The sequence below is a fragment of the Denticeps clupeoides genome, chromosome 6, assembly GCF_900700375.1.
Source record: "Denticeps clupeoides chromosome 6, fDenClu1.1, whole genome shotgun sequence".
In the NCBI taxonomy this organism is placed as follows: domain Eukaryota; kingdom Metazoa; phylum Chordata; class Actinopteri; order Clupeiformes; family Denticipitidae; genus Denticeps; species Denticeps clupeoides.
The window spans coordinates 8,636,795-8,774,027 of NC_041712.1; the positions used below are offsets into that span (position 1 = coordinate 8,636,795).

Sequence of the window (137,233 nt, forward strand, 5' to 3'; positions counted from 1 at the left end):
CCTAGACAATCTTTACATGACCTGAAGCTCCGACACTGGAAAGGGCAGCTGAAATGTCTGTCTGGGGCAGAGCAGAAAACATTTACCTGAAGTGGAAGTCAAATGGTCCACAGCATGGCTCTGCCTCTAGTGAATCAGATGTTTGAACACGGTTCAGATGTGCGAATGTTATAGCAAAATGTCAATTTCATGTGGCCCTCTGCAGACTCTGAGGTTATTCAGGACATGTGCAGGACAAGTGCCCTCCAGGACCAGGGTTGATGATGCCTGCTGGATAGATATTACTGAATAATTCAGAATATCTACTACATGCTTTTTCTCTGTGTTGCTACTCAACAGAAATATATAAAATAGAAGCAAAATGATAACTTTGTTCTGAATTAAACTACTATCTGTGAAATCTGTGTCTCAACAGCCATATGAGTTTTCATGTAATTAATTTGAAGTTCTCTTTCTGATTTATCCCTGGTTCTGACACTGATCATGGGCATTCCCTACAGACCCTGACTTTCATACGCTGATTTGTTTCTTCTCTGTGACTTTAATGTTCACATAGACAAGTTAGAGGATCCTTCAAATCAGACTTTTACATCTGTTCTTGATTCCTTCTGGTGTCCAACTCATAGTCGTGAATACACTCTTAATCTTGTTCTAACTTTTGGAAAACTTATTGTTACGTTCTCCTCGTGTCTAGGGGTGGAAGAGAAGTAACAAAACGAATTAAGATAGCAGCTTTTTATCTACTAACCTGAATACAATGTCTAATTGCCATTTCCCCTGTCCCAACACTCCAAAAAGATCACACTATTTTTAAATGCCAAACAAAAAGATTTTATTTACAAACTCAAATATCCAAAACAGGGAGCAAAACAAACTTCAGGAGGGAACAAGGCCAAAATAACAAACATAACAGTTCTAACTTAGTGTTAAAGAAACTCAGGTAACCTCACAAAAGAAAATATCAAATAAACGACAGAAGTCTTACCTGGCTCCCTTACTAACTCAACACATGAGAAAAGATGACCAAAAGTAAATGGCGTCCTCCTCCCTACTGCTCCTTCTTAAAATAAGTAAGTAAACAAAAACAAAGAACTCACGTTTCGGAAAAGAGTAGGAATGGGGCTGTAGTAATGACTAATAAGCGGACAACGGGTGAAGTTGAAGTTAGCACCTTAGCACAAATACAAGCTAACACATAACACAAGCAATAGCACACAAGCTAATGTCTAAGGCAGGAGAAAACACAATCTTCTCTAGTGAGCGGGTCAGAAAGCAGGAGGGCACCTTCTCCTAAGCTGCTCTGCTCTACTCTGCCTGTTCACAAAACACCCTCCCCCGTCCTTCAGGTGTCTGCAGCCTTTAACTCCACAGAGCTCCCCTCCTTAGCCAATGTGGATCCAGCAGTGATTGGTGCAATTAGGCACAGCTGAGCTCCACCAAGCCGGCAGTGTGGTAGACGAGAGGAAGAAAAAAGGGAAAAAGATGAGAGAGAAACACAACATACTGTAACATGACGTTTCATGTTTACAATACAATAAACCTAAAATAAATACGTCAGAGGACGTAACACCTCCATCACCAAACTTACAACCAATGGATTGTAAATTACTAGAACATCAGACATAATATTACACTCAGTCACCAACATCAAACTCACAAGCCCTGGACAGTGCATCTGCAACCACATTTTCCACTCCTTTCTTGTGGTGGATATCAAGGTTATATTCTTGAAGGAACAATGACCAACGCATCAAACGTTGATTAAGGTTGCACATTCGAGAGAGAAACACAAGAGGATTATGGTCTGTAAAAACAACGAGAGGTACACAACTCCCACCCACATAAACTTCGAAATGTTTAAGTGATAATATCAAGGCAAGAGCCTCTTTCTCAATAGTGCTGTAGTTTCTCTGACACTTGGAGAACTTCTTGGAGAAGTAACAAACAGGATGCTCGACACCAGCATCATCCTCCTGTACCAGGACAGCACCTGCACCTACAGCACTTGCATCAATTTGTAGCTTAAATGGAAGAGAAAAGTTAGGGGCAGAGAGAATTGGAGCATTGCATAAAAGGTCTTTCACAGCAATAAAAGCATTTTCGCACTGCGAATTCCAAACAAACTTTCTCTCTGTGCTAAGCAAGTCAGTTAAGGGAGATACCACAGTTGCGAAGTTCTTGCAAAAACCTCGATAGTATCCAGCCATCCCTAAAAACCTACGTAACTGACGTTTAGTAAGGGGACTAGGAAATTCAGTAACAGCGATCACTTTAGCTGTCACAGGCCTTACACAGCCTTGGCCCACTTTCTTTCCAAGGTATGTTACCACAGCTTTAGCAAACTCACACTTTGCTAAGTTGAGTGTTAAGTTAGCACTACACAGTCTTTCAAACACTCTCTCCAAATTAGTAAGATGGTCTTCCCAATTACAAGAGTAAACCACAATGTCATCCAAATATGCTTCACAATTACACAGTCCGGACAAAACTTTCTGCATGAGCCTCTGGAATGTCGCTGGGGCATTTCGCATGCCAAACGCCATACAGTTGTACTGTAGAAAATTGTCAGGGGTGACAAACGCAGAGATTTCACACGCTCGTGTAGTCAAGGGAACCTGCCAGTAACCCTTTAACAAGTCTAGTTTTGTCACATACTTTGCAGCACCAACCTTATCTACACAGTCTTCCATTCTGGGTAATGGAAAAGAATCAGGTTTGGTGATACTGTTTACCTTCCTATAGTCCGTACAAAAACGAAACGTAGAATCAGGTTTAGGAACTTTGACTGTGAACGGCAAGATTGTTTTGAAGCAAGTAATCTACCTCACTTCTCATGATATCCCGCTTCACAGGATTCACTCGATAAGGATGTTGTTTAATGGGAGTAGAATTACCCACGTCAATATCATGGGACAACACCGTTGTTCTCCCAGGCAGATCAGAGAACAATGACGGGTATTTCCGTAACAAGTTCACAACTTCATTCATCTGATCTTTAGGTAAATATGATAGATGTGACTCTATATTACCCAAGATAATAGAATTATTAAGACGTACACCAGGCGACTGAGGTTCTTCAAAGAACATTTCTTCCGCCACAACAGGAACATTGTTCACCGTGACACACGGTTTACACTTGTCAACAGACTTCATAGAGGCAGTCACATCCCTCATCACATAAGGTTTTAACATATTAATGTGGCACACTCTTGTCTTACGTCTGCGCTCAGGGGTAGCTATGACATAGTCTGTCTCACTAAGTTTCTGCTCAACGGTATAAGGTCCAGAAAACTTTGCTTGCAGCGGTGAGCCAGGAACGGGAAGAAAAACAAGAACAGATTCACCCGCCTGAAAACTGCGTTGAATTGCCTTTCGATCATAACGTTCTTTCATGTCACACTGGGTTACTGCAAGATGAGACTTAGCCAGGCTACACGCTTTGTGTAAGCGTTCACGAAAAGAACTCACATAATCAAGAACAGACATAGGGGCGCTCTCTTTACCCGTTAACTGCTCTTTCAACAAATTCAGCGGTCCGCGAACTGTATGAGCGAACACAAGTTCCGCAGGACTGAACCCTAAAGATTCTTGAACGGACCCTCTCACAGCAAACATGAGTAGCGGCAATCCATCTACCCAATCTTTACCAGTCTCAGTACAAAAAGTACGCAACAAAGTCTTCAACGTCTGATGAAAGCGTTCCAATACACCCTGTGATTCTGGATGATAAGCACTAGACAACTTGTGTGAAACTCCCAGTTCTTTTAACAGCTGCTCAAACACTTTAGAAGTGAAATTTGTGCCTTGGTCTGTCTGAATTACTCTTGGCAGACCGAACGTAGTACAAAACTTCACGATCTCTTTCAAAACTACCTGTGCTTTCAATGTACGCAATGGTACGGCTTCAGGGTAGCGAGTAGCAGCACACATAAGTGTTAAAATATACTGGTGCCCATGTTTCGATTTAGGCAATGGTCCTACACAGTCAATTATCAACCTCTCAAACGGTTCCCCAATGACAGGAATCGGGTGAAGTGGAGCTTTAGGAACAGTCTGATTAGGCTTTCCTGCACGTTGACAAACATCACATGACCTACAAAATCGTGAAACATCACCTTTCACACCAGGCCAATAAAAATGTTTCACAATTCGCTGAAATGTCTTTGTGACACCTAGATGACCAGCGAGAACATGTTCATGCGCTAACCTCAACACATGAGATCGGTAAGTGGAAGGTAAAACTATTTGATACGCTATCTGCCAATCATCACTTTCTTTTGGCTGCCATTTACGCATTAAAATTTTATCATCCCAAAAATATCCCACCCTTGCCACCGCAAGGTCAGCACTTGCCACTGCAGCACTAATACAATTTGTTAAAGTGGGGTCTAACTTCTGGGCAGCACTCAAATTTTCCTTACCCACGACAGAGTCTTTCTCCAATGGAAACTTGGACTTCTGCTCCGCAATCCCATCCTCAACAGATAACCTGCACTCTACCTGCTTAAGGGGTACATTCAGAAAAGAATCAGACAAGTCAATAACATCCTGAAAACTTTTTGATTGAGATCTTGTAACCACACAAGCTGGAAAAACTAGTGGAAAGGTTACAGAGAGATCTGGTATATCAGAAATTACTGGCTTGCTTACGACAATTGGACTGGGAAAAACTGTACCACCAGCAAGATCATTTCCCAATATGATACTGACATGCTCAACGGGCAACTTCTTACAAACCCCCATCTGTACTTGGCCTGAAACTAAGTCTGACTTCAAGTTAAAAGTGTGCAAAGGAATACTAATACATCCCATTTCGATACCCCGCACTAGCGTGTTGGCACCTGCATACGATGCATCACAAAACTGTAACACCTCCTCCAATACGAGAGATTGTGCCGATCCAGTGTCCCTTAACATCTGAACACACTTAACTGTAGAGTCTCCTACAAGTGACACATAACCTGTCAGCATAAAAGGACTAAATGAAGAAGCATCCTGGGTAACTGAATCAGGAACTGCCTGTACAGTCGCCGCACTTCTAGGTCTAGCCTTTTGCTTCCAAGCGCTACACTCAGCAATCATGTGACCAGGATCAAGACAATAAAAACAAACCCTCCTCTTCTCTGTGCCCTTTAAAACTGCTTTTCCACCACCAGACGTTTTGACTTTACCATTAGGCACAGTACGAATGACGGACTCCGTGACGAAAGGCGCTTTAAACTGACGTACCGAAGAAAAGACGGTTCGGTGAGTAAGTGCGAACTCGTCAGCGAGCACAGCCGCATCAGTGATTTTGAATACTTTTTGTTCATTTAAATGAACAACAACGTTCTCCGGTAAGCAATTCTTAAAATCTTCAAGTAAGATTAATTCTTGCAATTCCTCGTAAGTGGTAATCTTACAAGCGCGGCACCACTTCTCAAAAAGAAATTTCTTTTCCCTTGCAAACTCTACATGAGTCTGTTTGGGCTGCTTTAAACATGCCCTAAACCTCTGTCTATAGGCTTCTGGAACCAACTCATACGCTCTCAATACTACTGCTTTCACTGCATCATAGTCTAACGACTCTTCAATTGGTAAGGCAGCACACACCTCCTGCGCTTTGCCTACCAGGTTACACTGCAGTAGTAAAGCCCACATATCTTTTGGCCAGTTTAACTTTGCAGCCACACGCTCAAATGCTACAAAGTAGGCATCTACCTCTGACTCACGGAAAGGCGGAACCAATTTAACATACCTACTTATGTCAAATTCAGGACCGGTTACTCCACTATCGCCAGTAGAAGACGCTCTAGCCCGAGGAAGAGGAACTGGACGACTACGCAAAGTTTCTACTTCTACCTCAAGCCTGCGTAATTTCACATCACGATCAGCTTGAACTTCAAGAGCTTTTAATCGTAGCATTTGCGTCTCGTATTCTTGCTTTTTCAATGCAAGATCAAGCTCCTTTAATCTCACAGCTACGTGAGGATCTACTAACGCTACACTCTTATTACTAGTAACGGAGTTAGAGTCAATCTCTGCACCAACATCTTCCTCATCTCCCTGTTCTAAAACTTTCAGGAAAGATGCCAGTTTCCACCAATTTAACATATAACTCTTCCTTAATCACATGTTTCCGAGCAGCCCTAGAAACAGCGATATTATAAAAATCTGCTATCAAAATAAGATCTACCTTTCTACAGTTATTAAACTCCTCCAAAGAAGGAGATAAGGTAAACTTCAATAAATCAAAGTCCATATTTCCACTAATATGACCCCTCCCCTACCAAAGACTAAAGCAGCAATACAGGAAACAAATGTGATGATTTCAACATACACAAGTAACCAAACGGATGGACGAGCCCCCAATTGTTACGTTCTCCTCGTGTCTAGGGGTGGAAGAGAAGTAACAAAACGAATTAAGATAGCAGCTTTTTATCTACTAACCTGAATACAATGTCTAATTGCCATTTCCCCTGTCCCAACACTCCAAAAAGATCACACTATTTTTAAATGCCAAACAAAAAGATTTTATTTACAAACTCAAATATCCAAAACAGGGAGCAAAACAAACTTCAGGAGGGAACAAGGCCAAAATAACAAACATAACAGTTCTAACTTAGTGTTAAAGAAACTCAGGTAACCTCACAAAAGAAAATATCAAATAAACGACAGAAGTCTTACCTGGCTCCCTTACTAACTCAACACATGAGAAAAGATGACCAAAAGTAAATGGCGTCCTCCTCCCTACTGCTCCTTCTTAAAATAAGTAAGTAAACAAAAACAAAGAACTCACGTTTCGGAAAAGAGTAGGAATGGGGCTGTAGTAATGACTAATAAGCGGACAACGGGTGAAGTTGAAGTTAGCACCTTAGCACAAATACAAGCTAACACATAACACAAGCAATAGCACACAAGCTAATGTCTAAGGCAGGAGAAAACACAATCTTCTCTAGTGAGCGGGTCAGAAAGCAGGAGGGCACCTTCTCCTAAGCTGCTCTGCTCTACTCTGCCTGTTCACAAAACACCCTCCCCCGTCCTTCAGGTGTCTGCAGCCTTTAACTCCACAGAGCTCCCCTCCTTAGCCAATGTGGATCCAGCAGTGATTGGTGCAATTAGGCACAGCTGAGCTCCACCAAGCCGGCAGTGTGGTAGACGAGAGGAAGAAAAAAGGGAAAAAGATGAGAGAGAAACACAACATACTGTAACATGACGTTTCATGTTTACAATACAATAAACCTAAAATAAATACGTCAGAGGACGTAACAGTGCATAGTTATCTGAAATGATGTACCTTTCCTCATTCCTCTAATTATCACGTTTTTATCGATTTTTAAAATGTATTTTATACTGTGTTCAAAACCCTTGATAGGCCATGTTTGGCACCATTCAGTATGATATTACATGCTGATTATTTTTTGAGTATGTCTGTGTGTGAAAGAGAACAGTATTTGAACAATCGGTTGAAGCAGGATAACTTAGAAATGTTTATTACTCAGTGTAATAAAAAAAGGGGGAACTCTGGTCTCCCTCCCACAGAAACTCACCAAAACATCTCACCATTGGTCCAGCACAAGCCCATATGCGTTGCCCAATGCTGAAGATGAAGGAGGACTGACCCAGTCTTGGTCTTTCATTGGTTTTCCGTACCTGTCCTTCATTTTGCAGCCTCAAACTGCTTCTAGAGACAGCGCTCGACAGCCACGGGGCATGTAGCCCACAGCGGAAAGCCCGAGCAGACACGAAAACACGAAGTCAGCCCGAACGGCGCCGACAGCTGCAGGTTACACCCATCTGCTCATGTAAAGTTTGAACTTGATATTTAGTGAAAGGTAAAGACCATACGGTTAAACTAGGTATCATGATAAAGTGTGAATGGGTGTATGAATGAAATCGTGTCAAATGTATTTTCTGTCTCCTCTGTTTATGGTGTTGTAGTAATAGATTAGGCTATTCAATAAAACTGAAAAAAAATTCTTACAGGTTTTCCTGAATTTTTATTGTTATTGTTATTTGCATATTAATTTTGCTAATAAATTTTACCACGGGACTAACTCGCTGGATGAATAGTCAGCTGCTGGTAATTCCTATTATTTTTGTGTAAGTCTGTGTTTGAGGATTGGCTTAGCCAAACAATTTATTGGCCATTTGAACTGGATTCCTGTGAACACTGGTTTATTAGATAACTCAGTTAAGACAATTTTTATCCAAATATTTTGAGCAGTGTGTCGGGATGGTACTTGCTCAGGGGCACCAGTTGCTTGAATCTCAAGCACCAGCAACCTTCTGATTACGGATCCGCTTCCATCACCCACCACTACCCCAACCAAATATAGGCTTGCATTGCAAAAGGGCAAGTAAATCTGCATGATTGTTTTACATGCATTTAATTGAACATTTGTACAATATTGCATTAAAATATTTGTCATTGATTTAAAGTAGCACATTATGGTTTGGTTTTCTAGCACCTTGTGTCCACAATGTTCCCTATGGTTTTACTGGATGCAATCATATGTTCCTTATAAGTTATGAAAACTCATTCAAATAAATTCACTACCAGCTTTATGAAAGCACTCATTATGCATTATTGTAAGTGTGTCCCACCAGCTATTCTAGACGAGACTGTGCCACCAACTGCCCTTGGGCTTCGAAGGGAAACTATTGAATAACTCAATGAGGAGGATAAAGGGATTACAGGGCTGTGTGAGTGCGGTGACATTAGAGGGCTGAGTGAGTGAGGTGACATTGGACTTATGATTGATATGGGAGTCAGGGACTCTGATAAGGGAGAGTTAAGCAGGGAGCAGAGATAGAGAGGAAGAGCAGAGGAAACCTTATGTATGCATGTACGAATCATCGTGTGTGTGTGTGTGTGTTCCTTCCACTTATTTCTCTCTGCTTTTAATTTTCCAAATGCTTGAATTTAATTAAACCCTCAGTGCAGCACTGGCGGGGTTGTAATTAAAAGCCGTACTACACCAGCACAAAGCTGTCCTGGCATGATGCACTCAGTGGTCAGCTCCGAGGAATATTTCCTGCCATTTCCTGGACTGTCCAAAATAAGGTTATTTATGTAAAATACACATGCACATATTTATATATACCCACAAGATATAATGATATGCAGCATATCCTGGGATTCAATGTAAGTTTATTACTAGCATGGGACACTGAAGTAGACGCGTTGGGACTGTACACATATACACTAGTTTTATATGTAGGTTGTTAACATGTGTATCTGAAGAGATGGGGAGAAAGCAGTGTCGTGTACTTACATTCAGTCTTTGCATTACATTATGTAGGGTCTCAGTATCACCTATTTCACATATTAAGATGGTACATGATTATTGTGATAAATGATTGTGCAATTCTTTGCTCATTATTAGGAATGGCATTACACAAAGGACTTGTTCACATGTGTTAGGTCAAGAAAGTCCTCACAATTCAAATAAATAAACAAATAAAAAAGAAAGTAATATTGCTTGATTGCTGTCTGTATCATGAAGATTAGAACCTAAATACCAATTTTATTGTTGTGTAATTTTTTGTTTTGAGGTGGAAAGTAATGACTCACATTAAACTGTAATAGAGTAGTTTTTGCGAGCAATGTGTTTGGTAATTTTACTTTCTCACTTACATTTTTACCCAAGTAATTTACGTCTATGCTTTGAATACCCCCCACCTTACTGAAGAATATTGCAGGCGTTCATGAACGACATATTTCTCAGACTGCGGACATATGTGTTTAAAAATGTGTTATGGGGTGGTCTAAACATTATACTGCCTTAAAAAAATTGTGCTGTATTGGATTTCTGACTAGTACTTTTTTTTACATCAAATAATTTACTACTAAGTTACTAAGATTTTTTACTCAAAGTAAATTTAAAATCAAGTTATTTTTTACATTTACTCACGTAGATGTTTTGATGGGTAGAATTTGAGCAAAGTAAATATACTTTTACCTAATTTAATTTTTTTTAGTATTTTTTCCACCTCTGGTCTCCCAGAATATCAAAATGTCAAATGAGCAAATTTGTGCTTGGCAGATACCTGATTGTTGATGGATGAGCCAACAACAGTTCCTTAACATAAATGACAATTTTGGTCCTAAATAACTGATCTACTTTCAAAATACAAGGTGGAACCTCAGTGGCACCTTGGCGGATCGGGATTCAAGGTCACTTCCTTAACCGCTAGGCCACCACTGCTTAATGATAATCAAGTTCAAGCACGTAAAACACATTTAATTATGGCCCTGTAATCTAATCCACCAAGGTTCCACTGAGGTGCCACTGAGCAAAGTACTGTCCCCACACACTGCTGAGAGACGAAAGCACAGAAACTGGAGATCATGAAGGGAAGCAATATTTTTTAACACATAATGAACACTTCACAATGACTAAAAAGGAACAGAAACAGGCCTTAAGATGTGTGTTCTTAAGACAGGAACAAAGCAAACCCAAGGGAAATGTTAATGTCCACTTTAATGTGTCAGCACCTACTGGGTGCTGCCTGACTGTTCTTATGGAGTACTGGTCCATGAAACCTAATTGGTTTCAGCTGGGCTGGACCAGGACACTATATAATAAGGTGCAGGAGCACCTGCGGTGACTTCCCAATGGCAAGAAGAAAAAAAGGTAACCTGTAAAACTAGATTGTTAAATGCGGTGCTGTCAAAAAATTTGGAAAAAAGTTAGTCTAGAACCCTAGGCCGAATTAATCTGATTCAAGTTCTCCATCAAAAGACCAATTGCACCATGAAAAATATGCAAAGTACAGACAGTCATCCGGGGGGTAGGCCTATGTCATGGCACTATAGATATTAAGCCATTTTTCTTTCAAATTCTGCAGTCTGGCAGTATTTCACTGCTAATTCATGTGCTGTGTGAAAATGAAGCTCTCCAATGGCCCCCTGTAGGTAACATAGCCTGGATTTTACCAGCTTCCTTTCACTGACATGATTAATAATACAAGTTTTAACTAAAAACCAAGGGGGAAATAAAAATATTTATAAAGCAGAATAAAATGATCAACGCAGTAGACTGTCCTGAATTGAAAATGCCTCAAATGCAGTCTGAGTAAGAAGCTCATTAAAATACACTTTAGGGATTACAGAAAGCAGGGGAGGGGCAATGCAAATTCTGACCAAATCACTTTGGTTAGTATTGTTACAGTGAGTCATAACATAAACTATGCAGAATATGTTATGTGGTGGCCTAGTTGTCACGGTCCACAGAACCAGAACGTGAGCACATGTACAATATAGGACAGGACAGGACGAGAGGAAGGAGTTCTGGAGAAAGGATGCGATAAGGGCAGGAACAGTCTTATTTCGTGGAGAGTAGAGTTGAGCCGAGTCTCGCTGACGCATGTCAATCAATGACTGAGCGGCTGGCAGTGGCCATCTTGCCAATTTATAGGAGTCACATTACCTCGTTTCCGTGTTTCTCCCAGTCACATGGATTGAATCATGTGACCCTAGTGGTTAAGGAAGTGGTGGCCTAGCGATTACAGAAGCAGACCTGTAATCAGAAGGTTTCCGATTCGAACCCTGATCCGCCAAGGTGCCACTGACCTGCCACTGAGCAAAGTATCGTCCCCATGGTTAAATGCAGAGGACACATTTCATTGTGTGCACAGTGTGCTTTGCAGTGTATCACTTCACTTTTTTTTTTTTTATATTATCATGTTTGTACAGTCTATGTATTGCTTCACAACAAGATCCAGTGAACCAGGTTGACTGGCTGAGAATATATAATTACTAAACATTGTTAAAACAAGTTGGGGTTGGTTGTTTATGGTTGGTTGTGGGTCCTTGCATTTACAGCATTTATCAGACGCCCTTATCCAGTGCGACTTAAAATCAGTAGTTACAGGGACAGTCCCACCCTGTAAGTGTCTTGATCAGGGTAGTAAGTGGGATTTGAACCTGGGTCTTCGGGTTCATAGGCGAGTGTGTTTCCCACTAGCCTACTACCACTCCTCTGCCCAGCTTACTGTCAAAACACACCTGGCAGGCCACGCACCTCGCAGTGTTGTGATAAGATGATACAGTGGAATCTATAATCAACCGCTATAATAAACTCTTCGATGCATCTACAATACATATCCAGAGTGACTTAAAACTTTCAGGTTACCATCAATGAAGTAATCAGTTCAGGTTCACTCGGACCCCAACTATGAAGACAATCAATTTTGTTCACTCTGTTATAGTTTTTCTTACATAAGTCACTTTATAAGATAGTTACAAGTTACTCTAAGTGTTTTCTAAAGAGGAAAGTCTTAGTGCTTTTTTTTAATGCATAACAGTGCACAAAGGTCAAAGTTCAACAAGATGTATCTTTGACCATTTTCCACCTTGCACATTCTCTGGCTTTGCCTGTCTGTCTCAGTCTATTAAATGATCCTTTACGGTGATGCCAAGCTAATTGGCCCGACTGGCAGTGTGAGAGTCAACGTTCCTCTGCCTGACTAGTTCCCTCCACGCTTCCACTTCGAGTTTCCATGGACCCCCTTTCACAGCCCTGGCATGGCGCATTGTTTTTGATAACAGAATGTATCACGCACACTGACAAGTTAAAAGCTAAATTCACACGGCATTCAGGGGACCAGCATGTAGTAAAACCGTATACTGTTTTGTCCATGCAATAAAAATGTCAGTACAAAATTCAGTACTATTTAAAACAAACCATTTAGTAGTATAGTCGCTCAGTGTCTTGACACCATGGCCTCACAGCTTCCAGGTCTTGGGACCAAATCCCACCACCTCCCACCTTTGTGTGTGGGGTTTGAAGGCTGGTTTCCATGGGCTTCCATTCCAATCGGCTTCCTGATGCCACCCAAGGGCATACACACTACTTATACTTATTCGTTTCAAGTGATTTCTCTCTTTTTTTATTTTTTTTTATTAATTTGGCAAAAACTCAATTAAGCATTTTTCACAGTGTCATTGTGGGGTTGTCATTGTGAGGAATAAAACCAATGAATTTATTTTGGAATGAGGCTATAACATAACAAAAAGTGGAAAAGGGGATGCGCTGTGAATACTTTCTGGATGCCCTGTATATATGAAAACAAGGTAATAATCACCCTCCCTCAGCCTAGTGGATTTGAAAATGGCCAATTTGAGTTCTGTTTGTGAGTGGGCCGGTGCGCGTTCGTATCTATGTTTTTTATGCATGCTTACACAAATCTGCATGGCTCCTGATGCCTACGACTTGCTTCAATGTCACCACTGTTTACTTCTGTTCTCCTCTTAAATGTCAGCCAGAGAAAAATAGCGACACACAAACACACACCCTTGGCAGTAAGACGACATCTTTTCGCTTTTAATGCTCTTTAGAAACAGCTTTTTTTCGTATCTGGAGCTGCTCGATAACAGCAGACAGAAAAGTTAGATTTACAGCGGGAGGGGTGCACTGTGCACAGTCTGAAAAATCACAGACCGAGAATAATAAATCATAAAAGTACAGATAAATTATTGACTTAAAAATAAAAACCCTGTAACATGACAGCAATTTCTTGTGAAATGTTTAGACTGTAGAGTGTTAAAATAATCTCTGGTGGTTGGATTGGTAGAAAAATCATTGAAAGGAAAGGTCTGGGAAAGGAACAATGAGAGCAGAGATCCCTCAGCAGCCCACAGATAACAGATGACTCCATACAGCTTGAACTTGGATGACAGATTAATCCATAAACTTCACTGTCCCAGGGAGTTCCACCAACCATTGCCCCCAGTTGGGGTTTTCAATGTTGCCCTTTGGACAGGTGAATTACTGTGGCTAAATGTGGATGAGAGGTACTGTCCAGCACTGGCCCATGGAGTTGCCATCCTTGCATGGTAATGATGTAGTTTAGACAAGTAGTTTGAAGCAATCAAACAAACTGCAAAACCAGCACAAGGAGAAGGAGTGATGGGTTGTCCTGTCACCTTTTGTCTTTGGAGAAAGGTGCACCTTGTACTGCAGGAATCTATGCAGCTTTTCTTGACCGTGGGGCAGAACGTCTACTGATCTGGTAAACATCCTCTTCAGTCGGCCTGTTTCACACCTACACAAATCCCGCTCTGCTGTTGAGATACAGTGTCAAATAAAAGAATACAGCAAAGGGACACAATCGAATGTGGGGATTTAGGGGTAAACTTTCACTTATCTGCTCCTTATGTCCTTAAAAGAATAAGGTCCTCAGAAGTGTGTGGTCCTCATTTGTCAGTGTGTGTCCAGTTTGGTCCTCAAAAGTGTGTGAAAGCTGAGGAGATCCAGTCCTCAAATGTGTGTGTTTGGTCATCAACAACATACTAGGAGAACTAACAGGTAGAGAGCAAGAGGAGCACATTGGAAATGTAACCAAACCTCCTTTCGTCTTCACACACCCTCAGATGAGTCCTTCCTGCCTTTCCCTCTGCAAGACCAAGTCCAGGTGACACCACACAAACATTTAAAAATACACACACTGACATATACTAACTGAAACACACATGCTCACTTGTCAGTGTAGGAACCAGTGTTGAGTTGAGGATCTGGTATTTTATCAGCGTAGCACAACAGCCAAGAAAGACACAAGAAGACTCAACGTGCTCAAGAGTGAAGAGGGTAGATGACCCTCTGCCCTGTTACTGGCTCTCTGCACCCCACTGGGGGGACCCACAGATGTCCTGGGGTGGCACTTGTGCTTCCTACGGTGATGGGAGCCCCCGGGAGCTGAAGTATCAAACTTGGCAGCTCCTGGTCCTCCAGGAATATAGTCCTTGTCGGCAGACCCCTTACGAGAGTGCACTTCGTTCTGTCCCTTTCCCTTATGACCACGTCGAGTGCAGTTCCGGGACCGGCCGGGTTTGGTGGGAGGCCGTGGGAGAGGGGACGGGGATGGTGGTGAGTGTTGGTCCTGGTGGGGCAGGTGGGGGTATTGGTGCTGGTGGTGATGGTTGCGGGACCTATGCGGATGTTCCTTCTTGAGGGACCTGTCCGGCTCTCCTCCGCCAGCTTTGCCCTGGCTGAGCGACTTGGACACGGTGCAGCTCGGTAGGTCCTCCTTGCTCAGCCTCTTCATGTCCCGCCCTGTCAGATCAGGCGGAGCCACACATACCACAGATGAGGTGGAGCCCCGGAAGCGCCGCAGCCAATCCCATAGTGGGAGGGCCTTGCAGTCACACTCCCATGGGTTGTCGTTGAGGCGTAGGTACTCCAGGGCAGGCAGCATGGTCAGGCTCTCTGCTGGCAGCTCTGTTAGCGAGTTGTTGAACAGATAGAGGGTGGTGAGACGTCGAAGGTCATGGAAGGCCAGTCGGTCCACCCACTGCACCCGGTTCTGGTGGAGCAGCAGTCGGTCCAGGGCTCCCAGCCCACGGAAGGTATTCTGGTGCAAACTCCACAGCCGGTTCCCATGCAGGAAGAGATGACTGAGATTCAGGAGGTCCACAAACAGATCATCCTCCAAAAACTCCAGCTGGTTGTCCTGTGAAGAGATGGAAAAACAGAACTACAGCCTCAAATTTCTCGACCTTATAAGAAAAGAAATGCTTGTGAGCCTGTGTGATTCCTTAAAGAGGATTTCCAAACAAATCCTAGAAATCAGTTAAGTAATAAAAGTGCATTGGAGTTGGATTAACTCTTACAGCATGACTTGAAATCCACCTTCAGGAAAAGCCAGTAAAGCTGTTATCCTGTCAAAAACTGACATTGAACATATAGAAATGGGGACAATTTCCCTTATATGTGAAAGTCAACAACAATACTGAGATGACTTTGCCCCAAACAGTATGATAAATTGACAATTAAAAGTGTTTTTCATCAAATATTACGGAAATATTATGGAAAATGGCATGGTGGACAATAGTCAGGCATGGAAGTGTGTCCAATAATAACGAATAACAACAATTAAAGAGAAATTGTGGTGTTCTTGGTTCTCAGTCCAGAGTCTCAGAGTGCTTTCGCACCCACAGGCTTTCCTGCATCTGTCGACCCGAAGTGGGGCACATGGCCACCCACAGGGACAGCGACCCGGAAGTAGATGAGGAAGCTTGCTCGTTGTAGATTCGCTCTCTTTGCTGCTAAGCCTTTCTGTACCTTCACTGACCCTGCTCCATGCTGACTGCCTTATCTGTTTATTCTCCTAGATTTGCCCTTGACTGTCTTTCTCAGGGACACAATGGCAGTAAGTGGGGTTTAGGACCCATGGTCTTCTAGTTCAAGTGAATCGTTTACTCACTAGGCAACTACCACCCCCAGCAATTAATGACCAATCCTCAACCATGCATCAATTAAGCTGTGAGTTTAATTGAGTGATGGGATGGGTCTCCTTTTCTATAATGCAGGAAGCCAAAGATGCACAGAGACAAATGGTAACAAATGTCACCAACATGGCTATGATGAATGTTGTGATCCCAAACCTCCCCCTTTGCGACACAAATAACTGGTTTGTGGCACTACACACCTGCAAGTACAGGTACTGCAGGTTGTGCAGCCCTTCGAAGATCCCCGCTGGTAGGTGTGTCAGTCCGCAGTGGTAGAGGTGCAGCGCGTGCAGCCGGTTCAACCCCTGAAAGGTGTCCGCGGCCAGGGAGCGCAGATGCCGGTTGTCCCCAAGGTCGAGTTCCTCAAGCCGAGAGAAGCCGGTGAAGGTGGAGGGCTGGATGTACGAGATGTTGTTGGAATAGAGCCAGAGCATGACAGTGGTGGGGCTGAAGTGTCCACGGAGCAGCCGCTGGATTTTATTGTTCTGCAGGAAGACGCGCTCGCTGCGCTCCGGGATGCCCTCCGGCACCAGCAGGAAGTTGTGCGCCTGGCAGCTGACAGTGCTAGGCGAAGTGTAGCAGATGCAGTGGCGTGGGCAAGGCAGGGACAGCTCCAACCCACATAACACCAGCAGGAGCTCCACTCCTCCCCCTGTCAGAGAAAGAGGGAATGGGATAATCATAGAAAACTGTAAAAAAAAAAAAAAAAACTCATTGCAGTCATTCATTCTTTCATTCATTCATTCAGATAACTATTGCTACCATGTTTTAATTCCACCCTTATCTAAGTTTATTCTTAATGGGGACAAAATGTCTTCACACAGACCACTACATTTACATTTTTTAGATGATAATAAATGCTTATTTACAAAAGATGAAAATTTAATAAAATAAAGTGGACACATAGGTAGTTGCAGATTTATAATCCACGTATTACCTTACTGCCATACCTATGTGATTGTGTGGTGTGTGCATGTAAAGAAATGAAACATCTGGTGATAAAATTGTCCTCTTTACCTGAAATTCTCAAACACCTGCAGCTTGGTTTGTAAATAATCATCCTGCACAATAAAACCTAGCTCTAGGGGAACACACTGTGTGTGTGTGTGTGTGTGTGTGATATTCACGCAAGGGAGATTATTCCACTTCCCAGCTAAACCTAATCTGAACATGCAGGATCTTCAGGGTTATCATCTAACAAATGGAAAAATGGTGCAGCAGTTTACAATGTGCGCGCACAAACACACACACACACACACACACACACATCTTGGTGTCAGAGAGGTAGGGAACCATGATGTGAGGGAAGACAGTTTGAAACAAAAATGATAGCATATAGCATATAAAACATACTGTTAGTGTTCTAATTGTCTATTCAAATATCAAGCAGTTCATTGAATGAAGATGAAATGAAGTAGGTCATCAATATGACAGTTCTGGACAATGCCCACAAGAACAGAGAACCTGTGTCCTGAAACCGTAACAGCGCGAGAGAGATGAGCGAGAGAGGAAGGCATTTGTGCTCCATTGAACACCAGCCCAGCTCACAATTTGGTAAATCTCAGATTCAGTGGAAGTCAGTGAGAGAGACAAGGATTCCACCAGAGGTGAGGAGATAAAGAAGCAGAACTGTGTGTGGCTTGGTCTCAGGGGGTGGGAGGAGCACAGAGAAGGGAAGAGTGCTGGGGGGGTATACTGTATACTTTGGCACTTCCTTTCCCCGTGACAGCAGAGTGAGGATCCTCTCTCCACTTCACTATGTTTCTTCTGCAGTGAGGAGAAGCGAGGGGGTTCTGGATCACCCTGTTCCACCTGACAGGATGTCACTCATGCCACGCCAGCTGTGTTCTGCTTATTTTTCGATTATGCTATGACACCGCGGCCTTAGCCAGTCAGGAGGAGGTGACTTTGTTTCCTCTGTAAAGACCATGACGCTTCTTCAAACCAATGCCAGCGACCTTTCTTAGCATCAACCCCAGTTTCGATCCAGTCATGTGCACACGCTTCACTGAAGGAGCAGTGTGAAATTACATCAGTCATGCCCTAGCTATGACGTGGCAATTCTTTAGATGACTTCTTCAATGCCTGCAGTCGGGGGGAACAATGAGAAGCAGCGGTTGTCCTCTCCACAGACCTTCAGAAGGAACAGGAGGCTCAGTCCAAGTTATCATGAGATTATGGAACCTTTCCACACTGGTGGTAATTTCAGAACCAATTTCACAAGAGGCTGAATTCTCCTTAACGGTGCAAGCACAATAAGTGCAGTGTAAGTCTCTTTTCTGGTTTCTCTCCATCTACTGCCTTCCCCTCATGTTCCTCTCCTCTGTCTCCTCTCTCCATCGTTCACAATTCTCCACTGGATCGACTCTTTCCTTTGTTCACCTCTCTTTCATTTTTGTTCGCCATCTTCCAGCGGTCTGCACTTCCCTACCCTCAGGATACATGAGGGGAATTAAAAGAGTTTGAATTAGGGAGGGGGGTATGGTGGGTAATAATGAATTAAAATGTTGCTGCTGAGAATGTCAAAATGTTCATGACTCATAAGAATTTGAAATAAAATGTTGCGCAAATTACAAATAACCTGTAAATGTGGCCATTCAGTCTGGCAGAATTTTCATTTCATGCACTGCGAATTGATGCTGATGGATGGTCCAGGCAAGGCTTGTTAAGGAGATAGAAAAATGTGAAAGTGAAGTGAAGTGATTCTTATTTTGAAACACTGCAGCACAGTACAAGATGCACACAACGAAACGAGTCCTCTGCTTTTAACCTTGGTAAGCTAGGGATTTGAACCGGCAACCTTCCGATTTCGGGTTTGCTTCCTTAACTGCTCGGCCACCACTGCCCCGTGACTGCAGGAGGTGACTGGAAGTTGTGTTTTAGAAAGCTTATCCTCCTCGGCCATGCAAACTTCTGACTCTAACATTAAGAAGTTTCTCCTGGCAAAAGGGTATCTGGATCGGAGAGAGTATGTCTCACACCATCTTGGCTGTTTTGGAATGAATGGGCACATTAGGGAGATCATTGAAGCAGCTGCATTGCAAAAAAATGTTGTAATGAGAGAGGGATTGTTCAAGGGGGTTCAACACTGCCTGAGTTTTTACATCTTTGTCAATCTTCACTTCAAAAAAAAAAAAAAAAAAAAAAACGTAACTCTCGAACCTCGTTTTTTCAAGGAAAAATTCCAACACATCCTATCCATTGCTGTCTCTCCATCAAAATGTGCCTCACACACACGTTCTCTTCACCCAGAGCTTCTCTACCTTTATTCTTGTCTTTGCTGCATAATGGATTTCAATGATTCCCAGGCATTATTCCTGCCTTTCCTCTGGGGCAAAATGCTCCACTAATTAGGTATGAAGCTTCTTTTTTGCACTCTGAAAACACATGTAACCACCGAGTACATATGTGTGCACATATGTACATTTACATTTATAGCATTTACCAGACGCCCTTATCCAGAGCGACTTACAATCAGTAGTTACAGGGACAGTCCCCCCCTGGAGCAACTCAGGGTTAAGTTTCTTGCTCAGGGACACAATGGTAGTAAGTGGGATTCGAACCTGGGTCTTCTGGTTCATAGGCGAGTGTGTTACCCACTAGGCTACTACCACCCTATATGTGTGTATCGGAGAAGAAGACGGAGACAATCACACACATTTGGATTACATATTGGCACTGATTTTTGGCTCCTACTCACAATCATTTCACTTCCTACATCATCATGAGCTTATAATGTCATCTCGTTCCAGAGAACAGCTAAATCCTGGAGCTTTACAGTACATCCACTCCACCTGTCTCCTCTGCCATCCGTCCCAGACGGAAGCCGTCTAAAGGGCAATGAGATCTTCATTCTCCCCATCCTCATTTTCAACACTCTTTTCCAGCTGTGGGGTGGATGACACGATTAGGCGGGGTGGATTCTTATATGAGATTATATGAGAGCAAGAGATGGAACAGGCCACTTAGCGTGATACAGAACAGAGTGACAGAGGAAAGTGGGCAGGGAGAAGGGAAGACAGATGGGAAAATGTTGAAGGGAGATTAAGTCCTCTCCCATTTTGCTTCCTTTTCTCAAAATCATGCACACAAATACACAGACAATCACCCTTTCACAATTGCCGTGTCATTGTTGGAGGCTGTGGTGTGTAAATAGCCTTGGCTGCAAGGGAGCATTGCTATTCAGCTTAAATTCATAAAAGAACCTGACATATTTGGTCTAGAGACCAATAGTCATTTATCTCCCTTATTCCTTCCTTTCTTTTGTTGTTTCTTTCTTCCTTCTCTCTGCACCCCTCAGTGTCTAATTAAACAACATGCTGCAGGGAGCAGAGCTGTGTGTGTGTGTGTGTGTGTGTGTGTGTGTGTGTGTGTGCGGGGCTCCTGTCTGTCAGCTGTCAGAGATAAAATTCTTCCGGACAAGAGAGAAGAAAGACAAGAACCGTGGACAGATGTGACATCACTACAGGCTGCAGCTCTAAATGCACGACAATGCCGGCGAGTAGAGAGCGTGTAAATGAATGAATACCCCTGTGCAAGCACAATCACACAAATATGCACACACTTACACTGGGAGAGAGAGAGAAGATATTTTTTTCATTTCTGGCTTTTGTTCAAGCCAGTTCAATTTCCTGGTCTCAGGCAACCAGGAAGTCTTTTTTTTTAATTTTTTTTTTTTATATATGAGTAGCTTTTTGGCGATACCACTTCCTGCACGTAAAATACATGTGTGGTATGCCCCAGTGGAATGAGGAAGAGAACTAGAGGCATACCAAAAGCAGCAGTGCCTGTCATCACAAACCGACCCTTCTTTCGGACTGAAATTTTCAGCTGTAATTCTCCATCAAAAGTCACATTAGTGGAGGTCCATTGTGAGAATGCTGCATCCTGCAGGCTGATCGTTATTGAAATGCACTGTAATTACATATCACAGGACACACACTTTTTTTTCCCTACATACTTTGAATGGAGAGCCCTAATGCACAGGCTCATTTAGAAATGACCCCGGACCTGTCCATCAAAGTGAGCCGCATGCTATTTCCATGGCGATGTCTAATAACATTCTAATAACTATTATCTACGCTAAAGTCCATGCATTTACTTGTATGCGCTGAACTGCTTTCTCTTCTATAGCTGCTTTGTTCTGGCTTTTTGTGGTACTTTGTGTTTTTAAGGGACAAACAGAAACAAATAATGTGCCGTGTGACAAGGCATTGAAAGGCAAAATGACACCTGGATATGAACAAAGTGAGCAAAAAATAAAACTCAGGTATGTACAAAGAGGAAGGTATCACATTTAGAGAACACAAGGCAAAAGTCCACAACTTCATATGTACTTTATTCACACAAAACGGACGTAACATAAAACGTAACATAAAACAAACAAGGAAACCATGATGAATAGGAAGTTTATTCACAAACTGGGGTAACCACAACAGACAACAACAGGGACTGGAGACATGCTGCACAAAGAGAAACAGGACACAAGACTAAGAAGAACATTGGGAGAATTAACTGGTTGATGAACAATGTTGACTAAGTCAACATGGGCCTGGAATATCAACTACTGACCAAAATATAAAAGGGAACATCCATGTGTGACACAGCACCCATTTACTTTATTTTACTTTGCAGACGCAAAATACCAGACGTATGTCAGAAGTCTAGGCCCATGGCCACTAGTCAAACTGAAGTCCAGATTACAGTGCTTTAAATGTTCTGATTAGTGAACTAGTGAAGACAGCATTAGCACATTATACAGAACTGTCCACAACTGCGAATAATAGGAGATCAGACAGACTTGGTTGCAAATAAAATGAACACAAACTTCTGGACTTGTCTGCGGTTCCCCTGATCGTGTATCTGTGAAGAACCTGAGAGCTTAAGGGTATGAGACTGAGGCAGCTCTCTAAAGCACTTCCTTTAATGACCTGACCATGGTCGAGTGGGGGCTGACTTAGACTAATGGAGGGTGGGATGGAGGAAGTGAAAGTGAATAAGATCGGTCAGTGACATCGTGGCCAGTTTTCAGATGTGTAAAGTTTATTGTAAGTGAAGTGATTGTCACATGTGATACACAGCAGCACAGCACACGGTGCACACAGTGAAATTTGTCCTCTGCATTTAACCCATTACCCGAAGTGAGCAGTGGGCAGCCACGACAGGCGCCCGGGGAGCAGTGTGTGGGGATGGTGCTTTTGCTCAGTGGCACCTCAGTGGCACCTTGGCGGATCGGGATTCGAACCGGCAACCTTCTGATTACGGGGCCGCTTCTTTAACTGCTAGGCCACCAATACATGATCATGTATATATGTTTGTATGTCAACACAACTCCTCTTGTTTGTGTGGATTTTACAGTGAACAGCATAAACAGCATAAGGTGCAAAATAATGACCTGAGCCGTGCAGTTTGATGCTTAAGTGCCTTGCTTAATCACATACTCTCCTATACTACAATGTGGCTCCTCCCCTCTGAACTCTGTTATCTTGGGTATGAATGGATTGCAAGCTTGGTTCATCAATCGCTCCACTACTGAACTGTAAAGTGCTGTTACACATTCAAAAACCATGGCAGAATATGGCATCATTACCTAATGGTATATTTAAACGGTCACAGAAGCAGTTATGCTTATAGCCAAATATATGTAGATACCGATGAAACAAGCATCAGACTTCAAATAATGATTGATGGAGAGGCAAGAGGTGGAATTGCACAAGAAACTGTTATTTCTCAAACACACAAAAAACATTTTTCTATTATTTGACTACTTATGTAATCATTTAAGTATTTAATCACCTTTAATCCATATCAAAATAAGGATAACATGTGTGTTCTTGAATGTAATTTCCAAGGGTTAACTTAACCTTAAAACAACTTTTATTCAACTCCTGTCTTGTCTTCCTCTTAGTGATACTCGACCTCTCCATCTGATCCAGAATGCTGCAGCATGACTTGTTTTCAACCTTCCCACACCTCTCCACTGCTGTGCTCCCTACACTGGCTTCCTGTAGCGGTCCTCACATCAGATTCAAAATACTGATGCTTGCCTACAGAGCCAAGGAAGGGTCACACCTCAGATCTCTTATCACAACACAAGGGGCAGCGGTGGCCTAGTGGTCCCGTAATCAGGAGGTTGCCGGTTCGAATCCTGATCCGCCAAGGTGCCACTGAGGTGCCACTGAGCAAAGCACCGTCCCCACACACTGCTCCCTGGGCGCCTGTCATAGCTGCCCACTGCTCACCATGGGTGATGGGTTAAATGCAGAGGACATATTTCACTGTGTGCTGTTGTGTATCACATGTGACAATCACTTCACTTCACATAAGGGGACAAAGTTACAGCTCTCTGAACGGCAGAGCAGAATGACCAAAGCGCTCTTTATACGTATCGCCATTTCTAGCCACTGCAGGACCACAGACACTAGAGGAACTAATGTTAAATAATTTCACTGTGAAATTTTCATAATAGGGGACCTTTAAACTAAAAAAAATATCTCTTAAATACATATGGTTGGGTTGTTAAGCAAATGGTATTAAGTCCTAGTGAACCAAATGAGGGATATTTTAAAGCATTAATGATCTGAGTTGATCATCTTGCTTAAACTATGGATTTTAGTTGAACGTTTGTCTTCTTTTAATGAAATTTACTACTCTCCACCCACATTTGCAGCTCTAACAGCATGTAACACTGCATTTCCCCACACATCTAGACTGTAGTCTAGACACACCTTTGATGGTCCTCAAGCCATTTGGCCATTTAGCTTCCTGACAAGCGATGACTGTGCAGCTGTAGAGCCACCAGCAGCATCCAACACCACGCACCTCCCTGTGACCCCTGCTGAGCATGTACATTAGCCGAAGAGCCCATCCGTCAGGCTAATCAATGTAGCCCGAGGCTAGCAGAGTCTGCTGCTCAGTCGGCCGTTCACACTAATGGCCTCTGAAACAGCAGGGATGGGCATACTCTAGCCTCATTTACCAGCAGAACTGTCCGCTCGACCAGCACAGGCAGCAGCTGCGTCCATGCAACAGACACCTCTACATCCTCCTCTGAGTAGAGAGCTGTAACCAACAAATTCTGACCACATACCGGATGCAATTTAAGGTGCAGTGACAGCAGCTTTTGATCGTGTTGTTGGTCTAGGTACCACAGCATCTTTGACTATAACTCCAAAAAACACTGTATGGTTCTTGTTCAAAACACCAGTGCACATTAGAGTCCGTGAATCCAGATATTCCCAACATCAAGGTATCCCAATTAAACCAATTTATCCCAATTAAACCAGATTCAAGGTTCAAGAGACAGGATAATATCCAACAAACTAAATAAGTGAAAGTGAAGTGATTGTGAAACACTGCAGCACAGCACATGGTGACACAACAAAATGTGTCCTCTGCTTTTAAAGATCACCCTTGGTGAACGATGTGTGGGGAAGGCGCTTTGCTCAGTGGCACCTCCGTGGCACCTTGAAACGGCAACCTTCTGATTACGGGAAGGTTCCTTACCCGCTGTAGACTGTGTGCTGTGTGTGTTCTAGCTGCGATCTGTATATACCTGTGTTTACTTATTGGGGCAAAGATACATTGAAGTGTTTGTGCATGTAATAAATAGTGAAATGTGAAGGGGAGTGTGAGACGTGGATGTTAATCTTTTGCATTTATTGTTTTTTATTAAATGTAAATAAAGAAATTATGCAAGAAACCAGATGTGTCAATTTCTTCTTAACACTCTCCTTATTTCAAATTGAGTCATTTAAAACCATTACACAAATAATTTTTGCAAATTTCCAGTTTCCTGTTTTTATGCAGTATGGTATCTTGGGGTTCATGTAAGCCAGACTTTAGTGTTCTTTTGAAAAGAAAGAATTCCATGCAAACTTACATCCACCTCTAGCTGCCTATGGTCTATAGTAATATCACTTATAATACAGTTAAACTGGCTACATATACAGAGTGTATTGTGCTCTGTAATAGTTGGACACACCATATATCAAGTGAAGTCAAACGGGATGCAACTTTCATGATATCTATTTTTCCTTCTTCTTCAGACTGAAGAGTACAAAATCACTCAAGAATTGTGAGACGAGGGACAGAAAAAGGGTACATAGTGCAAATATACAGAACATCAAATAATGTTTGAATATAATGTATGTATATCCTCTATTACAGAATAGATATTGAAAAAACCAACATGACTATATTTAAAGAAACATGGGCCGCTAATTCGAATACATGTTGATGCTGAAGAAACACATGGGATGTGTTTCACATAAAGGGATGTGATTTGTCTGAAAGTTGTCTGCTGCGGAGGCAGGGGGTGGGGTAATGTGAATCACAAAGGAAAGTTCGCATGGCAGGGAGGCGTCTGCACCTTTGAGATAGATGTCCAGATGCCGGGTCTCCACCCATCAGAGATACACCCCCTACTACACCCCCTACAGCTTCGGAAGGGAACAACGTGCCACAGGACTGTGTGTTTGCTGCCAGAGTGTGTGATCAGTCAGCCCATTGATAACTATGGCATGTAAGGGTTGCCTCGATCACACACACACAGACTAGTTTCTTTCTCAGGATTTTGGTGGAAAAAAATACAATGACACACAATTTAAATTGTGTTTGATATATCCCCAAGGCAAGTGAACATATGATCATACTCTTGTGTGTTCTTTGAGATATATACATCTTTTAAATGGTGAATTCCACAATAACACTTGCTGCGTTGGGCTGGGGCCCCACCCTGGGTGAGTCTGAGCCTTGCACATATCACTTAAATATGAATTCACCAATATCTTATGTTTGCTGATATGAAGTCTACATTGCTTGGTAATGTAATTGCTATGTTGAGTACAGCTATAGTTACTGTAGTTACTATTACAAAACCATTATTACTAATAACAAATAAACACAAAAAATTATAAAAAAAAATTAGCCACACGGCCCTTTGTGAAAATCACACTGCTAAATAGAATGATAGAATAATCAGGCCACTTTGCAAGATCCTGAAAAGCATGTGAATTTTACTCAAAAGCAGCTGTTCATCCATCCATCAGTGTATTCATTCACTTATTGTCACACATACATCTTTGTTTCCGTCTCTATGTTGACAGGTCATTGAGTCCTCTGCTGAAGATGAAAAAGACATAAACTTGTTTCTGTGCCTCATCTTTTCTTGTTCTACAAGGGAAGTGTGCCCTTTGTTTTCATCGTGATATTTCCATTACTGGCATGAAAGCAAGTGAAAGGCGGCAGATTGCCCAAGGACATTCGCTGGCTCTCCTTCACCCTGTGTCCCAGCTGCACCACACTATTATTTAGGCGTCAGCGTTGTTTGGTTATACATACAAATAACAACTCTGGCATCTCTGTTCTCCATCCAGAACACGGAAGCAGAAGTCTGACAGCATGAATAGAATTGGGAGCGGAAAAGGCTACATTTTGCCTCAAGAGGTTCACATTCTTGGCAGGATGAATAGTGAAATCTGTTTTATACATCCTTGGAGGTCAGAGGTGCCAAACTTCAATTTCTGTGGCATGGGGGCTATTGGTGGTGGTGAATGTCCTGTTCACTACAGCAAAAGCCCTTAAAAGCTGAATCTAATGCCTTTGCAGGAAACGTCCTTTCTATAGCTGTCAGTAAAGCTAAAATTGCAACAGGTCAGGTCCCTCCTGGAAATAACATATCTTGTAAATAAATGAATTAATGAATTAATGAATAAATAAAACAGTCTATTGAGCAATGAGGCCTGAGAAGGGCAATAGTGATAGCATTTTAAATTGAACATGAAGATATGTAATTTTTTTTTTATTTAAGCGGTGCAGATATTGTTGCACAGACAACAAAAACCCTTTAGAGAGCTGAAGTAGGAATCACACTGCAGCTGTAATAATTTAACCTTCAAGAAGAAAGTATCATTTAACCTGATGGAGCTTCAAGCAAACCGCTAGACTGTCGTCTCTCCAGACTGTTGATGCCTGGAATTTGGACTGACAAAATGGCCTTTCCAATTTGAGAAGAAAGCATGATCAAGATCCCGACACTGGGCTCCCAAAATGACAACTTCACAGTTAAGGGAAAATGGTGCCATCCGTCAGCTGAGAAAACAAGGGAAAGTGGGGGCAAGATGGCCATGCCTGGACATCAGTCTTGAGAAAGAAGCGATATAAATGAAAAGTCAGGAAATCAGGTCAACCTCTGTCTCTTGGAGTAGGTAGGGGTCCCGTAATGGCCCCACTGTCAATTCCTGGCACCACAAGGATAAAGGTGTCTTGGGACAATCTGATGAATTACACCATCGCCAACACCCTGAGCTCTAAACACCTGTGGTCAGTCAGACCTCTCCCACCCCATCGAAACAGACTCATCACTCCAAAAGACTGCAAATTGAGTCACTCGGATTGGGTCACTCTATTGTGACACTGGAGGGTTCCTTTCTCTCGATGGAGTGTGAGGTGGAGGTTTGTAGCTATTTGTGAAAGTTGACCTTGACTTAGCCAGAAGGATGGCTCTATGCCATACCTATTTTACCATCTGTGTTCCTCATCTTTATCTCAACCTGCAATAATCCATAAGGATGCTTTCTTTCTCACCAGAAGAGTATCTGTTCTTTGTCCAGTGGGACCAGGTGACACAAGGTTGAGCTGGACAGAAAGGTCCCACCCTTGCCTAGGTCCTGACAATTCTTGGGGAATGAGAGTGTTTGTTAGGCTGCCTTTCAGAAACTTCTGCAGCATGAACAACCAAAAATAACCAAAAGACTTGTAGTCCACGGCTAGGTGTTTTAAGTAGTGTTTTGTACATTTATAAACGTTACAAAATATATAGAAACCACAATATTCAAGATTAAACATGACTTCAGTAAAACTGTTGGACCACCTTCCAGTAACAATGCTCCTTTACCGTCCCAAAATTGTGTCATGGGAACATTGTGTCATGGGAAGACATACCATATGTGATTATGGGCAATATATTATATAAGAAATGTTGTTGTTGGTGTATAGGGTATTGTCATGATCCAGTCTGGAAGGAGGCCCTGTTCATTTCTGTTCGCTGTCGGGTCTATGTTGTGTTACACCTTCACCTGTTACCAGATGTGTCCCCTGTCCCGCTTTCGTCACTCCACCATGGTTGTGACAGGTATATTGCATGCAGATGTGTGTACGCACATCTTTGCGTACATAATTATTTTTTTTTAATTAGTTCTACGCAAAATGTTATAAATGAGACCCAAATATTGTCAAAATGATAAGACTTTTGGGTGATAAAAATTGTGTCGTCCACAGATTCCAACTCTAATTAGGGCTCTAATTAGCAGGTGAAAGCAAGAAACAATTCCTTAGAGACACTGGATCTCTCTCTTTTAATGTGTGTGTGTGTGTGTGTGTGTGTGTGAGAAAGTGAGTGAGAGAGAGACTGAGGTAGTGTGAGGACCGCTGCAAGTAGGTGTGTGTGTGTTCGTGTGTACATGTTTCTTGTGTTAAAAATATAGCTGTAGTTAGCTATAGGCATGTGCATGAGGCCAGCCAGATGGTTATGCAGCAGACAAGTCTGAAGTGTGCGAGTGTGCGTGTGAGACGCGTCCAGACATTCCACATTTCCCAGTTTTCCCAGCACACAGTGAGCTGTGTCAGATGAAGCAGCAGCAGTTTGGCAGCTCAGCCTGGAGCTCCTATAGCGCGACGGCATCTTTAACAGTCCTTCCCCTGATCATTTATTTGCTAAATGGCTGCTTTCCTTGGCAGCCCAGAACCCCCCGAAAACAAGGGACTTCTTTTATAAGCTTAGAGTGAGGACAGTGCAGAACCTGATGCTGTAGCATGCTGGGTTTAAATTGCTGTTTATTACCATTCCAGACAGGAGGCCTGTTGCAACGCAGCAGGCTGCTGACACTAGGTTGAGCTTCAAAGTGCTAGTGTGTAATGCAGGGATTACATACACTCTCACACACACACACAGCACATACAACACTCATCTGAGCCAGATTAAATGGAACTGTAAAGAAGACAAAACAGGCCTAGAGAGACTATGAACTCTATTTTCAAGCTGGTACTAAATCCGGCATTACCCACGAAGCATGGAGTTAGTTTGATGGTGTAAAATACATCCTCGGGATTTAGATAAATTAATGAAGAAAACAATCAAGAAATACAATCATTAATGCTGTTGGTGCATGTGATGTATTGTGTTATTCACAGGTTTAAGGAGGAAATAGCATGCATGTCGTCTTCCTGTTCTCCTCTGCCCCGGTACTTCCCTACGGATCCAGAACTTCCTACCCGGATTCACTGCTTCCTTCCCATCCTCACTCACCGCCAGTCTCCCCCTCGCAGATGGTGTGCACAGTGAAATTTGTCCTCTGCATTTAACCCATCACCCTTGGTGAGCAGTGGGCAGCCATGACAGGCGCCCGGGGAGCAGCGTGTGGGGACGGCGCTTTGCTCAGTGCCACCTCAGTGGCACCTTGGCAGATCGGGTTTCTGACTACGGGGGGTGCTTCCTTAACCGCTAGACCACCACTGCCCCTTACAGGTGTCCTTCATAAACACATTGGTTTGATGATTGTGTTCATTGAAAGTTAATCGTTTTCTTTTGTGTTTGAATCCTTTTTACATTTACATTTACAGCATTTATCAGACGCCCTTATCCAGAGCGACTTACAATCAGTATTTACAGGGACAGTCTCCCCCTGGAGCAACTTAAGGTTAAGTGTCTTGCTCAGGGACACAATGGTAGTAAGTGGGATTTGAACCCGGGTCTTCTGGTTCACAGGCGAGTGTCTTACCCACTAGGCTACTACCACCCACCACTACCACCTTTTTGCTTTGGCTATCGCACCACATTTGTTTTACTTATTAAACTCCTTTTTCACCACAAAGTCAATGCTTTGTGCCTCTCCTCCACTTTTATGTTTTGAATAATATTTTTAAATTAACATTTGAAAATACAGTATTCATGTGGTACAATTTCTAAATGTGCACCTCAAAAGATTTTTTTATTATTAGTTATTTAACTTTTATTGTAAGGAGGTTGCAGCTTTTTTGACATTTCTTAAGACCCATAGTTTGTTCAATAGATCACTGTATAATATCTAGTCATAGACATTTTGCTTCATATACAATGTTTCCTAATTAAAGCTCTAATGCAAAAAGGCTCTCTTTAATGTAGACGTAAAAGCACACTTAAATCAGAGTGAGTTAATTCCCTGACTTTTCTACCACTACAATAGCCTTACCTAAGACACAGCAGTTTAAAATGAGCCATAATATCCATAGTTTGGAATCTTTTCAAGAGCCATCAATCTGTAGCCATCAATTACTTATGCAGAGTGCAGTACCAAGATAATTATTTTGAAATGGCAGCAGACAGCCGCTGGGCAAAACTCCAATGTTAATACACATTAAATGTCAATATTAGCCTGATTCGGGTTACTGACCGACGTTAATTCAAAGCATATTTGACTAATCATCATTAGTCAGTGCTGGGACGTGCCTGTTATTTTTGTAATAGCAGTAAATCTGGAGAGATGATGCTTATTGCTTTTTGTGTGTGTCATGATTCAGTCTAAAGTTACTTCTTCATTGCAATTACAATGGCACTCCATATAGACCTGAACCAGAGACTATTAGCTTGACACTAAAAAATCATATTTATTAAAAGAATGAAACTGACAATGGCATTGACACTTATGAAACTTATGCAGCTGTACAGATATTTCTCTGCACATTCCAACCAGGCTGAAGAACCAAATGCCAGCACTACAGACAAATAGTCTACAGTCACTAACCCTAGCTGACCGTAAAGACAACTATCATTTAGCACAAAGTAAAAGTATTTGCTACAGGTTAAATAACTGGAAATGTTGTAGACAACTTCTATGTCTGCTTCTAAGAAGCTCAGTTTGTAGAGAGATTCTTTCTAGAAGAGAGATTCTCTCTTAAAATAGGAGAGTCTGAGATTCTTCTTTAGCCCCCATGATAAAACCAACATGATGAATTGAAATGATATCATACTGACATCAAACAATGACTTTCAGCCATTTAAACAGGTTACCAGATCAAAAAGTACATGTGTACATTTGTAATCTTATATATATATTTTTTAAACAGTTGTAATCTTATCATTTGAGACTCATTCGAGTGTAATTAATTTCAGTGTCCAAGCGAATTTTATGAGAAGCATTCCCATGCCAATGTTCTATTATGTTTTTTATTAATGCCGTATTTCTTTTTTTTCCAGAGCCAAATGTAAAGTCTCTGATCCGGCTCCATTCTTCTCAGTTCTACACAGCGCACCCCCTTTCCCTCAGCTTCTCTTTTGGTGCCTAGCTGCCCGTCCCCGACTCGGCCCCTCTCTCTCCATCTGTCTCTCTGTGCTTCTCCCCCCTCTCTTTTGCAGGGTGTGAAATGGATCACTTCTTCGCCTCTGCTGAATTTGACTCCTTAATTATAAGAAATTGCGTTTCTCACAGCACATAACTGTAGGCATGGGTATTTGGGTGCATAAAAGAATTGTGTGTTTATGCATGTTACTGGGTGTGTACTTGTGCTTGTTTGTGTTTAATTTTAGATGAACACAAACAGCTTCTACCAAAAGCCGCTATCCGAGAGGGAAAACTATGAACATTTTGCGGTTTGCTTTTGTTTATATGTAATATATATATATATACACACACACACACACACACACACACACACACACACACACACACGCAGATTACAGAGCTGAAAAAAAATCTAATGCCATGTGCAGCAGCAGATTACTGATGACTGAGGGTGGGGGGGTTGGAAAAGGAAACCGAGAGAGAAAAAAAAAAAGAAAAAAGGATGAAGCAGAGAGAGGCGGTTATGTGAATTAGTAGTGACGAAGTGAAGGAAGTGATAATTGGCAAAGAAAAAAACTCATTTCTGCATGTCACAAGTGTGTCAGTTTGGGATGAAAGGTAAAACACATCAGTGTCTGGTGTTCTGTGGGCCACGTGTTTTGTAGGCTGCATTGTTTAGTGAGAGTGTAACTTTTTGCATGCGTTCATGAAATCTATCTAATTAAAAAGGTAGGAGTACTTCTCGCCAGCCTACGTCACGCCACCAAACACGAAGGACCTGCCTAACAATTTGGGACAGCTTCCATTTTTCAATGTGGGTGTGTGTGTGTGTGTGTGTGTGTGTGAAATGCATGTATGAGAACTCAGAAAGAACTCGACACACTGACAGGTTTAATCACCTTAACAGCAATTAAGCACATTGTGGCCAAGATATGAGACGGGATGGTGATCTGTCGCATTACATTTACAGCATTTATCAGACTCCCTTATCCAGAGCGACTTACAATCAGTAGTTACAGGGACAGTCCCCCTGGAGCAACTTAGGGTTAAGTGTCTTGCTCAGGGACACAATGGTAGTAAGTGGGATTCGAACCTGGGTCTTCTGGTTCATAGGCGAGTGTGTTAACCGCTAGGCTACTACCACCCATCACAATCGCACCCATCGCATCACAAATGTTTGCCTTTTGTCATTGAAAAGAAGCTTTTTGTGAGATGTGCCAAGTCCCAGAAACAAGTTTGTGTGTCTGTGTGTATTTCTGTGGACAGTGTGTTTATATGTGTGTGTGTGAGAGAGAGAGAGAGAATCTCTCAGCATGACACTGGCTACAGAAGTCGATAATGCCTGTGTTCTGCCGAGTGTAATTACCAGGGAGGGTCAGGGTGCGGGGTCTCCATGCTCCACACTCATCTCTGCTGGCAGGGCTGCCATGCTAAGTGTGGAGTCTCCCACAAAGCAATGCAGTTCAAGCTCTCAGCATGCACAGAGCATTCCGAGGTTACACACTCGAGCCTGTTTCCCCCCTCAACGTCCCATGGAAGACAGAGTAGAAATAAACAGGGAAGAAGCTTCAGGCTGCACAAATAACAGGCTGGATACGTCATCACAGTGCACATTGCTAAATGCGTCATTGCTAAATCTTCATCTTAAAAAAAAGGAAGGTAGTAATCGTGAGCCTGTTAAATACAGACCCCCACCCCCTCACCACACTTTAGCTTGATGCACCATTACTAGCACCCCCTAATGACGAAATACTTTAAATAGAGCGTCCTGAATCTGTCAACCAGCAGCGCAGACTCGAACACTGGAGGTGGAGGAAAAGAACGTGGACATGTGAATGAGGATGAGGAACAAAAGCTGGAGGGAGAACAGGAAGAGGAAAAGGACAAAAATGTAGGAAGAGCACAAAAATGAAAAAGGAAGTAGCAGAAGCACCAGGAAGCATCATGCTAGCAGGATGTTGGACAAGAGGAAAAATGAGGAAGAAATGGGGATGACAGAAGAGTAGAGGATGGATACAGTTCAAGGGACAAATGAAGGGGAGCAGTGCTTCACAAACTTTTTTCTTTCTCTAGGGTCCCTCTTTGGTAGATTAAAAGTGACATGCTTCTTAAATTTTTACTGAGTAAGGGCCGAATCACATGACGTGACCAGCAGGATGCCTGCTTGCACTCTGCTGATGGGCCATGTTATGAATGCTAATGGGTGGAAGACACCTTGAGATGCCCAGCAGACCAAAAGCAAATTACATTTCATTTTAATGAGACAATTTTCTTGTTGGTTTTTTTCTGTGTTTTAAGAAATATAAGACCACTTACAGTTTTTCAGTAAATGTAGATGTAAACTTTATGTATGTTTTCACCCTCAGGTACTTCTTAATGGCATACTAATGATAGTCGGGGAGCAAATGGTGTCGTTGTATGATTCTGACAGATGGTTCTCCAGAGGCAAGAATTTTGAAAGAGGACAGAGTGGAAGTAGAAAAAAAAAAGCACGAAGAAGAGAGTAAAAGAAAAAAAAAAAAGTAGTATGTGAAGAGGAAGTGATCTCTGGTCCATGGCTGATGATACACTGGGATGATTGTGAGTTGGTCAATGAATGAATCAATGTATGCGGTTGCTAAGTGCCAGTGTCCTCAAACGAAAGGGTCATGCGACTGATGCCGTACCCTCATCTGAATGGGGTCACGCAAATTACGGCAGTCTCCTGTGTGTGGACCAGTCGGCTGCTGTTAAATTCATGAGCTTTCACCCCCGTTCCTCAGTTCCAACCCAAAAAACGCCATCACACTGAACAGACCGTACACACCACCTCACACTGTACTGACACCCAGCAGTGACATACACTGCCTCCATCGATAAATCTTTTATAAATCTTTCATCCTCTCTGCCCAGATTCACCTCCAGACCTGCTTTCTGACTCGTTCCTCCACTATCTTTTCTTTGCTCCTCATATTTATCTTTTATTCCGCCTGTGTAGTGAAATCATTGTAAAGTGCTCTTCTGTCCAGTTCCAATTTTGGACCTTTTGGTCCAGTTCCAATTTTTTCACCTTTGAACTTCAAAGAGTCCTACCTTTCACTTAATCAACGGCCCTTCACTGAGCTACATAGTTATATTCTAATAAAATAAGTGTTTGCTAATTAACGTTAAGTTTAATGTAGACCTTCCATTTTCCTGGAGCAGCAACTGACATGGGTTCACACTGTGAAAATGACTGAGCAGACAAGCTTCTGCTTCCTTCTGACCCCCTTTTTCACTCATAGAAAAAAGATGCAAACTTGCCTCTCCCCGTGTCCTGCAAAAGTAACATAAGACATTTTCTGCATGCAATAGGGGAACGTTGTGGAAAGAGTAGAGTAAATTCCTAAAAAAAAAAAAAATCATATCACGTAATCTGTGTGTGAGTTTACAACCCCGCTGCTCAAAACCAACAAAATGTCAAGTAAGTGTAAATATCACCCTGGTTCCTCATCGCCATGTGCAAATATCCACCTACTCATTTATGGGTGTTGCATTTTTTACATAATAGAACAAATCTGAAGACACATTACTATAAAACAACACGTGAGGTTATGTAATTAACAAAAAAAAAAAAAAAAAAAAGCAAAGAAGGCAAAAACTAAATTCCAAAGCAGGGAGCTTTTGCTGTGATTAATTATAATTTCAGGATACTTGGGTGAGCAGATGGCTGGGAGAAAATGACGAAGCAATCTTGGGAAGCACTTTCTTTACAATCAAGTGGAAAAGCAAACAGAATGTAGTCGAAAAACAAATCAACGTCTTTCGTGTCTGGAATGGATTTTGTGTATTCTTGCACTGAAAAAAGTAAACACACAGACTAGACTTCAATTAAAAAAAAATTATTAATCAGTCACACTTAATATTTTAGCATTGATATAATGTAAATAAACCAACCAAACCTGTTTATTTACATTTTGTCAGATCTAAAATATTTTAGTTGTGTTCACTTTATTCAGTGTGAGTCTATAACGTAACAATAACATATTAATAATAATTAATTAATCAAATGTTTGCCTGTACTATGTACTTGTACTAATGATGGTTAATAATGATATGATGATGATGATAATGAATGGGTTAAATACAAATGCATTTCTAAAAAAAGAGACTTAAGTTTTCATTCACTAATATTACATTTAAATGTAACCAGTTTTGACTAAAACATTGACTAAAACTACACTAAAATATCAGTGGATTATTCTGACTAAAATATGACTAATATGCTCAGTCTTTCAGTCAACTGAAACTAGACTAGACTAATGACTAATAAAGACTAAAATGGCAGATTGACACAAGGACTAGACTAAAACTAAAATTACGACAGGCTAACAAAAATAACTATACTGCAGAGGTGACAGCATTCTGATTTGGACGCAAAGGAACATTTTACCCTGAACATTTCAGCTCACACTGAAAGGGCAGCTTTGAAAGCTTTAGACAGAGCTTATTTTGAATAATTAAAGCCTAAAACGGCTGATAACTTATATGTTTTTTTAATATCATAGTTAATCTCTGACAGCTATGACAACTAAAAAATAGAGAAATAGAAATGAAAAGTATGACAAAAACGCTATGAGCTGGAAGTCTTGTGGTTACTTTCACATCTATGGCCGCTCGAGCATGCAGTGCGTGTGAAAACAGGCAGTAATTGGCCAGTAATGATGGAGACGGTGGGCGGCTGGTTGGGGCCTTTGGCAAGTGTTGTGCCTTCCGCTTGCTGTGCTCAGGGTTGGGTGCCCTCCCAGTTGCCCCAGAATGGAGGAGGGGGGTGGATGACATTTATGCCCCAACTGGCACGAGTCCACCGGGCACACTGTGGTGGCTGCATTAAGGGGCATTTTACAGATGGTCTTTTTCGCTGCCAGCTTATTAGCTCTGGAATACATTTTTTTTTTTTTTTTTAAGTGAGAAGAGCCCCCCCTCGCACACACTACTGTTTTACTGTTCTGTGCTCATGACGGCTGTAATCACTTTCTCTTTATACAGAAGTGCAATGCATGCCAGCTATTCTATCTGTCTCATGTGTGCGCTCTCCATTTCACTTCTCTCTTTCCCCACTTCAATTAGTAGCAAAGTGCTAGAGGGCCTGTGGCACTCCACGGCTTTTGAAGTGTGCCCATTTAACAAAACAAACATGCTAAAAGCGTTAAAAGAGCTGTTACAGACAGTGATGTACAATGTTCCTGTGCTCCATTACTTTTTAGTTGATAGGTTTGTATATGATGATGCATTCTTTCCATGAGAAATAGCAGTACAGCAATGAAATACATTTTAATTAAGCATTTGCAAATGATATATACATCACTAAGTTCACGCTAACTCCTTTTACTCGTTGGAATAAATGCTAACTGTCAAAATCTTCCAAATGGCAAATTCATTAACTCTGAAGGAACGGAGGGGGCCTTTGATGTCGGGACAGAGGCGCTGTTAATTCTCTCTGACGAAGCGGAGTTGACTCCGCTGGCACAATGCTCGGCAATTGCCTGAAGTTCCTGACATTCTCACACAAACATTGCAAACCTGAATTTTAGGTTTGTTTTTGCATTGTTATATGCATTCAGGACATCCTGCAGAGTTGCTAACAGTACCACAGCAGCCTCAATGTCCATTCATGTCCATAAAATCCTGGTATTTGCAGGCCAAACATTTAAGGCTTTTCAGAACAGCCCATCTTCAGTTTGTGGAGTGGCTGAAATATATTGAGGAGGATCTGATTTATTAGGTGTTGAGGAGTCAAATGTGCACCTGTCACGAATCTATGAAACATAATGGTCTAATGACAAATACAATACATGGCAGGCACCAGGAACACATACCAGGTACATTTGATGATCGCACACCGATGAGACACGTTCAAGATACAAGATTTATACTTACACGCAGGCGGAAACAATCACGCCAATCATGGAACACGGGACGGAGAACGCATGGAAAAGTTCGGGTCATAACAGAACCAGTATTTCTAGGTTGGCCACCAATGTTCCTTAAATCATTTGTTATAAAAAACTGTAGTTAACTGGCAGGTGTTTGGTGTGGACGGGAAAGATGCAGAAGACAGGAGGAAATGTACACGGTTGACCTGCTATGGTGGCCCCCAACGGCAGCAGGAGATGGAAGACTCCAGTAACCTGGTAATAGGCTTGATAAAGCTCACACAGGAAACAGTCATTCTGCTGCAATATACACGGAGCTGCCAATACAAGTTGCATATTTAGATTTAAATGAACAAAGTGGCCAAGAACCTTTGATTGGTTAATTACTGCGGTGGTTAAGTTTCAGCCGGCAACATGTTGATACCGTGAATGCATTTTCATTTCTTAACCAATCACGTTAGGAGACACACAGAAAACAATCTTGAATGACAGCAATTACTTGATTGTAGAAAATGGACAGTTGAACAGTTTAAAAGTAAATGCATTTCCATACACAATATGCAATGGGTTTACTGCTGTACTGTACAAGCACATGGAGGCAGTGTCATGATCTGGGGTTGCTTCAGCTGCTTAGGTCTGGGTTCAGTGTGACATTAAACTGAAGTCAGTTAACTACCTGAATATACTGAATGGCAACACTTTTCCCATCAATGGATGCTTTTCTTTGGTAATGGCACTGGGCTTTTTCCAATGTGACAATGTCAGGAGTGATCTGGCTCTAATTGTAAAAGAATGGTTCAGATAGAACAAGGCACATGGACTGGGCACCAACCAAACTTTAACCACATTGAGAATCCTTGGAATGTGCTGGAGAAGACTTCATACAGTGGATTGACTCACACTCTCTGTGAAACATTTACACATCTATGCGCTGAAATAAATGCTGTGGCATTGCATAAGTTTATAGAAGCTATGCCACGGTGAATATATGTTAAAGGTGGTCCAACCAAATATTGCAATATGCATGTTCTTTGGCATGGCATTTTGTATATAATTAAGCAATTATTTCATTTAATAGTTCATTTGCTTGCTGATAGAGGCAGCTATAAATGCATTTTTCTGCCAGATAGTGTACAACGTCAGTGATTAGGAATTATTCATAACCGTTCAGGTCAGCATCATCAGATAATGATGATAATGATGGACCGTTACATAAATTGATTCGGTTACATAAACGCCAGAGACCAGCGGAGCCGATTGTGGGCCCGTTCAGACCTCAGCACTCAAAAGCACCAGCTTTAAAAAAAGAAAAAAGTACCAGCTTTTGCTGCTAAAGTCAGAGGGACCGAGGGTGATCTAAAAGTGTGAGGAAGGATTAGGGCGGTGGGGGCATGTAAAGGCTGAATGAGAGAGCATGTTAGTCACAGAGTCCACATGTTCTTCACCCTCCGAGAGAGAGAGGCCGACTGCAGGAGACGAACAGAGTACAGATGAAATATACATGTCTACATGCTCGCATAGAAATGTTGCTGGGGAGACAGAACCAAAATAGATCCAGCGCAGCCAAGCCCGGTGCGCCACAACACGGACGGGTCATTAATAATGAATTACTATCATTGGACCTGCCCACCCTCTCTTAAATCAGGGATGAGAATAGGAGAGAGAGATCATTTCTTCACAACCCTCAGCAGATGCTTAATGTCATATCCTGTCATTTTATTCTGTCCTTATGAAAATGTTACCCACCGAGCGCAGTTTCTTGAACGTTTGATTCCAGCTTGCTTAATGTGAGCCCTGAGGGGCTTTGGCTCGCTGGTGACACTTGAGAAATACCCTGTCCGTGGTCTCACACTGTGGCAGCGCTCTCTCCTGCGGGTGTTGCGACGTGTCCTACTTTCGCTGCCGACTGCTGGCCAAGCCTTCTCCAAAGCATGTCCTCCTCATGCATGCACCTCACCGCATAGCGCAGCGTGGATCCGATGTATGATAAAGGCCAAGCTGGCCGGCCTGACTTAGATGTGTGGATGAGAGGTGAGGAGATTCTGTTTCTCTCCTCTGTGGAAAAGCCTTTCAAGGTTTCTGTGAAGATTCTACAAGGATCCTGTACCAGCTGTAGTGTGATATGGTTCTAGATATGATTTGCATTCCAACACACACAGACACAATCAATGACATTATATTTCAACAATGTAACGTTCTGAAAATGAGACGACTAGAGAACACAGGGAAATCTTCAATTAAATTTCTCCGTGCTGTGCTTGCCTACTGCTGGCTATGAGATTGGCTGCTTTAATTGCCACTTACTGCCAAAGTAGCAAATCATTTCCCCTGCTGAGTTATATTATATATGAATATATCTGTGGAACCTGTCGGGTCAGTGTGAGCTCTTAAAAAAGTGCTTAATTATGAGACCCTTGTCTCCTACTACTCTTCTTTGCTGTGTATTAGGAAGTTCAAATAGGTTCCACCACAGTTGACAGCTGCAGTGACAGTTCAAGTAAATAATAATAGCCATGGTATATCATAGTCTGTGTACAGGAAACTAACAACTTATATAAACAATATAAAAAGAGTATTATTTGAACTCAATAGTATTGAATTGTGGAGTAAACTGCTCCTCAGGGTGGTCACACGAAGAAGAGGTGGACTTAATTATTGATATCCTTACTGTATTTGGCAAGGTTATATTAGTCAGTAATCAATTTTTGACATATTGATAACTTCAGACAGATAGCAACTAGGGTGACTGACAGGTAGATTATTGTCCTTTGGAACTGAAATGGATTTTGCCTCTGGCAGTTCAAACGTGTACTGGTTCAATAAAGCTGCTAGACGGTGTCCATTTTTCAGCTAATAGTTGTAACTGACACTTCAAAAAGGGGTGTGGTTTCAGCGCCTTCTGAAGGCATGACTCCAGGGTACAGAAAACAAATGAACAAATTATGATCCTTATCGTTTTGAATGCATTTGAATCAATTAACAGACTTAACAGATTTATTTTTGGATCCTAACATGCATAAAGAAGAGGCTTCAAGCCCAAGCAATGAGCCTTCCTGTGTCCTGAATGATGAAGAGACCTGTACAGTGCCTGAAAGTTCCTCCACACACACTTTAAATCACGTGCATGTGCAGTATGTGTGCTGATCTCCATGACAACTTCATTTAAATCCTGCTCCTTTTACTTTTTTGCTCCAGGAAGAATGACCCTGTAATTAGAATCTAGAGGTCACTGTGGATAAATGTGCCCGATAATGAATTTGCTTTAAAAAACATAAAAATCTGGTCTATTCTGAGCACATTATGCAAAACAATTGTGTAAGTAGGTCAGACCTCAACGTCTCTTTCCTTTTGGCCACAATGACACTGAGATGATCTTGAAAACACAGAATTCTCCCCCATACATACACACGCTGCTTGAAGGAGGAGGAATGGCGTCAGCCCATAATTACCACGAGCAGGTTCGCCACAGCGGCAATGTTCCGTTCAGGGCTGGAGAAACACAAGCACCGCCTCCCCCGCGGCCCGTGGCAGCGGCACAAAGGGCATCTCTCAGCACAGAGTGCTGCATTATCGCTGCCGACTATAGTGCCTCTGCATATGCCCAGGTAAGTGTGTTTGTGTGTGTGGTGTTCCTTTGTCTCGGGCATAGTGTGTAAGTGTGTGAAAGTGATATTAATAGCCCCGCGTGTGTGCTGCGCCTGTAAGCTCTCCCTGAAGATCCAGCTGTGGTCAGCGGCTAATGAAGATGGATTACACGGGGAATAAAAAACACAGCAGATTTGAAGTAATGAGGCACATGTTTGCGTGTGAGAGGGAGCAATAAGAATGTGTACGTGTGAGATATTAAAGTAATAATAGTCCTGCGCCTTTTACCAGTTTTCTATCAGCTGAAGATGTTAAAATAACAACTGCAACGACTGCTGTTAATAATAAATCTGGAACTGCATAATAAAAATGCAGTTCCAGATTTCCAAAAAATATCATATCATATATCCTACTTTAAGTCAGAATAGTCAGGGGGGCAATAGAAATCATGCACAAATCAAACATGCGTCACCTTGTCAGCCATAAAGACTGTGTTTACAGATTATGCTGAAATTTCAATTTCAGAAAAAGCTGGACTTTCAGACTTTGAGTATCTGTTTTGTTCTTCAGTAGCTTCTCGGCAGTTCTGGAGCAAAGCGCTGGGGTCAGAGGTCCCTTTCTGTTCGGCAGTCTAATGAAGATGGACTGCAGATACACACCAGATACGGATTTCATTTTCTCAAAGGACGTGCATGTGTGTGTGTGTGTGTGTGTGTGTGTACGTGCACAAGATAATTAGTAAGTAGGTGAGTGTGAACGAACGTCAGACAGCTGTCTCCTGGCGCCTCCGGGGGTTCGTAGATAAAACAACAAGAATTCATCACTGTACACACAAACCCTCCCGAATGACACACACACACACACACAGCCTTCATTCATAGATTTATAGTAGTCTGGCTAGATAGTTACACCTTGGACACATGTGTGTGCCTGTGTATGTTTAATTGAAATCATGGGATGGATTCAAACCGTTAACTTTATAAACCCCACCTACACAGGCCCAAACGTAAACACACACTCTATACCCAGAGGGCATCTCTGTGACACACACTCATGCCCCCTTAGTTGAGGTCATTGAAAGATCAACCATCCCACCGCAGTCAGTGGGGAAACAGCTGACCATGAATAAATAAAGACGTTGCTAGTTTTGACAGCACCTCGTGTGTCAAACAAGCCCCCCTCCCACCTCATGCACCATTCCCTGCTCCGCCAGCCCTGGTCCACTTTTTTTTCCTGTATTGATTCTTCTTTTCTTTGATTGTTCTTTTTTTGCTCTGTCCAAAAATGCATTTACAAAAAAGTATGTGTCTTACAAAAAAAAAACAAAAAAAAACATGCACACACATACACAATAGGTGCAGTCTAGGCAGAACCATTAGAACTTTATAGCTGAATCCTCGGTTTAGATATTGTTACCCAAACACAAATTTGCCTTTGTGTGTGTGTGTGTGTGTGTGTGTGTGTGTGTGTGTGTGTGTGTGATAGCTAACTGTTAGCGCTGGGTTCAGAGCGGGTTGTGTGATTAGAAGGTATTGATGAACACGCGCAGTGCAGACAACCTCTCACATCATATCAACCCCCGGGGGGATACATGGGACATTGTGTCAATAACAATCATGACCTTCTAATTCCCTTTCAGACCATATAAGATAATTACACAAGTTTGTGACACAGAGGCATGTTTCACTAATCAAATATTTCAAAATGAATAGAAATAAATATATAGATGCAAAAACAGACGACTTGCTAGTTATTTGCATCTTGGAGAGGAGAAAAAAAACCTTTTCTAGAGTGGCTAATTATTTCTGACACCCACAAGAAGAACTTTTTTTATTAATAAAGTTTACAACAGCAGAGACCTATAGCATTGATTGACAGCTGTCCCAGACCCTACTTCCTAATTGTGGATCATTTAAACCCCCATTTAAACCCCCTTATTATCAGGACTTGCTGAATGTGAAATTAGAAAAAAAAAAAAATCACCACCCTGAGTGAGCAGTGGGCAGCCATGACAGGCGCCCGGGGAGCAGTGTGTGGGGACGGTGCTTTTCTCAGTGCTACCTCAGTGGCACCTTGGCGGTTCGGGATTCGAACCAGCAACCTTCATTTTCCTTATGCTAGGCCACCACTATGTGTTTACATGTAAGACATGTACACAATTGTTTTTCTGAATGTAGGTAGGTATCCACTGCACTCCTAAAACCGACAGCTCTATGCACATGTAGACAGGTATGACCTTGTCAAACACACACCTGCTTGCTGCTCCATGATGCTAGGAATGAGAATTGTCTAATTGCTGAACAGTCTGTCTTACCAAGAAAAAAAAAGAATTGTGTTTAGAATTGGGTCCATAATGCTGCTCCACTTGTTCTGTTTTAATGAGGAGACTAATTGCTCGATTCCTCTTTGCATCTTCAGCCTCAGCAGATGAACACCCTCCCTGCCTGTCACCCCTCTCTTCCACAGCTTCTTCACTGCAGCCTACTGAAGTGGTCTACTGTATTGAAATTTATTGGCATCTTAAAATAGCCGGCAGGGCGACGAGGCGACGGACTGATGTCGATGAGCGGCGGAAAATGGAGCCAGGGCTGCATCCAGAGGGAGGGGGTCAGGGTCATCTTCACTTAATAATGCTGAGGCACAGAACAGAAATCACGATTTCCAACCTGTGCTACTTTTAATCGCCATCGCATAACGCAGTGATAACTGCTGTATGATGAATAAGCTCGATAGGATTATTCAATTATTGTCGTTACATTTTCGGCCTGAGCGTGAATAGAGGGTTGGGGGGGGGGGTCGGTGGCAGTAACTCTCTCTGCCAACCCCTACTCAGGTCAGACAGGGCGGGGCCTGCAGCCTTCATCCCAATCCGGAAAAACCCTGTTTGTCCACACTGCCGTCCCTCGCTCTCTAATGTAGATGGACATTACATTCTTACTCCCATGAATGATATCATCTTCCGCAACAGATGTGCCCTGTCAGGCGTGTTGGGTGACATTTGGACAAGCGGAGGCCAACGTGGCAATTCTGCCAAAGTGTGACAATGTGGGGGACTTTGTTCTATGCAAGAGGAGCCATGTGAAATGCCAACTGTCTTCAGCAAATAATTCCAAAATGAAAAAAACAATATTACAGAATTTCAGTAATAATCTGAACACCAAAAGAACACCAAAGAAGGGAAACAAAAACATACATATATATATATATATATATTTATTTTTATAAGAGAATTAAGAGTTCCAGGTCAGCCCTGGCCTCCAATGCTGGATGAAATATTAATCAAACCATTTTTTAAAAACCTACCCTGCTCTTAACTTATTCATGTGTTCTTTTCCTTTCTCTTCATCAGCGTGACCTTTGGCGCAATGAGAAAAGCTCCTGTGCAGCCAGGTACACCAAATAAGGAGAAACATCACAGATGAACCAGAAGCAGGTTACCTGGGTGTTAGTATTTTACATTAAAAGATTCCAAAAGTGCTTATCATTTAGAGGAATGGAGACTTCCTGCACAGCCTTGTGCAGACATGTCACAGTACAGTTTTATACCTGCCATTCATTACTATGCCAACCAATGTGGTTCCTGCTTGTGGGTCATTTCGAACGTTTCACAGTGATCCAGTCTCACGTTCTAATGTATGCCCATGCCCTCTTTATAATTTGTCCTCCATTTTTTCCCTGCCACATTTCCCTGACAGTGCCAAATCTTTAAGCCTGCTGATGTCTGAGGGGAGATTTCAGCCATAAATCATGGGAACAACAGTTCATGAAATGCAAATTATGCTCCTTTCCACCTTAAGTTTCTTGTCTGAAAATACCTGGGCAAGAAGGTCAGATTCCCTTTTCTTGGATCCTGGATCTTCTGAAGGTTTTTTTCCCCTTGCACTTCTTGGTATTGTCACCTTGGGCTCTCTAGGGGGTTTCGGGCCCAAAACTTGCAATGTAACTTGAGTTCTGAGGACAGAGTGAAAGTTGTGTAGCCCCTTTCTTTTGATCTTCTGAGAGCAATATGGTAATGCAGTGTGCACACTGTGCAAGACCCTCTGAATGGTGTACCGGCATCATTAACAGTCTGCAGGTAAAAACCAGGTACGCTACCTGACTGAACATGAGAGATGAGGAAAAACAGCATCTAAATGCATTTGGTTCATACCACACAAAAACACATAATGCAGGAAAAAAAAAAGATTTTATATAACCAAACCCTATAACTCAGTTCCAGTCATAGTGTTTGTATAAAAAATATTTTTATACAAGTTTTACTTATTCATGTAATTCACCAGTCAATTTAATTCCTTTCTTAATAATGTGGGAGCTGTTTCAGACAGTCAAATCCATTTTAACATTATGCCCTAACCATAGAAATTTCTCACAAACGTTATAGTAGATTTCTTTAACAATGATTAGCATGAATAAATATTGATCACATAGCACAAGCGGAGCATCAGATATGGGATTTGTATTCAGCTGAACTTTGCAAAGCCTAAATTTTATCTGTGTCAAATCCTAATCTGCCCTGACCCCAAAAACCTGACATGTGTCTGCACATCTCGGCTCATCAGAAAGGTTTATCTGATAAGGAATAAGAAATTCCCTAATTTTTTTACTTTTGAGTAGACGATTAAACGCTCTGCTCCAGTTTTTAGATTCTGCTAAAAGGTGGCATTATTAATATTACTCTCCATTAAAACGCTGAAAACACTTCAAAACACTCCTTGTAGACTTCGGATGGGATTATAAAACAGCATTTCAGTGCAGCAGCGGCAGTCTGTCTGAGACGACGCCATGGCATCTGCGTTCCAGGGGTAAAACTCACAGCGAAGGAGGCACATGGCGCTCCCGCTGACAGCTCCTCCGCCTGGTGACTCACTCTCACCACGACAGCCAATCAGCAGTTCAGGCAACAGCACTGATCCAATCAGAAGCCAGCAGTTAAATGTGGCTCGTGTCTTATGTTTTTCATCCTGTACCAAACCATTTTTTTTTCCTTGGTTGGGTGGTAATGTAAAGCGCTTGCATCATGGGTAAGAATTACAAGGACAGCATGCAGATCAATACCCGCCACTGGACACAGCTGCTTTATCGCTGTAATACAGACCTCGGGCCAGGAGAGGCCTGTCAGGTGTTCACAGAAGATTTTCAGTACTGAACTTTGGGACAATTATGAGATTCTACATTAAAATTAGACCAAAGATTACACTCTTCCCATGCATTTTTCTCTGCCTCGCATAGTCACACGAGTCCCCATAGAGCCCAGATTTCTCTCCTGCTTTTGATTTCCACTTTGTTTCTTTCGTTCTTTCTTCCAGCCTATCTGTTGCCCTGTTCTCCCTCCGGTGTCCCCAAGCTGACTGAAATATTCATCTTGTTTTGTAATGAGGCATTAGTGCACTCTCTTTCTCTCTGTTTGAGTGTGTGGAAGCAAAAATAAGACAGCTCAGACATTAGACATTGTAAGATGAATACACAGTAGTAGTCTGTGAAAAGGAAGTCAGTGTTTCTGAAGCTTTTGCTTGTTCATAATTGGTTGATAATTCAATTTTCTTTAAACACTGGTGCTTTTGAAATAGGGACAAAACTTGCTGCTGTCGACTTGCGCAGATGAAAGTCTGAAAAGACACTTCAACATTCTCACTAATGGCTCTTTAAAAAAAAAAATTTCCCCTCACAGGCAGAGGCATTTCTTAATAAAAAGAACAGAAAACTAGGGTGTTCTTTGCAAGATGTCCTTCCAACATACACACACACACACACACACAATCCATCCTTCAACATAATCATAGACTTTATGACTGTAATTATGCAGAGGTTCTTACACATTTAGAATATATGTGTATACCTCACTAATTTGAGAGAACAACTCGATCATCGTGACGTTGGGTGTTTGTGACCGGAACTTGGGGACTTATTGACACGTCTGCCAATGAAGCAGTTCTGAAGTTAACTGTGAAGAGGGAGAAAGATGGAGAATATTTGTGAGTGAGAGCAGGACAGGTAGAATGACAAACATTTACTACCTCAGCAGGTCTTTAACTTTGTTGCCACTTGCATTGTTGTGCGATCATATTTGTGCAGATGACAACTTGTCATAAAAGCTTATGTTGGGGTGCGCTGTGTTCAAACTGGTGCCAAGTGTGGGGCTAGTTTGCCAAAGGTGTCTGAGAATTTACATGAATAGATCAAGCAAAGAAAGATCTGTTATTGTCACCTTTAATGAAGTTTGCATTTGTATTTGCACACGTTGACAGGTGCAGGTTTATCATCCAGAATGAAGGAGTAGTGTATGTGTAAGAGAGAAAATAAATCAGAAACTAATTACAAAGAGTAGTTACATTCTCTTCAAGCTACAGATAAGCACCAAGGAGTTATTTCTTGTTTTTTTTTTCTATTTCTGTGAATCCTGAGGACGCCGGAGAAAAACAAGCCCAAGGCTCAACGAATAACGCAATAGTGATCGTGCATAAACACTCACACACACACACCTATAGAGACAGAGAGAAAAAAGCACTCTGTACTCCTACACAGCACTCGCCCCAGGCCACAGAGACCTCAACCAATGAGTGATCCTGAACCACACAGGCATATACACTACTCACAATAAGTTAGGGATAGTGTGAGAGACTTTGTGGATGTCATACATACGGTGTTTGTTTCACATTTTTTTGGGATAGGGAGGCAAATGTATTGGGGTGATAGACGCACCTCATTTTGTGTTTTCCATGTAACGGTCTCATTGTGTAAATGAGCGTCACCTGGCCATGCCGCGCCCTCAGGGTCGGTGGCAGGCAGTCAGATGTTGCTCGTGAACTTGGTGTGTCTCAAAGTGTCATCAGCAGACTTGCATCAGGACACAGAACTACTGGCAGAGTTCATGACAGACCGCAATGATGACCAGAACCTAGGGACCTATGTACTCAGACATCGTTATGCAGCTGCCACACAGCCGCAGGAACGTTTACGAGATGCCGGGGTACTCCACCACTTTGGCTTGAATGCCAGATGGTGAATGCAGGTGACACCGCGGAGAACGTTACCATGGGGCAGTGGGTGCCTAGCGGTTAAGGAAGCACCCCCGTAATCAGAAGGTTGCTGGGTGGTTAAATGCAGAGGACAAATATCACTGTGTGCACCGTGTGCTGTGCTGCTGTGTATCACATGTGACAATCACTACACTTTTACTTTATTTTACTTTATGTGACCTGGACAATGCAGCAGTGTTGCAGCATCCTGTTCACTGATGAGTGTTGGGTCACCTTGCACATAAATGATGGTCAGTGTTGCTGGAGAAGGCAAGATGAGCGATACACTGAGGTCAACATGGTCCACAGGGTTTGCTTTGGTGGAGGAGGTGCAACAGTCGGGGCAGGCATCACCAGTCAGCACAAAACCGATTTGGTAGTTGAACATGGCTCAGTCACCTCAAGTTCTTACCTCAGAGACATCATAGAACCCCAATTCCACCAGCACCCCCAACTTTATGTTCATGGATGATAATGCTCGACCACATTGTGGCAGCCCATTGTCACAGCTCGATTTCAGGAAGTTGGAGTGCCTCATACGGTATGGCCATCAATGTCCTCTGATCTGAACCCGATCGTACCCCACCCCCACGTGACCTGCCAGAACTGCATGTAGGACTTGTGGAAGAGTGGAACACATTGCCTCAGAACAACATCATGAGGCTACATGATGAGACGTCGTGAGACGTCGCTGTCAAGCTGTCATAGAGGCAAATGTACTCATGTAAATAACAATATTTCAATCTTATTGTGAGTAGTGCATATCATGTTATTATGTGTGTTACTCTTATTATCTGAACTCCTGAACAGGCTACTTGCTATTTTGTGTGTATATGACACATATGTACACACACACACACACACATGCCCTTGCACATGGAAACATCTAGAATACATCATTTTGTTAGTGTATGCTTTTACAGCATTTACCAGACGCCCTTATCCAGAGCGACTTACAATCAGTAGTTACAGGGGACAGTCCCCCTGGAGACACTCGGGGTCAAGTGTCTTGCTCAGGCACACAATGGTAGTAAGTGGGATTTGAACCCGGGTCAAATAGGCGAGTGTGTTACCCACTAGGCTACTACCACCCTATGGGAACATGACGTATTTTGCACACATTATGGATTTGTTTAAAATGCTGAAGAGTATTTCACTTCTCAGTCTGAAACGGGCTTTGCACATCCTACGCAGTCTAAACAGGTTACATTGCACATGTGTTGAAGTCTGTACTTTATTTCCCCTGATGCCGCCTGGATATAAAATACAGAGATGCTATTCCATTCATCTTTCTCCACTGGGACATCAATCAAAATGAAAAGATTATACCCCTCCACTGTGGCCTATCAGATCCAGCACGCCCTGCCCCTGCTCCATGCCATCTCTCTGGACCCGAGAACAGATGCACCATGTATGATTAATGTAGTTGGCTGAAATGCAGTACAGTGTGATTGAATCATCTGTGTATCACAACCTGATTAATCTCTTGTGAACCTGCAGATACCATAATGATCCTGAGCGATGCGCTGTAATAACTTTATACAGCACTTGTTCATACCAATCAAACGTGTCTCTACTGGGTGTATACAACTCCAACTGAACCTCTTCATCCAGGGACAACTTCTACAGAAGTGGTTCAGGTCTCCATCAAGATTTGACTAAGGCCCAGTCCAGTTTAAAACACTTCTCTAAAACGAGTTTTTGGTTTCTAAAAAGCTTTGTTTTGTTTTTCATCAGAAATGGGCTCCGTAGAGAGGATTTCTTGTAGTTTCTTTAGGAGGTTAGGATGTGTTATCTGCTTCTGCGTGGACGCAAGGTCAGATTGGATATAATTTTTTCCGTTTAAGAGAGAAACATTCTTGTGTGGACGGAGCTTGGTTTCTGATCTTACCATAGTGGCCCAGAAAATACATAATTTCTTAAAAATTTCTTCTTGAATCGAAGGTCTAGATATCTAGCTATTAGATTTTTTGTGAAGTGATTGGATTTATTATTTATTGATAATTATTGCCGTAAAAAAAAGAAAAAAAAAAAAAGACCAAGAACAAGTTTTTCTGTGTGTACAGGATCACAAATCTCGATTGTTGGCAGATGTAGCATTGGCCGAGGATGAACCCATTGAATTGGAATGCAGATTAAATTCACACGATGGGATAAATCCACATATTTAGTTTTACTTTACCTTAGATGCCATTTTGCCACGCGGCTAGTAATTTTGTGGGATGCAGAAAGCAGTCATCTTGAAGCCCTCACTCTAATAGGTTTCTAAATGCATCCAGACATTTATAGTGGTTCCTGTCAGAAATTTGCATCTCATTGAGGAGTTGAATGTTGTCCTTGGTAGAGGTCTGCTGTCTCTGAGCACTCTTCGATTTTAATATGTATTTATTTCTTGAAAAATGTGAAAATGTTGGATGGATAGTAATACATTAATTTCCTCTACTCAAATGGGCTTGGTGGTCTAGGTGTCCTAATTTCCATATGTTCACCGAACCCTGTGAGTTCTACATTTGCTCTATTGCTTGTGGTTTCGGACGATCTAAGATTGCTATCCAGTCGGGATGTGCAAATATTCTTGTTCCTGTTAGTGCTGCCACTGCAAACTGGGTGAAGGTGTTAGATTTCCTTTTTTATTCCCTCACGGCAGCTGTCTGAGCCCAGATCAGCGTGACGGCTGTGTCTGCAGCAGTGAACTCGGCCCAGCACGTGAGGTACCGGCACTCTCAATTCCTCCACCCCCACCCCAGATGGTCGGCTCACACAGAGCGATCCAAAAGGTTAAAGACTACACTGGAATCTTCCCAGAAAGTTCTGTCATTTCCAACGCTGCCTCTGCTTCAAGCAGCAATTAAGGCCACAAAAAGGTGCAAAGAAAGTTAAAGTAGTAACTTTTTTACTCTCATGCCAGTATTAAGGCCTGGAATCAAACAAGGCCCTCAAAAGGCAGAGTTAAAAATATAGCATGGAGCGTTGCGTTTGCTGTTCTCGTGTATTTTACATACAGTTACAGTGTCATTGCATCACAAAGACAGAAACTCCCAGAAAAAGAGCACCGCATGAGAATATCACAACTGAGGCTTTATGTCATAAACAGCAGAACTGTATGTGTGTGTGTGTGCGTGATAAAAAAAAAAAGTGAGATGATATATATTTAAGCCTGGAACTTCCCTGACAGTGCTGCTTGGTGGTGCAAGCGTAAGTCTCAGTATAAGCCAACTGGAGCAGAGTGGGTTTGAGAGGAAGGAAGTGCTAAAGAGGTCAGAAATAATTACTGTGCAGCCCAACTCTCTGAGATGAAAAAAACCTGCAGGCAAACGTGCAGCCCACTAATGAAGCCAGACGCTGGGCGCTTGACGTCTATGAACAGGAGAGGTGAGGTGGCTGCAGCAGAAGTTGAGGGTTGGGTGAAGGGTCAGGAAATGAGGAGGGACGGACAGCAAGGTGATGATTTGGTTGAAGGCCCAAAACTTCGGAGAGGGGCCCTTAAAGTCGGAGCCCTCGGCCAGACACTCCTGCTGAGTTTAATTAGCGGTGGCCGCTACTGAACACCCTGAATCATCTGCATGAAAGGATGGCAGCAAGTCCAGACTTTTCAAACTAACCCGACACCGCTGACAATTTTTTCAATTTTACTGGTGTGCATGTCCATAATTATACATACACGTGTGTATGCAAACATAAACATGCATTTTTCTTACTAATCAGCCCCTCCAACCAGAGGCCTTAATATGAATGTGCATGGAGTAAGTCATCCTACGTTGCAAATTCTGCCATAATCATATAAATAAAAAAACATAATGACATGGAAATTGTGTTTTGAACTTTGCTTGTTTATTAACCCCGAAAGCCCGGGAATAATGCGATGTCACCACATTTTGGTCACAATCTCTATCTCCAGCATAGGTCAGTGTTGCTACTGGTTTAATAAAGCAGTGGAATGGCGGCAATGATGGTTCAATAAAAATCTATGTATAAAATAAAAGAGCTACTATCCCAGAAAATCCTATGCAAGATTTTAAATAAGATTTTAAATAAATAAGAAAAACAATAAAGCAAAATTTCACTAGTTTGAATTGACAATTTTTAAAATTACAAATACAAATCTGTTTCATAAATGTCAGTTTCATAAAATATTAAATAAATATCTTTCATTCAAGAATTTCTTTACATTTTTGCAGTGTGTTTGCTTTATATTTTATATTTTTGCAAGAATGAAATAAAATTAAAAAAAAGGTTCCTAACCATTTCTCTGAGCACCTTCAGAAATAAGCCAACGAACATGAAATGTTGACTCTGCATTTCCTAAATTACTACCCTGCAGAAAAGACCAGTGGGAGCAGGTTGAAGCTGGTATGAATAGCTTTGTGAAAACGTACAGGTCGACCTGTTCTGTTTTCAGCACGGCTAGAGCTAAATAGCAGGCCGTTAATGCATATTTAGCACTGGTGACTATGCACACCATATCGCTGGTTACTAGTTACCAGCATGTGCAATTGTACTGGTCTATCCGGATACTTCACCTCAGGGGTTGTATTTGGGTTTTATGTTGTGTACGGATGAAATCACTTTATTAAAAGGCATTTCTAGGACAAGGATTTGAGTGTAAAAGCCTGGCCATCATTCATTTATTCATGACACTTGCGTTTGCCGCAGGTTCACGTCACAGCCACACTGAGATATCTCATGAGCAGAGGAATGGGGGGCTTTTCATCATAACGGGGCAGTACTCAGAGGTGACAGCCTGAACCAGAGAACTGCAGGCTAAAAGCAAAAATGTTAAAAGGGTTGTGCTACACGCTAAATGCGAAAAGCCTTGACCTTCTTGTGGGACACCGGCCAACTCTTCTGCTTTTCAAACGGATCCAGGCTGGCCTTGCTCCTCTGCCTGAACAATGGCTGAGGATGGCTCCTGTCATTAAAGAACCTTTAACAAATCAATTAGCTCTATCATGCTAAGTAGAGAGCCGTGAGAGCAAAGTAGGACAGATAAGAGGATCCGGATTTGTCTTCCAAACTCTCTCTTTCTCGGACTGCCATAATTAGACAGCGAGCGTTGTGTGAACCGCATAACAAGTGGAGGATGAGAGAAGTCGGGAACACAGAGACAGACAAAGGACTAGACTAATACCAGCAGGTAGAACCACAAAATGAAGTCAAGGAAAACAGAGTGCAACATAAGCAGTTTCCTCCGGGAATAGGGACGGGAGTATTCCCGGGTGCAAGAGGTACAAGAGAAACGTGAAACTGGTACAGGAGTACCAGTTTCTGGTACGTGAAGGAGGTACAAGAGAAACGTGAAACTGCCATGGCTTCCGTAAGTCTTGAACCTGTATCTTGTTTAAGAAAGGGCAGCAACCAGGCAGAAACACTTTTTGAAAAGTCCCTGAACCATCGCTGTATTGGAAATAATTACATTGCATACCAGCCTCTCGTTGCATGTGTATAAGCATCTGGCGCTTCATGTTTTCTGGATTTTGAAAAAAACCTTCTGTGGATCAAAAGTTATTCCTGATCCCAAAAGGGTTGATGTAAATCTTACATTTCACAAAAAAGTACCCACATCACAAAAAAATTGAGAATTTTATGTAAGTGTATAGTGTGCAGACAGCTGTGTGTGTATTTGTCTTTCTAGCCTTGTGGGGACTATTTTTTGTGTTTTTTTTTTTTTTAGGCTAAATAAACATGTATTACTTGTTCATATCCATGTCCATATAACATACACCCATCGATCACTTTATTAGGCACACCCGTCCAACTGCTCTTTGATGCAAATTACATGGTGGCAACTCATTGCATTTAGGCATGTTGACATGGTCAAGACGAACCGCTGCAGTTCAAACCGAGCTTCAGAATGGGGAAGAAAGGTGATTTAAGTGACTTTGAACATGGCATCGTTGTTGGTGCCAGATGGGCTGGTCTGAGTATTTCAGAAACTGCTGATCTTCTGGGATTGTAAACCCTAGAGATGGTTGTGCGTGACAGAGTAAAGGCAGTTCTGTGGGCAGAACTGATGCCAGAGGTCAGAAGAGAATGGCTAGAGTGGTTCGAGCTGATAGAAAGGCAACAGTAACTCAAATAACCATCGTTACAACCAAGGTATACAGAAGAGCATCTCTGAACACACAACACTTTGAACCTTGAAGCAGATGGGCTACAGCAGCAGAAGACGACACTGTGTGCCACTCCTGTCAGCTAAGAACAGGAAACTGAGGCTACAATTTGCGTAGGCTCACCAAAATAGAAGATCAATGGTTCAGGCTGGTGGTGGTGGTGATGTAATGGTGTGGGGGACATTTTCTTGGCACACTTAGTACTAGTTGATCATCGTTGCAATGCCACAGTCTATTGCTGCTGACCATGTCCATCCCTTTATGACGACAGTGTACCAATCTTCTGATGGCTACTTCCAGCAGGATAATGCACCATGTCATAAAGCAAGAATCACCTCAGACTGGTTTCTTGAACATGACAATGAGATCTGGTGACTATGGAGGCCATTTGAGTACAGTGAACTCAATTCAATAGAGCTCGTCTGGGATGTGGTGGGACGGGAGATTCGCATCATTGATACGCAGCATACAAATCTGCAGCAACTATGTGATGCTATCACGTCAATATGGACCAATATCTTTGAGGAATGTTTCCAGAACCTTGTTGAATCTATGCCACGAAGGATTAAGGCAGTTGTGAAGGGAAAAGGGGGTCCAACCCGGTCCTAGCAAGGTGTGCCTAATAAAGTGGCCGGTAAGTGTATAATAGGGCATAACAGACATTTAAATGACCTGAAATTTTTATACATAATGTGAAAAGGCAAATGAACTAAACTGACAACATAAATGTACATAATGAACATGCGTTATAATCAACAAAAAGAAAATCTTATCCATAAGGAATATAGCACATTCAATTAGGAAAAAATTTTCAAAGACACATCAGCTAATAATATTAATTGTGTAAGTGTGTATGTCCTGCCATTCATTAAAATCTTCATTCTAACATCTCTGATATATGGATCCCTGACCCCTTCAAAACCCACATGCCTCCGAGACAAGAATGATAGAGATGGGCTCTCAGTTTGGCTCACATAAATCCTCCTCTCCCTTAGTTCTTCACCACTCATTTCTTTTGTGTAATGAGGGGTAAGGTCTGTTTTCAGAAAAGGTTAGAATTTGGTTCACAGAGCACAAGAAATGGCTGTCGCAGTAAAGTATCGATCTAATGGTCCTTATTAAGCCTCAACTCCCTAGTGTAGAGAGAGATTTTTTTAAATGTTTTTTCGTCTTTAGAAGCCAACAGAGCCTCTCCACTGGTGGTGTCAACCCCGGCTAATCCGCCTGATTGAAGAGCTTTCAGATGGCTAATTAAATTTTTCAAAGATCCATCGCCATGACTGCAGACGAATCCCACATCTAAGGCTGAAGACCTGAACAATAATGACTCCCCGAGGTACCAGGTGTACAACCAGTGGTGAATGTTTCAGCCACGCCATCCCTCACCTTCATCCTTTGGGGTCCACGATTTGCACTCGACCACACAGCGCTCTCAGTGTCTGATCCATAACCTGGAGCGCAAAATGACTGAATAACTACTAGATCCTGATTTCTGCTCTGCTCGGCCCCTGTGGCTGTCAGAGAGATTTGTTGGTTTAAATTACTGAAGTAATTGTTGCCTTTGGACGGTGAAGGCCAAAGCAGACATGTTGGTTTAAAATTAAACTCCTTCGCAGAAACGACTGTCAGCTTTTGTATTTTTTAACATAATTGTGATGGTGGCCACAGTTATCATAATAGGAAAAGTAGCATACACATAACACTGTATACAGTATACATTAATCATTCATTTATGACCTAATATTGAGTGTTTTGCCGCTGAAACAGCCCTGAAACCTCAAACTGCGGGCTCCACTCAACCTCTGAAGGTATAGTGTTGTACCTTGAACCAACCCAGACAGTCATAGCAGATCTTCTAAGTTGCAAGGTGGGTCTCCATGGATCAGACCAGAACATTGTCACTCTGGAGGGACGAGGCAAAGAGAAAGAGCTAATGTTGAGGGTACGATTAACCGTATTGCATGGTGGCACAAAAAGGTGGGCGAGTTTCCGCCGTTTAAAATACGCTTGTAGAATAAACCCACTGATGAGGACACTTGCGTGATAAGACAAGGCGCCAGAAAAACCGAGTCTTTGGCGTACGGGCAACAACGACTGACCACAGAGCAGCTGGCAGAGCAGCAACAAGAACGACATCCAGTTCTGGGTTCTCACCTGTCATGTGACCGGAGTCAACAACAACAACAACATTTATTTCATATAGAGCCCAAAATCACATACAGTATGGTTATAATGGTATATTGCTGCTACAGTGGCCCGGTACCCTACCTAGGACAGCCTAACTAGGGTGAATTTAACTTTGTCTGTGTCTAACAGGGGGACTCTGTAATAAACTGGACTTTATAATTGACACTGCGTCAAAGTGAAGTGAAATGAGGGTCTAGGATTTTAACAAAAAGCCAGAGAAAACAGATTTAAACACTGAGACTGTGTCTGAGTCCTGGACACTGACAGGCAAGCCGTTCCACAACTGTGGAGCTCTATAGGAGAAGGATCTGCTCCCAGCTGTGACCTTCTGCACTTTTGGTACCAGTCACACGACACACATCAATCAGATGCTCGACTGGACTACAAATTCCACAAAGGAATTGGTCTACAAAAATGTTTTGATCATTGTACTTATCCACACAATGTAAAAGAATATGTGATACCAGGACAGTTGGTATCGGTGGATGTCCACGGCTCACTTGTGTAATAAAATGGCCGCAGTATGCACTATGGGAAGATGAAATAAGCAACCCAGTCATGCCACTGAGCAGGCAGGCTTTGCCTAGACTGCCGGGCCCAGGGACATGAGCAAATTAATTTAGGGGAGAAATGACAACATCTGAAAAATGATGACCACACAGGCAATGATCGGAGCAAGTGGGACCGTGTGTGACCGTGATTATGTGATGGTGTGTGAGTCATTTGTTCATTTATTACTCCTGCTTTCCTCTCTGTTATTTATGGGCCTGTGCCATATGAAAATTAAATTAACAACAGAATTTGCACAATTTAATTAGTTTTCAAGTTACCGCTGATGTATTCTCATTTTGCATGTGAACATTCTGTTGAGGTAATGCTGAATAAAAACACTGGTCAGTAGAAATACTTTTCTAGAAACACAAATGTCTTAAAGGCATTCAGTCATCTCAATCTTTTTCTATTTGACAAAGAAGCCAATGCATTCAGCCTCTAGTATGTTTACGGTGTTTTAATTCGATTCAAGGTTGAGGAGCACCTCCAACCTCTGCAGGGTAAAGCAATAAAAAGTATTACTTACAGCACATAGAGCCAGTCAAAATCATTCAAATCAAGTGTGCCTAAAAGGTGTAAAATGCTGGGTGCCAACCCTAGGGTTCCTGTGCCTTCCTGTGGTCTGCGCTCAGTCCGGGGAAAGTCCGAGTGAAGTTCACTGACAAGTTTTACGACAGGTTATATGACACCTCCAATCAGTCTGTACTGTTTGCACTGTACTGTTTGTACATGCTTGAGCACTCAAAAACTCTCAGCCATTGAGGCAGAACGACTTCTCTGCCTGATTTGTGTGAAGTAGCCAGTTTGTACTGTGCACCGACAGTCCTCATGGTGCTAGCACTACAGCTGCATTCGCTGAGGCCAGTTTTTTTATGTATTTGATTCATTGTCGACTCTGAAGATCAGCTTTTTTTCCAGAAGTACTGCAAAAGGTTTCTCGAGCAACATGGACAAGGGCAAGCAGCCATTGAAATGGAGAACACAGTACTGTATTGTGCACAGGCTACATCTCTAAGGGCCTCGAGGATGAAAGGAGCACAAATCCAACCCATAAACCCTATGACTCAGAGTGGCACAAATAAGCAGTGACAGAATAGACAATTGGAAAGACAAGATGACAAAGAGAAGGCGATGGAGAGAAGAAAGGAAATCCAGAGCCAAATAAGCATTACTTCTCACAACTATTTCACACTGATGCATTACTTATGGAGCTACTGTATGTACTCAGTTGGACATGCTGACTCGGAGATGCTGACTCGACAGGGAAGTCATCATCTGGGCTTGCTTGGAGTGGAAAGGGATGGAGACCAGAGATGAAGTGGGACCGGTGAGTCGAGAGAAGTCGAGCTGGTCAGAGAAGACATCCATTAGAGTCTCCAGACACTCCTAGGCTTCCTGTGCCTTCCTGTGGTCTGCCCACAGTCCGAGGGAACTTATTCCAGATCAGTGCTCTGTGCAGTCACCGCATTAATAATTCTGAATAATATAAGAGGAGCTGATTCTGTATGGTGCACCAAGGTCAAATACACAATTTTGAATAATTACTCTGAATAAACAGATTGTTAATTGTGTTATAGTAATCTAAAGCATCTAAGTTCACAAGCTTTAACATTATATATACTGATCTTATTGATCTACAGCAAATGTTGCCAATTTTTTTTAATATAAAATAGGCCATAATGCTGCACATGCCTTGAGGGAGGGGACTGTTTCAAGTTGCCACTGTGAGGTGTATGGCGGGCAGATGAATTCTGCTGAAGAGACATTAAGCAGCTCTCTGACTGGGATTTTAACTGTAGATGCAGCTACAGTCCGAGTGTCTCCCTTTTGTCTCCCTGAATAATAATATAAGGAGCTCTTGTTCTGTCTCTTTATGTTAATGAGGCAAGAACAATGGCTCCCACTCTGCTGCTACCAACTTATGCTTAACTTCCTTACGTTAGTGCATCCTTTTATATGCCATTGTAAGGAGTTCTTCTTTTTTTGTATAAGTTTTTAGGAAGGAGGGGAGTATTGGCGGAACCCTCCCCTGGGTGGGAGCTGTTGAGAGGGGTGCTAGCTTTGCAGGAATTCACTTGTCAGCAAACAAAAAAAAAAAAAAAAAAGAAAGAAAGAAAGAAATCTGCCCATGAGCCAGATCCAGTTATCCTGTTAAAGAAACAGTGTAAGCAAACTTCACGTTTATGCACATGCTGAGTGGGAGGGCGTATCACGCGGCTCTCTCCCCTGAGGGAGCGTAATATTCACTGCGCTCCTCGCGCTGGAGGCCGGGGTGCAGAGCGTTAACTAGACTCATCCCCAACGCGGTGCCGCAGGGAGGATTCTGGAGGATTCTCCTCATCCCTCTCCCAACTCCCTCTCTCACTTGCCTGTTTATTCTGCCTGTCTCTTGTTACCTTTATACCATAATGAAAGCTCTGAAGCAGTCCGTTTCGCTGTTTTGGGCAGGACAGTGACCCAGGCATTGCGCATTAAAACCATATAAAAACACAACATCAGTCCTGAGCAAAAGAAAATAACAATAGGAATTGAAAAAATTGCTTTCAAGAGAGAAAACTAGAATAGAGTCATTCTTTGATTGCCTGTTAATCAACAAAAAAAAGTTTTTGGATGCCTACATATGTTCCTAAATGTGGCCAAAGATGGAAATTAAGCAAATTCCAATTTTCTTGGACAAAAGAAAAATGTGATTTGCAACACAGTTTATATATGTGTTTGACAATGCATATCTCAGACTCCCAGAATTAAACCTTAGAATAAACACCAGTCTGTTCGTAGCCTCCTGCAGTGAATCCCCTGCTCTCTGGTTGGCTCTCATTTTTACTGTTATGTGCTCCTGCTTCTCCTTCAGGCAGTGGTGGCCTAGCGGGTGAGGAAACTGACCCATAATCAGAAGGTTGCCGGTTCGAATTGCAAGCTGCCAAGGTGCCACTGAGCAAAGCACAGTCCCATACACTGCTCCCCGGGTGCCTTTTATGGCTGCTGCCCACTGCTCACTAAAGCAGAGGACATATTTTATTGTACACATTTAGTTTCACAATCACTTCACTTTCAACAAAGACCACATTATTTATTTAAAATTACTTAATACAGAAAATGTGATGTAATTGTAATTTTATTTTGATGACATATTTTGATATCTATTTTGTCATTTGTTGAAAAAAAAAAATGCTGCACAAAACTACATTCATTTACATTTTACAGCATTTCAGACGTCCTTATCCAGAGTGACTTACAAATCAGTAGTTACAGGGACAGTCCCCCCTGGTGCAACTTAGGGTTACGTGTCTTGCTCAGGGACACAATGGTAGTAAGTGGGATTTGAACCTGGGTCTTCTGGGTCATAGGCGAGTGTGTTACCCACTAGGCTACTACCACCCTATGTTTCCTTTCTTCACTGCAAGGACTTCAAATTCAATATTCCCCATTGATAATATGCAATCATCTGTAGTGTAAATAGTATATATGTGCTACACAGCACTGTGCAGTCTATTACAGACTACATTTAAAAGATCATTATCACAGACTGCTGCCTTACTGGTTCAGTGGCTGTCTGCTGCCACTGTGCCCATTATGGACATGCTGAGGAAGCAGTGTGTCAAACTGAATACAGAACACGCAATAACAAATTAAACATAGGCACGCACACACACACACACGTTCATGCCTCCAGTGCTGATGCAATCATCATCCATGTCAGCAGGAACATGATCAAGCAGGCAACAGGTTCACAAGCCCTCTGATCTGTTAGACTTGTGTGCCACATCATGGTGTGTGTGAGTGTACATGTGTGGACTGGCAAAGAAAACACAGCCGTCAAATCTGCTTAACAGCAGGAAGCCAAATCACACACACACACACACACACACACAGACAAAGAAATACAGCTTTGGAATTCTGTAGAGTCGATTCATTATAACATTCTGACACTGGTTCTATAACGCGTGTTCCACTATGTAACAGATGGAGAGTGTGTGACCCAGAAATGTGTGAGTGTTCAAAAAGGGCTGACCAGTGAGTGCTATTCCAGAGGGAACGGCTGGGCACAGACACACGCATCTGGAGCTCTATTTTCAGACAGGGACTCTCCCTTTTATGCAAATAAGCAAATAAATATATCAGAAACCTTTGCAGATTACAAAACGAAATATGAGAAATACACAGAAACAAAGTGAGACTAGGAAAGGTGGGGATCAGAGTGGTTGCTGGGATATTGGGCTCAGTGCAGCTCTAAAGCCATTGAGTCTGTGATTACAGGAGACAGATGTGGGCTTTCATGTGTGTGTGTGTGTGTATGTTGGGGGGAAGATATCTGTGAAGCATGTGTTTTGTGTGTGTGAGTGGAAAAGCAGACATGTAAAGTGGGTCAATTTGACGGTGGTTCTACTCCCCAAACGAAGAGGTGTGGCCCATAGCTTGCGCCTGTTGCCAGTACTCTGAATAGCCATATAGGGCACCCAAATGTTGGGTAAGAGGGGGAGTGGTAACGGTGAAAATTTAGGCATATGTCAATTAATTTTTTCTAAATGTTTTTAACGCGTACTGAACAAATCTGAACATGTGAGCCACTCCTCTAACACCAGCAATTACTATAAAAAAATCAGTGATAATGAATCCAGGGAATCCAGGGAATCAATTTACATTTCACATGCAAACCACACAATCATAGAGGATGTGCTGGAGAGGGAGAAAGAGGGAGACAGACGGAACAGACCAGACAGATAAGGGAACGAGAGAAAGTGATCACGAGTCTCGTCTCCCTCCCCAGCCCGCCATTCCAATCGTCTGTCTCTGAAAATTAAACGAATGTCAGAATAGGTGTTCGGATCTGGCCCATTGTAAAGACTCGGATTCCAATTACTGCTTCTGTGCTGCGTTAAAACATCTCCGAGAGCTGCTGCTGTAATCAAGGTCAGAGTGTACAAACCGATCTGCCCTCGATTACCAGACTGTAGAACACACTTCCTAATATACATAATACGTTACAAATTATAACACTTACCGTGATTTGGTGTTCATAAAAAAAAAATTATATCAAGTGGATATAAAGCATGCATCAGGAGTTAAACATATTAAATATTGACATATTGAGCTGTGACTAGTTGCATTATAACACCGGTGCTTAGCAGCGCTGTTAAAGGATATTGCACAGTTCACAAAGTGCACTGAGCTTTGTCCAAATAAAATGATGGACGAATGAATTATTATGGCCAGAAACTGAATTCAGCGCAAAAACGTTTTGCGAATGCTTTCAGAAAAGGCAGGGTCTGGAACGAAAAACAACGGTGAGGCAACAAGATATTTGTTTTAGTGATTCATGTGCTTTTGTGAAAAAGCCATTTACCTCAGAGTGCTGTTTGTGCAAGAAGTGAATGCTGGTAAATGGCTTTTTTTTATGACATCCGCTCTGTCAAGGCTGGTGGCAAGTACGGCATTTGTGGGGGTGAAATTTGGAGAGAGAGAGAGAGAGAGAGTGTGTTTCCCACTCGTACGCCCATATATTGCAAACAGGTATTTATGCTTGCACGATTAAGTACTTCAGGTCATTCAAAAATGGACAAAAAACAAACACTTTTTTTGCATTTTCAAGTCAAATGAAATACATGATGCAGTTTTAAAATCAATGAATCACTTCACAGTGACATGTCTTTAAAGGAGGAAATTTCCACTGTACTGGTGGAAGTGAGGCTGTTTCACTTGAATGGAAACCTCTGAGAGGAGGACAGTATTTTGTATCTGTATCGGTGAACATCTTTATACATTTCTATCCACAACTTGTCAAATAATTACTATATCTGCTAAAATCTAAAATGCAAGAATGACTTTAGTGAGGCGAGAGACAGTTTCAGGTGTTGCAACAGATGGAACAATTTCAGTGTATAATTTCCAGTGCTAATAAATTCACAGTAAAAACATTTTTTAAAAGCACCTACATTTTTAATAATAGTATCCAGCTTGCTCAAATTCAACTTGTGAAATTCAGGCTAAGTTATAATAACCTCATTGAGAAGTGACATAAAATCCCATCCATACTTAAATCTGACTTAAGTTTACTTTGCTAAAAAAGCCAAATCAGGATGCTGTTAGTCTATGGAGTTGGAAACACATTCAGTGATTCACACATACTCTCTCTCTAGTTCAGTCATGTTCTTCTTTGCTTGAACTAGTTTATGGGATATTTTATTCAAGTTGTAGGCATCATGGAGCCACTATCAACATGTGGGAAGTTCTCAGAACATCCGGGAGACTTTGGCTAGTGTGTCAGTTTAAATGTAACGTAAAGACACACACAAAAGACGATTGATCGATTGATCAATTGAAAAATGTGCAAGGCTCAACACTGAGATAGAGTTGTTTTTATTTTTAATGATCATCGCCCAGCCCTATTTACAGCAGTTCTACACTCTGTTCTGTCCAACAGTGCACGAACCCAACATTGTGTCAGCTTTAACGCAATTCTATCAACGATCAACAGAATGTTTGTGTTGTATGGTAGCACCAAATGCTCTGGGTGATGTTGAACTGACATCATTGGCTCATGCTGATACACGATACATGCAACTACATGGTATTTATATGTAGCATGTACCCCAGTGCTAACTCTAACATTAGGTACAGGTGCATGCACAACATTGTATTGAAATATTAGTGCATGTATAGACACACTGTAAGAAGAACCTGGACTCGGAGTTCTGACAGTGCATAATGAGCCTAGAGAAAGTCAAGGGTAATGCAATGTGTGAGAAATTGTGACTCGAGCACCAGCGGATGTCTGTCACCATAGAATAATGATGTCTACCACCTTCAAGAAAGTGATTCAGTGGGCTCTGATTTCAGCACATAGGAAGCATGACGACACCAACAATGATGGGTTTACGTCACATCCGTGCCAGCTCTGCCCCCCACGACACGCCCCCTCTCCTGAGTACTAGGGCAGGAGGATCTTCATGCCATGGTACATGTCATCAAATTCAAATTTTATTTGTCACATACACAGTCATACATGGTATGATGTGCAGTGAAATGTTTTTTGCGACTGCTACAGACCACAGTATTGCAAATGTTGCAAGTAAACAATGAACCAATATGCAAATATTGCAAACATAACCAAATATTACACATTTTTACGTCTTTAACATAAAATATGTGTAACTGGTAGGGTGAAGGTGTGCAAATGAGTTTTTTTTTTTTACAATGTTTAAAGAAAAGAGAAAAAGAGCCATAAAAAAAAAAAAGGAGCAGTAAGGTAAAAAGCACAGAGTCATTTTGTGCAAAAGTGATTTTGTGCAAAATCACAAAAAAACATCGTCATTTTAAATAATAGTATTCAGCTTGTGAAATTCAGGCTCATTACTTCATGCACATGTGTGTTTGGGTTCCCCTATAAAAACCTACCCGATCCGGAACACTACAGTCATCCACCACCATGCATACTTGGGTGTGAAACATCAGGTGATGGCCTATAGCCAACCGGGGCATTGTGAGTGAGAGTGCTAGCAGTCAGGGTCTGGTGCCTATGCAAACCGGTGGCAGTCCTCAAGAATATTGGTTTATTTTCACATTCTGTTCATTATAAATAAACTCCTTCTTTCGTTTGCAACCTTCAGCATGAACCCTCCCTCACTCCACCCCGGTCGTGACAGTTTACTGCGTTAGCTGTTTTTCCTTATTCATTATGCAGCTTATAGTTAATCTGATGTTTTCATGAATTAGCGCGGTCACAAGCATTTCATCTCAATTAGCTCTTGTAACAAAATAATGTATTGCGTTGGGAGTGCATTTATTAGGCATAATGCATTATGGATTAATTCTGGCTCACGCAGCACTGACTGACAATCAGCACCATTTCAGCCCTCTGTGTAAGTGGCAAAACAATTAGGCATTCTAATGTAGATGCACAATGTTATTAATAGATGGCAGGCCAACTTTTGCTCCTGTTCCTTTCCAGTGAAAGATCATGCCACATTCACTCCAGCGCGCTAGAGCATGACTGCTCATTTTCCCCAATTGACCCTCCCCTGCTATGATGTCAACTCACTGCAGTAGAAAATGCAGCATTATGTCCCATGTTGAATGTGAGTTTTAGGGACCAGGGACAGCTCTGCACTCAGCACCAGTGATGGAGTTTCAACACAGGTGGGGTATTTCAGCACCATGGACAATTATCGATAAGTAAAGTGAAGTGATTATCACATGTGATACAAAGCAGCACAGCACATGGTGCACACAGTGAAATTTGTCCTCTGCATTTAACCCATCACCCTGAGTGAGCAGTGGGCAGCCATGTGGGGACGGTGCTTTGCTCAGTGGCACCTCAGTGGCACCTTGGCAGATCGGGAATCGAACCGGCAACCTTCTGATTACGGGGCCGCTTCCTTAACCGCTAGGCCACTACTGCCCTGGATGGATAACACTCCATATATTGTTTTGAAATACCAATAAATAGACAAATCATTGTTTATTTAAAGATTGTCATGACAATCCAAAGAGGTCAAAATGGGTTAGTGTGTGTGTGTATATATCAATCTATTGGGTATTATGTAAGCCCTTATGTAAATGCAGTATGCTCACAGCACCAATACATCAATAGAATGCCGATTGAATAGTCAAATGAATATTTATGACTTACACACTAACATAATTTACATACTTCACACACACAATGAACACACATGGGGTGTGGGCTTGCTTCTGTGTTGTCCAGGTCAGATGAGCAAGGATGCTCTTAGCCCACACTAGTATATAAATGTACAGAGAATATGCACATTTATAATGATCCAAAATCCTCAGTGTACGTTTCCTCACTGGCACACATGTGTGTGTGTGTGTGTGTGTGTACACTTGCGAAAGAACAAAAGATAAAGCAATCTACTTTATGTTTCCCACTGTATTGTCGCGGAGCTTCTGGTCCACCAGAGGGTGCCACATCCTTGTCTGGATCCCTGTTTTATTAATTCATTACCCAGTTTTTTTGTGTTTCCAATTACCATCAGTATATGAGCTCGCAGTAATCTCCATTCCTGTGTTGCACATGTCTATGTGCCAACACTGCAGATTTAAGTTAACAGTCGCCTTGAGAGTTCTGTTTTGGCCTATGTGCCTGTTTTATGTTCCTGTTTGTGTTGCACTGATTAAAAAAAGCAATGAAACTGACCTTTGTTGAGATACTTGATTTGTAATGGCAGTAGGGGCAGTGGTGGCCAAGCAGTTAAGGAAGCGGCCCCGTTGCCAGTTTGAATCCCAATCTGCCAAGGTGCACTGAGGTGCCACTGAGCAAAGCACCGTCCCCACACACTGCTCCCCGGCACCTGTCATGGCTGCCCACTGCTCACTCAGGGTGATGGTTAAAAGCAGAGGACACATTTCATTGTGTCGCCGTGTGCTGTGCTGCAGTGTTTCACTTCACTTTTCACTTTTTTCCAATTGTTATTTCTAGCATTGCTTGTAGTGTAAAAAAGTTTACTCTACATTTAAGATCCTGATCATGGTTTATGTGGGTAGATTATGTGGACAGTTGGGTGACTGGAATCTTAATGATAGACTCAGTCCTCCAGCAACTTTGGGTGATGTAAACCTGAGGTCCGTAACCCACCTAGGGGGCGCTAGAGATCACAGGGGTTCACAGAATTTCATCGGCGCTGAGGTTACAAATTTATATTTCTAAACATGAACATAAAATCCCAGTAATACACCTAATAGCATAAACAAATCTCTGTAAAACTCTATTAATTTAATGTGAGTATGTGGAAATTAATTGGGGTTGGTGGGTTTTGGTTTGTCTTGGACACAGTTTCAGGCAAAAATATCAACGTCAATGTCAAGTTTATTTATATAGGCATCGATGATCTGGAGAGGAGAAAGAACCTATTATTAACACAGTAAATACACGGAACAAGGAACTGGAATGGGAAGTGGTTAACCGCATTCTGTCATTATAGCTCCTATATCTCAGTCTTTTAAAATATTTTTCCATTTCTTTTCGGCTGTGCTTATGTCTCCCGCTACCTCAGTATTGCTGACTGTGCCTCAATTTTTGCATTTTCTTTTTCCTCAGTAAATCCTACATTATGTCTGTCTGTTCATTGTTTGTCATTATATGTCACAAACCCAGTTGCTCTTTCGCACTGTTCATTGTTCAGTCGCTCTTCCTGACAGTTTAACTTCAAAAGACAGAAACAACAAGGGTGTCTTTTGATGAGATTTGTGAACTTTTGACCAGATATATTTGGTAGCCCCAGCGGGGGAGAAAAAGCATTTTGGACTTGCGGGAGACCAGAAGAAAAAGGCAATTTAATGGGGGAAAAGACTGAAATCTTTTTCTCTTCTGATTTTCTCTCTTTCCTTGGCTCATGACTTGAGCATGATTGCTAGGGACTGCATTTTCCCTTTTGATGTACATGGAAAGATGAAGTTAATCCAAAGCTGCCTCCCCAAGATTTTCACCACGTATTAACCACACTTTAAATGTAAGTAATGGCATTTCTATTCTGGGCAAAGCTGTCATTGGTCGGCAAAAGGAGAGAAGCGAGAGAAGGGGAACGAGCATTTTCACTCAGCACTCAAGATATGCAGGTCAATAATTCAGTAACTGACCTTGCAGTTGGACCCAAGCCCCATTCTGGAAAAGTTATTGGGAGTCCAGCTGGCTGACAGTGAGACACCCCCATCTGGCACAGTGTGGAAGTCGGCACGTATGGACCAAATGAGGGCCAGTCCTTCTTCTAATGATCAAGCAGCAACTAAGCAGAGCTGTGCATCAGCTTTACATCAGGATGCTGCTGCATCAGGGGACTGCTGGGCTTGGGTTATATTTGATTCAGCAGGTAGCATGTTTTTTCCAGTTTCAGCAGTTATGGTGTGTTGAACTTAAAATCTTTGGTTGCCTCAGAAGTTGGATGCCAGACCCAAGTTCACTGCACACCTGTTTATAAATTGGAAAACCTGATTGATATTTCGATTGTAATTATGTACTTTTTACTCCATGGTAAGTTGTGCAATACAGGTGACCAGACACAATTTCTATATTGGTTCTCAGATACAGGCCTAGTATCTCAAGAGGTAGTAAAAATACGGTCACTTCCATTGTGTAATTCGAGCATTTTTCACAGTGTCGGTTTATTGGAACCTGAAAATAGCTGACTGAGCATTTTAATAGTTCAATAAAAAAAAAAAAAGTCTGTTGAATTATCAAGTCTGTTAAACTTTAATATCCCATGTGGAGTGTGTATACACGAAACCAGCTGCTGCTGTTGATATATCTGGATGATATGAAGAGTGAATTTTTGACTATGGTTCTTTTTCATGTTTATTTGATTATACTAATATTTGCATAAGCCATATGCATAAACCAATAAATCAGGATTCATTCATGTGATGCAAAAATCCGGTAACATGTAACAATGACCCGATGGTGAACAGACACAAACAGGGCAGCTTTATACAATCAGACACAGGTGAACACGATTAGGAAACATTACACAGGACTAATGTTAAACCCCATTCCGGAACCCGGAGTAACCCCTTTCCGACCGGATCATGACACACACAGCATAAATATATGTAACACCACAAAGAAGTAGGTGAGGAACAAACCACAAACAAACAATTGGGTGGAAGCCCGATAATTATACTCTCTTGTGACGTCCATATGGGGATAAACATATGAACTACCCAGTAAGACCAGACACTAGTGGGTAGTGTGTGGTCTAAATAAGCCTGTTGATGGAAGGTGAACAGGTGCTGTGTGTTGGAGTAGGCGTGGTCTGTAATGATCTCCTAATAGTACACAGATGAGATTGATCTGGAATAAATAGGGTTTCTGAAGTGCAGCTGGACCAGTGGAGAGTGTCACACTGTACAGTGTGCAATAACAGAAATGTACAGCAAAGAGCTTAAAGGGAAAATTACAGTCATTAATTCAGCTACATAAAAAAGCAATAAAACAAATGTGCTGAGACTGCAGAAATTGTTCAAATTAATGCGTGCCTGATAGCAACTAATATTTATGTGTTGTATAATGGGTAATTCAATTATTCCTGTAAACTCACACACAATTAAACACACACTCCATAAAGTAACAATGAAAATCTTATTACAAGAAGCTCTTTTCAAATGCAAACAGGACTTCAAAAGTAGCATGCTGCATAAACTACATTATTGTTTTGTATGTTATAAATGCATTCATTAATCATAGAAATTGTATTGCATTCAGCATAAACATGAAATTTACTCTTTAGCCCGGTCTTTCACAAGCTCTATACCCATCTGTAACAAAATGTAATTAAAACTTCTGCTGATGCCTAAGATGAATAATAAATTATTATAAATGGGCTGTTTTGGGTGAACAGTTCAGTTGCCTTAAATCCCTTATAAATATTTCAGTTATGCATTGCAACAGGAACACATAATAATTCTTAATGTATTAAAATACAGTTTACATAGAACCCTCACATGGAGGAATACAACAGTCCTGAGCATGGGAGAAATCCTGAGATAAATGCAAGAGGCTCAGAATTCAGAAATGGTCATTTTACTGGGATTTCTCCCATGCCACCGCTCGATTGAGTCGTCAGCTCTCAGGTCTTAAAACAGAACTTACTCCTTAGGAACAGGCCTGCTTCGGTGGTCAGTGAAGCCCCTGTGGCCAAAGGAATTACATGTGGGGCTGCTGGTAACGGGGGGGCGTTACACACCAGAGTCACATTTCTGAAAAGCAGAAGGCATGTCACTTTTTGTTTCTTTCCACCGGTTTCCTTAGTTATCTTACACCTTTTGGACCTGACCTTCATTTCTGGCTTATTAATCTCCTTCCTCTGCCAAACCTATTGATCTCTTTCGTACGGTATTTTTTCTTCTTTTGTCTGTTCTTTTGGAAGGGACACATTTTCTGAAAGAAGACTCCCCCTACCCTTGGGTGGTGGTGGTGTGTGTGTGTGTGTGTGTGTGTTGTTGTCTTTCTGGAATGTGACTGATGCTCTTTTAAAACATCAGACTGAACCATCTTTCTTTTCCAAAAAATGAAACCTTCTCTCTTCCAGCTGAGTAACAATGAAGGAGAGAGTCAGAGGGTGTACCCCCCATAAACCAGCATTGGGAACCATGGATCTACACCACCCACAGTTGCAGGAGGGCTGAGTCCATCATTATGGATTCCAGTCATCCAACTCACAGGCTCTTCACCTGCTACTGGAGTATTTCTACCCACATAATCCACGATCACGACCTTAAATGTACACTGTAGTACCCTGTTATCTGTAACATTTGTGTTATTCTGTATATAAGATATTTACTATTTTTACTGGATATTGTATACTGTGCTTGAGAGACACCATTGGCCTATATTCCTAGCATATTCCCACCATATTCCTAGCAAAACTGCTATTATCATGTTGACAACACAACCATAATAAACATCTGAATAAAAATAAACCAATAACTAAGGACAATTGGATTTACTAATTTGACCCTTTGATTATCAGTCATCCTGACAATTTGCTCATGAATTTTAAAATGGAGACACTGTGACCTGCAGTCATATGTATTCTGATGTAATCCCACACAGACACAATGAACTGTTCAGCAATTACTATTAATTAGCATTACATGGAATTAATTCTGTAATTGGCACAATTAGGACAGATGCATGTAAACGAATTCAATCAGGACCATAAGCACTATCCAGTTGCCTTCACTTAGTGTACGTGTGTGTGTTTTTATACAGTTTTTTATACTGATTCATTGTGTTCTGGACACACGCTGCCATCATAAATTTGAATACAGGAACCGAGTTTTCCCAGCGGAACATTTATCAGAACGCTTTGGTTCCTGTGGTTGTAGCGTTCAGTTTAGGCCTAGTTACACACACACGGTACATCATGCACAGTTAAATGGGAACCGTGCGTGCATCTCGCTGAAGAACAGAGCTCCAACCTCAACTTCGTTCTCCAAGAATGCTGGAGCACCGGGTGACTCTGCTGCCTCCGCCCGCCGCAGGCACGGTTCCTGAAAGAGGTTAAATTGCTGAGGAGGAGAAGGACCTGATCAATAGCGCCTCCACCCACTCACACCCCCACCCTAAAACCCGCTGCAACTGGCGCCTCTACGCGGGCGGTTGTGTTTGTGGCCGATTAATTCAACGCTGCGCCTTCGAAATCAGCAACCTGGTTTCTGATTAGTCGGGTCTTTGTTAAACTCGCCTCAGGAAGCCGGTGCCTAAGCCGCCCTAAATCTGTTCTGCAGATAAATGTTTGCTTTGGCGTGGTGACCCCGCCCCCACCTGGCCTCGGGTGGATTTTTGTAAGGATTGTGGAAAGAAGCTTTTATTTTAATGAGAGCGCCAACTGTGAATGCAGGTGAAGGACTGTGTGTGTGTGTGTGTGTGTGTGTGTGTGTGTGTGTGTATAAGAAAGAGAATGCTGTAAACAAAGTGAAATGTAGGACTAATGCAAGTAGGCAGGTGAATGTGTTTTTCTATTTCACTTAAGAACTGTGTGTGTGTATGTGTGTGTGTGTTTGATCACAGGTGTTCTTAGCAACATTCCACTGAATAGTTGTAACTTTTATAATACAAAACCCACACCACTCTCTCTCTCACACACACACACACACACACACAGCTGAAATGGGCAGCTGTGATCTGAGCCCAGAGAGCAGCTCAGCCCATTTGAGAGACAGCAGCACCAACCTGCCAGCAAACCCGACACGGCACATCCATCACAAATGCTTTGGATCTCAGCACGGCAGGCCAGTGATGGATGTGTTTTATGCGCGCACACTCACACAGGTACACAGACCCTTACAGACAGAGAGAAAGGTGCTGTCTGTCACGTGTGTGCATATCGCTGTCTGTGCTTGTATCTTTGTACACAACAAATACCCGCAACAAAGGCAAATCATTTCTGCAAAAGTCAAGAGGTTTTGCTCATCAGGATTTCGATTGCTAGTTAATGTTGCTAGTTCACAATGAGCATTACACTTTATAAATGTATGTTTCTGCTTGTATGTGTTCCTTAGAATATGTGTAACTTGGGGACTGTGTTTGCATGTGTGTGCTTCTGTTAATTCCTATATTTGTGTGTAACTAATGGTTTAACCGTTTGTAACTAATGGGTTGTGTTTTAGTGTTAGTGTATGTGGGTTTATGCGTCTCATTAGTCTTTTTATAACAGTTGTGAGATATTTGTCTGTGTCTCACACACGCACACACATTAACAGCTCTGCAATTATAGGCTGTTGACTTTAATGACTTCTTGATTCAGTGAGCCAAAAGTGGCACCCTTGCTGCTTATCAGCCTTGCTGCTAATGACCGGGGCCCGTCTTACTCGTTAGGTGGGCAACAGACTCGGCCCCGCCTTCTCAGGGTCCCATGGTGGGATAACGAATTTTTTATTGTGTCGTGGCCCCCGGGAGAGTACTGCTTTAAGGTACTGGAGCAACAAGCGTGTGCATTAATTAAGGGGCGCTAACTTAAAACTGATAGAACAGAAAGACATCATGACATGACATTGATTCCTTGGATGTATTTGCAGTGAAAGAGAGCAAAAGGCATGACATCGGATAAAAAAAACAACTTAAGCCAGGAGTGAATCCGAGGAACACAGCCACAGCTGCACAGAAGCCTTTGAAGCTCCAGCACAAAAACAACGTGGCTTTTAGAAAATCCATAATGACAGTCTAGCCAAAGCGGCTTTGATCATCCAAACGAAAGGTATCATTCACCCGAAATATGGGAATAGAGTGCAAGCATCCATAACACATTCATAACATCCAAATGTTGATGATCAATCAATATGATGTAAGACAGTCTGGTGATAGGTAAACTAGCCATGAAAGCCAGATCTTGTTTTACACTTTAATAAGATCAGTTCTTTTTCATTAAGCTGCGGCGAGGGGGAGGAACACCGTCACCAAACAAGGGGCTCCATGTTGAGTGAGTGCATATGTGTCCTCTGCATTTAACCCAACACCCGTACTGGGCAGCCATGACAGGCGCCCAGGGAACAGTGTGTGGGGACGGTGCTTTGCTCAAGGGGACCCCTGTGGCACCTTGGCAGTTCGGGATTTGAACACCCAGCCCTTCAGTAATGAGTCCGCCTCCTTAACTGATAGGCCACCACTGCCCCTAGTATATTATTATGCAGCTCTGGCGGTATGAGAGTACTTAATTACATGTTCATTATTAGTTGAAATTCAACACCTTCTTCAGTATGAAGAACTGCTGATTATATGATCAGATCAAGGAAAGGTTTGAGAGCCACTTCTCATGACTTCCTCCCTCAGCCTCTTCTTTGCCCGGTTTTGACTATTGATCGCCTCCTAAGTTAAATATTACTATGGTTAGAATTTAATAGAGTTTAATGGCTATATTCTAATTAATTAGAATTTAATGGCTATAATTTGTAAAAAAAATAATTCTGAATAAAATGTGATCAAACGTTTGTGAAGTATATAGAGAACCTTATATATTACTGAAAGCAAGAGAAAAGAAAACTGTTGCTGCTGCATCTATTCTTTTTTACCCCAGGGTGCTATGTCTAAACAGAGTGTAAAGTTTTCCTGTGAAATTTCCATATATTGGTTTATTTGTTCATGGGTGTGTTAAAAAAAAATTGTGTGTGAATTTATGTCGCAAATACGTGTATGTGTGTATGTTTTGCATGTGTGCAATATATGGAGGAATGAGAACAGAGTGATCCTCCGGAGGACGAGAGGGGAAGCGCAAGAGGTGATTATTTCAGAGAGTGTTTTATTATAGCTCAGCCTTCGGCTCACTGCAGGGCCAAAGAATAATACACTCAGCATAGAGATTACCCTCTCCATGCTCCATGTGTGTGTGTGTGTGGGTGTGTTTGGTCCCCAATACAGTGTATTTATCAAATTTTTGGCCCCTACAGCTAAATTTTCGTTGAAAATATAAAGGGTTAAGTTCAGGTGTTATTTTTAGCCATAGAAGCAGTGGTATCTGGAGCCATGTTATGATATTCTAATAGTGAGGGAGACTTCATGATTGTTGATGGACTGTTAAAAAATGGACACAGATTGCCCGAAGTCAGCATTCTCTCTCTCTCAGCAAGTCTCATTTCATCTTTGTGTAACTTTACGCTAAAGCCTTCCTGTTAGTGTTCAATTGCTTCCTTCGTTTCGGCAGTTTGGTTTCTCTCTGTTCAGTCTCACGAACACCACTGAAAGGCAGAGTGATGTTGTATAAAAGGCGCCTTCGATGATGCAGAGAAAACAATTTCAACCCGCAGTCACAGACATGAGCAGCACACAGACCGCAGAGAGAGTGATGCATGCACGGATCTGCGAATGATTTGTCACTTCTGTGCGTGTGCATTTCCTCTACGAAACTGTTGGCGTCAGGCCACTGGAGTCACTGTAAAAAAAAAGTCCAATTGAAATATGGGGGTGGGGAAAAAGTAGCACCTTAACACACACACACACTCACACACACACACACACATAGGCATATACTCTTTCACACAGACATAGCATCACTGCCTCTGAAGGTGCCCTTCCCCGATACAGCATTACATCAAGACACACTTCGCTTCTCATTTCAATCAACACACAAAAACTCCTCGCAGGAAGTGATGTCACATCCAAAATTTGGACTCTGTCAAGAGGACCCACAGCCAATTAAAGCCTAAAAACCAATCTCAGGATAAACCATGAACCAATTAAGTGGCTGATATTGCTCCGGCAATCTTATGAAACTTGTCAGAATCCAATCTTTTCAGATTGATTTTCCATCTGCTCCTGATCCACTTCCGTCACCTGCTGATCCAATTGTGTCAGTCCTGCTGCTTTCCAGGACTGGGGCAAACATAAGTGCAGATAGACAGGTAGTTCTCCAACACAACAAACACACACACAGACATTTGCACACTCGTACACATGGGCGCTCAAACACACACACAATCACCTTAGTAAATTTCCCTTCAATCCCCTCCTACAGGCCAGTGAGCTGGGGACACCATCTGGCATCTGGTTCCAGGCTGAACTGGCACAATTATGCCTGCTGAAGTGTGTGTGTGTGTGTGTGTACATGCACTGGTCCAGCAGGTGAGACAGCAGAGTCTAATGATCACTCCATTAAGGAACGGGAATGAGGCTTGGTGAGGCTTGTCAGGGACGTTGTATCTCAAATCCCAGTACTTCTTCAGTTCGGGGTCACAGAAATCGATCAGAAATGGAGATGAGAAACAAAGAAGGGGAGAGGGGAAGGCCCACACGAGCAAAAAACGCTGTTTAAGCAATCCTGAGAACACATTTCGTCTGCAGACACAGTATCATTTACCTCCCGTTTGTAGGATTTGTGTTTCTCTCTCTGTGCTGGAGTAACCGTAGACTGTCTCCGATTTAGTGATTAAATGCTGCTCTCCATCAATTCTTATCATCTACATCAGCTTCATTCATTATCAGAAAGCCCTTTTCAATTATTTTAGCACAGCTAAATAAAACAGTCAAAAAAAGGACATTTCTGTACTGTACATTTACAGCATGAATTTCTGGAATATCATATTCAAAATAGGTTGCAGTACATTTTAATGGCGTTTTACTGGCTGTACTCTCCAAAATCCCGAGACAATAGAGTGTGTAGAGAGCATATGTGGACCCTGACACTTGCCGTCTCACACACGTACACTTGTATTAAGGCTCTACGAGTCACATCAGGAGTTCAGGTCAGGGAACGTCAAAGGTGATCAGTCAACTATTCAGTCGACAAGCACCACAATGGTTCAACTTCATCCACAATACTGGGAGCGTCGAGTGAAGAGCTGTACTCATTCTTCAGGCACTCTAAAGCTGCTGCATAGGTGTATGTTCGCTGAATTTATCTCTGCTGAAGGCACCATGCATCATGCAATGTACTGCAGTGACAACACTTCATTTATCTGAAAATCTTTACAAGAACGAGGGAACACATATAATCTCTGTCCCCACATTGTCCCTGTGAGAGTGTGTGCTTGTGTCACTCAATGCGTGTAAGTCTTTATCGTAGAAGGGGGATTGTGGGTGAGCTCTAACGCAGGATTAAATCATCTGAAATAGCCTGCCAGGCCGCTGAAGGCGTCCAGCCCCCCCAACACACACACACTGGGTAGAGGACAGGAAAATATTCTACAGCTTCTCACAGCTTAAAATGGCATGACTGGTGCTTCTCCCTGACTCTCTCACTCTTTCCATCCATATCTCCCAATCCCATGCACACCCTTTACACATCTGCCAGTCACAATTACAGATTTAATTAAATGAATGGGATTGTAATCCTCACTTTCTGGATTCAGCATGCGTCTGTCTGGACTGATTCTACTGACGCTTCCTCCATAAAAAGGAAAAAAAAATCTGCCCATTGACTGTATAAAAAAAGAAGCCTGAGAACTCAGCTCAGTGATCCAGTGACATATCAAGTCAGAGTCAGTACTACACATTGAAAGATTTTTTTTATTCTTCTGAAGGACAGGCTGAGAGTGTTACAAAAGGTCTGGTTTCCATTTGTTGCCTTTCTGAATAGACATGTGTTTGCACTGCATTTGACATTGTGGTAGACCCGAGTGCTGTGTTGGTGGGTGAGCCGGTGGGAGCTGCATTCTCTTAATATGTACACAAAATCTTTATAAAAATGTATAAAATGAACTTGTCTAATGAGTCCAACACCCTAGATACTGACAGTGCACTGAGAACATTTTGCACCCCTCCCTTGTACAGGCAACGTTAGTGACGTGGCCTTGCACCTACATGGTTATGAGATCAAAGCCCAGTTATAAGAGCCAACTGCAACTCCTCACATCACCTGCCCATATCCTACAATCCTGTTCAGCACTTTGAGGAGGGACCAGGCTGCATCATCTGAAGTTATTTAAGAACAGAAGAGGATCTAGAAGAGGATCCGAGGTCCTGAAACCTTCGAATGACCTTTAAAGCCCCTTTTGTATTAAATGCTAAGTAGTTTTTTAATGTGACAGGACACAGGGTGCTGAGGGTTAATGACAAATAGGGGTCAGACATGCATCTAAACAAGGGCCGCTCCATCCAGCTGCATTTACTCAGTAGATGAGTGTGTGTGTGTGTGTGTGTGTTCTATCAGCTGTCAGACAGATGGAGCTGTTAATGCAGGTGATTATGGAAGGGCTAGCCCTGCTGATGTCACCGCACTATTGCCACTGGTCTGTGAGTGAGGGAGACACCTGCTCTAGTGCAATGGTACAAATATATAACACAATAGAAATACATTTGTAAATAATAAAATATTAAAATATTTTTACAAATCTATAATAATAATATACAAGTTCACACTCATGTTGATTTTACAGTCAATTTGAGCCAAAAGTACATTTTTGTGTGTATATTTTTGAATGTGTTGTAAGGTGTGTAGCTGTGTGCATGATGTTTTGTGCATGATTTAGGACACTTGTGTAACAGTGTGGGATTTTCCAGTATAATGAGTACGCCTGTGTGTGTGTGTGTGTGTGTGTGTGTTTAGAGGGTTAGGCTAAAGTGGATCAATCCTACAAGACCTCGGGAGTCTGTGCCAAGACAGCAGCCCTCATGAGTCCGCTTGTCTCTCCGGCAACGCAAGGAACATTCCATGCACTCCGGTCTGCTCCCATGGCTACACTCCAGTGGGATCAGCACATGGACACATGAATCATATCCCTCGCCAGTAGAACCTCCGCATAAACTCTTAACGCACCCACACCCACTGCACTCCGATGGCTGTTTATACTCAACTACAGATCGCCGCTGACTAGTCACATAAGACAGAAACACTTTACGAGATGATTGTGGAACGGATGCTTAATATTCCTCATGGTAAAAACCAACGTTCGGATGCTGATGATGTAATGATCCTTGGATTATGGTCGGAGGAGCTGCTTTTGAAAACAACACAAAGTACTTCAGGTAGAGTTAGAACACGAAACATCTGGAGATTATTCTACAATACAAAATAATGACATAACACTCCCTGAAACTATGACCATTGATTTAACAGCCCTTGCTGCAAAACCTTAATTACAGAATACAAATCGCGAGGTGAGAACCAGAACCATGTGTGCCAGAAATGTATTTGCAGTTCACAGAAAAGAATAATTTCAGAAAAGAATCATTACAAAAGAATCATTTGATAGAAAAAAATATCTACTTTTCAATCTACAGTAATACAAAAATTACACGTGCTACAAGACCTGAGAGTTGGTCCCAACAAAACTAGTGAACGATCTCCTACAAGCAAAAAAAATTAAAACAAGACTGTACGGCTGAGAAGAACAGAAGAACACAGCAGAGCTGTGGAGACTTTTTCAATTTCTCTGTACACATAATGTCATTGTTTAATGAAAATGAGGAAAATCTGCAGTAAACAGTTTATTAAGTTATATATATGTTTTAAGCTTTTCCTGTATCTTTTACTGCAGAAAGCTGCTATGGAGCCCTGTGACCTATTGCCTGTTCTTTTGATAATTACGCTCCCTTTTCTTTTGCCGTGCGCTCATTTGCATGCAGCATTTTGCAACTGAGTTGGCACTGAAAAGTGTGTTCCCTATTGACGAATACTAAATGACAGCAACGAGACCCGACAGGCCGTTTTGTTGCGAGCGGTAATGTTTTGATCGCTCAGGTCGTGGTGGCGGCTGTGCCAGGCCCTGAGTCATTCGGAGCTCTTCGCTGTGAACTGTTCGAGGGGGCTTGTTTGCACAGCTCTGAGCAGACGATGCGTTGTGGGGAAAGGACCCTCGTATAAAAAGTCGCTTGTCTTACTCTAGCACCACGTCGGCATAGAGATGACGTATGACGGCGTGGAGCTGCTGCTGAGAGGTGTGCCGAGATTTCCACAGAAAGTGAGAGAGACATACGCGTATCTGCTCTGTCTCTGGGTAGAGGTCTCTTTGTATTTACCCCTGTTTTTATTTCTCTCTCTGACACAAACTGCTCGTGCCTTCCCCTCCCAGCTTTACATTCTGTTGTTTAGTTGCATATGTTGATCCTAGTGCATCTTTTGACTGGTCATGAGTAGCGGATACGGAGTGAGAGCTCCAGATGTGGAACGGTTAGGGCCTAGTTTTCATGGCACAAAGGGATGTCACATCAAGTACGTCTTCTGGATTTAAGCAGATACAAAAAAGAAAGGACGTCTTGCTAAATATCTGTATCTAAGTCCAGCCGTTTTTTCTAGGATATGAACTTCAGCCATGCAAAAATTGAACTGGGTGGATCCCACAGTAATGATTGACAGCACCCTACTTTCTCGGTGTAAATAATATCTCGAAGGAGTCATTAGTCCACAGTAGTAACCAAACCCAACATGCAGATAGATTATCAACTCTTTAATTCAAGCTTTCTGAACTGTGAATATAAACACCATGCCACACTGCAATAACATTGTATAAGTGTGTATGTTGGGATGGATGTAGATGCGTGTGTGTGTGTGTGTGTGTGTGTGTGTGTGTGTGTGTGTGTGGTGAAGAACAGCATGTTCCTGTGGTCCCCAAAGCCTGAAAGCCATTCTGTCTCTCCCTGAGTAACTTTATTGGCCCTCTAGGACTGTGGTAGTCCTTCTGTGAGTTGTGTTGCATGGATTCTCCATTTTCCTTCTGTCTAAAAGGCATTAACATTGCAGTAATTCAATTTTTGGCAGTACCAAACAACTGGCAAGAAACTGAATGATACAATGACAGGAATCCTGTTTGTCACTTGGTACGAGTGCAAACAATGACCTCCTAACATTTGTCCTGTTCCATTTTGCCTAAATTCTTATTAAATTGTCATTAAAATGTTTTGGCTAGTAAACGTGGTACGCAGTTAGCATAGTTGCCTCACACAGTGTGCTGTAGCCCCGCCCTGCGTCCTGCAATGGGCTGAATGGAATAAGCAGTAGAACTTATGCCACACGCCTTCGGGTCGCTTTAAGGCCAGGAACACAAACACAAACTTCACATTTAAATTACATTTCAGGTGGTTCTCCTTGGGAGCTTATTATTCTTCACCAGACAGAAGTCTGGGCAGCTTCTGTGTGTCTCGCCAGGTATGCACTTGATAAAAAGAAACTAATTTTATGCTGTCCGGTTGAAGCCTGTTTCATTTGAAGGAGCCTGAAGCAGTAGCCTAAGGTCAGAATTTCAAAATCTGAGATTGTCCCCACAAGGTAGTTGTTAACCTGTAGGTAGTAACCATGGTTCCAGGAATTATAGTAAAAATTTCACACACACACACACTTTTTTCTGCAAGCTCCACACATATTCACAAAAAATGGATGTGTAAGTAAATTTTACATTTTTAGGCCACCTGCACACACACACACACACACACACACATTTTATTATTTATTAAAAAAGCAATGTCCATTTTGAAGTTGCCAGGCAGACATTCCTCTGCAAGATTAAGCACCATGTTGCTTTAGAGGTCTCAGATCCCTTAACAATAAATGCTTGAAGACACGCATACACACACACACACACACACACACAAACAGACATACAAGCAGGGCAGGAGACACAGAAGCAGTTTTATTATTTATTTGTGTCTCAGCAGCACGCGCTTGTAACATTATTTTCCAGTATTGCCATGTCAATAAAACTAAAAATAGACACATATAACAGAAGCATAATGATGAAATTTCTATAATAATGGGCATTTGTTTTGTGCCTTGCAGAACCTTGTTGCCTCTCGTCAGTCTGGTGAATACAGTGGCGGCTGCTTACAGCGGAGGGCTGTAATCAACAATCCGTCCCGTCAACGTGCCCCTGACACACACACACACACGGCTCATCTTTCCGGCGCCTCGTTCCTTTGGGTTGCATCATGTTTTATTTTTAAAAACTGGGAGATTTGACCTGACTGACCATCCCACAGCGACGGGCATCTAAATTTTGTCTACATGAGATGTCTGATGTGACTCCCCCCCCCCCTTCATTGTAAAGTGAGCAGAAGACCGCCTCAGGTCACCTAAGCAGAACATTGATGCAGCTTTGCTGGGCGGAGACGGAGCGAATGGTAAACAAATGCATCACATTGATAAAACAGCATCACATCTGGCACGAAAAAAACTGTGGGCATCTGCAAAATACGGTCTATTCCCTCCGTGCTGCACAGAGTCCCTCTGCCATCAGGGCTGCCCTATTTTCCCGGAGAATTTTATAGTACTCCTCTCTGAGATGTTCTACTTCCGGCGCCCAGGGGAAGGAGTTTATTTTTTTTCTCCGTGGTTTGGGTTCCTGTACACGTGTCGTGCCTGACTGCAGTAGAACATGGTGGGGAGGACAAGCCCCTGTAGTTTTTGGATGGGGGGGGGTCTCTGCACCTTGTTATGTAGTAAAGCTGAAAATAAACAGCCCTGGCAGCACAGCCAATAAGCTGGTGTTGGAGGGTGGGCATCTCTTCCCAGCCCTGGGACACACCAGGGCCCTTTAGGCAGCTCGGTCTGTTTTTCAGCCCCTGTGTGGTTCAAATGGACTTCTCAAAAAACTCAAAACACACACAAAAAAAACCTGAGAGCAAAGCAAACAAAGCAGAGCAACGTGTCATGCTGTCAAAAACGATGCACTAACAATATCTAGACGCAACTAATTCCAACAAACTTCACACAAGCAGAGGTGGAACATGACGGCGTGAAGGATCAGTATGCAGACATTTCCGAATATAAAGACGCAATTTCACACTTTTGCCTCATCTCAACTACCTGGGAAATGTCCATGTTGAGAACTTTTGCTTTTTGGTAAGTAATGTTGTGATTGCGCTGAATCCAGATTTGGATCGCAGTTTTCCAGAGCCCCTCCCAGGACACTATGAGCATGGCAAAGACTTGCCCATAGGGGTGCACACAGCATTGACACACACACACACACACACACACACACACACACACACACACACACAGAGACCTTGGAGGTGTGAGGCCACAATTCTATGCACCACCTGGTCACAACAATTGATGTGAATTCAACCAACCGCTGTGAATTCAGCAAAACCTCTGTCTTGGTCTCCATTGCCTCCATGCAGTAGGAGTGTTGAAGCTGGAATCTGTCAAGATCTCCATCTTAATTAAAAAGCTCCAGTTCATGCAAAGTAATAAAGTCACAACACCATTTTATTTTAATGCAACGAACAAACATAAAAGAATCCTCAGAGGCCATGGCCTGCACTAAGTGCCCCGGACCCTGGGATATTCCACTAGATAATCCAATTAGTTGAATACCGCAGGAGACACGGATAATACGAACAGCAATAAAAACCTCTTTCTTGTTTTGATAGGATAAAAAAAACATAATATCCTTAATAATCCCACAATGACATAAACACTGATATCATGCATTCATTGTGCCTGTTTATAATAGTAATTCATGTGATTAAACTTGATTTGCAGCATTAGTATTAAATGTTCTATATCTGGGATCAATTATTGCTGAATCTAAGCATGCATCACAATGTCCAATTTAACAATAACACATTTTGAATTCAAAATATTGCAATGCATTGAATGGGTTCAAAATCTCAAGCATTATGCAAATCAACAGTTCCCTCCTTTCATCATTCTGAATATTTGATCTGTAAAACGCTGTTACAAAAAAAAATCTGCATTGAGCATAATGTGTTGAATACATTATATGGAATGTGTGTGTACCTATGTACCTATACGTGTGTGCATGGCTCAATCGGTTTCCTGGTGTAGGAAATGGCATAACCCCCTCTCTCTTTCCTTGCTCCCCTCGGGTCAGCCAAGGCCCCCTTCCCAAAAACCTGCTGGGAGGGCTAAGCTGCCTGTGATTGAGGTCTTAGTGAAGGTCCTTGACCAGCCGTAATAAATCTCTCTATTAGCTCCCATTTCCCCCACTTCATTTATATTCCCGAAGGGCATTTTGACCAACAGCACCCGGATGTTTTTAAACCAGGGGTGTGGGGTCAGAGAAGGGTGGGGAGCATTTGAGAGGCCTGCCATGTGCTTCACAATTTCGATATGGGATCAATAACAAAGTGATGCTCCACACGGGCCCATTTCAGCTGGGGTTTTGCTGCAGTTGAGCAGTGAGTCTGTGAGTATGTGCCATGTGCCTGCCAGGCCCCAGAAAACACATTTCAGATCACATCTGATGCAGAGAGCTTTGCTAAAAGTAATTTCTAGATGGACATGGAACATCCAGTGAACTTCTCAACTCGTTTCGAGGTCATTCTGTCTGTGAAATTGTGCTGTTTTTATTCATATTTTACATACATGTTGAAGGATTTTAGTATAAGGCATCAGACACCCCTGTTTAATTTCAATCCTATTTTTTTAAGGTTATTTTTACAGTCAATGTCAGAAGTATTTGAAACTCCAGTTATGGCTCCTGTCCTCTGATTCAGAAATAAGAAACAAAGAAATAAAGATACCAGGTTGAAGGTTCCGTCATTAAAGTGTGATAATGAGTCCTTCTTTAAAAAAAAAAAATAGGATCAAAAGAGATTATTGCTCCTCTCTTTTTTTTCTCTACTTTTTATGACAAAGACCCTTGGGTTTCTTTAAATGTTCCCTAATTAAATATGCAATATGGCACATCAACAGAGGAGTGAAGTCCCAGAGCTCTCAGTATTCTCTCGTTTTCAGTGATTAATCGAACCAGCAAGAAGAACCTAAAATAACCAGGTAGAAGCTACCGCTGACTCGATATGCTCTGAAACTCCGATGGGAGCCTCACACTGGGCCAAGATATGGGTGGACGTGGTCTTTTTTTTCCCTTTAGTGCACATTCTGCAGGGTAATTCAGGCCACGTTTGATCAAACTCGACACTGGTGCCCAGGTTCGACTAAGAGTAAATAGTGAAATGCAGACCTCTGGGTAAGGTTGCACTGCCTCCCTGCTGCTGACTCATTTACAGGTAATAGCGTGCAAACAGATCTGCTTCAGCCTCAATTCCCCTGGCCCGTGAGGTAAAGAGTCTGTCTCCCCAGCACCAAGAGCATCACACAACGAAAGGTAGCACTGCTACCCAGCGCCCCGAGCCTGTAATGCTGCCTTGTTGTAACCTGCATATTTGTAGGAGAAGATTTATGCATTTCTGTTTATTTATGGTGCAAACACACTTTATTAAATATTAGGATCTTGATTCAGATTCAAGTCACTTATATTCACCTACACATCTACCTGAATTCAATTATAAAGTCTTATACTTCATCATGACCACTATGTTCCTCCATTAAACATTGTTTGGTTATACATGCAAGGCAACCCAGTCTAGACTGTTCTCATACGTGGTCCCCAGATGGTGGAATGATGTTCCAGTCACAATCGGAACAGCTCCATCAGTCTAAATCTTCAAGAAACACTTGAAAACCCCATATATTCAAAGCTTCATATACCTTATACCACTTTGTCACTCATGCTGCACTTTTTGATACTTCACACTAAAATAGACTTGTATTCCACCTCTCTCATTAAGTTTAATTCTTAGTCCTCATCTAAATCCTCAAGTAAATCACTTTGGATAAGAGCATCTGCTAAATGAACATGTTGTAATATAGAATAATGTAATGATCAACTGATTAGATGATCAGAGAAGGTTTGGCTTGATTTCTCTATACTAGTTCATCATGTTTGTTAAACCCTTCCTAAATGAATGCTTCACCGGTATACTATTTAATAATATGTTCTGTATGAAGTTGTTCAGTTAATTGTTTAGCATTTTTGCAACAATGCTGTGCTACTGTAGGTTTTGACCAGTTGTCATTTTGCTTTTAATATGACATGGGCTAATAATTAGAATTTGATAATAATAAGAATTTAATAATTCATTTTTTGCAGCGCTGTATATTCCATACCACATTTTGTTTGCATTGCATAGTCACACATCAACACTGGATTACTGAAATTATTAGAAATATTTCATTGTAGATGCCAATTCATTGCGTCACATTAATGTTTTTAATTTAGCCAGTAACTGCTTAATGAGTAAAGAGTGAACTGTGTTATAATCACAATAAAGCATTCACATATGCACATATGAATAAGCAGGATATAAAGTGCCTAGAGCTGCATCTTAATTGCGAGTGTTATTCCAATATTTGCAAGTGCATTTAATGACAAATATTGAATTAGCCTAACCCTCATTTGGAACTAACCAAGCAGATGAACCAAGCAATCAGCATAATTGCAAAATATGTATTTTATCTCCTACGATCTGAGGGGTGTACAGCGGAAATGCCACGAAACGCACTGAATCCCGAGCAGCACTGACCTCCACCGTCCTCTTATAATGCTTCACGGGCACAGCTGAGCATAAATAATTCAGCCAGATCTGACACAGCAGACATTTTGGTGAGAATTTTGTTTGTTTTTCTGCCCGCACACACACGCCCCCCACCCCCTCTCGTCAGAGCTCACTAATTATCCTCCGCTAATGACCAGGCCTCCCCCATTTCTCTTCTCATTAGCACTCCAAAGGGAGAGGAACGGTCAAATATGTGTTGAGGGTCCTTCATACATCCCTGTTGGCCTCGCATCACATACGCACACATACACACAGCGTAGAGTTGTGTAAGCGAGCATGAATGCACACACGTACCACAGTAGTGACACGTAACATATGAGCGCACACATGGCTGCCAGAACGGCCTTTCAGGTCCCGGACTTTAACAGGTCGGCGGGTTTCCTCTCTGGGTTTGTTTACCTGATTCAACAACGTTGAGACACAAGAAGCTCTTAAGCGGTCAACAACGGGAGCGTTTCTTCACGCTGCAATCTGATCGCGATGAGCTCTCACAGGCTGCAATGACCTTCTCTGAGCTTTCAGACTTCAGCAGCCACGCGGTTTCATACAATTCCATTTCCATCTTTGATTGCACCGTTTTTCACTTGAGTTATTATTTGTAAAATAGACATTTCCAAATGTTCCGATGGAATCGAGTGCGTCCGCCCATGCAGCTGATTCCGAGACCACAGCCACTGTGAAGCAGAGTGCGTGGACATCTTGAGTGACTGCTGCTTTGACCACAGGTGTGTTTTTTAATTGCTGCTAAACAATCATCGCCGCACCAGACACACAGATGAAAGCGTCTGTGCTTCCAAAATGAATCGCACCAATCAGAGTGGATCACGAACGGAGAGATTCTCTGCGGAAGACATGGAGAAGTTTGTGTAAAAAGTGATACCTTTTGTGCACAGTGTGTGTGTGTGTGTGTGTGTGTGTGTGTGTGTGTGTGTATATATATATATAATTAAATTATAGCAGTCCTATAATGAGTGCAGTAAAGAGCAGATCAAATGGCACTAGGCTCTTTCCAGAGTAATACATCTGTAACAAGGTTAAAAGCCTCACTGCTTCCAAGTCAGTCCTCCTTCCCGCAGACAAATAGGACAATTTTGCTTCTGTAATCTACAAGCACTGATCTCACAGATCTCCGAGCCCCTGCTGGAGGCAAATCTTTTCCTGCACCTTCCCTGAACGTATCATGAGACGAGATGAGAAGAATTCCCGCCTCTGGTCACAGCCTACTTGTCTACGCTGCCGCTGTTAAAAACATCTAATATCTCTCTCGCACTCTGCTGTCCTCATAAAATGAGTCTGGCCCAGTCACAGGGCCAAATTGATATCGATGATGAACCAAGAATCAGCCTCCTGCGAATATTTCTCAATATAACTGCTGGGCTTGATGAATGTGCCACGTTCTGGCCGACTGCTCGTGTGAACCAGCAGTGTATAAAAGCAAAAAGTGTTCGACTGTCTCACGAGGGAGGGTGGGCGCATGATCGCGCTGTCACACGAAAGTTTTTCTGCACTGCTTCAAAAAATATATTTATTTATTTATCTATCTTCCTCCAACATCCAGAGGAATAAAAGTTCTCCGACGCAGAACACCGAGTCGCCCACAGCCTGGGCACTGGGCCTGTTAGCCTCCATGTTGCTGCAGCCTCCAGCATTGAGTCTTTGGCACTCCTGTTAGTCACCAATCACTCCCACAGTCCCTCTCTCTCTCTCTCTCTCTCTCTCTCTCTCTCCCTCTCTGTAGCAGGCCGTCTGCTCAGGCTCCGAGAGGACGAGGAGCACATGCTGCTTTTGTTCTATTTATATACACCGCGTTTAGTCCAAGTCCAGCGCTCACTCAACCACACACACAACTTCGCTTTTACGCAACTTCTTACTGACAATTAGTGTCGGGGAGCTTGGTGGTTGAGTCATCACAAGCTATTGTTTGTGTGAACATGTACACGTGGGCTATTGTCTTGGTGTGCGTGTGTGTGTGTGTGTGTGTGTGTGGTGTGTGTGCGAATGCATTTTTACAGTATTTATTTACAGTATTTATTTACATTACATTTACCAGATGTCCTTATCCAGAGCGACTTACAGTCAGTAGTTACAGGGACAGTCTCCCTGGAGCAACTTAGGGTTAAGTGTCTTGCTCAGGGACACAATGGTAGTAAGTGGGATTCGAACCCGGGTCTTCTGGTTCATAGGCAAGTGTGTTACCCACTAGACTACTACCACCCCACTGTGCAACACAATGCAACACAAACACAAACACTGAAAGAGAGAGAGGGAAAGTGTGTATCTACTCTCTTTGCGTATGAACTGATAAGCTGAGAGAGAGAGAGAGAGAGAGAGAGAGACACACACCAGTCTTGTCAGAGCCAAATGCCACTCAAAGGTAGAGTAGGCTGTGAAACAACACAGCCCAAAGGAGAGAGGAAACGTACCAGTGCTCAGCCAGAGCAGGCAGCAGCCCCCCATCTACAGCAGCTACAGCAAACAGCCGTCAACCACAACACCCAAGCATCCTTCCACACCAAACTACAGCTGGAGCTGCAGAACATTATATACAGACAACCTCACTAACTCACTAATCTCATCCTCACCATAATACAGACATATAGACATCTTATTATTGTCAACCTGACCATCATACAAACAACCTCACCATCTTACTACTGCCAACCTCAACATCATTCAAAAATCCTCACCATCTTACTGCTGTCAACCTCACCATCATACAAACAACCTCACCATCTTAGTACTGTCAACCTCAACATCATTCAAAAATCCTCACCATCTTACTGCTGTCAACCTCACAATCATACAAACAACCTCACCATCTTACTACTGCCAACCTCAACATCATTCAAACATCCTCACCATCTTACTGCTGTCAACCTCACAATCATACAAACAACCTCACCATCTTACTACTGCCAACCTCAACATCATTCAAACATCCTCACCATCTTAGTACTGTCAACCTCACCATCATACAAACAACCTCACCATCTTAGTACTGTCAACCTCACCATCATACAGACAACCTCACCATCTTACTACTGTCAACCTCACCATCATACAAACAACCTCACCATCTTAGTACTGTCAACCTCACCATCTTAGTACTGTCAACCTCACCATCATACAGACAACCTCACCATCTTACTACTGCCAACCTCAACATCATTCAAAAATCCTCACCATCTTACTGCTGTCAACCTCACCATCATACAAACAACCTCACCATCTTACTACTGCCAACCTCAACATCATTCAAAAATCCTCACCATCTTACTGCTGTCAACCTCACAATCATACAAACAACCTCACCATCTTACTACTGCCAACCTCAACATCATTCAAACATCCTCACCATCTTACTGCTGTCAACCTCACAATCATACAAACAACCTCACCATCTTACTACTGCCAACCTCAACATCATTCAAACATCCTCACCATCTTAGTACTGTCAACCTCACCATCATACAAACAACCTCACCATCTTAGTACTGTCAACCTCACCATCATACAGACAACCTCACCATCTTACTACTGTCAACCTCACCATCATACAAACAACCTCACCATCTTAGTACTGTCAACCTCACCATCATACAAACAACCTCACCATCTTACTACTGCCAACCTCAACATCATTCAAAAATCCTCACCATCTTACTGCTGTCAACCTCACCATCAAACAAACAACCTCACCATCTTACTACTGTCAACCTCACCATCATACAAACAACCTCACCATCTTACTACTGTCAACCTCACCATCAAACAACTCACCATCTTACTACTGTCAACCTCACCATCATACAAACAACCTCACCATCTTACTACTGCCAACCTCAACATCATTCAAAAATCCTCACCATCTTACTGCTGTCAACCTCACCATCAAACAAACAACCTCACCATCTTACTACTGTCAACCTCACCATCAAACAAACAACCTCACCATCTTACTACTGTCAACCTCACCATCAAACAACTCACCATCTTACTGCTGTCAACCTCGCCATCATACAAACAACCTCACCATCTTACTACTGTCAACCTCAACATTATTCAAACAACCTCACCATCTTACTACTGTAAACCTCACCATTTTACTACTTTTAACCTCACCATCATACAGACAACCTCACCATCTTACTACTGTCAACATCACCATTTTACTACTCTTAACCTTACCATCAAACAGACAACCTCACCATCTTACCACTGTCAACCTAACCATCATACAGATAACCTCACAATTTTACTACTATCAACCTCACCATTATGCAAACAACCTCAACATTTAATTATGGTCAACCTCACTATCTTACAGACATTAACCTCAGGGTCAAGCAAACATTCTTGACTCTTGACTCAGTCCATCTAATTGGCCCTAATCTCAGAATTACACAACTTTAGATTGTCAAACTACCCATCTCCCACCATTCTACATATGGGATGATAATCAAGACCCTTAAATACTAACCTCTCATAATGAAAAAGTCAGGTGTTTACATTGTTGAAAGCTGGTAAAATCGAATCCTGGTGTTATATAAGATGTATTATTAATAATGAGCCATACAGCTAACAGTTCTTAATCACAGTATCTAGCACACCTTAATCAATGTCTAAAAAATCCATGACCACATCACCTCTCAGCTCTCAACAGACAGCCACTGAGCCAATCAGCCCTAAAACCTGCATCCAATAAGCCTTCAGCACAGCACCCTACAGCCGTCAGCCCCATCAGACAGCGATTACAGCCTGAAAGTGGCCATCTCAGAGCCACAAATCACCACGCACCTCACGGAGAAATCCGTCTCAGTTTATTCCTCACATTCCACTCACTATCTGTAATTAATCTTGAGTGGACAATGGAAAATAAACTGTAAACAGAAAAAAGACCGACTGTAATATATCACAGATCACAGCAATATAACAGTGTGTTATAATAAAAAATATATAATAATATATAAGTCAATGTCAGGCAGTGAAACACCTAAATTAAAGAACCCAGATGAAGCTTGGTTTAAAGGAAGATAATGCACCATGTAATAGGCTGAAAGGATTAACTTCACAGCAAAAAACAATAAGATGCACCCACCCCCTTTTTTGGTGCCAACATTGCATATTCGATCCAAAACAATGCAAAAGTGCAGCATCCCTTCGTCCCGCCGTTCTCAATTAGTTTGGTTTACAAAGCACATCGATTTTCTGGCTGCCAATCATTTGTTGGCTGTGCATCATTTGGGTGCAATGCTAATACATTTAACAATCGTGTGGAACCCGTGTTTATGCCTTCAGGCTGAAAAAGAACATGAGGCACATTAGGCAGACTTCTGTTTCTTTATTCTGTTGCTCACCTCTCTGGATGAATGAATAATTATCAGCAAAAGTTCTCTTTCAAGGTGGACGTCAAACCAGCAGGGCCACAGTTTTCAAAGGCAAACTTGTAAGTGGACGGCGTAATAAAACCAAAGCCTGACAACATCTCAGGACCAAGGACAGTTTTTTTTTTATATAGTTTGAAAATAATAGCGTGGCGGTTCGGCAACACTGACAGCGAGAATACACTGACACTGTATCTGAAATGACAGGATAAAGATCAGTCATACTTAATTAATCCATTACTACAATAATGAAAAAGAAACTCGAACAAATGAACACTCGATCCTCTCCTGGTGCTTCTCGGCGAGGCGCATTTACGGACATCCAGTCAAACGTCGTCTTTACGCGATTAATAAAAACAGGTTGCCCATTAATATACATATTAAATCCATAATATGCATTTGCAATCGTGCACCGTGTGTACACGCACACGTTCCCCGCGTAATTTAGCGCCGCGCAGCGGTGGCACCGGGACGCTCCTCCGTGCGCTGCCAGTGCGCCACATTTCCACCGCTCCGCGCGAGCTTCGTGGCAATTCACGGCCCATCAGCACAAAAAAAAAAAACGAAACAACTGCGTCTTCAACCGCAGCCAGTCCGTCCTGCAGGAAAACGGACGGAGTTTGATGTCCAGGAGCAGGACTGCACGCAACTTTTTTTTTTGGCCACCAGTGAGTCCCCACTGTGTGGATGCGCGTCGTCTCTCATTCGCGGGCTAAATCAATACATACAATACATATTATATTTATACATTTAATGCACACACGCACACGCACACGCACACACACACGCACGATGGCTGGGCAATAGAAGGCACCCCGCGTCTCCAAACGCCGCTACGTGACGTGTGTGTATATTTCCACATTTCCACCGCGGCGCGGACTTCCTCGAGACGGGCTTCGTGGCGCGATCGGGGGCGCTTACCTCGCCGGAACATCCTGGGGTCGGTGGACGGGGGGGGGGGTCTCTCCGGATCAGAACAAGCGCGCCATCCCCGCGCTGCCGTCCCGCAGGTATTCCGCAATAAACGCCGTAAAGTTTCTGGCTGAACACACACACACACACACACACAAGAAGATACCGCAGGGTCGGCCGTCAGTGGAAAACTTTAAAAATAAGACGATGTTGATCCCACGGAAGGGATGGACAACGTCAGGTTGACGGCGGCATTACTGCCCCCACGTCCCGCAGCCCGAGTTTGATCCACGACCGTCTAGCGTCTGAATTGAGGTCGAGTCGCTCATCACACAGACACACACACACACACACACACACACACACACACACACACAAAACAACCGAAAAAACGGAGGGTCCGTATCCAGGAAAAGCAGAGCCGCGGAGCCTCGTTCCCGAAAGTCCGGTGCGGTCCGGTACGGCGGAACGGCGGCACCTGCGCGCAGGAGGCACCGAGACGAGGAGATCGCAGCGCCCGGAGCCTCCGGTACTGGCGGAGCTCGGCTGAGGGGAGTTGTAGTTTTTCGCAATTCTTTCATTCGGTCACGTGAGTTCGTGGGTCCCGTTTACTTGTTCGTGAGAAGATGCAACGTCTGAATGCAAATGGGTTTACTGGTTAGTTATGTGTCTTTTATTTTAAATCACCTGCATTATTATAATCATAGATTACATCGTCTATTTTTTAGAATCATAAATAAAAAGTTAAATTAGTAATTGGTTGTAGAGCTAACAAATCTTTGATAATACAAAACAGCCTTTTAAATAGAGTACTAATTCAAGTGTATTTTAAGATCTGAAAATGGAAGGTTTAGATATCTGTAGCCTGCGTCTAATGGACGAAATGCCCTGATGAAGTTCTAAAGTTTTAGCTGAACATTGTCTTTCTCAGGTGAAATCTACTTTGAAATTCAGTGTAACGTAGGTGAGCTTTTATGGTCATCCTAGGATGTCTGTAAAATAACTACTGTCACTTTTGGATATCAACAGTCCTCTGATCCGTACACTATTACAGCACTAAATGTTATTAAAAATGACTTTTTACTAGAAACAACATCAAAAGCAACTCAAATTGTATCTGTCCTGGTGACATGGCCCTGAAACAACATTGCCTGTGCTTTATCATTATCATTATTCTATTGGTTGGTTGATGTTAATTGGACACTTAAACAAACAAATTTGCCGTCCTGACGATGTACTGTCACTGGTATGTCCCTTTTTTGGCCAATTTAACAGTGATTTTGTCAGTCACTGTTCTCCATGCTCCGGCATCGTATAAGGCAGGATTTACGACCCATTCTGTCTTCTTCAACCGAACACTCATTCTAGACAAACAAAGTATAGTATTAATAATACTCATTCAATAATCATGTTATTCGCTCTCTCTCTGTCTCACTCTAGCTTTGTCTTATAAAGTATCACTCATCGATAAATACAACCAATACCCCACTCAACTATAATCGGTAATAAAGTAATAAAGTCATTCAGTCAAATAGGGTGGTAGTAGCCTAGTGGGTAACACACTCGCCTATGAACCAGAAGACCCGGGTTCAAATCCCACTTACTACCATTGTGTCCCTGAGCAAGACACTTAACCCTAAATTGCTCCAGGGAGACTGTCCCTGTAAATACTGATTGTAAGTCGCTCTGGATAAGGGCGTCTGATAAATGCTGTAAATGTAAATGTAAATGCACTCACTCGCATAACAATTCCCTCTCTTCCCCCAAACGAACTCACTCTGTCACAGACACGGCCAACATTTCACTTGGGGCACTGTGTCATGCGGAGTTTCTACTGTCACGAGAGTGACATGTCATTAGCCCCAGTGTTGCACAACAACAGTCATGTCAGCATTACACCAGGATTTGTGTCAGCACATGTCAGCCCCGACGCTTTTGTGTCTGGCGGCCATCGTGTGCCCTGACCGGATAGCGGCGTTCATTAATTTATCGTGCCGCATGCCTAAATCTTAAGTGTTTCACACGTTAGCGTGAAAACTGAGTCATGATTAGAAAACAAAAATCTGAAAAACACATATTACTCACACACATTTGTCTCTTTTTTTAACACCGCCATCACACACCAGATGTCTATAGGACCCTGTAATGATGCAAGTGTGTATCTGTTTCTCTGACCTCTCCAAGCTTTGTATCAGGTATTCATCAAGGGTGTACTGTGCATTGTGAATTCGGTTTTTTACATTGTCATTATTGTCACTAAATTTAAGGTCATCTTCATTATTTTTATAGAAAGGTAGAAAGGAGAATAAGCGCTTTTTTTAATTTTTCACTTTTAAATGTCAAAAATAATGGCAATAGTTTGATTGACAGCGAAATGACTCATTCATATCAAGAGGTAATTCTATGAACCTACATAACCTGCAGTATATTCTTTTATGTAGGTGGAATACAAATATGCACATAATGATAACTGTGGCATCACATCATGTCTGTTAAATTCCCTCATATGAAGATCATTTGGGAAGCGGCCCCGTAATCAGAAGGTTGCCGGTTCAAATTCCGATCTGCCAAGGTGCCACTGAGGTGCCACTGACTCCCCACACACTTCTCCCCGGGCACCTGTCATGGCTGCCCACTGCCCACTACGGGTGATGGTTAAAAGCAGAGGAGACGTTTTGTTGTGTCACCGTGTGCTGTGCTGCAGTGTTTCACAATGACAATCACTTTATGTCCACTTCACTTTTAAATGAATGTCCAAAACCTTTGCATTGGTGTGCAGAGTCGTCGGATCTTGTCTATGAAGAGTCTTCAGGAGAAAGGATGGCTGAACAAGGACACCCGTGCACCCTGCTTCCAGCAGAGTCAGCTTGAAGTGACAAAAAAGTGGCCTTAATAGGAGAGATATCCACACTAGCCATTTACAAATGTGTGTATTCAGACATTATTGGTTCTTTTGATTTGTCCCCGTAGGGGTCTCCTTTTTATCAAAGACTTCATTCTTACAGTGAAAAATACTATGATAAAACATTACCTCCCTCAGGGGCTGAACAATGTATGTTGAGATCTTTCGTTTCCAGGAATGGTGATGAAGGACAGACTGAACATATTCTGTCGGACTGCATTGTAAATTATTGATTGTTTTTTGTAAGCTGTGCCCGACATCCTAAAAGGCACTGTATCAGAATGTATGAAGGTCTCTAGCATGTTTGTTAAGCATTTTAATGTGATTCAGCAGGATGCAGTACATTTCTGAGTAAATGATTCAGTATGTTGCCACGTTTGGGGATACAACTCTGTGCATGATTAGCAAATCCTATTTTCATGGGTTCTATTCGCTCCATCCAAGAATGTAGTTTGTTCGTAACAATAAAAAAAAAAACACAATGAATATAATATTGCTTAAGAGGAGTAAATACACAAGAGAACAAACCGAATTTGGAAACTGTAAAATCGCTTTTGGATGTAAACAGATTTAAATTTCATGAACATCAACATCTCTGTGACCTGGTTGGTGCAAACTTCATTTAAAGTCTAAAGTGAGGAGGCTTCCGTCACCTTCTCCCTGTTTATCCCAGCTGAAGGAGAAGTAAAGAATGTGAGGGGAAACCAGAAGAACTGGAAAACAGGACGCCATCAACAACCTTGCATGTCTGAAGGAACTTTCTCCCTTTCCTGGGATCCCTGTGGGAACTTATCAGCAGACACACTACCATGTTTCTTTGCTCCCTGTGGACAAGTGCAAAACAGGCCTAGCACATTCACATGAGAAATGGAACATTGCTATGGCAGCAGGGAGGCAGGCAACTCAGTTTCAGAGACATCAATAACACCCCTGTGTTTTTAGCAATAAAAAAAAACATTCAAATCAGTTTTATTGCATAAAATCAGGCATGCATAGGACTTCTGCAGTGCAGAAACGACTCCCTGACAGCCCAATAAATCCTTAAGAAGAACAGAGGGTCAGTAGGTTGGCAACGGTCAGGTGAACTTTCTATTTTCAGGCTTCTGCTAAAGCACCAGGATCTGAAGGTCATATGAAAGGGTTCAGTTGAGGTTTCTACAAACTGTACAGTTTAACATTATAACAAACCGAATAGTTTGACATCATCGGCACACTATTACAGGTGTTAATGAGTAAACGGAATCCATGGCAATCCATACACCTGGCAATATTTTTTATTAACATGAAAATGTCAAATTGGGGCAAGCATAAGGCATCTGAGACAGGAACGTACCAGCATGTAACACATTGTTTGTGTGCAGGGCTGAGCATAGCACAAAAAAAAGTCTCCTGTAAGTCTCGAGGAAGACTCTTGCCACACCTGACGAGGGTTCCTGGAGCTCTGAGTTCAGGCCACGCCCCCTTGGTTCCCCTACCTGATATGCCTGCAGCAGTTCATGGTCATGATGGTGGTGTGCCTCCGGGGTCTTGTGTGTGTTAATGAATTTGATGGTTGTGTTTACTTTTCAGGTGTGTGCAGGTGTGTGTGGTCCTTCCTTCATCCCAAGCAGAAACCTACATGTTGGTCTGTCCAGTTTACATGAAGAGTTTGTGGTATTAATCTGCACTCCTCATTTCTGTGTCCGAGGATCTCCGAGAACTCCGAGGATCACAACTCAAAGTCCAAACCCGGGTAAATGGGGAGGGTTGGAATTCCTCAATGCCAGTTGCGTGGCAAACCAAGTGTTTTGCTGATGTCAGATACTTTAATAATTTTGAAGCTTTATTTAATTTTTTTTTAGAAATAGTTTTACTGCCAGTTAGAACAACAAAGTTTTCTTCATCTTTGACCGAAATGAACAGTATTAGTTTCTGCTTCATCCTGATGTTTACCATTTTTATTCCAAGACTTTGGTCTTGCGCGGAGGTTCATCACCTCCGTTCTCCATATCTTGGTCAAACGGCCTCCCCCCGAGCAAGAGGCGTAAAAGAGGCAATATTTACGTGTAACTGCAGTAGTAATCTACTGGTGTTAATAAATTAGAAACTGTTCATTCTTTTAACCTCTATTGTGCCGTGCCTCTTTCTGCCAGGCAACATCAGAGTGGAGTGTTTTAGTACATTGCTTTGTGTAGAGAGTTTTACTTCTTTTACAGGTGTGAGGAGGACATCTATGCACTAGGGCAGCACGGATGTGGGCCCTATGTATTAGGGCACCGTAGGTGTGTGGAGAATATCTCTGTACTAGGGCAGCACAGGGTTCTTGCCAGGGTTCTGGCTGTGTTTCACATCATCAGCATCCATTTTAGCATCTTTCTCGCCACAGTAACATGCATCACCTGACAACAGCGGCATAGAAATCAAATTAACAGGCTTAATATAACAAATTTACAACACGCAAAGCACTTCACCGAAGGGGCGCATGTATGGACGCGCAAATGGGGCCCGATGCACAACCACTGAGGACGACCAGCATAAAAATGTTGGTCCTCCTCATCCTCATCCTCACACAACAGTGCTAATTGCTACTTCCTAAACGGTTTCTTTTCACACACCTGACTCGCGCTTTCTGGATCACCCTTCGGACGTAATTGACCGCGCTGTACTTCAACTCGCCCACCGTTTATGCTTTCAGCTCACTGATTCTGCCGGGCTGCCCACGCTCACTTGCCAAATCTCACTTGTACGCCTGTCCATCGCGCCAGTGCCCCAGTGTGCCACAGAAATGCCATAACATTAAGACCACGCGCCAGGAACTGCCACAACATTAAGACCATGCGACAGTCCTCACCTCAGCCCAAGTGGGATTGATCTTCCTCCGTCGCTTATTTTTAACATGCGTGCCATGCCATGTGTGAATATGTACCATGGTTTTGAAAAGAAGGAAGCAGAGTGCAGCAAAAAGACTTTGACTTTCAGTATCTTCTAAACAAATCAAACATTCTTGACTGAGTGTATTTACAATGCTTTATTGTGTATTCATTATAAATTATAGCACTTGGTGATTTTGACTTTTCATTCCTTTGCTCTTTGAAATGTAAATAACAAATGTAAAAAAAATAAATGACAAAACACGCTTCAGGTAAGATGCTACCCATTTTACTGTATTTAGAAACAAGAGTTGATGAATATTAATAATGAGAAGTGACTGTTCTCTCACTCTCTCTTGCTTTATCTTTAACTTAAGTTTGATATTTAAATGTAATATTTTAGATGATAATATATATATAAAGTCATGCATAATGTAAGGCTATTTACTTTTTTCACCTTAAGACAGAGCTGTCGATATTAGTTACCAGATTTGAGGCTGTAAAGCTTTTTGTCATGACCTGAATATTACCTAGCAGTCCGGGCCAGGTTTCCAGGTTTCCCTGATGTCCCGTGTCTTTCGTGTGCGTCATTTCTTTGATTGCAATAACCTTTATCATGTTACATTTACATTTATGGCATTTGGCAGACGCCCTTATCCAGAGCGACTTACAACGTGCTTTCAAGTTACCATCGATGAAGAGATCAATTCCGGTACACTAGGACCCCCAACTATGAATACAATATTTTTATTCACTCTGTTGTAGATTCTGTACATAATTAGACAATAAGAACATTACAAGTTAATCTAAATAGTCTCTAAAGAGGAAGGTCTTGAGCTGTTGTTTCTGTCCAGCATGATTATTAATATACATCATAAGTCTATAATTACAGATAGACTCCAGAAGTAGTAGTGATGTAGAGTTCATTAGGCTGCATGGAAGTTCATGACTGGCATGAGCTCTCTGTAAACGGTGAACACTTGTCGGATGATCTGGCAGAAAGGATGATCATCTCGCTGTCCTTTCGAGACAAGGAACCTTTCAGTGACCTTTCAGCTACCCATGCACTGACCTTTTTCAAGTACAGTAACAAGGGCACTGCCTCCTTCCTCCTAATAGCTGAACAGAGGTTTTTAATTACGACCTTTTCAACTCCGTTGCCTCACCAACTCATGACTCTTGTGTGTAAGTTACAGCTGATAAATAAGGCTGGAGACTCATGTCCATCCTAACAACCACAACACTCCAGCTGCTGCTGAGCTCCATTCAGCTCTTAAGGCAAGCATGAGGGCCACATGCTCCTGCCATTTCACCAATCAATAACCTGCAAAATCAAAAAAAAGAGAAGAGAAGAGGAACCACTCATATAAACACATGAATAATGGGGGGGTTTGCTCAGGTTGTCAGGGGGAATTTCAGCACTTGAGATGCCAGAGACGTAAGCCGAGACTCAGACCTCCATTGCTACCTCCCTCGCCCCTTTTCTTAGTTTTCTTTCATCTCTGGTTTTTCTCCTTTTATTCATGAGCTTGTTTTTTTAATCACATTCCATCTTACATCTCCCTCACATTCATTCTCTTGCCCTCCGTCTCTTTATCGCTCCTTATCTTGTTTAGCTGGCTGGCACATCAGATAGTGTGCGGTGTGCTGTTTCCTGCCAACCTTCAAGGCTCTGTGCAGATTCTATTAGAGAGATTTCACCCGAGCTCCAGGTAGAGATAACGGCCGTTATCCTGCTTCTCTCCATCTCGCAGACTCAGGATGAGAGAGAAGGGGTCTGTACCGCTGCTTCATGTTGCGCTGTTAACCTGTTCATTCCTTCTGTCATTAGCTCACTGATTCTTTACTTTTTCATGCTTCCTTTGTGTTTGTATTCATTTTTTTTGTAATTCTGGGCAAATAAGGTTGAAGGAGAACTCTCAAGAACTTTATCATACATAGCTAATGAATGTTACATAAGCATGAATTAACATGAATAATCAATAATAAGATACTAGGCATGTTGATTCTTATCAGAACAATTTCCCATCCTCTGGCAGACTCTCACTTCCAAGCTTCATGTAAACTTTAACGCACCGGCTCATTTTGTATACATTTTGTTAAATCACCCCATTACCACTGCATCTCTTTGCTTAATAATCTGGAAAATATCAATACATTACCTTCTCAATGCCTTCCTGATGTCCCTTATTCTCATAAATCAGTAAACACATCCATATTCTTCTGTTAACTCAGTCTCTCCAACAATTTCTTTTAAAATCTGGATTGAATTGGAGCCTCTTGGTTAGATTTAGTGATGCTGTGAGCAATGCCACCATTAATGAGCTCTCGGAGTTTTGGAAGCAGGTTCATAGTAAGAATTATTAGAGCATGTGCATCGGAAATCTACAATGCCAATACTTTACTATACTTGAATACATTCAAATTTTGCAACATATCTGTCTGAACATCATGCTGAATTTCAGACACATTTTTTTAATCCTTATCTTTTCAGATTTATAGTGATAGCAGTTGAAATGAACCCCTGACGTGTGGCAGCCGTAACAAGCTACCAAGTCCCAATGAGAGGGTGGGGGGAAGCTAATGGACGGATGAAAGGACAGTAGAAGGGGTGAGAGATCAGAACTAATTGCCAGGGGAGAGTGAGGCTAACAAACACGGAAGGGTGAGAGGGTAGAATGCTGAAGTGCCAAAAACGAGAGGTTCTCCAGCCTCAGAGCACTGCTCCGACCCCCGGGACCCGGCAGCCTGCTGGTGCTCAGCTTCTTCCATTATTAAGTTTAAAACTGAGAAAGCTGGGGAGTGGTGTGGGCCTGGCTCGGCGGCTGGTTGTCATGTGTAATTTAAGAGGTGTGCAGGACTCAGCAGCGCTCACTTGGCACAAGTTGGGCTGTGTCCCAGAAAATGGAGACCAGTTGTTTGCAGTGTTGTTAGTTCCCTGTCAGAACATGATGAGAATTGGCTTTGTCTCCGATCTACAACGATGCCCAAAGTGCCTTGTGTGTCTCCAGACTACAATGGAGAGTCAAGTGGCTATTTACAATGCCTACTAATGGCGGTAAAAACAGTTCACGAATTTAATACAGTAAAATACAACAAAATACAATGGAATATTCTCTGATCTTTGACTAAAAAGGATGTCTCAGGTTTTGGGGGCGTTCGTTAAGGTACAGTACACTAGTTCACCAATATAATTCCTTGAATAAAAACATTGATAGTTAATCTCCATGTTGGGTTTGGTAGCAGATGAGATTGTATTTGTGATGATTGCTGACAGTGCTGTGAATGTGTAGACAGGATCTTTCACTAAGTGTTGCCAAGATTTGATTTTGGTAAAAATTGCTTGTCCAGAAAAGTTATCAATGAATTCACTAATAATAACATTCTGGCTCTCAAAAGTAATGAGGACTAGGTGAAAAGATAGTTTCCCTTCTCCAAGACACAGATAACCAGTGTGCAGTCTTTTCTTCTTTTTGTCTGATTATTTCTATAAATATAATTATATTTATCAATTTAAGTCTTAATTTACTGACAAATAACATTTTAGATACCCAGCAATGTTGTAACTGATTGCCAGCAATGACTCTACAAAACAAGGAGAGGATGTTTTTGTCTGTTTGCCCATTTAGATAGGACCCTGTCGCGTCCATGCTGATAGGAGTATCAGGTGCGGCTGATGTACCTATATAATCCCGTCTGATCTGGAGGTCTACAGAGTCATCGTATAACACAGTTTTTGGAGGTTTGCTCTCTTAAACGTCTAACCGTATATGTCGTGTGTATGAAGAGTTTGTGTCCTTCCCCAGACTCATTCGCAGGACTCGCAAGGCAACACTGAGTAGTGACGTCACCCAGTGAGCTAGGACCGGTCAGGTGCCACAAAGGCAGGCAGGGGCTGAAAGTGAAAGTGAAGTGATTGTCATTGTGAAACACTGCAGCACAGCACATGGTGACACAATGAAATTAACAGCTTTTAACCATCACCCTTAGTGAGCGGTGGGCAGCCATGACAGGCGACCCCGGGAGCAGTGTATGAGGACGATACTTTGCTCAGTGACACCTCAGTGGAACCTTGGCGGCTCGGGATTCAGACCAGAAGCCTTATGATTGATGGCCAAGCGGTTAAGGAAGCGACCCCGTAATCAGAAGGTTGCTGGTTCGAATCCTGAGCCACCACGGTGCCATTGAGCAAAGTACCATCCTCACTGTTATTGTGGGACTAGACTGGCCAGCTACAAGGAGCCAGAGGGGCCTTGAGGCAGAGACCAAGGACAATTCAGGGCATGGCGTGGTGGCTTATTTAATCCTTTTTGTAACCTCCAAATAAACAGTCATTTTACATTGAATACTTCAGTGTCTGTCCACCCTCACTCCACCTCGATCAGGACAGACACACAGGGGCTCTATTTAAACACACACATAATAATAATTCAGTAGAGGCCTTATCAGCACTGAGAGCAACTGAGTCGTGATTGGCCACCAAACAGCCTGAGTAGCGACACCACCTCCTCTAATTAAAAACCCCAAGAGGCAGAAAAACATGATTAGCTCACTTAAGGACTTCTTGTTAGTTAGGTTTATTGACCACTACACCACTACAGTGTAATGACTGGGATGAAATGGACAAGTACACAAAATAAAGAAGTATTATACTTCTCAACTGCTACCATTGTTTCCATGAGGGCCATATTGAGCATTTAACCTAGTTCCAAGAAGCTTGTTTTTTCCAAGTGCTTTCAGGATTACCACTTGCTGCTTGTGCATGTCTCTTGTGTTTTACAGTGGTCGGAGTGGCATGTTGAGGCACTGAAAAGCCACAACTAAAGTCATATTCTTAAACAATGTTTCCAAAATGCATTTTAAAAACATGTGGTTGCTTGTATTGTTCTAAATATTTATTTTAATAAATCAACTAAAAGATTTGCTTTGTTCACAAGCAGGTCTATTTCCTTGGCTAAGAACTGATTTGGTTCCCCATTTTAACAAGCATCATATCAGCAATGCAAGGCCCTTAATTTTTGCAGTCCCTGTATTTATATAAAAAAAGGTTGCTCTCCGTTGGATGATACTAGATACATGTGTTGGTTAGGGGAGGTAAAGGCAGAGGCTGGCATGAGCTCAGGGCATGTTCTACACCATTTTGCATCATCATATTTCTGATCTAGCTCAGAATGGACACTGGCTCTAGAGAGCACATTTCACGTCTCACGATGAGGTGCCAGCTTGAAGTACTGGCACCTGAACATCACCTACAGTGTATTGTAAAAGCTGGGATATTGCACTGCTAGTTGTTAGTACGTACCTTCGATACCATGATGCATGATGCATTGTTGAAAATGTGTTTATCCATGGAATGTGTTTTCAGTGTATGGCCTCTAAATGAAGTCTTCATGTGATGAAACAGACCTAAGCCTTGGCATGATGCTTCATGTCCTATTTGGCTTTATTCTGTTTGGAAAAAATCCTTAAAACCTGACATCACCCTGCACCATCCCACACAAAATGTCCTTTTTGGATCTGTGTATAAGTCTGAATTCGAGAATGGTAGTTTCCAAGGCCAAATCGTGACATGGAGCTGAGATGCTATGTGTTGTGATGATCCAACCGCAGCCCACTCATTGTCACGGATGGTCACTGTGATGGGCGGTGCATAAGTGATGGTCCAGATCGCTGTCTCTTTGACTCATCCTGCAGAGCCCGGCCAGGGTATCTGGGCACAATGCCATCTATCAGACAGCACTGGGATCTTCAAAATCTGCAGATAGTTCTTTTCATGTCTGTGCCAACAAGCATGGAGTGCAAACACATCCAGTCTGAAATAGCATACTGTGCATTGGAAGCAAAGGAGACATCATGAATGTCTTAAATCTTAGTCCTTAATACATTTACATTTTACAGCATTAATACATATCAAGTCAGTCAGGTCACCAACAGCTATAATTGTGTCCCTAATCAAGACACTTACCCATGAGTTGCCCCGGGGGGGATAAATGTAATGGCTAGGTTAGTAGTAGTAAAGTAGTTATTATTATTAGGATTATTGATGTAATTGTTTTGCCTGTATTGATTAGTTACAGAACTGGAAATGTAACATAAGTGTAGATTATTTGCCATCAGTTTTGGTTTTGTTTATAAATGAAAGTGAAATGATTGTCATTGTGATGGTGCACACAATGAAATCTGTCCTCTGCATTTAAACCATCACCCTCAGTGAGCAGTGGGCAGCCATGAAAGACACCCCGGGAGCAGTGTACAAGGACAGTATTCAGTGGTACCTCAGTGGTACCTCGGCGGTTCTGGATTTGAACCGGCAACCTTCTGATTACTGGTCCGCTTTCTCACCCTGCCCGAAAGTGAGGGATGTAAAAGGATGGGATTCAAAAGGATGCTGGACTGCAGTGTGAACATCTATCCTACAGAGAACACACACAGACAATAAAACCACACAAATCTGATTCGCAGGCCGGGCTCAGTGGACTGCTTGCTTCCAAACACACTCTCTGTTCATCGTGATGCAGAGATGCGCCGCAACCACTGGCAGCTACTAAATGTCATCAATAATGTGCAAACGCTTTGTGTTTTGCTTTGCTCTAATGATGCTTCCCACCTCTGAGGCAGCAAGGACTGTGTGTGTGTGTGTGTGTGTGTGTGTGTGTGTGGGTGTGATAAGCATGGAGTGGAAGGTTTGGGGAAATTCTAGTAATTGCAATTTGGGTGAGGGGCTAGACTAATTATTATGAGTTACAGAGGTGCATACAGCACTCCTCCTCAAGGTTGTCAGTTTTTGTCTCTGAAGTGTTCCTGTCATTTTTCATTTCAGTAATCGACTCACAGCCAATTCCTGCCCTCAACATGTGAAAAACATGTAATATTACAGAAAAACACACAGACACATTTCTTCTCAAGAGATTTTGACATTCAGCATTTCTCATTCGAGTTTTTTTTCATGGCCACAACGCCACCACCGGAGCCCCAGGCGCAAAGACACCCACGGGGATGACCAACAGGAAGCAGTCGAGGCCGGGGTTGGCTTCATGTACAAGTATCCAGTGGCCCATCTTGTTTCGTGTCCGCTTATTGTTAGTTTACTGTAAGTCAACTCCTTTTGTGGCCATTGTTAAAAAAAAAAACCCATGATCCCCTCTGCAGGTCGGTGAAAGAATTGATTGCAGCTGCCAGAAATGTTTTTCATGCAGACTCCAGGACCTGGAGTGCTTCTGGAAGGCTCCTGACTTTACAGCGGGTCACATGAGCAATGACAGCTTGCACCGTTAAATTTTGCAATACAACAAATAGTTGCTAGACGGGCTCCACCCTCGTGCTATCGTCTATCAAGGCCTGTGGGAGGACATCAAGAGTAAAATGGTCAAATGTGAGTGGGGCAGCACCCTAGAGGTTAAACCGGCCACCGCCAATGACCATTGGCAAAGAGAACCCTTCCCCGCAGGCTTCCCCAGGGCCAGTCCTAGACAGGCATATATAAGGGAGCAGACAGAAATGTGAATCGGGCACATGTTGGCAATGGAGGTGGGAAACGGGTGAGGTTAGGTGCTCTGGATAACTGTCATGTAACTAAAGCAAGAAATAAAACAAAATATTCATCGTCAGATTATGAAAACAGAACAGTTATCTTAATTGGATGTTAAATATATATAGATGTTAATGATCTCACCAGTCATAAAGATTTTGAAGACAGAGATTTGCTGCTTCCTCTACGCCTCCCGCCAATTTGGTTGTTTCTGTCGAGGGGTAAACGTCCAGCCAAAACTTATAGAATAAATCTCATGTTATTAATGTGCGCAAACTGTACCGTCCAATGCTCGAATGTGACCTGAATGCTCACAAGCAATATGGACACATCAGAAGCAGCAGCAGAAGAAGAAACCGCTTCAGCAGAGGTGCTGAACAAAGCGAAAAAACGCGGCAGTGTGTTGCTACACTTCAGAAGGGGGGTCACAAAAAATTCATTGGGCAAGTAGGCAAGACCACAAAGGACCTGAGATTCCATGTGCTGCCACTTGAGCTTCAGTTCTGATGTGCCCGCTCTCTCATAAAATAACCTCTCCAATAAACCCTGGATTCAGCTCATCCCACCTGTCCATGTTATTTGTATTATTTATTTGTATTTAGAGATTACTCAACTACTATTGTAATAAATTATAATAAAATTTTGTTTCTATAGTTTTTTTTTACTTCAATTCATGACTCAAACTCTTTCAACAGTCTATCCAAATAAATTAATTATTGCAGAACTTGCTGATTAGATATAAAAATATCACTGATTTAGCAAAAATGTTAATTTTACTAAACTGCCAAATCATGCATAAATCTATATTCAGATGTACTTGCTGGCGTCCTGGGAGCAGGTTTGTGATTCTGCAGTCAGTGTTCCACCCTTTGGAAAATTGTGTAGACACAGCAGAGCTGTGTTTATATGGTGTGAGTAGCTTCTGTCCATTCATTATTGTCATTCCATCAGCACATCAGCTGAACTTTGTGTGTGTTTCATCACTTGTGTTTCACAAACATATATGTTCGTGCCCTTTTTTCACTGATTTGAAGCAACCCATTATTTTAATTTTACCGCCCTTACTGTAACCCCCGTTATAAGCATCATCATTCTAATATGTTATGGAAGATTAATCGAAACAGCATAATTACACACACACCAGCAATTATTTTTTTATTATTCTTGGATTACATGCTTGTTAGATGGGCCACATAGGATTGAAAAACAATCTTTGATTGTGTGATTTCAAAGACAATGGTATAATATTATAAGGCATTTCACGATTCACTGTGACAGCAACAATAGTTGCATTTTTAACTCAATGCATTTTATTGTGTCCATCTTATTGGGTACCTTTTCTAACTTTCCTGCAGTGACTAGATTTAATGCTGAATTATGTTACAATAAAGCAAGAATAGAATCCCTAATGGAGAAAAAAACAGATGATTTACACCTTAAGTCTGTAAATCATCTGTCTACCGGCACTGTAAACAACACACTGAAGTGCAGTAAACCGAGTACATTGGAGCTGTGAGAGGAGCCGGGTTTTGAGAAGACATGATCTTGATATCACCATCACCTCCATTTCTCTGTCTATCTCTGATAAATGGCTCTGATTTTCTGATTTGACCAGGGCAATTTATTTCTCCAAAACATTCTTCACATCAGTAAGAACATTACAATGACCAAATGCTAGCTGGATTAGATCAAGTCCCTTAATTTTTTTTAATCTGTTTTCTTAGAATACGTCACACCGATTCTGTCCTGACTGCATTGGCTACCAGGAAGATTTTGCATAGACTATAAAATTCTTTCACGTACAAATGTCTTTATAACATTCAAAGCTCAACATAGACTGGTCCCGGATTGCGTGAGTGACTTGTTACACTGCCCTACACGAGAATTATTCTCATCAGACCCAGCAGGTGAATGAGCTTTCTGCTACAGAGCTCCCTTGCTTTGGATCAACCTTCCTACTAATGTTCAGAACTCAAGTACAACGTCAATATTTAAGTCCAGGCTAAAGACACATCTTTTTAGCCAAGCATTCCATAACACGTAAAACTGTACACATGCATAACCACAAGGCCCCAGCCATCCAAATGTCTAATCTCTCTTTCTCTGAGTTCCTCTAGATCCTGGTTCCTGGCAATGAGCTCCTGACAAAAAAACCCATAAACCCATCATGAAATGTTCCAGAGGGTCACCAAAGCTACCAGCACCATTAAGGTTACAGTTTCAGGGATCTTCAAATGGACCAGAAGTATTATAATTGATTCTTGGACAAACCATTCCCATCCTACACTGACTCCAATTGCAGGCTCACTCTACCCTGGAAGGGGGTCCCTCTCTGTCTCACTACTGCCCAAGCTTTCTCTATCCTAGATTTTGTTGCGAACAAAGAATGCTGCACTCTGTGTTTACAGGAAGGAGGTTACCCTGGACAGGTTCAATTTCACCCAGCTCTGACTAATATCTAAGGCCCTAGTGCTAGGAGTGAGGGAATGGACATTTAAATGAAGTCAGCACAAATTGAGCATTTTATTCCAGTGGTGGTTAGAAAATTTGTTCTGTGTAATGTTTCCTGATCGTGTTCACCTGTGTCTGATTGTATAAATCTGCCCTGTTCGTGTCTGTTCACCGTCTGGTGGTTGTTACATGTTACCTGTTCACCTGTTACCCGATGTCTGGCCAATGTTGGCTTCATGTTCCGCAGGGTCCCAACGTGCCCAATGGGTTTTCTGGGCGGTCGAGGACGCCTGCCTCACAGTCCCGTGTCTGGTGGCGTTGAAGGTGAGACTCGGCCATTCAGCGAGGCGACCTGGAGACTGACTGGTGCGGCGGGCGCCTGTGGACGGTGGACAAGGTCCCCCACAGTCCCCCATGGACCTGAAGCCGTCTGCGCAGAACTACCGCTGCTTGTCCATCGTGAATACCGGATCAGTCATCTAAGAAGGTAGTCAGTTATGCCTTTATTGTCATTGCACTGAAAACGGATGCTACATATACAGCGAAATTGCGGAGGCGACTTAACAGTGCAAACAGACTAATACAGTCTGTAGTCAGTGCTGTACAGATGACGAAGCTGACAATATACACAGTATACACATTAAAACTAGTAAAACTAGTTTGTATCTCTGCCAACTTCTGCTGGGTGTAGACCAGTAAAATTGCTTTCTCGATCCAATTAAATGAACAACAATCCCAGGATGTCCCAGTCAGTTTTTCATTTTCCTGAATGTTTACTCATCTCAGTCAAAGCTGCAAAAAATGCCTTTAAATTATTAAAGCATTGGAGACAAGCAATATGAAACTTGAGTTCAGCAGAAAAATGGCCCTTAATCTACAGGGTGCTGTCCATGGTGCTATATCGCTCCTGGTGCTAAAGCTTTCCATTCAGAAGGTGCTCAACCAATCCAAGGTAATACACCTCAAATAAGAGTTTAGCACAAAAATGATCCTAGAAGGAACAATTGAGGCATCATAAAATTGACAGAAAATATGGGTAGCCCCCAGTCTAGTCATGCTTTTGTGGGCAGAACTGACCCTAACTGAGCCATTATGTTTGATTGGACTCACCTCAGGTGTTCCCAGAAACCTGACACGATTGACTTCCTTGTGTTTGAGCATTGCTACATCACTCCCACGCAGCTCCAGACGCTGGGAGAATCTGTGCCATGGCATATACAAATGCTCTGATGCATTTGGCAACCCGACAACACGATGAGTGTCTTAATACTTGTCTTCCTACTCTTATTTTTCTAGCTGGCCCCTGTTCATGGCTTGGGCTGCAATCTTCCAAAGTTAAAGAAAGTTAGAAAAAAAAACAGTGCTACTTATTACTCTGTGGGTAAATGATCATGGGAATTTAATTAGTCGTTGGGGAGAGGAAATGGATGAAAAGATTGAAATGGAGGGGAGAGAAGACATGCTCTACATGTCTTCTCTCCCCTCCATTTCAATCTTTTCATCCAGAGGACTGCACTGTGACAGGAAATCTTTCGGAAGGTCTAAAATGTTCAGTGCACGGCCCCCCCACCAAATCACTCTAGGACATTGTGGCTTCATGTACATCCCATTCCTGTGAACGTCTCAAAGATGAAGGGCACTAATTTCAAGTTATAAGCACAAAGGCATTAATGTGTTAACTAACAAATGGCTTAGTTAAGCATTCTGCATTGTAGCACAGTGGGAAGCTGTCTTACCAGACACCTAACCAACCCAAACCTCTGGACCTAATATCAATCCGCAATTATTAAAGAAATTCTAATATCAAAAACACCCAATCTGGCAACACCAACAGGGAACACATGAACATAAATCACCAGACAGTGTTCCCTTGCGTCCTATGAGACTCCGATATTTAAGCAAAAATGTGTTAGATATTCATAATTCTACACTGTATAACAAGTCCTGATAAATTTTTATTTCCATGAATAATGTTTGTGTGATTTTGTGGTCAGTACATTCAACTATTTTAAAGAACAGTGTTTAATGAGAATATTCCATTAATTCAGATCTAGGATGACTGTTAAACCTAAGAGGTCAACGGTGTAGTAAGTTTATATGTATTGTTTTACTTTATTTTTGCAAAGCTCTTATAATCTGTGTCAGCTGTCAGCTGCCACCAAAAGTAGAGCGCAGACACAGTAACCTTTCAGAAAGAATGTGTCCATGAAATGCCAGCTTGACTAATGACTAAGTCTGTGTGACTCACTGTATTTGCATTCGTGCATTCGGATTGCCAAAGCTTATAGTTTCAGGCACAAGCCACAATAATCTTACATTTCTTCTGTTCCAGTGATGCTCCTTTAGAGATGGTGTGTTTTTGTAATGCCTTTTTAAAAGGCATCAGACGAAGTCTTCACTCTTTCAGTGTAAAAAAAGAAAAACAAACATAACAGAGCAGCGTGTTTCTAACTCACAGGCTTCCTTCTGTTTTTTATTTCCACACCCTGTGACTTTATGTTGTTTTATGCATAACCCATTAGTTCATACTTAACATCTTTAGTGGGGACTAATGATTGCAAAAACTGCTATTTGTATAAGAATAATACGGAGCATCAAAACAGGAAGAAGAATCCCTCAATGAATGGAGAATATGTAGTTTTTTCTCAGCATGCTTTTCAAGGTTAGTTTCTGTCCTCCCTTTTTTACCCCTGTTTTTGGCCCTCATGCCATTTTATTTGTGTTTAATAAGACATTGTTTCCCAGTATGTCCCGGTTCTGTGCTTCATTCCCCCGTCAGCTTGCGGACATGACACTCCTGTTTCCCTTGATCATCATCGAGATGTTTCTGCAGCTTATTTGTGTAAAAAACTGTCGCTTGGACATGATTTGGAAAGGTACACACCTGTCTATATAAGGTCCCACGGTTGAAAGTTCATGTCAGAGCACAAACCAAGCATGAAGTCAAATGTTTATAGACCTCCAAGACAGGATTGTCTCAAAAACACAAATCTGGGGAAGATTACATAAAAATGTCTGCTGCTTTTGAAGGTCCCAATGAGCACAGTGGCTTCGATCCTCCATAAGTGCCTGGAAGGTACCTGAAGGACTCTCAGACTAAAGAATCAGAAAGGTATCAAAGGAGACAATATCAGGACAACTCTGTGAATGCCCTTGAGTTGATCAGCCAGAGCCCAGACTTGAATCCTTTTGAACATCTCTGTAGAGATCTTAAAATGGCTGTGCACGGACACTTCCCATCCAACCTCATGGAGCTTGAGAGGTGCTTCAAAGAGGAATGGGCCAAACTGGCCCAAGGATAGGTGTGCCAAGCTTGTGGCATCATATTCAAAAAGACTTGAGGCTTTAATTGCTGCCAAAGTTGCATCGAGTAAGTAAGTTTTTTCATTGTCATTATGGGGTGTTGTTTAAAGAATTTTGACGAAAATGCATTTATATTTTGGAATACAGCTGTAACAGTGACACACTGTGAGTATTTTACAGATGCATTGTACATATTTTTTATTTTAAAACTGTCTATTATCCAAAAGAGTTAATGTGAGCATGATTTGAACATTTGCTCTGCATGTGTGTGTGTGGGTGTGGGTGTGTGAGTTACTCCATCGCACTGTGCTGCCTCAGTCCAGTTTGCACTGCAGTCTGGATACAGACTGGAAGTGAGTAAACATTTATTTAACAAATGAGCGACTGGTGGTCCAGATGGAGCTGAGGAGAAGTCAGAATTTTAAGCAGGACAGAGTGGGAGGGACACAGCCAAACATACCTGCAGGGAGAAAACAATCCACACTGGATCACATACAACACAGGCTTTCAGACAGTCACCCACATTATACTCACACATACACACAAAGAGAGCAACATACAGTACACACAATTCCAAAAGAATGTAAATAAAAGAGAAAAAGTTGGTTTCGATTTCAAGCATATTCTGTTGCTTTTCTAAAATCATGAAATTATTTTGATATTATCTCAGTCAAATTCATGGCTAAAATAAAAAATAAATGAAAAAAGGTGTATTTTGATCAGCATTAATACTTGGATTTAAATAACTTGGAAATGTGTCGATTGCAATTTTTAATACAAAGTTCAACAGAAAAGACTTTTTAAAAATGTATTCTCCCTGCGTAAATGACACACTCACTTTCATTACTACTTAGTCCAACTCAGGGTCATGGCTGCTGGAGCCCATCCAGTCACAGTTGGCACAGGGAGGGACTGCCAGCTCACTGCAGTCCTGCATAATTGAAGACTAAATATAAAAATCCTAAAATAATGTTTGCATATATTTTAAAGAACCAGCCACAAAACAAGTTCCTGAGTCCTGCTCTAGTCCTGCTCTCCTTCTCTCTCTCTTTCTCTCTCTATCTCTCTGTGTGTTCTCGTGATAGCTGGGTTCACATATTCATGTCATGTCATTTGGGAAATTATGTATATTTGCTGTATATAATTTTCCCCTCAAATCCAAAACTAGGTTATGATTTAATTTTCCATGTTTAATACTAAGTAAAAGGAAGAAGGGAAAAATCTGTATTTTCCAGTTTTTGTGAGGATAACACTGCAGCACAGCACACGGTGACAAAACGAAATGTGTCCTCTGTATTTAACCATCGCCCTTAGTGAGCAGTGGGAGGCCATGACATGACAAGCAGTGTGAGCCTGTGAGGGACACCTCAGTGGCACATTGGGATTTGAACCAGCAACCCTCTGATTACAGGTCCGTTTCCTTATCCGCTAGTCCACCACTGCCCCGGAGCGCATCTTTTTGCCATGGCAGTCGTCCCAATTGTAGGGTTGGGTACATTTACATTTACATTTACAGCATTTATCAGACGCCCTTATCCAGAGCGACTTACAATCAGTATTTACAGGGACAGTCTCCCTGGAGCAATTAAGGGTTAAGTGTCTTGCTCAGGGACACAATGGTAGTAAGTGGGATTCGAACTCGGGTCTTCTGGTTCATAGGCGAGTGTGTTACCCACTAGGCTACTACCAGCTGTTAATTGATTAAAAAAGTTAAGAAATGTATTTTCTTGTATCAACATTTTGCTATTAATTTAATGCAGGTAATTATTTCACCTAAATATAGCTAAAAGTACTTATGCAATTACTTATTCCCAACTGAATTTGGATGATGAATGTGAACCATATTACACGGTACTGTGTGGATTTAAATATTTTCATCCATCCACGTCTAAAAAATTATAATTAACACATTAATTTGTGACAAATTGAGTGTGGTGTTGTCCTTCTCTTACATTCCACCTGTTTTTCCCCCATTGTGTTCATCCCCACCTGCGCTTTAGTTCCTGTTTGACCCATTTCAATAATTTCAGGCCTCTTTGTTCCTACTGTCTGGCATTCTGCCTTTTTTTGGTCCTATTGCACTGCAGCTATGGCTGCATCATCCCTCCTCTGTTTAGAATGTGACATTAATCTGCCATTGTTTTACTGACCTGGAGGATCATTGTTAAACCCGCACGATATGAACCACCCACCTCCAGTCTTTATATCATGCTCTAATCTACCTTATATCAGTAGAATTAACAGCTCTCTCACTCTCCTTGCCGTCTAAAAAGGAATTAGATTGGAAGTGTATCTCTCAGGCCCACAGCGCAGCCTCCAGAGCCCTGACCGTCATGCTCGCACAGGATTACAAGAGATGCATGAGAGAGGAGCACAAACAGTATAACAGCATAACAGAGATTAATGAGCTCACAAACCCTTCCAGCTCATCATCATCATCCCTCTGCCTGTCTCTCTGTCGTCAGTCTCCCGAGGTTCATCTGAGGCTCGCTGTGATAATGTTGACACATGTAATGTGTCGGCGTGTTATCACATCAGTGTTTATGAGTGGATGTCTGAGCCCAAATCCCTCGTCCCAACTTCCTGTCTCATCTGCTCACCCTTTTTCTGAAGTGTCATCTCTTTCTGATCATCACCTCTATACTTCTCATCAGCCTCTAATCTGTCTCACTTTCTCGCTCTCTTTCTTTATTGAATCTCTTCAACTCACCTTCCTTGTAGCTTTACCCCGCCTCCAGTCTTGTTTTTCTCTCTTCACACAGTTTGATGTTTTTTATATTCATGAAGATTCCAAACGCAATTTTCAAATTGGCTGGACACCAAGTGTGGCCATTGTTTACTAGTCTAAGGTCAAAAGTGTCCTCAGAATTAGAAATACATCTTATAAGATAAGATAAGATGATCCTGTATTAATCCCACAAGTGGGAAATTTACATAGTACAGCAGAAAAAAAAAACAATAGCACAGACAAAATGTCAACTGTATATTATAATATGTTCAATGTACAAATAAAGAAATAAATAGTCATAGAAAAGGAAAAAACATTGGGTGTGAGTTGTCAGTACATAACACATAATGTGTCCATTCATAGTTATGATGCCTTCAGTGAGAATCTACCATTGTAAATGGTCATGAAAATGAAGAAAACACATTGAATGAGAAGGTGTGTTTAAGAATATTATATTTATTTATTTGTTTTCTTTAAGGAATAAGGTCAACCCCATTGACCTTACCCTAGCGATTTAGCCCCATAATAATTCAATAATTCAGATTTATTTTTTGTCCTTTTGAACAGCAAAAGCAATGAGGTTTATTTACATTACACGCCGTCAGCGGTGAGCTGGCTCATTAATATGTGTTAGTCGAGACCCCTGGCCTCCTCGCAGCCGCGCGGCAGTAATGGCGTTCTATAGGCCAACCTTTAATTGGTCCCGCCTGAACACAGGCTGCGGCCCTCGCACGGCACAGGTGCGGAGCGTCAAAACAGGGGAGGCAAGCGCTGAGGCTCATTTAAACCGACATTCGGCTCTGTGAGGGAATTACGTCTAAATGGAAGTTAGACGCCGGGCTTCGCCAGCCAGCTCCCAGGTTGCTCAGTGTGCGTGCTGTTAACAGGATACCATTAGGTGCAGACATATGAAATGCTTTCAAACAGCCAGCATTGTAGTCAGACATGCCACTTTATTGCATTGCACTCTATGTACACTTGTGGTATTGTTTCTAAGATTTGTATTTTTCTGAGTAATAGAACTATTTGCTAACATCATTGTCCCATGCTGGCTGGCTGGCTATCATCACCTGAAATCAGTAATAAAGGGCAGAATTAAGATGTTCATAAATTGAATCAAAAGCAAAAAAGAAGCTGCTCCAACATGGTTCATAAAAAAAAACAAAAACTTTTATTACAAATTCCAGTAGAAAGAAAATGGAACTAATTGAATTAGATTGAGGCTTCATGTTGTGCTGTACACAGAATTTGTTGGGGACTAATAAAAAATTCAAGACTCTTTACCAGCATGGCTTCATGCTGCAAGAACATGGCATACTGGGATTTTTACACAAAGCCAGTTCAGAGAAAAGCCTAGCATCCTGAAAGCCACAATCTGCCAGTTGAAACCTTGACTGACTGATGGTGATGAACTACACCAAAGTCTGATGTAAACCAGGTAAAAAGTTCAAGACCAAAAGTTCAAGTCAGGTTGAGGTTGAGGTTGAAGTTTATTGTCATATGTACAAAGTACAGCGTACAGAGCACAATTAAATTCTTACTTGAAAACCCCTCCCACGTAGACACAACAAAGAACATGATACATAGAAGACATAGAAGACAAAGTCAAGACCAACAACAAACATTTCCATGGGTTATTACTTCCAAATCCTTTGCTAAGTATATCTTTGGCCACCAGAACTGGGATTACAACTTGATTTATAATGTAGCGAGTACAGATGAACCTTTCATAATGACCCAAAGACTTGAACACTGGCTAGAAATTGTATTGTTTTACACAACATTTAGACAACACTAAGACCCATGATGCTCCAGTTATCTGAGCAGAGCCAGGGACACGAGATAAGCAAGAATATGAGTAAAACACACTTATTCACTTCATTTTCACTTATTCATATTGACAAGATGCTGGATTGAAAATAAGAGATGCGGAAAAATGAGAACACATCCCTGGTTTTCATTTAACCCTACATTTACAGATACAAAACCCTGCTGTCCATCTTTCCCAGTCCCCTTCTCCAACTGACCCTCTCCTAAAGTACTGCCCCAGACACGTATGTCCTTTTTTGTAAAAAAAAATCCTTTTATCTGCATTTGGATCTGCCTCTGTGTCATGAAAAGTGTGCGATTTATGCAACCTCTACTTAGCCTTAAACACTGCTGTCTTCTCAGATATCTGGATAAAAAACTACAAAAATAAATGTTCTGTGGCCAGACAAGATCTGGAAGAAAAACATTAAAGGCTGAGATGAGTTGTCTATGGGGAAATTTCAGCAGAATGTCAGGTTGTCTTTTGTCATCTGAAAGAGGCTACACTAAGCAAGAGAACAAAGGAAACCAATGGAAAGGATGTGGTGCTGCCACATGCTATACGGGTTTTTAAATATAAAGTTTGCAATTAAAACATTTTATTTTTATTTCATTTTTTAATCAATGGAGAAATCCATTCACTCACAAGCATTCACAGCTGCATAAAAAGATTTATTGTGCATTTACGACTCATCTGTCTGTTATCATTAATAATACACTGAATAATAATATAGCAGCTTCACAGAGTGACTAACAGGAAGTCATAAAAAGAAGGAATCCATTTGAGGAAGAAAATTAGCATTCTAAGAATATCAGGAAAAAACTTCCTCTACATTCAAAGTGAGGCAGAACCCAAAAAGGCAGGATAATGAGCAGAAGACAATGAGGCAAAAAGGGGAAAATGAGAAGGATATCTTGTTCCTTTCAGCTAATAAAGCTGCACCATGCTGAGAATGCACAGCTTCTGTGGATCCTGCTCTGCACACATAAATATCTTCACACACACTTAGTTTATAGCTGCACTACTTTGTGACTCTATTAGGTGCACCTGAGGTGATGAAACTTTAAGGGTGTGTTTTTGCAGGCTGCAGACTAGACCAGCACATAACCCATATCTGCTCCTGCTGCAAAACGTATATAACTTTAAGAGTCATTTCACATGCTGTTTACACATTTCATTGATAGTAAATGACTCCTAATGACTGCTTTTAATACTTTGATTTACACAATTCTAATGTTTTTGATTCTGTACACCACCACAATGGATTTGAAATGATACACTTTGAGCTTTAATTTGAAAAATCAGGTGAACAGTGTAAAAATTACTATGGTTATGTGCCTCTCTCTTTTTAAGGGGCCAAATGTAATGGGACAATTAGATGCTCTGTTGTTCCATGGCCAGGTGTGTGTTATTCCCACATTATCCCATTTACAAGGAGCAGATAAAAATCTAAAAAAAAAAAACATTTTAGCTCAAAAAAAACATCCTACGGACCAATGAGACAAAGATCGACTTGTAGAGTATGGAAAAGAAGCTGCACATGATCCAAAACATACCACCTCATCAGTGAAGCATGGTGGTGGTAGTGTCATGGCGTGGGCACGTATGGCTGCCAATGGAACTGGTTCCCTTGTATTTATTTATTGGTGACTGCTGACAAAAGCAGCAGGATGAATTCCGAGTTTGTGTTTCAGGGATTTTTTTTCTCATCAAAATTCTTCAGAACACATTGGACGACTCTCCACAGTGCAGATGGAAGCATACTGCATTGTATATTTGTATATCTGCATCCTGTGAGACTCCAACCTTTCACACAGTTAAAGACTTCATGTGAACTTGCAATGAGTTCAATGAGTTCTTGAACACAAGAAATTCTGTAGAGGCCAATTGTCAACAAGGGCCCACCAAGGCCTGGGAGTTGTGGAGGAATCAAGATAAGACTAGTAGGTGGGGAAGTAAATGGCGGGGAGGTTTGTGATGCCCCTGTAGCTGGGTGAACAATATCTGACTGTGGACAGCATGACCATGACCATTGCCAATTCAGAAGCTAATGGCTGGGTAGCCTGAAATAACGTATGGGCATTTGAAGCCAGAAAGAAGTTAATGGTGACAGCTGGACTATTAGATTCACTGAGCACACACACTTATATTTATTACAAATATATTTATTGGGTTTATATATAATGAAAACTACATATTTATGTATGCATGTGGTATTTCTGAGCACAATTATCCAATATATAAACTGTATTTGTTGACATTTATTATGAATTGATCATTGTTCTAAACCTTTTTTGCATCTAAGCACACACAAATCAATGTATGCCCTGGAGTAAGGTACACAAAGAGGCCACTTATTATCACCTAGTTGACTTACATGGATCCTGAGAGTGAGAGTGTTCAGATGTGTTGATGACGTATGACCAAAGGATGCATCCATGAAAGGGAATGTAGAATGAAGCCCCAAATCAGTTCAGGGTAATTCCTTGGACTGGCTGACTTGTGTTCTGTCTACCACAATTTCCTGTTGTGTACGTTTCTGAATGGATCTTCAGCACCCTCCACGACAACTGCAAATGCAACCAAAGAAGCCAAAGAAGTGGAGTGTTATGCATTGGCCAAGTCAGCCACCTAACTTGAATCTGACAGAGCCTGCATTTCACTTGCTGAAGACAAAACTGAAAGAAAAATGTTCCAAGATCAAGCAGGAACTGAAGGCAGTTGCAGTAAAGGCCTGGCAGAGCATCACCAGGGATGTAACACAGTGGCTGCTGATGTTTATGCATTCTATACTTCAAACTATAATTGAAAGTCAAGACCAACAACAAGTATTAAATATTGTAATTTCTACACTGTTCACCTGATTTGGATGCAAATATCCTTAAATTAAAGCTGAAAGTCTGCAGTTAAAACACAGATGTGCTCCTGTTTTGTTCAGACATGGTTCAGACTTTGGCTGCTTAAAGTTTTCCAGCTCATTTCTTCTTGTCCTGAAATGTACCAGTCTCACTTTTGATCTTGTGATTGACATCACTTGATGTTTTGATTTTTTTTTCAGCTGCTGGATCTTCATCTGTTCGGCTCTGTATGCTTCTCTGATGAACAGATGCAGCACATGTTACCTTCACCATATGTCACTCCAGAGTTTTTTGTTTCTTTTCAGATGTGAGCCATAAAAATGGCTTATTTGAACTTTTTCATTGTACTTGGCGTTTCATAATTCAGACGCACTCTCAAAGTCTGCAAAAACCTCAAACAACGTCATACTAAAATGTTGTGGCTGGCTGAGCTAATGAAATTGGTGAATATTTGTGAACCAAACACATGCTCACACAGTATTAAAAGATATATGTAAAATAGAACACGGATATAGTATATGAGCATGCATTTAAAATCTGATGAAATAACAGAAGATGGACTATCCAATAAACTGAAGAAAAACTGTGCCCAATATCCCCCCTTCAAAGCTGTTTCAAATCTGCAATTTCATTGCTGTTTTTGATGCATCCTGTCACTGACTTTTCAGTCGTTAGCAGGAGTGTTCAAAATTTGGACTGCTATTTATCAGTAGATATATTTATTCAGTCTCTGTAAATTTGTATTTACATAAACACATGATTATATAGATATTTTTATTCAGTCTCCGTAAATTTGTATTTACATAAACACATGATTATATAGATATTTTTATTCAGTCTCCGTAAACTTTAATTAACCTAAACACATGACACATGATTGAAAAGGGGAAGTGAGAGTCACAATTTCAATAAATACACATTAATACATTAACTCATTAACAAATTAATTAACAGATTTGTAAATGCATTTGGATTGGAATTGTACCAGATGCAGTAATTGTCTTGCAAAAGCAGATAATTAATCTAGAATTATTAAGATAAAAAATGAGCAGTAATCTACTAAACAAATTTACTTGCTTGTGTTGTGTGTTCCAACTCTGCACGCATCAAATGTAATAAAGGGTTGCAGCGCTCCCTGCTGGCCGCATAATGGCAGTGCATACAAAAGCATCCAGATATTTTACATTTACAGCATTTACCAGACGCCCTTATCCAGAGCGACTTACAATCAGTAGTTACAGGGACAGTCCCCCTGGAGCAATTTAGGGTTAAGTGTCTTCCTCAGGGACACAATGGTAGTAAGCGGGATTTGAACCTGGGTCTCCTGGTTCACAGGCGAGTGTCTTACCCACTAGGCTACTACCACCCTACACCCTACAAAAGTCAATAAATAAATTGAATAAATTCAAGGAAGGAAAGCCTTTCCACAGTGTTTATTATTCGTAGTTAAATTCGTAAAGTTAGATGATCGTATTAATGTTTTACCAGATCTAAATCAATGTTATTAATGCTGGAAGAGCGAAAGACGGTACTGAATTTCACATTCATTTTGTGGATTTTTTATTTTCTTTATTAATTTTTATTTGAACGGAGTTTACTGCATCTCGTTTTTTTTCATGGGTTGCCGTCGGAACCATTTGCGCTACGGCAGCGCTTCCTTCCGGGCCTGAAAACCGGACGGACATCAAGGAAGCGGCTCAACCGATTCTACGACCGCTTTTCTCTCGAGTCTGTTATGATGGTAATTAAACGAGCTAATGAAGCATAATTAAGCCGTTTAATTCGGTAATCTCGGACACTAAGCATACCGTCCCGGGCGCCGACATGTCTAAAGCTCCCCTCCGGATCCTCTGCGTCCACGGCTACCGGCAGAACGGCAGCACGTTCCGGGAGAAGACGGGCGCGCTGAGGAAGCTGCTGAAGAAGCGGGTGGAGCTGGTGTTCGTCAGCGCGCCTCACCGCCTCCCTCCTCCGCCCGGCAACAGTACGGACCCTTCTGTCCATCGTCGTCATAATCGTGAGGGCCAGGGTTTAGGCCGTCGTGGGTGCCAGGGTTTAGGTCGTCGTGGGTGCCAGGGTTTAGGCCGTCGTGGGTGCCAGGGTTTAGGCCGTCGTGGGGGCCAGGGTTTAGGTCGTCGTGGGTGCCAGGCCAGGGTTTAGGTCGTCGTGGGTGCCAGGGTTTGGGCCGTCGTGGGGGCCAGGGTTTAGGTCGTCGTGGGTGCCAGGGTTTAGGCCGTCGTGGGTGCCAGGGTTTAGGTCGTCGTGGGTGCCAGGGTTTAGGCCGTCGTGGGTGCCAGGGTTTGGGCCGTCGTGGGGGCCAGGGTTTAGGCCGTCGTGGGTGCCAGGCCAGGGTTTAGGTCGTCGTGGGTGCCAGGGTTTGGGCCGTCGTGGGGGCCAGGGTTTAGGTCGTCGTGGGTGCCAGGGTTTAGGTCGTCGTGGGTGCCAGGCCAGGGTTTAGGTCGTCGTGGGTGCCAGGCCAGGGTTTAGGCCGTCGTGGGTGCCAGGGTTTAGGCCGTCGTGGGTGCCAGGGTTTAGGCCGTCGTGGGTGCCAGGGTTTAGGCCGTCGTGGGTGCCAGGGTTTAGGCCGTCGTGGGGGCCAGGGTTTAGGTCGTCGTGGGTGCCAGGCCAGGGTTTAGGTCGTCGTGGGTGCCAGGGTTTGGGCCGTCGTGGGGGCCAGGGTTTAGGTCGTCGTGGGTGCCAGGGTTTAGGCCGTCGTGGGTGCCAGGGTTTAGGTCGTCGTGGGTGCCAGGGTTTAGGCCGTCGTGGGTGCCAGGGTTTGGGCCGTCGTGGGGGCCAGGCCAGGGTTTAGGTCGTCGTGGGTGCCAGGGTTTGGGCCGTCGTGGGGGCCAGGGTTTAGGTCGTCGTGGGTGCCAGGGTTTAGGTCGTCGTGGGTGCCAGGCCAGGGTTTAGGTCGTCGTGGGTGCCAGGCCAGGGTTTAGGCCGTCGTGGGTGCCAGGGTTTAGGCCGTCGTGGGTGCCAGGGTTTAGGCCGTCGTGGGTGCCAGGGTTTAGGCCGTCGTGGGTGCCAGGGTTTAGGCCGTCGTGGGTGCCAGGGTTTAGGCCGTCGTGGGTGCCAGGGTTTAGGCCGTCGTGGGTGCCAGGGTTTAGGCCGTCGTGGGTGCCAGGGTTTAGGCCGTCGTGGGTGCCAGGCCAGGGTTTAGGCCGTCGTGGGTGCCAGGCCAGGGTTTAGGCCGTCGTGGGTGCCAGGCCAGGGTTTAGGCCGTCGTGGGTGCCAGGCCAGGGTTTAGGCCGTCGTGGGTGCCGGGGTTTAGGCCGTCGTGGGTGCCGGGGTTTAGGCCGTCGTGGGTGCCGGGGTTTAGGCCGTCGTGGGTGCCGGGGTTTAGGCCGTCGTGGGTGCCAGGGTTTAGGCCGTCGTGGGTGCCGGGGTTTAGGCCGTCGTGGGTGCCGGGGTTTAGGCCGTCGTGGGTGCCAGGCCAGGGTTTAGGCCGTCGTGGGTGCCAGGCCAGGGTTTAGGCCGTCGTGGGTGCCAGGCCAGGGTTTAGGCCGTCGTGGGTGCCAGGCCAGGGTTTAGGCCGTCGTGGGTGCCAGGGTTTAGGCCGTCGTGGGTGCCAGGGTTTAGGCCGTCGTGGGTGCCAGGGTTTAGGCCGTCGTGGGTGCCAGGTTTTAGGCCGTCGTGGGTGCCAGGTTTTGGGCCGTCGTGGGTGCCAGGTTTTGGGCCGTCGTGGGTGCCAGGTTTTGGGCCGTCGTGGGTGCCAGGGTTTAGGCCGTCGTGGGTGCCAGGGTTTAGGCCGTCGTGGGTGCCAGGGTTTAGGCCGTCGTGGGTGCCAGGGTTTAGGCCGTCGTGGGTGCCAGGCCAGGGTTTAGGCCGTCGTGGGGGCCAGGGTTTAGGCCGTCGTGGGGGCCAGGGTTTAGGCCGTCCCGGGGGCCAGGTTTTAGGCCGTCCCGGGGGCCAGGTTTTAGGCCGTCCCGGGGGCCAGGTTTTAGGCCGTCCCGGGGGCCAGGTTTTAGGCCGTCCCGGGGGCCAGGGTTTAGGCCGTCCCGAGGGCCAGGGTTTAGGCCGTCGTGGGGGCCAGGTTTTAGGCCGTCGTGAGGGCCAGGGTTTAGGCCGTCGTGAGGGCCAGGGTTTAGGCCGTCGTGGGGGCCAGGGTTTAGGCCATCGTGGGTGGCAGGTTTTAGGTCATCCCGGGGGCCAGGTTTTAGGTCGTCGTGGGTGCCAGACCAGGGTTTAGGCCATCGTGGGCCAGTGGTGATTTGAGGCCATCGTGGGGTTTTAGGCCATCGTGGGGTTTTAGGCCATCGTAGTCCAGTGGTGATTTGAGGTGACTGTGGGAACAACTCTCTGGATCTCTCCCAGTTAGGAGACCGTCGCCATTGTCGTGAAGCTCAGTGTTGCTACTTCAGGTCTCCAGATGTTGCACTAGTTGCAGAAGGGCTATTTAGCACCGCAGTAATACATTTTCGGTTGTCTAGTCATTTCCCGTTATGTGCATGGTCGTGTAAGCATATTTAAGGGTGCGGTTCAATGTTTTTTTTTTTTTTGTTTTTTTTTTCTATTTGAATCACAGCACATAAACTCACAGACCATCTCTGGAACATAAATTCCTTACGCAAAACGTATGAAGGGTTTAAGTTACAGGTGATCGGTGTTTTCAAACGTTGTCTGGCCGGATTGGTTGTCATATTTAATAACTTGTGTGTTTTAGGCGGGTGACAAACGAGCTTCGGACCTTGTTCCTCTATTTCAACACGATATTACTTGGCATTAGAATAAGAAGATGTGAATGCAGGGAGTAAACAGAAGGACATTGGTTGATTATGGTTAAATTCTCTGATCGTTTTATATGATAATAATGTTTTGTGCTTCCGCAGCTGCTGAGGAGTCGGGGACCGGAGCTGGGCCAGGCGACGAGGACCCCCGGGGCTGGTGGTTCTCCGACACTGAGGCACGCAGCTTTGACGCTGGGCAGGAGTGTGAGGAGAGCCTGGGTTTGGAGGAAAGTGTGGACACAGTGAAGGGGGCGGTGAAAGAGTTTGGACCCTTTGATGGGATACTGGGCTTCAGTCAGGGTGCAGCGCTGGTGGCCATGTTGTGCTTCCTTCAGGAGCAGAAACTGGAGCCGGAGTTCTGCTTCCGATTTGCCATTCTGGTGGCCGGTTTCTGCAGCGCATGTTCTCAGCACCAGCGCTACTACAAGGGCCCGCCTCTCACCACGCCCTCACTGCACATCTTTGGGGCGGAGGACCGGGTGATCCCCGAACGAATGAGCAAAGACCTGCTGCCAGTTTTCCACGACCCACAGATCCTGACTCACCCTGGTGGCCACTTTGTTCCAGCTGCCTCTGCCCACAGACAGACTTACCAAGATTTCCTGCAGAGGTTTCAGTGAAGGGCAATGTGTGTGCGGAGACTCTGATACTATCTGTCCATCAGTACTTTCCTCAGGGATTAAAAAAAAAAATATGGAAATAAAATTTGTCCAAACAAACAGGATCTAGTTTTGTTATTAGTAGCAGTGGATGAATAACAGCACCGTGTACTTCAGTTAAAGGTGTCTGACATGACATTTTTTTTTTTTGCTTCTATATCAGACTTTATCCAGTCCCAATTCCCCAGGACATGCCGTTTCAGTGTCTGTAGCTTTAAATGCTAATGAGGAGGAGGGCGGCCAATATAAGTGACTGGGCATTTGCAAAAATGACGTCATCACCACCATTCACCAACAACAATATTTGTTGAATTCAGGAACTCATGCCGCCGATTTTTCAAAAATAAAAAAAAAATTCCCCTTGTGAGGACATAAGGGGACAAATCCAGGGTCCGACCATCTGAGCTGCTGCTCTCTGAACAGTGAAGCAGAATGACCAGCGCCCTCTTTACACTTAACGCCATTTCTAACCACTGCAGGACCATAGACAGGCCAGGGGAACTCGTTTTAATGTTAAATAATCTCACAAAGTGAAATTTTCATGTCATGGGACCTTTAAAGTATAAATACTCAAGCAAAATATTCTTTAAAAGTACAAGTGTTTGCCTTCAAATGTACTTGCACATCTCTAATGTCTTTCCTTTTATTCAATCTTTAGGTGAAAAGACTAATGTTATGTTCTATTAGAATTTTAGTAATTAGTATGACACTGATGTCATTTTATTCTTAATCATAAAAAACTAAAGGTGAACCTATTAAATAGCTAAATATGTAGAGTTTGTGTAATGTACATATTTCTGTGTATTGGTCATGTATCTCAGGAACTGGCTGCGCACTTCTCAGTGGCGACCTGTGTTTATATCTATTCATAATTAAACTGAATTAAACTAATTGAAATGTGTTAGACTGACTAGAATTTCTCACCAGATAGTTTAGTCAAGAGACATGACAAAAGTTAATAAAAACAAATATATTTATCCTACATTAACATAATTATCACTGATGTAATGTGTTTAATACACATAAATATGAGTCGCAAACCAACCACCCTTGTTTTTTCATGACCGGATGCCTCTCTGAATCACAGAAAAGCGGAAGCGAATTGTTGTTACTGACAATAAACCATTTTCTTATTACATAAAATATTAGCCCCAGCATTCCACAGAGATGTGCTGGTTATGGCTGTCCTGCTGCCGTGTTGTTTATGCACATGGGTAAGTGTCAGCGGCCACTGCGTTCCACTGGCCTGGCAGAGAGAGAGTGTGTGTGTGTGTGTGTGTGTTTGTGTGTGTGCGGTAAACATTGAACGAACCAGAACTCTGTGTACTTTTGCAGCTTATGAGACTATTGCGCCCTTGATTATTTCCAGATGTGCAAGGAATGCTTCTCTCTCTCTTTCTTTCTTTCTTTCTTGCTCTCTCGCCCGCACTATCTCAGATCTCCTCACTGGCCATCTTCCTTCTGTTCTGAGGCTTATGTGTGCCGCCAGATTCTTAAAGAAGTTGTGTAGATATGTCGTACGTGCCCTTCCATGTCACAGCTGAAAAACAAAGTCACTCCAGCGCCACCAGTGTTTGCACTCAGGCAGCATGTGTTTGTTCACAAGCCACCCTCACGAATGACGAATCGGGCCTTCCACCCGCCTCGTGCGGTCGTCGCTGTTTATTATCCTTCCAGAAGACGGGGTGTGCCAGAGTCAACACTCCTGCCCTCCGTCCTAACCCCGCGTCTGCGTGACGCTCGCCGTCCGCCTGCCAGATGGGCTCTACATGCGAGGTGCATCATCTCCTCAAGTCCTGTTCTATTCCCACCGAACCCCGATGCACAAGCTTCTATGCATTTTTCAGGGTTCCCTATCGAACCCTCATCTCCCTCGCCTAAAAACACACTCCTCTTGTTTTTCCCCGTTCCCTTCCTGCCTGTCCCACGCGAACACATGGTTTTCATAAAGAGAGAATGGCGAAGAAACGCAGGAATACCACGCTGCCAGGAAGTTTAAGAACCGAGCCCGTGACTCGGGGCCTCTGGAATCTGCGCTGTTGCGCAAGGGCAGTCGGCGCGCGGCAGAACGCTGGGGTCGGGTGGGAGTTGTGTAACGAGGCGTCTGGACGTTGGAGGGGGGCGGGCGTTTGGGGAAGAGCGCATCACTCCGACTGTTTTTTGACATGAGCTGGAACTGAGGCGAGAGAGAGAGAGAGAGAGAGAGAGAGATAGCAGGGGCCGTGGAGAGGTGGCCGGGACGATGCTGGGACGGGCCCTGGAGAGCTGGGGCCACTCTGGGGTGGGACAGGGGGTGGAGGAGGAGCATTTTTTTTTTTTTTACTATGAACTGTCTCTATATAAGAGTGGGATGAGGTCTGAACGCGTCCGGCTCGTACGCCAGAGCCCTGTGGATTCCTCTGGCTGGTGGTGGATTTTACTGCGGCATTTACCTTGTCCAACACCCGGCTCGGGACGGCTGTTGGGAAGCTGTTGGGAACTTCATCCTCATCTCAAAAATGGACGCTTTTAGCCTCCAGGATCAAGCGCTGTACTGATGTTTTTACATATCGCACACGTGTAATTAACAGTGACACGCTGCTGATTCTTTTTGGTTTTATCGTGAATGTTCCGTACGGTCGGAGCTGTGTGGCTGAGGGCTGAAACTGTTGCTGCTGCAGTGCGTGCGGACACGGCGTGTTTTCCACTTGCGGCTGGTCTTGGCTTCGGATCGGCGTGCGGTAACATTCTGTTCCGGCGCTGTGGTGGGAGGCACTGCCCGGCGGGATGAGCTGTTCCAGCTCTTGCCCCATCACAGGGAGGGGAGGGTGGTCCAGCTGGAAACCTGTTGGCTTTAGTGGGTTTTTTTTTGCGAATTCGAACAACGGGGCATGTGACCGTGCGGCACATCTGGTGAACAGGTTGTGTGCAGGTTGAATGGATCTCCAGCTGTTTCTCTGTTTACGCTGTGTTATTAATTCAGGTTCTAATAACCTGAATTAACCCCTACTTATAATCAGCTCTCTGTGTCTCAACGGCGTCGTGTGGGATTTCTGATGTTCATGAATGCCTCTTTAAAGAAAGAGAGGAAGCTGGAAGCTGGAATCTGGGGGCCAGAGCGCTGGTGTAGGGCTCCTGAGTGAATGCGGTTCATGTGGAGTCGCAGGTCTCTGGTTTCTTCTGCGCCTACTCTCTCTCAGGCCTGCCAGAGGGACATACTGACGTCACAGTCTGACACACATGCTCCCTGTTTACAAACCGTCAGACTTGTGCTGGAGACGGGGGGGTGGGGGGGGTCAATCTGGCCTGGGAGCAACAGGAGAGAGAGGCAGGCGAGTTCTGGGAAGGGAGGGAAGATATTTGGAGGAATGCAGGCGATGACTGAGTGTGATCGGAAGCACTGAGTTTTGGGAACGGGAATGAGGTAGAAAGTGATGGATGTGAATTAAAAATATAAAGCATTGATAACTGAGAGATCTAAAGAGTAGAACTGGACAGCTGAAGGCTCACCCTTTGTCAAACACTTTAATTCCTATATATTTCTGTGCCAAGCGTCCTGCCAGGGTTACCAATCTGGATGCTTGTTCTCTATTTGCACAGTTCACCCTTCATAAGTTAATCAACTCTAGATTCCTGTGTGTATCTGAGAGGGTTCCTTAGGTTCTATGTGTGTGTGGTGTATGGGTTTGTGGCACATCGGCCTGGTGAAATACATTTTTGCCTCAACAATGGATGCAATGTTAAGGATGCAACAAATATTTTGTTCTTATCTGGATGTTGGTTACAGCACTGAAAGTGAAATCTCTCCTGATATCTTCTCTTGCTGTGATCAGCGATTGTTAATTAATGCATGTTTATCCACTGTTTAGGGGTGTGTGTGTCTGTGTAATTGAGAATGAGCCCCATGCACTTGGCCCTGAACAGTAAGAGTTTATGTGCTGGAAGCTGTGGGTCAGCACATGACCTCTTACAGTGCAGGGAGAAGATGACTCAAGCGGAGTGTATGTATGTGTGTGGGTGGGTGGAGTTCTAATGCATTAAGCCCTACTAACCATTACTGTGTGTATGTTTAAGCATTGAGGGTGTTTTATCACCATACCCTGTTGTCAGCAGATCTTAAGAGTTCCAGACTTTAGCCAACAAACGAAAAGCACACCATTTGAACAAAAAATGTTTCTTTTATTTTATATTATATATAATATATTACACTCTGTGCAATCAATGTGTTATATAATTTGTACACATAATGTGGTTATGATGTATGGCTTCCTAATTAAAGCCCTTTGTGTACTAGATGGAACGTGTTTTTGTCTGTTGTCACACCTTCATAAACCACATATGGTAACACTGTGTTCCAGTGCTGTGGTGGGACACTGCCCAGTGGGATATGATATTCCAGCTCTTGACCCCTCACTGAGTGGCTCTGCATCCTTGTGTCTTCATGGCTTTCCACCTCTAGAGGGCAGTGTAGTCCAGGCTCAGAGATGCTGCACAGAGCAAGGAGAGGCGGGGTCGGGCTGCGATTTACTGCTTCTGCTCAGAGCCAGATTAGTCATCACACAGTGACAAGCATATTCCCCCATCAACTCGGCTCCATCTCTCACCCTCTCCTGCTCCACTGCGGCTCCTGGACCTCAGCCACTATGGGATCTGACTCATTCGCCAGCAACAGAGGGTGTTAAGAAGCTCTGCCACTGGCTTGCTAATGAGCCAGGCTCATTTCTCACCTGGAGTGAAGGCAACGATGCCTCAAGGTATGCCATTCCTGCCCCTGCCAGAGCCAAGGAACGCGCTGGGCTCCCATCAAACAAAGTACAAGGAGCACAAGACGCAATGTCAAGACATTCCCCCACAAGTCCTTCACAAATCTCTTAGGCCAGGACATCCGTTACGAAATCCATACAATGCAGATTGCAGAGGCGGCTGGGCTCACATTGCAGTAACAGTGAGTGAGGAACTTGTTTACTGTCCATTTCCCTGTAGGTGGTTCATTAGCCTGAACGGATGTGTGGCCAGGGGCTCAGGATTTTCCCTCTACTGCCCACAGGGGTGCCAACTGTTGTCTTTAATTAACAACAAGGAAAGCACTTGCTGAAACTTTTGGCCCTGTGGGAGAAGACATGGGCCTAGAAAACCCCTTGATTGCAATTTGGATGCACAGTGGATTCTGGTACTCTGAAGGTGAAAGTGTTCTACTGAGGAAAAACTTGTCAGGGGCAAAAGGGGTGGGGTGCAATGCCCTGTATGTTGCTTCTTGTTTGTTTTGACATCAGAATGGTGATAATGAATTATGAGGTCATGATGTCCTTCACCCAACAATTTTCTGTCTGGATTCCCTGGTGTGCCAAGTTTAGTCTAGGAGGACTACTTCTGCCAAAACTCTTCTTAATTATATTATGACCTGTCATTCAGCCACAAGAAGAAAATTATTCCCTTAATGTTATAATTAAAACACAATGTACATTGTGGATTAGATCAAGGGATAGCTATCCAGTTCCTGGAGACCCCCAGCAAAACATTTGCATTCTAACCATTGCCATTCATTAGAATCATGGCCTTTTGTGATTAGAACGGGAAAACCATGGAATAGACATGTCCTGGGGGCATAATTTTGATTCTCAATACTTTCTTATAGACAACAATGATAGCAAAAGCAAAGAACATTGAAGAGCAAATTTCCCAGTTTTCAGTACTGTCATGACCAAAAGGTTTGAGAATGACATGAATATTGTCAGTTGTTTCTGTGGTGTATTGAAGTACAATTACAAATTTCAAATGCTTTCCTTGAAACTTTCACCAAGTTTATGCAAAGAGTCAATATTTGCAATGTTGGCCCTTTTTTTCAAGACCTCTGCAATTCGCCCTGGCGTGCTGTCAATCAACTTCTGGGCCAAATAATGACTGATGGCATCCCATTCCTTCATAATCAGTGCTTGGAGTTTGTTAGAATTTGTGGGTTTTTGTTTGTCTTCCCGCCTCTTGAGGATTGACCACAAACTCTTAATTGGGTTAAGTTCTGGGGAGATTCCTGGCCATGGACCCAAAATTTCAATGTTTTGTTCCCCGAGCCACTTAGTTCTCACTTTGGCCTTATGGCACGGTGCTCCATCATGGAAAAGGCATCGTTCTTCACCAAACGGTTCTGGGATGGTTGGAAGACGTTGCTGTTGGAGGATGTTTTGGTATCATTCTTTATTCATGGCTGTGGTAAAATTGTGAACAAGCCCACTCCCTTAGAAGAGAAGCAGTCCCACACATGAATGGTCTTAGAATGGTTACTGTTGGGACAAGATGGGACTTTTCTTCTCCAGAAAATAATTTTTTCAGATCCCCCAAAAAATCAGAAGAAAATTACTTTACCCCAGTCCTCAGTAGTCCAATCACTGTACTTTTTGCAGAATATCAGTCTGTGCTTGATGTTTTTCTTGGAGAGAAGGAGCTTTTTAGCTGCCCTTCTTGACACCAGGCCATCATCCAAAAGTCTTCACCTCACTGTAACTGCAGATTTACTCACACCTGCCTGCTGCCATTCCTGAGCAAGCTCTGCACTGGTGCCTTCCCAATCCCGCATCTGACGGTCCTGGCCCTTGATAGACTTTCTTGGGCACCCTGAAACCTTCTTCACAACACTTGAACCTCTCTTCCTGAAGTTTTTGATGATCTGATAAATGGTTGATTTACGTGCAATTTTTCTAGCAGCAATATCCTGGCCGGTGAAGCAGCACAATGATGACTGCACGTGTTTCCTTGCAAGTGATCATGGTTATCAAGAACAATGATTTCAAGCATCACCCTCCTTTTAAAGCATCTAGTCTGCTATTCTAACTCAACCAGCATGACAGAGTGATCTCCAGCCTTGTGCTCCTCAACACTTTCACCTGTGTTAACAAGAGGATCACTGAAATTATCTCAGCAGGTCCTTATGTGGCAGGCCTGAAATGCAGTGGAATTGGGGTTTGAATTTAGGATTAAGTTCATTTTCATGGCAAAGAGGGACTTTGCAATTCATCTGTTCACTCTCCATAACATTCTGGAGTATATGCAAATTGCCATAATAAGAATGTAAGCAGCAAACTTTGTGAAAACCAGTACTTGTGTCATTCTCAAAACCTTTGTCCACGACTGTAATGTCTCCTGGGCATGAGATGCCAGTATGTCTCACTTAACTAGGTCACACTTTGTGCTGTTATAACTAAATACACTATCAGTATAAATCACTGGATGTTAAACAATCCTAAACTTATTCTCATTTTGGTCTTTCTTTAACACAGACGTGTGTCTAATCTCTCTAATCATGTTCGCAATTTAATTCGACTTCCCTTTGATGTGACTGGGGATTAACCACCTGTAAAAAGCTAACATGAGTGAGAAAGGAGCTAGTCTATCCAAACTGCACTATGCACAGAGAGAGTGTGAGAGAGTTTTCTCGCGCTGTTTCTCATTGGTGACCCACTTCTGCATGCCGTCAGCTGACCGCTTCATGTCTCCATGGTGAAATCTGTGGAAAGGCTCTGCAGGGATGACAAGCGTGCCCATCTCTCCGAGTGCTGCAGGATTTCGGTACTCGGCTGGCTGTTGTTGTGGTGGCTGCCCCCTGACGACCATGGCTGTAGACTGTTACCACGTGCTGTTGCTATAGTAACAATCTAAAGCCACGGTCACCATGGAAACAGCAGGGAAAGGGAGGAGAGGGAGTCAGCATGGCAACGGCAACTAGGGCCCAGTTTGATTGGACGGCAAGATGAGAGACCAGTCCCTCATAGCACAGGATTCCCCCAATGCAGAAGCAAGAAGTGTGTGTGTGTGTGTGTGTGTGTGTGTGTGCAGTACAGTATGTCCTACAACTTACTCTCATTGGCATTCCTACCTTCATGTCATACACCCTCACACAGACACTCAACATGCTGTTTTGAAAGGGATACAGTCGCTGAGTGATGCCAGTGTAAAAAAAATCAATACACAATCTCTACCTCAGCTGGGTTACACAAGACTGCAGCCACAGAACCAGGAACAGCAGCAGACTGTGTGTGGAGGTGGGGCCGGTGGAGGAGCAGAGGTGGAATTCCCTCTCATCAGGCGAGGGTCTGGCTATGCAGGAGGTGGAGCTCGGGCCATACTTCAGTAGCCATGACTGTAGACTGTTACTGTACTTTGAGACTATGAGAGCAGTAAGCAGTCTAGAGCCAAGGTCATGACATCATGGCGTCCGTAACCCGGAGATGCTCTGTCTTCACCAAACCAATCATCTTTCAGCCTTCCTTTCTACAGGGTCAGTGACCTAGTGGCTGAATGACCAGCAACCCCTGCCTGATTTGTGTGTGCAAGCTCAGCTTATGGTACCATGTGTTTGTATAGCTGGCTGGTGGATGATTCAAAAGCATAAGAATAAATGTTAAAACTTAGATAACATTTTTAATGCATTATAACATAATCACAAAATACATTGTATACAAGCTGCCAGGTTGTCAGATATTCTAATTTCTGTTGCATGTGATATTGTGAACCCGTTAAATAAATGGACTGAGAAGACATTGCAAACAATAGAAAAAAAAACTAATATTTTGTTGACATTTGTAAGAGATGACACGTTTCAGTACATGTACAGCTCGACTGTGTGGTAAAAGATCGGGCAGGGGTTGCTCTCGCTTCCTGTTAATAGTTTGCAAACTAAGTGCATAACTTACTTTTTTATGTTTTTTGTGTAGAAGAGAGCCTTGTTAGTCTCCATAAAAGTGAAAGATTGTGTGTTTTCATATATGTACACATTTCAGCTTTACTTCACTGATATCCCACAAAAATAACGATCTTGCTAATAATTGTTTAGTATTGTGTATTAAAGTACACTAACCGGAGATAACACGGTAAAAAGGGTCATAAAAGGTCGTCCCTAAAAGGTTGTTATTATTGGATTTCATGATTACACGTCAAACATGGAACTATGGAGCATTTCAACTGGCACCGGGTTCCTGGCAGTGACGTAGGTGAGTGCCTTCGCGCTGATTGGACGATGGAGCGACCGGTGGGAAACTATTTCGGAACCGGGGCAGCTTTCATCAGCGACGCTTTGTTCTGTCTCTTCATTGAAGAGAGAGTCTGCGTCGTGCCACGTGACCGTGGCTGTCCGCGGTGCTGAAAACGGAGAGCTCCGCTCATCCAGAGCGACGTACAGCCAGTAGTGACAGGGACAGTCCCACTAAAGACACTCAGGGCAGGGTTACGTCTCTTGCTCAGGGACACAATGGCAGCACAAGTGGGGTTTGAACCTGTGACTTTTCGGTCTTCTGGTTCATAGGCGAGTGGTTTACTCACTAGTCGCGAAAGTAACGGAGCAGAGAGCGGATTTACGTTAATGATGATCTATGATTTTCAGCATTAATATACGATAAGACATTATAAAATGCAACGTCCCTTTCATCGTCTATGGAAGAGCCCTGTAGAATGATAAAAAATTCCCGTCACGTGTGCGTGTTTTAATCACGCTCTGTCTCTTTAATGGGTTACAGTAGGTGACTGCGAATCATCTGCAAAGTGCGCAATGGTGACGCAGAGCTGACTTCAGCGCGCGAGAAGACGTCACAGAATTCATACAGAAGCGGAAGCGAGCGGAAGGAAGGAAGGAAGAAAAAAAAAACGCTTCATTCAAAAGCTGCGAGGGATAAACACCCGAGCAAAGATTCCATGATCAGGGAGATTAAACGCCACGCGGACTGTAAATACGGTTTAAAAAAAACACACACACAGGGAAGGGGGGGGGTGCATTAGCACCGGAAGCCCCCCGGCGCCTCGCGCTGACGCGAGATGGGACCCCCCCCGCGGTAAAAGTCTGCCTGGCACGCGCGCCCCCTGTGACACTTCGACAATGACGTCACGACAGGTTCGTGCACATCTGGAACTCGACAGATGTTGAAGTATCAGTGTTGGGGTTTTTTTTTTTGGTTGTTCTTTTTTATCCTTCACTCCTCGGCGTCGATCTCTGAACGCTGAAGTTCCACGGATCGGTATCAGCACCACAGACAGCTCCCGGTCGGAACTAGAACTATCACCCAAAGACACATATATATATTTTTAAAAACTGAACACCACCGCCGTTCGAACCCAGGAGTCGGTTCGCGGGGCGTGAAACCCCGAACCCCCACCGGTTCCCCGAATTCGTGTCCCACGTGTGCGAAAGTGACTCACGCTGCGGTAACTTTCGGCTTCCTCTCCCGTCCACCACAAATCATCATGCGTGGACTCAGCCCCCGTTTTACCAACATTACTACACGAACCCACAAGCAAATGTATCGTGAGTGTAAACTCTGGCGTAACAGATAGTGGAAGGAGTGATGTCACGGTGCAGTCAAATGCCCACACCGATGTCACGACGTAACAGCGAAAGGAACTTACCCCGATCCCGACCGACGAGAACTTCTCTCTGACGGAGTTCACTGGAAGGGCAACAACGCAAAAGAAAGGAAGGGAGGAAGGAAGGAAGAATAAGAAAAGAAAAGGCCACCTCCGACGCCGCCGCCCATCCATCCGCCTTCTCCCTCGCCACTGATCTCCTCCATCCCGCCGTACGCTTTTTATAGAGCCCCGGTACTACTAGTAAGCCGCGGAGGGGCGGGGCCACTCATTCACTAAAAAGCATCACCTACACGTCTACGCGCGCGCGCTACGTCACGGAGGGGACGCTGTCAGCGGGGAGGCTATTTATAAAGGTTCCTGGCGGGGAAAAGGGGAGGGGGGGATGGAGAGACGGAGAAAGGGAGAGGTGCTCCGGCTCGCTCCGTCCGGTTCGGTCCTGGGATTTTACATAAACGGGTGGGGAAAAATAATAACAATAATAATAATCGTAATAATAATCGACTTTCGATTCCCCCTGACCTCAAAACCGTAGAATCTCGGTGTGACGTGGCCTTCTGCACACACGCCGTGACCGTTTTGAATAAGTCCCACGCGGCCGTTTATGCAGACGTGCATCCCTTATTCGCCTTTTAATTCCACAATTAAGATGGGTGGTCGTGGGTGAAGATGTTAGATTTGCTCCTTGCTCGGCTCTTGCGGATGTTCGGCGAGAAGAGCTGCTGGTCCGAGGTTGCCAGGTTCGCGGATTTTCCACCGAATAGGAACAGTTTTGAAACTGTTGCCAACTCGTCCACGGGTGGGCACGCACGTCACTTATATCAATTCAATGGAATTATAAATTGCGCTCTTCAGCATGTTCAGCTATGTAGAGAACCGGGACAACACCACACCCACGGTAATGATCACTGACTACACACTGTACACATGACAAAAATGGTACGTAGTAGAATAAAACTACATTATACATCATATTCAGGGGGGGCATATTCGGATGTTTTTTTCAGTCTTCGTGACGCGTGCCGCAGTTCACCTCCCCTCGCTCGACCGAATCGGCATTTCAGTCGCGTCCACTGCAGCACCGGAATACACGAAATCCGAGACGGTCAGCTGCACGTCGCGGGTGCGTGCGTGGGTGGGTGGGAGTGCTGGAGGGGTGTCGCTGAAGGCGCAAGCAACGTGCGTAATCACGTCGCCCCGTGATTTGGGGGGTACCCCGGTGCTGTGCAGTGCGTAACGAACGTGTCAGACTGCGCGGGCGCGGGGGCTGCCAGGGACCCTCTGCCGAAAAAGGGCATGGTGGGAGGACAGACAAGAGTGGAATATACCCGCGGCTTCCGTCCCGCCAGAGTTCTCCGACAACGACCCGTCCGCCGTCGACCCTCTGTGATCGACCCACGCGCGTGCCCACCCGCGCGCACGCCCACGCGCACATCTGCTCACGCCCACGCCCACGCGCACGCGCAGTGTGCAGAGGGCTGAGCTCCCTTCAGTGAGTAATTGTTTACTACACCCAGCCTCGTGACAAAGAGGCAGAAGCATGGCAATCCACGGCTGGTTCTGTGCTTGTGTGTCTGTGTGTGATCTCAAAGGTCAAACGAAGCTTAGTTCAATCAAAACTGAAAAAGTTTAGAGGAAGTCATTGTGATCAGAAAAGTATTTATTATACACAAATAAAAAGAGTTGACATGCTCTCCCCATGCTGATGCAAGTTTCTCCCAAGTTCTCCCGTTTGACCCCCCATCATGCACAAAGGGTAAACTGCCAACTCTGAATTGTCTGTAGATGTGAGAGTGCGATCGGATGGTGTGTGTCTCTGTGCCCTGCCCTGAGTAAGTCCCGCCCTGTGAGTTATACCAGGCCCCCATGCACTGTAATATCTTTGAAGAAAGTCTGAAGGACACTTACATCATCCTCTTCATAGATTTAGAGCACCTGAAGCAGCCAGCCAGTGTCATGACACATCAGAGGGGACCGGATCATGAGTGGGAGAGCGGCGTAGGTGAATAGGGCATGACGTCTTCATACCTGTGCCCACATCATAAAGACTTCCAGCAAGTTGGACGAAAGCATGGAGCAGCCACCAACCGAGCAGATCATCAGAATAAGAACATTGTCTGTGTAGTGTGATGATTAAGCTATCTATGGACTGGCTGGATACCTCGGTTGGCAAATGTGCATTTTAGCCTCATATTTTCAGCTTTTTATGACCAAGGTTCTGTGAACCTGGTCCTGCCTATTGTCACAGCTCCCACTATGTTCATCCCTTGATCTCTGGTTTGTCTCTGAACCCTACTGGTCTCAAGTCGCACATGCTGAAGATGCTCAAGTCCCTTTGCACCTCAATGTCCAAAGTGGTCTTTTCAGAAGACCTTTCTCAGTACACCTGTGGCCCTAACCATGAACAGTTAATAAATTACTGTCTGCCATGCTGTCAGAGGCTTTGAGCAGGTTAGGTTCACTTCAATGTAGAATGTCTGTTGGTTAAAGCATTGAATTGCTGTTAAATACAAGATTTACAATTGCTTGTAAAACAACTGTGGTATTTGAGAAGCCAATACTCAATTTATTTTTCATCGCTTTTATTATTATTTTTTGGCTCATTTCTAGCTGGCAACACAAATTCTATATTCACCACATGAATAATAAACAATTTAAATAATGAACTGTCCTCTTTTGAAATGAATACATGGCTTTGATTGAGAACCCTGGCCTTGACCTTCTCTCTTGTTATGGCCTTGAGCCAGTAATAACAATAGTATGATGCGGTTGTAAGATTGCATGCCGCTTGAATATGGGTCACTATAATTCAACAGACTGAATTATAAGAATATGTTGGCTCATAGTGTTTAAAAATCTTGTTTCACCTGCCCCCCCAAAGGCCACTGAATAGCCCTGTTTAGTAGTCATGGAAGGAACAAATTATGTAATTATGTTGTCCCAAATCTCTCAACTAGTCATACAAGTTTCATTTATCTCAAGGGAATGCAACCTTCATCGTTTTATTGTGTTGTTTGCACAAAAGCACTTGGTACCTCAAGTTTAAATTCAAAGTGACAGTGGCTTTAATCTTAGTAAATTAAACTTTTATGTCACAACTGAGTGAATACACAAGCCACAATGGCCAAAACACAACACAGAAGAAATCTTTCAGGCGGTCTGTGTTGCATGTGATCTGTTTCCCTTTTATTCAGACAAGCAACAAGTGAAGGAGCATGAGAGAATAATTAAAGATAGTAATTTAGAGAATAGAAACACATGAAGAAGATTACTAGAGCTAAGACAACGACAAATAAGGCAACGGTGCCACCTGGTGGGCCAGAGTCACCAGGACGTTAAACAATGTGTCATGAACATTGGTCCAAATTTTCTTTGAGATGGTCCTGAAGGTGTCATGGCCATAACATACAGGTACTCCAGCACCATGGAATAAAAGGAAGGTCATTTTGGTTTCATCCTGCCCTCTGTGGCTTTTTTACGATGTGTTACAGTCCATTACAAATTTTATAAGGGGTATTGTGCTCTTCCTTATGGCAGAAGGAGGAAGTCACTGATTTCAAATGGCCACCTCCACCTTCAGATTCACCTCCACAGCCAGTCCAGACCTTGAGAGACTAATGCATGTACTAAGCAGCAAGAGGGAATGAAAATAAAGTTTAAGGTCCAAGTTTAAATGTACTAAAAG

At 42.9% G+C, this 137,233-nt stretch overlaps 2 protein-coding genes across 4 annotated transcripts; one reads left to right on the top strand and one right to left on the bottom strand.

Annotated features, from left to right (window-relative positions):
• Positions 1–13,282: 13,282 nt before the first annotated feature.
• On the bottom strand, positions 13,283–91,955 carry rtn4rl1a (reticulon 4 receptor-like 1a). Its single transcript, XM_028984571.1, has 3 exons — positions 91,420–91,955; positions 16,414–16,865; positions 13,283–15,435 (listed from the first exon to the last, which is right to left on the bottom strand). The coding sequence occupies exons 1-3, from the start codon at positions 91,430–91,432 to the stop codon at positions 14,512–14,514; spliced, it is 1,389 nt and encodes a 462-aa protein (XP_028840404.1). The 5' UTR covers positions 91,433–91,955; the 3' UTR covers positions 13,283–14,511.
• Positions 91,956–119,492: 27,537 nt separating this feature from the next.
• Positions 119,493–123,285, top strand: ovca2 (OVCA2 serine hydrolase domain containing). 3 transcript variants are annotated; one of them, XM_028983784.1, is made up of 2 exons: positions 119,493–119,823; positions 122,669–123,285. In XM_028983784.1, the coding sequence occupies exons 1-2, from the start codon at positions 119,664–119,666 to the stop codon at positions 123,184–123,186; spliced, it is 678 nt and encodes a 225-aa protein (XP_028839617.1). In that variant the 5' UTR covers positions 119,493–119,663; the 3' UTR covers positions 123,187–123,285. The 3 variants fall into 3 exon arrangements, with proteins under 3 accessions (XP_028839617.1, XP_028839618.1, XP_028839619.1); XM_028983785.1 differs by having other exon boundaries at positions 119,513–119,580; positions 122,503–123,285; XM_028983786.1 differs by lacking the exon at positions 119,493–119,823 and adding an exon at positions 122,365–122,413 and having other exon boundaries at positions 122,503–123,285.
• Positions 123,286–137,233: the final 13,948 nt, after the last annotated feature.

Coding starts and splice junctions, on each gene's coding strand:
- rtn4rl1a (XM_028984571.1), bottom strand. Junction 15,436..16,413: donor TGCAGTACCTGTACTTGCAG/GTGTGTAGTGCC, acceptor ATCTCTTCACAG/GACAACCAGCTGGAGTTTTT.
- ovca2 (XM_028983784.1), top strand. CDS start 119,664: ATGTCTAAAGCTCCCCTCCGGATCCTCTGCGTCCACGGCTACCGGCAG. Junction 119,824..122,668: donor CCCTCCTCCGCCCGGCAACA/GTACGGACCCTT, acceptor GTGCTTCCGCAG/CTGCTGAGGAGTCGGGGACC.